Source organism: Eptesicus fuscus, chromosome 9, assembly GCF_027574615.1.
Source record: "Eptesicus fuscus isolate TK198812 chromosome 9, DD_ASM_mEF_20220401, whole genome shotgun sequence".
NCBI lineage: Eukaryota > Metazoa > Chordata > Mammalia > Chiroptera > Vespertilionidae > Eptesicus > Eptesicus fuscus.
Window position 1 is genome coordinate 40,266,506 of NC_072481.1, and position 144,179 is coordinate 40,410,684.

Genomic DNA, 144,179 nt, shown 5'->3' on the forward strand with positions numbered 1-144,179 from the left:
ACATATGACTCTAAAACCACCCGTTGGGTATTTAAAGAAAGAAAAGCAATGCCTGTGATGTCCACATTTTTTTGTTCCTGGTTGAATGGTCCCACACTCCCCCCCGCCCAACCCCCGAGTTAGAGCACAGAGAGCCTCTGAACAGCTCCCTTTCCTTCACCCCCGTACCCTACTAGGTACTAGTTTATACTGATCTATGACCTGAACTTTCTCTTCTGTTCTACCACTTCCAGCTACATATTCTCTCTCTGTCACTGAGAACTCGACAACAAAGTAAGGGAGGGAAGAGTAAAGAAAAAAATGAAAGGAAGAAAGGGAGGGAGGAAGGAAGAGAGGGAGGAAGGGAGGGAGGGAGGGAGGGAGGGAGGGAGGAAGGAAGGAAGGAAGGAAGGAAGGAAGGAAGGAAGGAAGGAAGGAAGGAAGGGAGGGAGGAAGGAGCGGAAGGAAGGAAGGGAGGGAGGAAGGAGCGGAAGGAAGGAAGAAAGGAAGGAAGGAAGGAAGGAAGGAAGGAAGGAAGGAAGGAAGGAAGGAAGGGAGGGAGGGAGGGAGGAAGGGAGGAAGGAAGGAAGGGAGGGAGGGAGGAAGGGAGGAAGGGATAGGGGAGGGAGGGAGGAAGGGAGAAAGGGAGGCAAGCAGGTCTGACATGAGGACTTACTTCACATCCCCCAGAATGGCATAGGAGATTCATCACCATCTGGTCCTGTAGCACCATTTCCAAGTTGCTGGCTCTGACCAACCTGTAGAATCAGTGTTTCCTCAGCCTGTCGTATCTTCTGTACCCTCCTCTGCTTTTCTCCAGAACACAGTTCACTACCTGACACATTTATGATTATTAAAATGCTTATTGTCTGTCTTCCGCTTTGCAACAGAAGCTCTGGTGTAATCAGGGAATTAATATGTTTGTTTACTTTCATATCCCTTATTGCCTAGAACAATGGCTGACACCTAGTAGGCAATATATATATATATATATTAGCTGTACCCAGCCACGCGTTGCTGTGGCTCAGTCTGGTTAAATGGAAAAGAAAGAAAAGAGAAAGCGCATGTTTCTAATATGTTTAATTTCACAATGCTTGTGGGTATACAATATTTTTTGTTGTTCCATTGTCTGTGCAGATATAGAGATTGTCTGGTTTGCCGACTCTAGAACACACAACATATAATTGTCCATGTGAGAAGCAATCCATGTCTAGATCTAAACCGCACAATTCTAAAGATTGGCCCTGAGCTTTGTTGATGGTGATTGCAAACGCCAATCGAATTGGGAATTGCAATCTCTTAAATTGAAATGGCATATCTGTTGGAATCATAGGAATGCGAGGAATGAGGACATCTTCACCTTTGAAAGGTCCTGTCAAGATTATTGCTTCTACAACATTGCTCATTACTTTTTTTACTGCAAGCCGCGTGCCGTTGCAAAGCTTTGGCTGGTTGATATTTTGCAACATGATAATTGGCATGCCGATTTTCAATTGCAGTACATGCGGTGGCATCCCTGGCAGATCGAGTGAATTCAAAAATTCTGTTGGATAATTAACCGCTTCATCTGCTTCCACAACAGTGTCGACGGACTTGTATGTGACTGCCTCGCTTTGAATGTTAGACTGAATAATATTGTTAAGTTCATAGACATCTTTGTTCTTGGCCGCAAGAATAGCTCGTTCACTCAGCCAATTGTGATTCTTATAATTGGTTTGAATATTGGGAAATACTTTTTCAACCAATTCTTCTTTTGATGTCACTAAATTGCAGAAGTTATGAGGCAATGAAATTTGTCCTGAGGTCAGATCAACCGGCACCTTTCCATTCCCAATTTCCAGCAATTGATGTGAGAATATCTCAGCTGATCGATTGTTTTGTACCTGGACACACATATTTGTAGTTAATTTTAATGTCTTTACATGTCGCCACAAAGTAGAGTATTTCAGGCAAGCATTTATTTCGTCCACTGGTGTCGATCGAGGAATTACAGGTAATGTTTGCCTGAAATCTCCTGCAAGCAATATTAACGCATTCCCAAATGGTCTGATGTTTCCACGCAAATCTTGCAATGATCGATCAAGAGCCTTGAGTGATTTTTTGTGCGCCATTGTGCATTCATCCCAAACAATAAGTTTGCATTTCTGCAATACTTTTGCCATGCCGGATGCTTTGGAAATGTTGTACGTGGGAGTTTCAATGAATTGCATGTAAAATGGCAATTTCAAAGCAGAATGAGCAATTCTTCCACCTGGTAGCAATGTCGCAGCTATTCCGGACGACACAAGAGCTAAGGCTATGTCATTTTGGGATCGAATTGCTGCCAGAATCAATCTAATTAGGAACGTTTTACCAGTTCCTCCTGGCACATCTAAGAAGAAGATTTCTCCAACCCCATTATTGACAGTTTGCATTATTTGATCATAAATGCCTTTTTGCTCAAGCGTTAGCTTAGGAATATTTCATTGCACATATGACAAAAGATCACCCGTGTTGTAATTTTGTTCACGACGCAATTCTACATCGAACGAAGCAGCAGCAGATTGATTCGGTGATGGCATTCCCAATTGATTGAGAACTTTGTTCACGATTTCTAAGCACAAATCTTCAATCATTATCAACATTGAAATGGAATCGTAAAATTGGAAATTTGGAAATTGTAAATGGATCGTAAATCGGAAACATTGAAATGGAATCTTAAAATATTTAGTATAGCGTGTGTTGCTTTTACGTCCAACAGATGGCACTGTTTTGTTCAAAAAAATCATGTTTTTACCTGTCACAGGTGTGACATCTATATAATAGTAGGTATAAGGTATATAAAAACACACGCGTATTCGAATGCAACATTGTGTCAAAATTTCAAAGCAATCAGTGAAGAACTTTCGGAGATTTAAGATTTTGAACAAACGAACATTTACATTTTTATTTATATATATATAAAACCCTAATATGCAAATGGACCGAATGGCAGAACAACCGAACAACCAGTTGCTATGATGTGTGCTGACCACCAGGGGGCACACACGGAACATGACGGGCATTGGCCGCGGCAGGATGGTGGAGCAGGTGAACAGGGACACCAGACCAATGTGGGGCGCCAGTCACTGTCTTCAGGGCAAGCCTCTGGTGGTTACTGAAAATTCTTTGCTCCTACTTGCCACAGTCACACCCAGAGCTCACACCCACTGCTGGCACCTGGCGCCGATCCCAATCACTCAGCGCTGTCAGCTCCTGAAGGGCGATCAGGGCAGCAGCTGCTGCTCTCACCTGCTGATGGCGCTAGCCCCTATCACTCCGGTGGGGCTGCTGGCAGAGGGTGCCATGGCGGAAGGGGCCAAGACCCACCCCTGTGCCCACCGCAGCCTCACAGCCCACAGTTCCTTTCAAGGTGCACAAATTTGTGCACTGGGCCCCTACTTTGTAAATATTTGTAGAAGATATACCATAATACAAGACAGAAATGTTGTATCCAAGCCCCTCCCCAACACGTCCTTTGAAGAGTAGCACCACACCTTGGAGTCATGTGACTCTGGGGAAACCTATCAGTAGCAAGCCCTGCTTTCTATTGAGCTGGATGACCAAGGCCTGGCCAATCACAGCAGCCCATCTCTATGTCCTCCATGGTGATGTTCTAGGGCTGGGCATGTGACTCCCTCAGGTCAATTGGTATTTTTTCCAATTAGCTATGAGGATGTGAACCTGGAGTTTTCAGTGGCCACATTCCTGCCACGTCAGCAGTGTCAGAAAAGGGGAACAAGCAGAAACAAGCAAAGTTTAGAAAAGGTGAGAGAAGAACCTGGCTGTGTGGTGGTGTTAGGCCCAAGCCCTGAGGCCCAGGTGGTTGCAGTCAGTGTGTTTTTCCTTTCTTGATTCACACCCACACCCTTTCCAGCTGCAGAAGCCATTCCTCCACCCCTTTTTAATGCTTCAACTACTTTGACGTGTTTTTCCATCATTTGAAAATGTCAAGGTTCTGCCTAACACATAGGGACCAATTACATAGGTAATTAATTATAATTTGTTACCAAGGAAAGAAAATATAGTATGTATTGAGAACAAACAATTGGTGGGCCTACCCCAGTCTTGAGGGTCAGACTGATTCTCTGAAGAATGGCATTTAGCTGTGGTCTAAAGGATGAGAGGAGTTAGCCAGAGGAAATAGGGGAGCGAGGGTTCTAGGCAGTAGAGCATCAGCTATGAGGGACCTTGGGTGGGAAGGAGAGAGCTGGGAGAATTCAAGACACCAAACAAGGCCAGTAGAATGGACACTGTTGGCCCACCTCGCCCTCATGCTCTGGGATCCCTTGTTTAATCCTCACCCGAGGATATTTTTCCATTGATTTGTAGAGAGAGTAGATGAGAGAGGGAAAGACAGAGAGAAGCATCAATATGAGAGAAACACATCAATTGGTTGCTTCCTACAGGAGCCCCAACTAAGGCCTGAGCCAGAGAGGAGCCTGCAACCAAGGTATGTGCCCTTGACCGGAATCAAACCCGGAACCCTTCGGTCCACAGGCCAACGCTCTATCCACTGCGCCAAACTGGCTAGGGCATGGGATCCCTTCTGTTTCTGTGTGATCTGCTGCCAGCAGCTTTCCTTATACCTGTGGCCTTGAGAGGCTGGAGACACCTCACTTGTATGGAGAGACAGCAGTGCCTGCGAGTCTGTGTCCTCCTCAGTTGCCCAGAGTGAATAATTGACTGGTATGAAGAATCAAAGCTGGATCCCCTCCGAGGTATAATGCCCCCAGAGCTTCCTGTGGGATCAGGAACAGTCTGGAACTGTACCTGAAGTTGCACTCTTACTCCGCTTCCTCCTGTCCACTACCCTGCTTCTCCTTCCTAAGGGGTTCCTGTAGAAGAAATCACCTGAATTTGATTAGCTTTGGCTCAGCAACTGTTTTGGGATTACCTGACTAAACCAGCCAGTGTGTCTGAAACAGAGTGAGGTGGGGCGAGGGGGGTAGGGGGAGGGGAGGTGGCAGGGGATCGAGATAAGGGCCAAGGCATAGGATTTTAATGGGTTCTGTAGAGGATCCTGGTGTATATCAAGAGAGCAATGGGCCCTAACCGGTTTGGCTCAGTGGATAGAGCATCGGCCTGTGGACTGAAAGGTCCCAGGTTCAATTCCAGTCAAGGGCATGTACCTTGGTTGCAGGCACATCCCCAGTAGGAGGTGTGCAGGAGGCAGCTGATCGATGTTTCTTTCTCATCAATGTTTCTAACTCTCTATCCCTCTCCCTTCCTCTCTGTAAAAAGTCAATAAAATATATTTTTTTAAAAAGAAAAGAAATGATGGGTCAACTAAAGGCTATTCAATTAAAAAACAGAGAGAGAGAGAAATGGGATACCACTGAGACCTTTAAGTAGCAGAGCAACCCTTCCCCACTCACCCACTCAATGTTGTAGATCCAAACTTTTCAACATCTCTCAGCCTTTTCATAGGTCATTTGTAGGTGTTGGCCCAGGAAAGGTCTCTCCTACCTTCTCTTCTCGGTTAACGTTGATGTGTCCCCGATGTGTCCCACAAGACTCAATTCAAGTATTCCTCCTCCAGGAAGCCTTCCCTGACCTCCTCCAATGACCACCCTTCCCCAGGGCTGGACTAGATGCTGCTTCTCATGTTCCCCAAGCATCTTCTTACTACTTTTATCAGTCAGCTCCCTTCAACAAATCAACATTTATTGGGGGAACCTGCTCAAACATTTTATCACAGGTGGGGCAAGGAATCAAAAAAATTCGTGACCTCAACCCTAGATTCTGAGCTTAATGAGAGCAAAAATTGTCTACACCTTTTTCTTTAGAGTTTGACTCAGTGCTTAGTAACAAGTGGCAATGCCTACTGGCTCACTATGTGGTAGGCCACTGTCCCACGGGCTATTATGTTTATGACAGTCCTGGGAGGAAGGTATGTGTTATCCCAATTTTACAAATAAGACAACTGAGGCACAGAGAGACTAAATAATTTGCCCAAGATTATTAAGTGACAGAGTAGGATTCAAACTCTGGTAATATTGACTTTAGGCCCTTGATTCTTAATGTGTGGAGGCCAACATATAGCACAGACACTGAAAAGGACTGAGTGTGATCATTACTATTACTATCATTGAAGATCCCTGCATTTCTAGTCATGCTGATCCACTCTTCATCTCCTGCCTGCTGTTGCTCATGCTCCTAACAGTCCTTGAAAGCTTCTGTCGCTCTAGCATGACCTCACCATGGAACAATTACTGGGATGAGAGTCTCGCTTATCTATCTGTTTTAACAGGTGAGATCCTTGTCTTCCTGACAAGATTTTAGGGAGGACTAGATACCTTGATGAAATTTGGGAACACCCGAGAGGCCCATCAACCACATTTACAGTCCTTGGCAGCAGGAAGGGGCAAAGCGTAATTCCTGGGAAGGTTTCCAAGATGCTTCCTGTTGAAATCCAAAGACCATGAGAGCCGTAGACACACTCACACCCTAGGGTTGCTCTGGGCCCAGCCATGCCTTGCTCACAGCCTCTGTTTCTGTGCTTATTTAACCAGCACTCACTATAAAGAAGCCTGCTCTGTGCAGGGAACCAAGCTAGATGCTGAGCTTACAGACATACCTAAGGGAAGGTCACAGGCTTTAAGGAGCTTGATGCCCAGGGGCATTTTCATACACTAGGGCAAGTGCCCTGATGGCAGAAGTGGGAGCACAAGAGGAAGGACCCTTGACCTTGACCCAGATCGGGAGTATCAGGAAAAACTTCCTGGCAGAGGCAAAAATGGGGGGGAACTTCAAAGATACATTTGTGTTTGAATCCTGACATATTCCTTATTAAGCTGCATAACTTTGGGGAAATTATCTAACCTCTCTAAGCTTGGATTATCTTATTTGTGTAATGGGAGTAATCATGTGTACAGCATGGAATTAAGAGGTCGTGATATAAGTATGTATCAGCCATATAGCTAATATTTGCTGAATTCTCATTGAGTCAGACACTGTTCTTTTCATTTTTAGCTCATTTAACCAAAAAATTCTTGTTAAAACTCTTTGATATAGAAACTATCATTAACTTCATTTGGATGAACAAACCAGAGGCAAATCCTGAAACAGGGATTTGAATGCAAATAGTTTATGGAGAGATGCAAAGAACATGGGCAACAGCAGCAACATATGCATGATGAAGCCAGCTACTATGGTGGGTAAGTAGTGCTTAATCCTCCAGAGAACTCTGAAAAAGGGTGCAAAACACAAGCCCGGGAATTATCCAGGCCAAGAGGCCAGGAGGCTGAGCATTCATACCCCACATCTGTCAGTCATTGGTCCAAGGCTACCCCCAGGAAACTGGGCCTGTAATGCACACTGACAAAGTGGGCTCTGGAGGCCCAAGAATCGCCCTTCAACAAAGATGCAGGTGCTGACCAGGGACAGCGGAGCTGGAATTGGTGGAAATCATAAGGGGATCTGAGGGAATAGGCACCTAGAACTGGTCACGTCTGTAGAGGTCTCAGTGGTTAAGAAACTTGCCCAAGGTCACCCAGCTGCTATGTGATGAAACCGGGATTTGAACCCAGGCAACCTGGATCTAGAGCCCATTCTATGAATCCCACTCTAAACTGTCTCCCCTACCTTGCTGGTCATATAAAGTGTAGCTCCGTGGTGGCTATCACTGTCATCATGATTCTTGTTCTTGGGTCCCACAGGTAGAGATTAAATCCAAGGGCAGGTAGTCAAGTCATCCATTTGACCTTATGCTGTATTGGAAAGATCGAGTTTGGAAATCAGAGATCCTTAGTTCAAGTCCCAACTCTGCCCGACTCAGCTAGACAGACCGTTTCCCCTCTCTGGCCCTGATTGTCTCATTTGTAAAAGGAAGTGTCAACTCAGATGATCCACAAGAACGTCTCCCTGCCTGACATTCTTCACTTTTCCACTAAGGTGCAGGGTGCCCTTCTGGTAAGCCCAGGTCAGTGAGAGTCTCTGGCTTGACCGTTTCCACCCCTTCAGACAGCAAGCTCCTGATTAACCGGGACTGATGGTAATTTATGTATTTACAATATCCTCCTCGTTGGGAACAAGAGAAAATTAAATTGCTCACTGGAGTCGGTAACAGATGGTTGGGAACATCTTCTTCTGACTTGGACCCCCCCAGAGAGAGTAATCGAGGGCACCTGTCACATGAAAGGACCAAGGGGTGAGGAGCTGAAGGATGGTCGGGAGTCCTCTTTTTGGCACATAAGTCACTCTGCTGTCTCCCCATTTCTCAGAGAAGGAAAAAATCAAATACAACCCAGAAGGAACTAAAGCAGTTTGTAAACAGGGCATGGGGGTTGCCTAGGCATCTGGCCCAGAAAACTCAACATGGCCAGAACCCTTGGGTGAATCTGGAGGCTGACTGGGCCCTGCTCATTCATGCAAGCGAGGCCTCCTCCAAAACTTCCAAAAGGCTCATTTTAACCAAGGCCTGGTAATTCCTTATTATTGTCCAATGAGGAAGAGAGGAAGGAGATGTTGAAATGTCTTCAGGCAAATGGTTTACACCCAGCAACCCCACTGACAAACATTTCACACAAAACCTCACTGTACCCCCTGGAGCTTCCATCTCCCTTCCCAGGGTATCCCTTTCTGGCCTCTTAGTCAAATGCTCAGCAGAACATAAGGGGTCTCCTTTGATAACAAACTCCAAAGTGGCTTTTTTCGAGCGGATGTCAAAGGAGTACACTTTGGGGCATAAAAGAACAATAGTGTCACCTGGACCTGGGTTCTAATCCTTACTCTGCCACTGAAAAGCTGTGTGTCCTTGGGCAAGTCACTAAGCCTCTCTGACTTTACTCTTTTGATCTTTAAAATGGGAATGAGGGCATTGTATTTTGAGGATGACAAGACACAGCATAGGTAAAGCAGCCAACAGAGGGTAAATACTGTAAATAATTAATACATCTTTGTCCTAAAGTCACAGAAGCTCAAATTAAAAAAAAAAAAAACACACAACAACACAACTTTAAAGCTACTCTCCTAGACATCCCAGCCACTGGGTTATGAACCCACAGGCAGAGTTTACATGCGTCCATCCCCTCCCTCTCCCTGTCCCCTCCTCGTGACGGTGGTGGTGGTGGCTCAGCTTCATCACCTGCCTCCCTGTATGTAGTACACACATTCTTCTCCCTCCATGGGGCCAATAGACAATTTAATGACTTTTCCAATCCACCCACAACCTGGTTTGAGTTGGACAATGCCAAATGCCAACAATACAGGAGCCTTTCTGTAAGAACACTTCCCAAATAGTTAAAGTTTTGAAAATAGAAAACAATATCACCTACAATTCTACTGCCCTAATGTCAAACCTTTATTCCATTAGCAAGCAAGGTTTTCCATCACTGCCCAGGCTTTTCTTCACTTAAAATTCAAGATCCTAAATTGGATCCTGGAATAGACAAAGGACATCAGTAGAAAAACTGGAAAAATCTGGAAAAAAAAAGTCTTGAGTTTAGATAGTAATGTACCAACAGTTTTGACAAATGCACCATGGTACTGTAAGATGTTAACATTAGGGAAAGCCAGTCGAAGGGTAGATGGAAGCTCTATGCACTGTCTTTGTAAACTTTCTACAAATCTAAAGTTATTCTAAAATAAAAAGTCCATCTTTTAAAAGGCAAGGTATAGACTAATATATACTGTATTAACACTTGTGTAAAGAACAAACATGCTTGCTCTTATAAAAAGAAATTAATAAACATTTTTCATTGTTTAAATATAGTAATCACAGTTATCGTTCCGTTGCTAAATATTAGTTGCTAAATATCGAATTTCTATTTTCTTCTCATTCTTCCACCACTTACTAGTTGTGAAGCTACATTTTACCTCTTCTGCCTCTATTTCCATATCTGTAAAACTGGGATTATAATAATTTCCAGATGTTGTTGTGAGGATTAAATGAGATAATACAGTGCCTGGCAAATAGTAAATGTTGATTCAGAGTTATCATCATTCCCCTGTATTGATTCTTTATCCAACTCCAGCATTAAAGCCCCCTGTGACATTGACAAAACTGTTAAGTATATCTGGATTTTGGTTCCTTATCTGTTACTCAAAATAATCTTCTTGACAGCTTTAACACCCTTAGTATGGGTTGTCATACTATACTAAGGGCTGAGTAAAGCAGGAGAAATGAAAATAGCCAACCGTAGCACTTACCATATGCGAACCTATTATAAGGGCCTTACATGCACTACTCATTTAATACTCATATCAACATTATGAGGTAGGGGTTCTTTTAAAAATAAACTAAGGCTCAGAGAAGTTAAGTAACTCACCCAGGGTCAGTTGGGTGATCTGGCTTTGGATGTTGTGCTCTTGGTCCTGCTAAGCAGGGACAGCTGTGAGCTGTAAGAACCCCAACTCTCATAGCATCTGGGGTGCAAGTGTACCAGCCAGCAAAGGGGATCTGGGAGAGGTACCACCAGCATCCACTGCAAGGAAGATGGAGAATCACCTACTGGTTTTTCCACATTTCTGCCCTGAAGTGATGCATATCACTTTCACTCATATTTCATTGGTCAAAACAAGTATTTGGCCATGCCTACTAGCAAAGGTTTGAGACCCAGAAGGAAGGAAACTACAAATACTGGTGAGCAGCACTGAGGTCTGGGGAGCATTGTTAATATAGAGGGGTTGTCTTAAAAGGCTAGAAGCTGATATAATGATGATTGCTATTCTATATAATAAAGCCCTAATATGCAGGCACATTGACCACCAGGGGGCAGATGCTCAACACAGGAGCTGCCCCCTGGTGGTCAGTGCGCTCCCACAGGGGGAGCACTGCTCAGCCAGAAGCCAGGCTCATGGCTGGCAAGCACAGTGGCGGTGGCAGCAGCACTAAGGACCCCTTGGGGGATGTCCGCCTGCCAGCTTAGGCCCACTCCCTCCCACCCCCCACCACAAGAGGGCACAGGCTGGGCTGAGGGACTCCCCCAGTGCATGAATGTCGTGCACCGGGCCTCTAGTATTATTACATAATAAAATACAATTATTATACCAATAATTATTATTGCTGTAATTTTTATTAGCAATTTGAAGAAATAATCATTTTTCTGAAATATACACTAGCTCTACGCCTTCCTGTTTCAGTGATCCTCTAGCATGGCCTACCATCCCAGGTTGCCCAGGACTGAGTTTCCAAAGATGTGAGACTTCCAGTGCTAAAGTGGGAACAGCCCCAGGCAGGCCAGGACAGCTGGTCACCCTGCCTTTGACAAGCCTCAAATAATATTCAAATCTATTTGTTTATGGGAATCAAACATATATGTAAACACATAGCCCAATTCCTTGTGCATGATATATTCATTGCATTCTGACAATATCATTATTATTTGACTCCCAATAGCTGTTTAAATTAAATATTATTCTGGCTTTCCAGATGAAGATGATGAGAGTCACCTTAGGTGCCCAAGCCCACCTGCAAGCCCATTCTTTAGCGAGCAGAGACCAGTCACTTCACTTGCTTGGACCCCGCCCTGCCCAGGGGCCTGACAGCAGAAAGGTGCTATTGGGCTCAGGCCTGGGGAAAGTGTTCTCCTACAGCAGCCTGAGGGGTTCCCACCATGCAATCTGCATCTCCCAGGGTGAGGATGAGCGTGTGCTCATGCGCTCCTGTTCTTGCATCTGTGGAAAAATGCCCCTTGCTGTTGGATTTAGTGATGCCCTCAGAAAAACCTCTCCTGGAGGAAGGAGGACTCCCCTTCAGAGAATGACAAATTACAATTCCCCTGAAGGAACAGTGATCTCTGGCACTAAGGAGGCCCTTTATACCTGGCAAAGGCCTTCCTGCTATTCTCAGAAACCTGCAAGAAGGCATCGCTCCCTTCATTCCTCAGATGGAAAGTCAGGCCCAAGGGGGTAGGACTCCAGATGCCCAGAGTTCTCTCTGCCATAATAAGAGCCTCAGATGGGTCCTAGAGGTGACATTTGGCTTCGGTGACCAAGCATCCTGGTTTGCCTGAGGCTGTCCCATTTCTGGTAATTAAAGCCACCCATCACAGGACACCCCATTGTGGTCAAACCTGGATAGTTGATCCTCAGCTACCCTGATTTCCCCCCAAACTACCTCCCTGTTGTGTAAATTTACATGCACCCTGTGCTTCTCTTTGGTAGCACTCATCGCAGTGTAATTAAGCAGTCGATTGGGAAATTTATTTAATTTTGTCCTGTCCACTAGACTGTAGCTTTAGGCAGGCATTGATCAAATCTGCATCCTCACTCCTAGCCCATGACATTGTACAGAGCAGTCTCTCAATAGATCTTTCTCATATAAATGAATGATTACATGAAATGAATGAATGAATGAATGAATGAGTGGCTCAGAAAATGTTTGTTATATAAGAACACGTGGTAGCCACCCTTGCTCAGATCGGAATGTCCTAAAATGTCTTCCTTATAGGAGATGTTAATATTAGTTACAAAAAATAAGGGTTTCCTTGGTGAAATGAACAAGAATTCTGGGTTAAACAAAGTCAATCAGGTTTCTTTACTTTGTAGGGACCCTTCTATTTACTGAGAGATGTACATACTGTGTTTTCCAAACAGTTTAGCCATGAACCCTTTTAGCAAAGGGCACTTGAGGGACGTGTGCTTTGCAAAGTGTCCCCGGAGAAATGCTGGAGTAGACAAACATGTACACTTGCTGCCAGCTCCATTCCCAGGCTCCTCGGAGGCTGCCGGGAGCCCTGCTGTCGGTGACACCATCGTTGTTCCTCGTCGTGGATAAGTCCAAGCTGAGGATAAGCTCTGCCTCTCACCACAAGCCCTGGCTCTCCAATCCCACACCTCCACCCTCCACGGCACACTAATGCTTCATTAAAATAAATCGCGTGCTACGCTCTTCATTAAAATAAATCGCTTGCTATGCTGGCCTGTTTCCCCAAAACACTCATGAGGGATGATAAAGCTGTTCCCACTTGTTCTTCTCAAAGCCCCCACTTCACCCTCCATCGTGAGCCCCCGTCACCCCTACTTTCATGGTCAACAGCAACTCTTTGGACATCCCATTAGGGTGGAGTTGGTGACAAAATTTCCTTTGTTCCATCAGCTAAGAGCTGAGTGCTCGGGGGAGAGGGAGCCAGCTTCCTACCTGCTGTAGCAACCTCCCTGGTCATTATTCACAAGTAAAGTCTGAACAGTCTCCTAGAGCCCGCAGAGGAAGAAAAATCGAAGAAGGGGTTTGCTCCGCTGTTATGAATACTCAAAGAAAAGTAGCGAGAATAAGAGAACAGCGCCTGCTCCTGAGGGGACGAAACGGCGGTGTATTTCAAAGTAAATTTAAAACTGTTTTTGAAATATACCAACCAATGATCAGGCACAAAGTCATTTGTCAAAATGAAAAATAAGGAGAGAACTGGTCAACTTTTCATTGTCAGAGAGGGAATAAACGCAGACTTTTCTGCCATGTGCCAGCTCTTTTCTGTATATGTTCATGTATTAATTCATTCTTCCATTCAACAAACTGAAGGTTGAATGTATGTTGGGCACTGTGCTAGTAGCCACGGGAGACACAATGGTCAGCAAAAGAAACGCCACTTGGGTGTTGGCAGAGCCTATAGAGTGGTGAGGGGGAGTGTCAATATCCAGGTGAATAAGCTGGGACTGGTGCTGCGAGAGAAAAAGAAAGGTGCTTTTGGCTGCGAGAGCGGCCAGCTGAACTAAAAATGACTTAAGCGAAAGGCCGTTTATCTTGCACAGTAAGAGGACTGGAGGAAGCACAGTTTCTGGGTTGCTCAATTCAGTGATTTAACAATGTCATCCAGGCTAGGCTCTCCTGTCTCTCTGCCCTGCCATCCTCCTCGGGGCGTGGGCTTGTCCGGCTGGCCTGCAACGCACAGCCTCTTGCAATGGCTGCCCCGGCTCCAGGCAGAAATAGGTTCCATCCCTCCCATCCCCACGCCCCAGGCTTCTTTTTCCATCGAAGAAGTCCTTTCCCAAAACCCTCAGCAGACATCCCCCTCGTGCCTCATTGGCCAGAATTTCATCCCAGGCCCGTTCCTAAACCAATCGCTGGTGAGAGGAAAGGAATTACCCCTTCACCTTAGACAACTGGAGGCTTTAACTCCCTCCCCAGAGGTTTGTGTTGCTTAATATCTAAACAAGAACAGGGTTCTGTCAGCAAGGCAGAAGAGAAGACTTCTGCTCACAAAGTTACAATTAGAAAACTGACATCAGAGAGTTAAACAACTGTCTCACACAGTTTAGATTGATGCCCAAATGAATCTGATCCCAAATTCGCGGTTTTACTTTCTCCATCCCAAAGCACTCAGTAAGGCCTGGGCCGGATCCAGGTGGGGGGTGGATGCCGAGCTCCAAGGTGTGGGGCTGGTCCTGGTATTGCGTCTGCAGGTGAAGGAGCCCCAGTTACGGGAGGAGACCAGAGGCTGGGAACAGGGAGGGCCCAACACATTTTCACAGGAGAAACTTGGGGTCAGGGGACATGAATGGAAGACATGACTATATTTCTGAGGCAAATTTACAGCTATTAGAACGGAGACGCTAGCAATCGAGCTAAGAGAACGAGCAAAACCTTGTGCCCTCCCCGCATCTCCCCGCTGACTGCACCTTGGCCCCAGCCCTGAGGACCTGAGGGCTTGAGGAGCAGCGAGCAGGGCAGATCATGAAAACAGCTGACAGGTGAGCAGCCACACTTACAGAGAAAAAAGAGAATCCGTCAAAAGAAACAGGAAAGGTGGTCAGAGAGATAAAGAGAATAGTTTAAAGTCGAAACGAGATTTTCATTGGAAAGGGACAGTCAAACCAAGGCCCGGTATGAAGTAGGAGTACCCCACCCCCTCCTCCCCCCTCCCCCAGCTCCTGGTCCATGAGACCCTCCTGCTTCAGGGTCTACCGTACACTGGGAGCAGCCTCTTTGTTTTCAATTCCAAAACTTTGGGGAAAGAAACGAACTGGCTCAGCCCAGCATGTTAAGTCTGCCACACGCTTCTGGCCTGCGGGTATGTGCCTCTCCAATGACTTCATGGGTATGTCAAGCTCCCATCCCCCACACCCCCTAAAGAACATGCACCCAGCTACTGGGGCAGCTGCAGTGTGAGCAGCCAGTGAGGCCTCAGAGGAAGACACATTGTCAGAAATATCTTCCAGATCAGCCAGAGCAAGAGGGGGCCTCAGAGAAGAGGAAGCCAGGAGGCCTGCTGGTGCCGGAGGAGGCCTGGAGGAGGCCTGGAGGAGAGGCCAACCCAGACTCGAAGTTCACTTTGAGCAGAGGCAGAGGCGGCCATAGCAGCCACAGAACAGCTTCACCAACAGATGCAGGGGAGGGTGTGGGCGTGTCTGTGAAGGGCAAAGCAGACACCAGGGCACTGCAGGAGGAGAGGAGAGGAAACCAGCTCCAAGTGGCACCCCTCCTTGCTCTCAGCATCCACCTCCTCCTGCCTCTCCCTCTCTAGCACCTCGGACCCACCCTCCTCACCCAAGTCTTGGTGGAGAGGCCCCCCTGCATCACCTCTGTCTGCTTTCTGACTCCTCAGCTCCGCCTGCTCCCAGACACAGCCCTCCTCCAAACCCAGTGTGAGGGGTACAGCGCTGCCTCCCTTCCAAGGAAGGAAAGGTCTTGTCACATGCTCCTCTTCCCTCCTAATCTGTGAAACGCAAGCTCCTGTTTTTCCCAAAGGCAGCCCGACCGACCCTGCGTGCCCTTGGCGCCGCCTCGGCCACCCCTCCACAGGGCGTGCACCATCCCCACCTGCACCCTGTGCTTCCTTCCCCCCAACTGGGCCGGGAGCTCTGCGAAGAGAACATGTCTTCATGGTCCCCCACCACCTAGCGCAGCTCTGAGTAGGGTCTGAGTTTGGCTTCCTGCAGAAGCCACTCTGAAATTCAGGTTTGAGGACAAGTAGTTCACTTGGAAGGGGATCCCAGAAAATACGTGTGAGGAACTGTGAGCGAGGAAAGGGAAGGTGGGCAATAAAAGGGGGCATTACAACCAGCTACCACAGTGGACAGCGACCTTAATCCTCCTGGAAAACTCTGCGAGTATAGAATATGCATCTCCACTCCCTACCAATCAGGTGAGGGAGCTGGGGTCCTTACACACCAACACCTCTCAGACATGGGTCCAGGGCTCTTCTATGGCCTTGATTCCCTGGGCACAGCCCACCACCAGGACAGGCACAACAGGGTCTGCGGTCAGAGAGAGCCCCGAGCAGGGACATGCGGGCACTAGCTAATGGGCACGAAGCAGTGAGGAGATGGGGTGAGAGAGGCAGCACGTCTATGCTCACTCAAGTTCACTCTGAGCTCTTTGGCAACTGGCTGTTTATCTTCTGTATCACTACCAAAGAAAGAATACATGCTACTGCATTTAATTCTTCCTGAGTTTGTTGGGAAATCTTGGGCTGGTTCCTCAAGTGGTCTATTCCCTCCTAACTGAACTCCCTCCAAAAAGAACAAAAAGCCACAAATCTACCCCTTAATGTGATATCTGTCACCCAATGGACAGTTGATTCAGAAGCTGTGGGTGAGCAGGTGGTGGGTGCTCCTTCGCCCCCTCTCCATACCACCAGCATCCCTCCCAGAGCCGTGAGGTCAAACGAGAGAAATGTCCCCAAAGCAATGGTCCTTCTCTCATCAGAGGCACACAGCACGCCTTCTGGAATCAGGCAAGCATGAGCAGAGAACCCTGGCTCTGCCTCTCCTCACCGCACGACTTTGGGCAGGTTAAACGTTTCTGTGCCTCAATTTTGTCATCTACAAAATGGGAATATCTATCTTGCTTACTTTTGTGGGGATGAAATGGCATAAGGTATAGAAAGCATTCAGCATTGTGCTCTGTACTTTTATTTCTCACTTTTCTTTCCTTCCTCTAATGCAAGATAACACTGTAAGAGGGTCAAATAGGGGAGAACTGATTTCAAACAAAGATTGGCATCTTTGCGTCCCCAGTAAGCAGATAAGGGAACTGAGCACAGAGAGGTTAAGAAATCCATCCAAGGCTACACAGCTAGTAAAATGGCTCAGCTGGGATTAGAACCCAGACAGTGTGACACCAGGGTCTACGCACAGTCATGATGTTTTACTGATTTGTCTTCAGATGAATCCTGGATGTGGGAGGATAGTCTAACAACGCTGAAAGGACCCAGGTTGCAATGATAATGGCCCAGAGCAGAGCAGGCAAGGGGGGTGGGGAGTGGAGGCATGGGCAGGAGAGCCAGGGCAATGGAAGAGTCAGGACTGGGAAAGGGGGAGGGGAGATGGGAGAAGGAGCAGGGAGGAGGACTCAGTGGGATTCATATTTTACAAGCCTGGGGCTGTTGTCTGGCATGTGTAACATAGGGCCAGAGAGCCAGGTTTGGGGAAGGATAGTGACACAAATGGCCTTGAAGATACCCATTGCATCATCAAATACATACAAAGTTCCTGCTACAGATGAACTCCTCCCCCTTCGCCCCGATATTAGACCTTACGTGTGATTCAGAAGCACCTAAGAAGCTTATGTTTTAAATCCCAGCACTTGCACCTCACCACAAACATCTCTGGGAGTGAGGCTGTGGGCAATGTCATTTTAAAAGCACCCCAGGTTGTTCTAATACACAGCCAGTGTTGAGGCCACCGGAATGCATTATCTCATTTAATCTTCACATCGTTCTATTACATGCAGTTCAATTATTATTACCTCAGAGAGGCTAAGTAACGGCGAACAGGGAGCAGAGTCGGGGTGCAAGCTGTGGGTTATATAACTGCAAAGTCTCTACTTGTAGCCACCATGCAAGTTTGGAGCTTAAAGAGGCCTATGAGGGCCGCGTCCAGCCCCCTCCCGTGTTGCGGAGTAGAACACTGAGGTCCAGGGATGGAAAGTGAATTGCCCAGGCCTCCCACACCCGTGGGGTCAGAGCCCAGACTCCCACCTGTATCTCCTGACCCCCAGCCCAGATCTCACTGCTGCCAGCCATGCCTCATTCCGCTTTAGACTAGAATATTGATCTACAGACATAGTGAGGAAAACCACAGACGCCACATTCCAAGGAGGCAGCCAGGAAGGAAACCCCAGCAGGCCACTCGCACCCCCACCTCCTCCTTTTCCTGTCTGCACAACAGCTCCGCTCAATGACAGCCAGACCCCTGATTAAGCGGCCTGTGCCACCTCGTCGCCTGCCCTCGCTGAACTTACACCACTCGTGTTGTAGGGATTAGGGGGAAAAATCCCTCCACCCTGAGGCAGAACAATAACAACACGGAACCTGCCTGGGAAGCTGTTCATGGTGCTGGCGTGAAAAATAATGAAGGTGACATTTAGGGGGCTGCTCTGGCCTCCCTGTCACTGAGCCTCATCATTAATTTAACCATCTCTGTTACAGACGAACGTTCCAGTCAGCCTTGGAGGGATGAGGAGGGGGCTTCCTGTCCTCTGTGGCCCATTAGAGATGTAAGGGGCTTCTCTCTCTGTCCCCCCAGTCACCTGAAATCCAGTCTCTGTCCAATTCCTGGCTCAAATGACATTTCTGCGGGAGTGCCTAATTGGCTGCTGTTGACGAGGGGAGAAAAGGCAAGGAGCACAGGGCCAGGAGGGGTCTGCCAAACATCCATGCTCAGCCCAGCTGACAGAGGCTACTTTCTGAATGCTCACAGCGAATCACTCATTCATTTGTACATCATTCATTCATTCAACAATTAATTACAAGTGGCTCTTTTGGGTCAGGCACCGTGCTAAGTGCTGAATATGCCATGGGAGCTAAACGGGCATGACCCCTGCCTTCCTGGTGCTGTGCGTCCAACAGGGTGGCCACTAGCCACAGGCGGCTGCTCCAATTGAAATGGATCTAAATTCAATACAATATAAAACTCAGTTCCTCACGTGTACTGGCCACATTTCAAGCTCTCCATCGTCACGTGCTGCTAGTGGCTACCATAGGGGGTAGATAGAAAATACTTCCATCATCACCAAAAGTTCTATTGGTCAGCACTGGTCTAGTGGGACAGCAGATCCTGTGCATGTATTCCTGCATCTAACCCTCATTTAACCTTTTGAGGTGCATGTTGTTGCCCTTCTTTTAGACATGGGGGAACAGTGATCACCTGGTCAGTTGTAAAGCCAGGATTTGGACCCAGGTGTATCCTACTTCAAATCTATAAGTAAGTAACAGGAACCAGAATCAAAGCCACGGGTAGAATGGCAAAGTGGTTTAGAGCACATGGCTTGCAGTATGGCCTATCGACATTTAAGCATAAATGTGGACTTTTTTTTTTTAACCTCTCTGTTCACCATTTCCTATTCTGATGGAGACGAGTGGCAAAACAATATGTGTGTGCACATTCCTGGGATGAGGTAGATGCTCAGCATATGGTGGCTGCTGCTGTATTGAATGGGAAAGCTGAGCTCTAAACAAAAGAAGCAACAGGACCAGAAATAGACTATAAATTCAGAATCATTTGTTTTGGAAACCTCAAGAAGGAAAAAATTAAAATCAGTGAGGCATATGCAAAGAGGGCCCAGGACTGTGAGCATTATATTATTTATCTATTGCCGTGTAACAAATTACCTAAACACTTAGAGCCTTAAAATGACAAACATTTCTTATTTCATAGTTTCTGAGCGTCATGGATCTGGAAGAGGTCTGGCTCAGGGTTTCTTATGAGACTGAGGTCGAGCTGTTGGCTGGAGCTGCCTTACCCGAAGGCTTGGCTGGAGCAGGAGAAGCAATTTGCAAGAGGACATAGTCATCAGGCTGTTGGCAGAAGGCCGTGGTGTTCCTCTGGATATTGGCTGGTCATATTGGATCTTCACCATGTGATCTCTACACAAGGCTCCTGAGTATTCCTAAGACATGGAAGCCAGTTTTCCCCAGGGTGACTCACCCAAGACAGAGAGAGAACAAGTGCGAGAGACAGTCCAGTCTTTTTATAATCTATGCTCACAAATGACATGTCATCACTTCTGCCGTATTCTATTTGTTAGAAACACGTCACTAAATCCAGCCCACTCCCACTGAGAGAGAAATTGAGCTCTGCATCTCGTAAGAAGGAGCATCAAAGAATGTGTGGACATATGTGGAAACTATCACCAGCACGAACTGAGCTGAGCGCCCAGAGCTCCCTTTGAGCAGGGGGCATGGATGGATCAACCAGCATTAAAGATACAAAGTCCAGGCACATAAATACCACTTTACCATCCAGGAACTTGAGTCAGATCCTCTAGGAGGGTAACAGAAGGCCTGACCTTTTCAGAGGAAGAAATTGGCACCAGTGGGACATATCAGGTATATGTGGTCGGGGAAGGAAGGGCCCACCATCAGTATTATAATGGGGTGTTAAATCATTGTGCAGGAAGACTTTCTCCTAATTGGGGCATTGTGTTTGGGGAGGGAGGCACCAGAAACACCTATTCAGAAATACTTCCAAAATTACATTTTTTTATCTGCCCTAAATCCACCTCCTTTCCTTCACTTGGCCTCAGGGTGAACATCAGGGGAGGGGAATAAAGGAATTAATGTTTATTGGACACTTACTATGGTCATTTTTTTCTCATAATTATCCTATCAGATGGGTGTCAAAGGCAGATTATTAAAATATGGTACACTCCTATTTGTGCATGTAACTGTCCATAGTCCTGAATCTCAATATTCTCTAGCTGAGAGGTCTCCCAAATGAGGATGACCTACTCAGACAGTATGCATAAAGATTCAAGTGAGCTGAGGGATGGGGATGGGGAGATACACTAGGCCTCTATTTATATATTTAGATTTAAAATAATTAAAATATTAATATTTTGTTAGATGTATTATACAGATGGACATTGATGGTCCTACTAGACCTATTTGTCACCTATCCCTGTGAGAAATCCTGAGGAAAGTGCAGAAGGGCCACCTCATTCCACTTTGAGTTCTCCACAGTTTGTGGATTTACAGATTATGTTATCTGAAATACTAAATTGGGTGAAGATGAGGAAAGTCTTCTGCACCAAATAGAGGCTCACTGCTCACCCCAGAGCTGAGTACTTAAAACAACTGTCTAGCCCTAGGCGGTTTGGCTCAGTGGATAGAGTGTCAGCCTATGGACCAAAGGGTCCCAGATTCGATTCCAGTCAAGGGCACATGCCCCAGTTGCAGGCTCCTCCCCAGCCCGGGCCCCGGTCAGGGTGTGTGCCGGAGGCAACCTATTGATATGTTTCTCTCACATTGATGCTTCTCTCTGTCTTTCCCTCTCTCTTCCACTCTCTAAAAATCAATGGAAAAAATATCCTCGGTGAGAATTTAAAAAACAACAACAACAACAAAACAACTGTCTAACATAAAGATGGAATATGCAATTGTTTTTCAGAAAGTCAAGGGTCTGCAATTTGCTGACATTTTCTCTGGTGAAACCAGCTGTTGGTAGTCCCTTACAGCTAAAACACGATTAAATTCCACCTGCAATATAAATTGAACTTGAAACTAGACCTTTAAAAAACAGTTTCAGAAAGCATTAAATCAAGGTTTCCAAAAACATAACACTTTAGTGTGAGCAAGCATTTTTGTCTCATTAATAAATTATTTTTATATTATTGTATTTTTTTATCTCATGCTTTGTAAAAATCCCCATCTTAAAAACCTCCATTTGTGTGTATGTCTTACCCATAAAATATTAATACAGAAGTAACTAGATAATTTGTAAATAAAAAATGTTAATAATTGGTATTGGATGCTCAAAATTTCTAATGCCAATAGGGGCTTATGATTATAAAGTATTGATCTAGAGCCCAGTTATTTCTCCTAACATGGTTGAGACTTGTGCTCATTCTCTTGAAACAAATCTAAGTAAGGAAAAGGCAAGATGGGCGAGAGCAAAGGCAGAGACGGAAGAGATGGAGGCTCTGGAGAGCCACAGCCACTCGGGTGTTGCCAAGGAGAAAGCAAGATTAGTTCCAGAGTTGTGTTTACACAAGCATAGCAACCAGGGACAAAGCGACAACCTTCCCCAGCTAAACTTCTAAACAGACAGACTCAGAAGGTGTAAGTCAGGGGATACAGAGACAGGCAAACAGCCAGATAAACGATGGAGGTGCGGTGGGTGCCCCAGCAGAGTGCCAGGAAGCCTACAGGCTCTCTCTGTGGATGAGTTATTCCAAAGTGCTCCTCGCTTCTCTCTGCTTTTATTTTCTATCTTGATGAGAAATGTGCTGATTTCCACTCTGTCTCAGGACAAATAGAACTTTGACATATAGTTCATGATTTCCATAACTGATTTCACATCCTACTCTTGCCGGCTGCCCTGCATTTCTGACAGTTACCAATGGGTCTTTCCTCCCTCAGAGGTATGGTGGGGCATCTGCGGCCACCCCACCGTGCCCTGGATGCTACCGTCACGGGTGCTTTGGCTTCCATCTGACACTGTGGCTCGCACAGGTGTGCTTCTTGCCCAGGACACATGAAAGGTAAGTGGTGGAGCAGATTTGGACCCAGGTCAATCTGAGGAAGTGCCTTAACTAAATGCTCTTCCATATGTCAAGTGTTTCCAGCCTGAATACCCTTGATCCCCAGGCATCTCAATCAGTAGCAACATTTTGGAGGGAACCCCCAAGCTATTCTCAAAACCTCAAAAAGTTTCATAAATGCCGAAACCGGTTTGGCTCAGTGGATAGAGCATCGGGCTGCGGACTGATAGGTCCCAGGTTCGATTCTGGTCAAGGGCATGTACCTTGGTTGCGGGCACATCCCCAGCTGGGGTGTGCAGGAGGCAGCTGATTGATGTTTCTCTCTCATCGATGTTTCTAGATCTCTAACCCTCTCCCTTCCTCTCTGTAAAAAAATCAATAAAATATATTTTTTAAAAAAAGTTTCATAAAAATGCATTAGACAGGCTATTTCTTACAATGTTCGTATTGAATAAGAGCTTTCCAGGGCAAAGTCAATGATGTAAGAAAATCATATATGTGGTCATTGGTGGTCAGAACATAAGTAGGCACTGTTTATTGTTTTTACATAAAAAACAAATACCCTCTGTCAATCCCCTTTAACTTTACAAGCACCTGATGAAGCCAGACAGCCAGACATAAGTATGTGACCTCAGGCTGTTAATGTGACCTATTGTGCTTCACTTTCCTCATCTGTAAAACAGGGATGAAGACAGACTATCCCAAGGATTTTTTTTAATTGAAACATGCAAAGTACTTACGACAGTGCCTGACATGTAGTAGGAAGTCTGTGAGAGCTGTTGTTGTTGCTTTAGCCTTGTTTCCTCATCTGTAAAATGGGCTAATTCATGTACTACCTTCCCAAAGACTTATTGTGAGACTAAAATAAAATGGCACGAAAGTGCCTTATAAGCTACGGCATGCTCTGAAGATGAGCGAGTATGCTGTCACTTTTACTCTTAGGACTCACACATCAAACGAGTCTAGAACAGCATCTTCCAGCAGGGAAATTAAAAGCTTTGTTCTTTTGAAGTCAGAGTATGGCCCTTGTACAGATCAATGTTGCTGAAGCGAAAAGAGAGAGTTAATTACCTTGAGCCTCAGCTCCTTCCCTGCTGAGAGCAGAGCTCCTAGTGAGAGGAATGGCTGAGTGTGAAGGGGACGGGCTGCTGTGGGCACCCAGGGAAGCTCCAGCTCTGTTCCTGGGGTCAGACAACTTGACAAAGGCAGGGCTGGCTCTGAGGAGAAGGTGTGAACCTGTGTCATTGCAAAGGCCATGAGCTGTGATTGACTCCTCCCTGGGGAGGAGGAGGCCAAGGCTGCCTTCCATACCTTTGAATGTATGTGTGTTTCCCCATGTCAGGGCATAGGGTATTATGTTTGCCTACACTGGTATCCCCGTACCAAGAGGTATATAGACTCCATCTCAAATGCATAAAGTCACATGCACATTTGAGAATCTGTGCCCATGTACCTGTCATCTGTGGGTTTGCATGTGGATCCTGTGTCTGCCCCTGTGAGCACAAATGCACATCTATGTCCTTGCTCCTGGCCCAGTGGACATGGAGCTGTGTGGCTGCCAGGTAAGCCCACCTGTGTAATTCCACAGGCATGTAAGAGTCTATACACGCATGCACTTATGAGTCTGTACACGCATCTCAGTGGTGACCCAGAATCTGAGACAGGGCAGACTGTGGGGCAGCCCACAGGACATCTGTGGAGTTGGGTCTGGGAGATTCTGGGGAGTACCCCAAAGCTAGGAAGAGACAGGAAGATTTAGTTGAGAGAAGCTGAGTCCACAGCCAGAGGGAGCAAGGAAGAATGAACACTGAATGAGAAGAGTCAGAGCCTGGGCTGTGGGGAGAGAACAGAGAAGAACACGGTGTAGAAAGGGGGAAGCAGAGCATCTGGATAACAAGCCCACAGCTGGGCAGGCACAGTCAAGCGGGCTTTTTATTAACCAGAGATGCCTCCTTCAAGGTGTCACACCAGCTGCAGGGTGTGTGCACAGAAGGTATCGGTTTGAGAGCTGTCACACATGCACGGGGTCTGTATTTGCACAAGGCTTTTCTGGGGTTTGACATCTGATGTGATTGCATCTCAGTCATGTTGGCTTTTACCCAGAAAGCATTTAACCAGCACCTACTGTATACATGAGGTGCTTGGGAGGGACCAGAATGGAGTTCTATTCCCTGGGCTTAAGGTTCTTCTAAATGGAGGAATGAAACATGTAGAGAAAAATTACAAACAATATGAAGGAAGTAGTTAAGAGTTCTACTTTCTAGATTTGTCTTCAAGTCTGAACTCTGCCTTTCACTATCTGTGTGGTCTTGGACAAGTTATTTATCCTCTCTGAGTTTCATTTCCCTCATCTATGAGATAATAATAACAATATCACTAGATTGTTGTGAGAATTAAAGAAAGTAACATATATGAAATCACCAAATAGAATGTGAAGTTTGAAGCAAATGTGGATGATGTGGGCTTGGTCAGGCAGGATCCTTGGAGGAGGAGGGGACTGACCATGGTGATGGGCAAGGCTCAAGAATGTGGGTGGCCCTGACCTCCACGTGGGACCTCTCTGGTCCTTATACCTTAGCAGGATCCAAACGCCCAGCTCCCTTGAATCTTTAAATGTCAGGGCAGTGGTGGACCTAGAGAAACGAACCCAACCTCTCATGTTACAGAGACAGAAACAGACTTTCCAGAAGTTTCTGGAAGGATGAGCTAAAACAGTGTGAAGCACTCTACGGAACTTCTGCACACATTCTAAGCCCTCCTGATTGGCAGAGCTGCTATTAGCTGACCAGCACCTTTTTCAAACAAGAAAAAGGGTTGGGGTTTCCAAAGGGTGACCAGCTTGGTGAGCTATCGGCAGCTTTTTGTGAAAGTGGTTGGCACGCAGAAATGTCTGACCCTCTGACCCAGAGCCCTCAGGCACCCTCTGCAGACCCACCACCCATGCAGAGGTGCTTAGACAAAGGCAGAAGCTCTGCTGCCTGCCCTATGTGCCTCTCTCTTCCCAGTCCCCAGCCTTCTCATCGCCTATTAAAAACATAAACACATGTTGTTCTGCTACTGCCATAGCCACTGGGAGTTCAGGAACAAGGAGTCGAGAGCCTTCTTCCTTAGAGCTCCTGGCCCAGTGAGAGAGCGTGGAAACAATCAGGAAGGTAAGAAGTTGCTCCTCGATGCAGGAAAAGGCACAACAGACAAGGGCCCAACTACTCGCATGTGACAGCACAGAGCCAAGGTTTTCCTCAACAAAGCCAGCTCCACATCGTTTGAACAGTCTTTCAAAACTGGCCATTTGTTGGGCATGACTTAATATGTATTCATGTTTTATCATGAAATACTTCAGGCATTTAAAAAACCACAGGTTCAATGAACAACTTTGTACCAACCACCCAGCTTAAAATAGAAAGCTGATTGCATTCTCCTTTCTCTCAGTGGTAACCTCTCTCCTGAATTTGGTGCTTATCACTCCCTGGTGCGTTTTTATATTTTTATTGCATATGTACATATCTACAAATGATGTTTTGTTTTACATGTTTTCAAATTTTATATTAGTGTTACATCCTATATGGATCACTCCACAACATTTTTTGGTTTTGTTCAACATTCTATTTTTTAGATATGTCCATGTCAATGCCTAGATCTCTAATCCCCTCATTTTTGCAGCTCCATAGTTATCATTCCATTGCATGACAACATCACAGTAGTGTTCTGTTTTTCCTGGGGGTAGACACTTGGGGTGGGGAAGCAGAATCACTATGTCTGTCTATTAGAGTCCTCCAAGAAGCACACACCAAGATGGGATGAAATGTGCAAGAAATTCCTGTGAATGAGGAGGGAGGCGGGGCAGTAGTCAGGGAGAGCCTTCACTCTATAATGCAGGTCTGACATATAGGAAAGAAGTGTGAAGGAAGAAGGACTATGTTGAAAGAGCTTCTGACTATAGTGCAGTTCTAAGAGAGTCTCAGCTAGGCCAATAGGGAGTCTCCAAGCAAAAGTTGTCCATTAGAGGTGCCCATGAGAGACAGGAATGGCCCAGCCCAGCTCTGATACCCCTCTGTGCTCAGTCACTAGCTGGGAGCAGTCCAGGTGATGTGGCACAATGGAGCTGAAGGTGAGACAGCCGGAGCATTTGTCAACCATGCTCCCCACTGTGAGTTCTCTTTGGTGGTGGTGGGGGCGGGTCCAAATGGGTCCATACCTTCCATGGATGCCATATCGTCCATGGGCAGAGAGTAAGCAGAATCTTACTCTACCTAGGAGACTCTCATTCATTCATTCATCCCCCACCTTAAGAAAAAAAAGTGAGATGTTTGAGAAGGTCATCATAAAAGTGTCATCAAAGCTAGGTCCGGAAGGTCTGTTTCAGGCATCGCTACAGTCTCAGTGAGCCACTTCCATTTGCTTCTGGGTGACCACCTTGAGCTCTGTGGCCAGGGATCTACAGTCAAGTTCCCAAGGGGATCCTTGGTAGAGGTCTGGAGTCATGCAGACCTGCATTTCATTCTTATCTCTACCACTTGGTCATTTATACAAGTCATTTTGCTGCTGGAGGGCTCACTTTTCTCATCTGTGAATGAAGATAACCATACCTATCTCAAAGAGTTGTTCCAGGGATTACAAGCAGTGATGTAAGTATAGTGTCCAACACACATAATCATTGCTTTAAAAAACATTAGTTCCTTCCCATGTCTCTCTAGGCCATCGTTAGGGGTATAGAACCCATTCTTGGGAACAATCATTTTTCTCAAACTGAGAAATGTTTACAAACTTAGAGCCCTAGTTCTGCAAACCCCAGCTATCTACAGCAATCAGGGTGAATCGAAATGATCTCCACTGAACCTTCTTGTTCACACCCATCACTCTTTCTAAAGCAGCATTTGTGATTAATCTCACTCTAGGGCTAAATCGGTCCCAAGCGCTTCCAAGGCACTTGATAAAGAAGCTCTCTGATTTATAGCAAACACCATTATTGAGCGGTGGCAGGGAGAGGCCACGGGGGGATTTGTCTTGCTGGAAACTGTCCACTGGAGCCATTTCTTCTATTTTCCTAGATAAGGGCTCAATTTATTTCAAAGTAGATGAATGGGCCCCATTTTTGGTTCCCTTGGTGGGATATGAAGAAGAGAGCAGTTGGACAATTTTTTAAATAAAGAGTAATACTTAATATTTTAAATTAAGGAAGCTCTTTACAGACATCAGGATTCGGCAGAAGACTAGGCATATAGCAGGTCCTCAATAAATGTTTGTGGAAGTATATTATCATCTCATTTAATCCTCATGGTGAAGTATAGCGAGTCCATTCTTCCCATTTGCGAAAGGCAGAAAGTGAGGTTCACAGGTAAAAAATGGCAGAGCCAGGACTCTAACATAGACCCAGACCTGACCTTCACCAGCCACCACACCATCGCCCTCGGTGGTCCAGGAGCAGAGCCACCATATCTAGTGCTTGAGCACAGACACCTAAGACGCTATCTCAGAATGAAAGCTTGGGCAGCCAAGGCTGTACATTCTTTTTCATTGAGTCTTTGGGTCCATTTGGTTCTAGTCCAGAACATTTAAGGAACATTTGCCTCTCCTTACAGCCCCTCTTTCACACTTCTACCTACTCTGAGCCTGGCTCTCCTCTCTAACAAACCGTATGGACGGTCATTTTGTCTTTGCTTGAACATTTCCGGTAACCGAGAGTTTCATACCCGGTGGAGCTGTCCATGTTTGAGACCTCTTCTTACCGGTATATTGCCCCATAATGCAATTCCCTGGACCTCAGACTTAGTCCCAGGCAGAATAATAGCCATGAAATGCTTAGGCTCAGGAGACCTAGTTTGTGTCATGCCCTTTCCACTTACTTTGTGACACTGGAAAAGTTATTTAATGCATTAGTAAAATGGAACCAATAACATTTTAACTGAGCTCGACCAGGGGAGCGCTGTCTGTCTGTCCATGTGTCAGAGGGGTGGGAGGTAAGGAAGGCTCTCCAGCTTGCTGGGACATTTTAAATACTAGTTCAAAGAGAGAGAATTACCAGCAGAGAACAGAGCACCAGGGCAGGCAATGCCTGATTCTTAATGTTATTTTGAGTAGAAAACTGGAGACTGTTGAAAAATCCATCTTATATTTATCTGTTGGCATTCTCTGCCTTACAAAGAAATCTCCTAAATAATTTGAGGCTGGGCGAGAAGTGTATCTCCTCTCAGATTTTGGCCCCAATTTGCCTTTGTAAATCAAATCATCTTTGGAAGTTACATGGACTATAAGCCACAAGGTTGAGAGGGGAAGAAAAATAGCCAGTAGTGACCAGTTACCATGTGCCAGGCCCCTACCTGCATAAGACCACTGCCTCCTCACAGGTGCTCTGGGGGGACTGACATTACAGAATATTTGGTGGCGTGAAATTCGTCCTGGAAAGTGAAGTAATTTAACTAAGGTCTATCTTATTTGAAAGATATTTCTCCACATCACACTGTATTTTCACCCATTATAAACCAACCAGCCAGCTAAAAAGCCAACCTACCAACCCCTAACACCTCCAGATGGCATTAATCTGGGGTCTACAAGCTTGAAAGGGTGAAATGGTCCAAACCATGAGGTCTGTCTCTGGGCTCCAACCTCTTCGTTCATACATGATGTGGGACAGTCATAGCCACTCATAGAACTGTTGCAGGCATCACACCAGCGCATGCATGTTAAGTGCCTTCGGGGCCGGGTTTGTAGGAGATCTCAGAAATGAACCATGGCCCTCATTACTGCTCTGGTCACTGATCATGTTGTTAGTGGCTTCATCTCCAGGGCAATCAGACCTGAATGACCCTGCAGAGCACATCTGAGCCCTGAGGAGGCTTCTCCAAGACTGGCTTGTCTTCCCACTCATGCTGCCTTCACATGTCAGCTCCCGACAGATTGCTGTGTGTGGACGAGGCCAGGAAGTGTTCCTCGCAATCTGTCTGGCTGTTAAATAAGCTCCTTCTCCTGGATGAGCAGTCACGTGTGTGCAAACACCACTTCATGCCTGGGCTATGATTTCCAAGTCAAAACTCTGCTGCATGGGTGGCTATGAGGTCACTGCAATCCAGAGCCTATGAATCACAGATTAGAGGTTCAAAGCGTGAGGCTGCTCTAGGCCTGAAAGGGAAATGATTAGATATTGTACTCGAGCATGTGTATTGCTACCTGGGCATCAGAGGATCACTTTGCATGTCACCATCATTAGAAGAGGTGGTACTGTGAAGGGACAATAAGCAACTCATGCCCAATACCATAGTTTACAAGCCCATTTATACCTGAGCTATTACTTCCTCAAAACAACCTGAAGAGCTAAGGATTATTAGCACTATTTGCTGTATAACCTGAGCCAGTTATTTCACCTCTCTGAACTTCAGCTTCTTCACCTATAAAGTTGGGTTGTTCTTGGTATTCAATAATAATAATAATAATAATAATAATAATAATAATTGATAGCTAACTTCACAGTTTGGGTTCCCCCAAAAGCAGGCCCTTAGGCACTAGGTAAGGTACATAGGCACTGGGTGGTTTATCTGGAAGTGATTTCAGGCAGCATGCATGAGAAAGTGAACAGAGAGAAAACAACCAATATAGTATGCACTAATGAGTGCTTTAAAACTATGAGCAACTGAGGGGACCCACAGGGGAACTTTGGACAAACTGTGGAACACACCCTAGAATCACCTCAGGAGGATGAGGCATTTACCTACTGACTCTGGTTGCGGGGCAGGGGGCAGTTAAGCCCTCTGCACTTCTGGGGATGTCCCTTCTTGTGGCTGGGTGAAATCCTGTGGTGCCTGAGACATCCCTCAGGAGAGAAGAAATAAGCAAATAGGGTTAGTGAGTCATTGGAGAGTGTAGACTGGTGGGGTTTTTCTATACCCTGCCATGGAGTGGTTGTGGGTAGAGTTGAAGCTTACAGAACCCTGGGTACTGAGAGGGGGGTGAGGTGTAGAATATCCCTGGGTGCATGGGTAAGACTTTTACCTTTGCTATATCATTAATAAAGTTCACTTCAAAACTATCTCAAGCATTCAAATAACTCATATGGCTTGTTTGATAGTATTCATTCATGTATACACATTCAGTCACTCATTGGACTTGAATTCATTGAGCACTCACTATGTGCCAATTTGTATCCTGATGGCTTCTGGGCCTTTGTCATGAACACCTTTCAGTTCATTGGTTGGTAAGAGATCAGTTTTGAGAAACGGTGTTTGAAGATGTGATCCAGGAAAGTTGCAGGGGTTATGGAGCAGGAGAAAAGCCTTGGGCACTAGAACAATGGAAGGACCCCAAATAAATGTTTCCCAAGTTGTCCTGACAATTGCTCTCAGGCTCTGTATGTGAATGTGCTGAAGTCGGTAAAAGCACAACCCTAGTTGAGTTCCTGGACTATCTATATGACCTTAGCCAAGTTACAGAGCCCTGTGAGCCTCCATTTCCTTATCTACTAACTGGGGGCAAACCCATGCCTTGATGAGCTGTTGTGAGAATTAAAAGGAAAGAAAGGTTGTGGTATCTTATCCTTAGCTCCAATTCTCCAAGTCCATCATCTGGAGAATGGGCTGGCCATTCCAGGAAAAAGTTGACCTTATTTCTCTTGATTTAAGCATCAGAATCAGGAACACTCTCTAGTGTTCTCTACGAGCATTATGGGATTAATAGAATAACTAGGTTAAAGGTACATACACTCATAAACCAGATTAAAATAAAACGTGCTACAAAGACGTTTCCCCTTTTCTCCCACTTGAGTAAGAGCAGATCATCATCAATTCTGGGTTGCATCCGATCAGGCAAATGGCCTTGCATTTGGAAATGACCTCTCCTAACACTCTCACAGGCCAGACTAAGCAATGCTGGAATATAGAGACATCATGGGTACAGCACTGCAGATGTTGTAGAAAGCATATACACATTATTTAAAACCTATAAGGATGCTGGGAAGTAAGTAGGGCAAATGCTACTGTCCTGTGTCCCCAGAGAAAAGAGTAAGACTAGTCCCGCTGCCCTTGATTCTCTCAAGGCTACTATACCATCCGAGGGGAAGAGTTGTGGAAAAAATTATATTCAACCTATTTTTTTCTGTGCCAAGATAAATTACTTTTAAAAATATATCCTTAAATATAGGATAACAGAACCCTTAAGTAGACCACCATCCATCATCCCTAACCTATAAAAATATGGTTATACTTTAATATATTGGTCAAAATTAATAAATGTAAATTTTATTTTCTTTTATATTCTGAAGAGAGAAAAAAGGCAAATCTGATTTTAGACCCATGCTGCATAGGACAAGGCCCCAGGCCCCTCATGATCTATAAAAATGGTATTGGGAATCTGCCAGGTATGCTTAGCAGTTCAAAAAGCCTAACTAAAAATTTTGTATTTTTCTCTCACATAATTAGGCTACCCAGACTAATTAAAATCACAAATTTTCCTTGTGGGCTGGAATTTTGGTACCTTCACATGATGAGCAGAGGTCCTAATAGGCCTGTGATGATATCACAGAAAATTCAGAGACCTGCAAGCAGGCGCACACCAACATATGCCCCATGCCCAACTAGCTCAGCTCCTAACTGCTAGCACAGCAAGAGATCATGGTTATGAGTACCTGGTCATGAGTCGACTCCAAACCTTCAAGACAGAAAACGTTACAGGGTAAAAGTCCATGCACAGAGAGCCAGGGAATGTAAAAAGATTCCCTGGTGGTTAAAGGCGAGGAGCTGAGGACTGGTGGTTAAAGGCCTCGCTGTGAGGACTGTAGGTTTTCCGGTGGAAGTTAGGGGGCAAGGGGTAAGGGTAGAACACAGATAGGGTTTTTTTTCTAGTAATGAAGTTAAGAGATATTTCTGACCACAGATTAAGGAACTCTCTAGAGCCTAATACACACACATTAACAGATGATAAACAGGAATTTTATCCTTCATGTATGTGAACATATGTGAATGGAAATTTTTACCACCTGTCCTAGACCATTAAAATGAGTGCTTTTAAATTAGGGGGCAAAGGGTATTAGCCCTGCTGTTTACAAGTGAGGGTGAAGGGAAATGAACACTCTCCGTTCCCACGTCCTTTATGAGATCTGCCCACTGGAGTGGCAGTAAATGAATGAAGAGCACAGACCTTGGAGTAAGAAGATGAGGGTCTGAATCTCAGTCCTGCCGTTACATGCTGAGCAGTGCTGGGCACACAGCTGCTTCATATTCTTGTGCTTCGTTTTCCAGCTGGAAAACGGAAGCAATACTTCCCTCTTCAAAGAATGCGGTATTGTCGAAAGAGCACTGGATTACAATCAATGAATCCGTTCCTTCCAACCCCATTCTGCCATTTACCTGAAGTGCACACTTGGATGACTTGCCTAATTCCTCCCAGCTTTAGTTTTCTCCCCCAGGAGTCAATAACACCACCTGTCCTTCCAATCTCATAGGTTGACTTTGAGGAAAGGAGGTAATTCAGGTGGTGGTGTGGAGGTGGATATCTTGGAAGTGGTAAAGCAAATAGGTTCATGCAAATGTATTATCATATCAATGTAAAACTTAGGCTACATTTCCTTGCTCAGATTAAATGTCATTTCAGAGCAAATCTTCAAGAAATTGTGTTTCTCGGCCTGCTGACAGAGGATAAGTGGTAAGGGGTTTCTAGTTGTTACTTAGTGGAGTCTGCAGCTGCATGTCTCCCACCATCCTCAGCAGCTCTGTTGGGTGGTGCTGGCTGTACCCATCCTCAGCATAATCCCATCCCCACCCTGGGGTGGCTCCTGGGGTGCTCCTCAGAGGGCGCAGTTGGTGTTGAAGGCTTTGTTTCAATAGTGCCCAGGTGAGTCACACCTCCCACCTGGATGTGAAGGAACCACATACGCTGGGAGCTGTCCACAGCCATCTTGACATCATCTGGGAAGAGTGAAGCCAGATTTGAGAACAACTGCAGAGAAAAGAGCCATTGCTCTGCCGATCTCATGGTCCTCCACTACATTGTGTCCGATGCTGGTGTCCTCCCAGGCTTTTCTGTTAGATGAGGCAATAAATTTTCTTGATTGATTTTGAGTTGCTTTTTTTTTGCTGTTCTTGCAAGTAATATCATCTTAAGGAATAGGACCATGTAACTGTGAGCAAGTCTCATCAACCCTCTAAAAGGTAGTTTCCTGATCTATAATGAGGGGCAAAATAACCCCTGTCCTATAGAGGGTTGCAGTGAGGCTCAATAGTGCTTGAAAAGTGCTTGGCACAAAGCTTGGTACAAAGAAAGCATTCGATAAATTGTGGCTATTTTTAGTTTGGCGTTCCAGACATTGTGCTAAATGCTTTAGTACATCATTCCCCTTAAGTATCACGTATGACCAATCGTATGAGGTAGGATTTATTATCCCCATTTCACAAATGAAGAAATGAGGGTTAGAGTTTAAGTGATTTGCCCAGGGTCCTGTGGCTACCAAGAGGCAGAAATGTCACCGAGTATTAGTGTTTCTCTTTTTTTAAAACCTTTAAACAGATGATTGATGTTGACTATACAGTATCAGTAAAATATTAATTGATGCCTGCAATGTGCCGAAAAGTGTTAGGTATTAGGGACATAGCCATAAATACACATGCTCTCATTGAGTTGAGTTTCAGAGGATACAGTCTTACAACTATCTATATTAGAAGAGATATTAGATTGAATGTGTGCCTTGGATTTACTGGCATCATGCTCTTAAAAACTGAGCTAACCAGCCAACACCTGCATCCTATGAGCACATGAAAAGCAATTAAGTTATGCAACTAAATGCAGAACATACAGACGTCATTTCCATATACAGCTTAAAATGCATGCACACATACTACATCCCAATTGCTATTTAATTTCTCCTAAAATCCTGAGCTAAAATTTTACATTTTTTTTTACATTTATTGATTCGTGTTGTTGTTGTTGTTTAAAAAAAAAAAAACTTCATATGCACTATTAAGGAATTACCTCTCTATTTTCTCTTTCTGACATGATGTCAACTTGCATATGTTTTCACGGAGTCTGAACAATACAATTAGATGTGACAATACAATGGACGAAAACCAGTCTAGGGTCTCCACTGCACTGTGTCCTTGGGAAATCTACAGGGAAATCTAATGGTGTATTTTACTGTTTACCTCTAGGTGACATTCTCCAGTTGTCTGTACGTGTTACGGAGTGCCTGGAGAAGAACTCCAGTCTCTGGGATTGTAAAGAACAACTATACGGAGAACAGTTCATCTGAACCTCCTCCTTCCAAGTGTTCACGTAGTGTCCTACGTGATCAAGAAATTCATTACAACCAACCTATATAGTAAGCCCTGAAAAACAAATAGGCTCTAAGCTAGTCTTCTTAACAACTAGATAAATATTTTGTCTTAAGAAAATGTAACAGCGTCAGGACATTCCCAAATGAGAAGTCACAGGCTTTCTGCAGGCAGGAGAGAGGTTCCTCTCTCCTTCCCTGCCTCCCCCAGTTTTCATGAGCATTTGCACAGAAGGGTCTGCGAGAAGGACATGGAGAATCACCTGCAGAAAGAGGCGTTTACCTGTATTGAAGCCCTACAATGAGGAAACTAGCAAACAACTGAGAACAGAGTTTGTTTCTTGTCTTTTGCTAGATTAGTTTTTAGAAATCTGTGAGTCATGGAAATGGACAGACGACTATAGCCAGACAGGTCTAGCTTGCTCTTTCTAGCTGAGAGACATTTAACCTTGCCAAGCCTGTTTCTCATTATAAAACAAGAATAACAAAATTTACTTTATAAGGTTGTGGAATAAATGGGCTCAGTAGGTATTCAACAAAAGATAGTTTCTTTCCCTTTCATAAAATCTCTAAGAAACTACTTAATATAATGTGTTTCAAGCGAAATGTTCCTCTTAGGAATATAGCCTCAACATCACTAGACTTCACCAGTTTGAAAATATAAATAATACCATATAAACAAGAACACATTTAAAAACTTATTTCCACATTTATGTAATACTAGTGACCCGGTGCACAGATTCATGCACATTAAAAGGAAATTAATTAGAAGGTGGCCGAGATGGGCTGGACACGCCCTGGAGCCAACCTCCCAGGGTCCTTCCCCAACATCTGCAGAGTGAGCGGGGGGTTCCCTCCGGCAGGTGGGATCCCTCAGGCTGGCCTGCAGGGATCGGGCCGGAACTGGGCTGAAATCGGCTCTCCGACATCCCCGGAGGGGCCCGGAGTGCAAGAAGGCACTCTGCAAAGTTGCTGTCGTACAAGGTGTGGAACACAAACACAAGTGTGCAGTAAACCAGATTTAGGGCTGACAGTGCCCCAGCAACAACATAACCCATGCCTGAAAGTGGAATCACACAGCCCCACAAGAAATCGGGCTCCCTCCTCTCTGGTCTCAGGGTGCGCCACCCAAGAACCGCTGCTGCCAAGTCACTGCAGCTCAGCAGTTCCTGCGTTGAGCGTCTGCCCCCTGGTGGTCAGTGCACATCATAGCGACCCGTCGGACGGTAGGAGGGACACTTAGCATATTAGCCTTTTATATATAGAGATAGTAATTTCTGAGTGTCACTAGGGATGTGACTTGTGCTCTTCCCTCAACATTGAACTGGGAGCTGGCTGCGCAAGGAGATCAACCTAGGGGCACAACCATCTCCTGCCTCTCCTGGTACAGCCCTGCACCAGGGCTGCTTCCCTTGAGAACCTGAGACTCCCAAACAGTAGCATCATCAAGGAGCCAAAATGACATGACTTTCCCTTGAGACGTCAGGCACCAGAAGCACACTGTGTCTCCCAGGAAAGGGCCTGCTCTCCCCTGTGTTCCTCACTCTATCACTCGGACCACAAATAAAATCACTTACATTTTCCTATGAACACAGCTTCTTCGGCTTCTGCCTGTAGTCGTTTTCCTGTGCTGTCCATAGTAAGCACCAGGGAATTCTCTCTCCCAAAGCCTCTATTCCATATACTCTACCCCAATGCAAACCAATCTCTCCAAACAGGTGCTTGACTGTCCAGTTCCCAGTCCATCCTAACCATCCAGACTCTGACACCCAGTTTAGACTCAGCCGGAGGAGCCCTCTCTACATAACAATTACTCCGCTTTCTGGTTTCTCTCCACTAGACGTCTGCCTTCCAAATCAAAAGCAAGTGTAAAACAGGGTAAAATGTGTAATATAAATTTATTCTGCAATGTATTTTAAAATAAATTAGAATACATCAATATTTCATGAAAAATATCTAGAAGAATTTAGATACATGATATATACATGATTTGACTGTGAATATCAATTCTTTTTTCAATTCAGTTTTTTAAAGTAACATGAAATGATAAGGATTGCTATATTCTTCATATATCCATTGTCTCACATATTTCAATTCAACTGCTAGTTCTTTTCTCAATTATTTATGCTCCTGATATTTGCTTCTGTTTTCCAATGGGAAGAGGATCCACTTTCTGTTTCTCAGCAGTGGTATTTAGGTCCTTTTTCTCTGATTCTTGAAGAAAATCCTTCATGGCGAGTTTGAACACTAATCGAGGGTCTGGCTCGGAAAGTGGTGGGCAATTGCAGGTCTCTCTAATTTCAAGAGCCTATAGAGAAAGAATACAACAGAATACAAAAAGAACACAAAGCAAATATACACATACATTTATTAACATTATTCCAATAATTCTTAGAATACTCTATGCAAAATAATAAAATGTAAGAATACACTGTATTTTTAATAAAATATATCTTAATGACAACACATAAAAGAGAACCACAGACAAATTCACGGTAAATAGTTACATTTTCACAAGTTGTTCACATAATAAAATATTTGGGGGAAAAAACGGCATCTGCAGTGACTGCCCAGTGTCCCACTGCGAAGAAGCAAGATCTCTTTGGTTTCAGTCAAACCAATCCTGACAACGAGTGTTTGGATTAGAAAAGATCTGAAGACTCTGAGAGACCGTTTTCAAGAAAGAGAAAAAAAAAACAGAGAACAGATGTCTGCGCATACTGAAGGAAGGGATACGTAACTGGGGCCTCTGCTGCGAACCTGAGGCTAATAGCCTAGGGAAGCAAGTAACCTAAGCAAAGCCAATCATGACCATTTTAACTCCAGAAAAACAGAATTCAGGAAGGGAAGGGAAGGGGAGGGGAGGGGAAGGGAGGGGAAAGGAAGGAAGGGAGGGGAGGGGAGGGGGAGGGAGGGGAAAGAAAGGGAGGGGAGAGGAGGGGAGGGAGGGGAGAGGGAGGGGAGACAGGAGGGGGAGGGGGAAGGGGAGGGGAGGGGAGAGAAGAGGGGGAGGGGGAGGGAAGGGGAAGAGGAAGGGGGAGGGGGAAGGGCAGGGGGAGGGGGAGGGGAAAGGGGAGGGGAAGGGGAAGGGGGAGGGGGAGGGGGAGGGGGAGGGAAAGAGGAAGGGGGAGGGGGAGGGGGAGGGGGAGGGGGAGGGGGAGGGGGGGGGGGGGGGGGGAGGGAAGGGAAGGGAAGGGAAGGGAAGGGAAGGGAAGGGAAGGGAAGGGAAGGGAAGGGAAGGGAAGGGAAGGGAAGGGAAGGGAAGGGAAGGGAAGGGAAGGGAAGGGAAGGGAAGGGAAGGAAAGGAAAGGAAAGGAAAGGAAAGGAAAGGAAAGGAAAGGAAAGGAAAGGAAAGGAAAGGAAAGGAAAGGAAAGGAAAGGAGTCTCAGCACACATGGCTCAGCGGTGTCAGGTGCACAGTATTAGACAGAACGTGAGAGCGCCACGTGCCACACCGGAAGGGGAACAGGACACCTCTGCGTGCTGCACAGGGTGTGACGGTGACGGGGAAGCTTGATGCTCATCCTCTGGGGAAAGGGAAACGGATGATGCCTGACACGGAACATTAGGAAGTAGTGCTACGTAGGATGACAGGAAATATAAAAAGAATACTTTAAGAAGGTTGAAACTGAAGGCAGGGTAGGGGGGCTGCTGCTTTTAGGAACTAGCCTTAGAAAACTATGTGATTCTTTAAAGTAGATCCATGGATGACTGTAAGACATAAAAACTTTAAAAAAAAGTCTTCATATCTAAAGGGTTTTAAAAGAAACATATTTAGGGGGAAAAACAGTTTCATTTTATATTACCTCTAACTTTTTTATAGTCATGCATGTTACGGGAAATAAATAAAGCAAGGAAAGGCAGTCAGTGCTTGGGGGATTAACAAGGTCTTAGAAAGACTGGCCAGGCAAGCTCTAGTTGATAACATCATGACTTTGGGAAGAGGGGGAAAGACCTGAGGCCATGAGAGACCAGGCCATGCCGTACCTAGGAGAGGAGTGCCCTGCACGCAGGCTGTGGCAATAGCAGCAGCGGCAGCAGCGGCAGTGAGCCGGGCGCTGGATGGGAGCTGCCTGAGCACTGGGAACAGGGAGGGAGCTGGTACAGCTGGGGCAGAAGGGATCTAGTGGGTAGGAGCAGATGACGTAGGGTCTGTTAGGGCATGGTAAAGACGGTAGGTTTTACTCTGAGCAGGCCTGCCCCAGATATCTGTGGGGTCCATGGCAAGAATGCAGATAGAGGCTCAGACACCATGTGTTTAAATATCTAAACAGCTGTAAATCAAGCTAATGAAGTACTACATAAAATATGTTCTATTCTCCCACACTTTCAAAATGACTCTGAAGGCCAGGTCCCAAAATTAGAATTCTTGAATTTTGGGACGTCTAAGGTTGGGGGGAGCCTACCCCAGCTCCTGCCACTGGCTCCAACTCCCTCTTCCCCCCCTCCCTGGCTCACCTGCACTGTGAGGGGCCTTGTGTGCGTGAGTCCAAGGGAAGAGGGTCCTCGCAGGCTCTGGAAGCAGGCTCAGAGTGTTTGGGCGAGGAACTGCATTACCTTAAGACCCAGAGTGCCCCATGGTGGGGCACAGGTTCTTAGATGGGTGTATTCCCTGAGGTTCCACAGAACAGGGGAGCATGCAGCCAGAGGCAGCCAGAAAGGGGTCCTGTAAATGGATGAAGTCAGGGCAGGAACTTGAGTCTAGCAGCACTTCTGACTCCAAATGAGGCTATGAGTTACCAAAATAAACTAAAGAGGAAAAAGTGTTCAAGTGAAATTCCTTGGTAGTAGGGTCTTGTCTCAATTTTCCTTGTATTTCACATCTTGCATCTATTGAGTGTGTTAAATAAATGTTCCTTAAAGTAAACTGAACTTGGAAAAAACACACAAAACAAAACAAGAAAGTATTTCCCAACTATGGCACTAAAGTAAAAAAGAAAGGCAGACCCCCGGCTAAATGGTGACCTGTCTGGACCAGAATACCTTTGAGAGTGAAAGGAGATGCTATTGATATTGACACTGAGTCATAGGCATACACTGAGACTGTCCTGGCACAGTCGGGACACTCCGTCTATTCCTGCTTTAATGCCTTTATAACCACACTGACATATTTTTCCAGGTGAGAAGCCAAACTGTCATGGCTGTCACTTCACAGGCCTAAGGCCTGGACTGGTATCAGTCAGCGGGACAAGCGTGGAGCCCAGCAGGAAACAGCTGGCACAGCTGAGCTTAGCCATGGGAGATGCAAAGCAGCAAAGGGAAGAACAGAATGTCATCTCCTAGAATTTTATATATTCAGTAAAAGCTCTTCTCTTCCCCTTACATTCTCTTTTCAATCTTTTTACAGTTAACAAACATTTAGAACACCACCGTGAGTAAGGTGCTAGGGACACACTGGTCAGAAAAGGCAGTCATGATCCCTGCCTCATGCAAATTACTGGGCATTTGAAGTGATTTTATAGTGTTGATTGGCTTTTACAAATTATCCTATGGAAAGCTTTATTTAAATAAAAGATGCTATTTTTAACCTCCATTTGAAGTTTGCCCCCAAAGTAGAATGATCTGATAAAAGAGTAAGAACAGATAATAATATTTGTTAGATAGGACCAAACTACTTTCTGCCAGAAAGGCTTTACCAACTTACAATGTCATCAGCATACAGGCATACCTGAGTTATTCATAATTTGTAAAACAGTATTCCATGATTTTTTATCTATAGAACCACATAATTTCAAACCTCAGCATCCTTAGCACGCATCAGATAAATTTACAAATGAGGAGACTCAGACCCAGAGAGGTTAAGTGACTGGCAAGGAACAAACACCTGCTCAGCGAATGTTTATAGCAGCTTTATTCATAATTGCCAAAACGTGGAAGCAACCAAGATGTCCTTCAGTAGGTGAATGGAAAATTTGTGTTATAGCCAAAGAATGAAATACTACTTAGCGCTAAGAAATAAGCTCTCAAGCCATGAAAAGACAGGGAGGAATCTTAAATGAAAAAAAAAAGCAAATCTCTAGAAATCTCTAGAGGTTACATATGTATGATTCCAAGTACATGACATTCTGGAAAAAGTGAAACTATGGCAATAGTAAAATAATATCAGTGACTGTCACGGTTATGGGGGACAGAGGGATGAATAGGCAGTGCATAGAGTATTTTTAGGGCAAGGAAACTACTCTATATGATATTATAATGATGAATACATGTTATTACACATTTGTCAAAATCCACAGAATCTACACCAGCAAGAGTGAGCCCTAATGTAAACGATGGACTTTGGGTGATGATGTGTAAGTATAGGTTCACCGGCTGCAACAGATGCAGCCTCGTGGGCAGCATTTTCACGGTGGGAGACTGTGTCTACGTGGAGGCAGGCAGGGGGTATATATGGAAAACCTCTGTAACTTCCGCTCAATTTTGCTGTGACACCAACATTGCTCTTAAAAATAAAGTCAATTTTGGAAAGCTGGCACAGAAGTAAAAAGGCTTAGAAACAAGGGATTATAACCTGATTTTGTTGTTGTTTTCATTTTTACTGCATTTGCACGACATGATTTTGTTTTAATGTTTTTTTGACATCACATTATACATTTCTTGTGTAAGTCTCTTAAGGAATAAATGTAGTTTGGAGATGTCTGAGCTACATTAATTACTAGGAAAACTATATATTCTTCATAAAGGCGTTCTATTAATATTTATTCGTTTGTGAACTGTTTCTCTCCTCCAACTATCAAGCAGAGTCCTGTTACGGATCAAATACATATTTATCAAATCTTCATCTATTTTGCATAGAAAGATTTTATCAGACATACTGGTGAAATATTTTTTTCTGCTTTTTAAACATTCCTTTCCATATTTATTTTATTATATTTCGGTGTCAACATCTTTTATTTTCATAAATGTAAATCCATCTTATTAAATATACCTTCACCTCTTTAAAAGTGAGCAACATTTTCCCACTGTACAGCTAGAATATGCCTTCCCATTTTACTTTGTTTTCTGTGTTTAACTTCATGCACTGCACATAATAGGCACTTAAATGGATGCTGAATTTTAAACAAGCATTTACAGAACACAAGCTATGAATAAATCATTATGACAAATGTCATAGGAAAAACACTCTTAAGAGTTTACAGTGTAAGAGAAGGCAGGAATGTACTCCATTAACAAGAATATACAGCTCTAAGAATCCCAAGTAAGACTTGGAATTAAATATGGAATTGGCCTAAAGATTCCAACCAGAGGGAAAGGAACCAACATTTACTGTTCACTTTTGCTGTGCCTTGCATGGTGCCAGGTATTTTAAAACGTTATCTAAACTGGTGCTATCATATGAACTATGTCCATGTCTGGTGGAAGGCAACTGATTGCCTTATGAGTGGACCGTTTTTGCGCCTGTTTATAAGCTCATTTCAGCATCCCTCAGAGCCTGCATGCCGATGGTTACTGAAGTCTCCTTTGAGGTAGTGGTGACATATTACAGGCTCCCTCCTAACTCATTTCCTTTCCTTTCATAAATGTTGATCCTGGTGTAGAATACTTATCATTAAAGTGTCTTATTTGGGAAGGAGGAGAGGAAAGAGAGGAGGAGGCAGGACCTCACCACCTCCAACGCACAAGAATGTACGTAAAACACCCAGGAGACACTGCTATCTCAATGTGACAGGTGAAGCAAAATGAAGTTTAGGGTAGGGAACTTCCTTAAACTTGTGTGGCTGGGTCAGATTAAAACCCAGGACTCTTAAGACTACTATTTTTACAGTACTTCCTAAGAATATCCTTTCCCATTACCAACTATTAATTTGCTACATGCTCAATTTCTACATTTGCCAAATTTCTATGGGGAAGCAGAAACACTACTCAATTGTATTGCCCAGTTTTCTACATTTGACCCAATATTACATTACTTATCTCTCCTACTGTTACACACCACACAATCCTTCAGCAAATATTCTCTAAGCATCTCAGAAATGGTCACAGGAACTAAGGATACAGCAATAAACAGGGGCCTTACATTCCAGGGGAAGAGACAGACAATAAACAAGTAAAGGAAATAATTTTTGTAAAGCAGATGAAGAAATTAAGCAGTGCACCGTGTTTAGATAGTAACTACAGGACACCACAAAGAAGCAATCAGATAAATCTAGAATGTGGGGATCGATTTATTCAACAAGTCAATGATGTATTAAAAAAAACAACAGCAGGGTGGGCGCACTGCTCTAAAGTCAGAGAGACTTAAGGGACACAGCAACCAAATGCAATGTATGGGTCTTGATGGATCATGATTTGAACAAACCAATTGTAAAACTATCTTCTGAGGCAGAAATTTGAATATGGATAGAATTTTATTAAGGAATTACTATTAATTTTCTTAGATATGTAATGGGGAAAAAGGATACTTTCTAGAATGAATATTGAACTAATTAGGAAGGAAAGCCCTCATGTCTGGGATTTGCAATAAACTACTTCTGGGTAGCCCTAGCTGGTTTGGCTCAGTAGATAGAGCATCTGCCTGCAGACTGAAGGGTCCCGGGTTTGATTCTGCACAAGGGCACATGACCAAGTTGTGGGCTCGATCCCCAGTGGGGGGCGCAAAGAAAGCAACTGGTCAATGATTCTCTCTCATCATTGATGTTTCTGTCTCTCTCTCTCCCTCTCCCTTCCTCTCTAAATAAAAATATATTTTTAAAAAAATACTTCAGAGTAAAAAAACAAAAAAATCAGAGAAGGAACAGAAGAAGCCTGTGTACAAAAAGGTTGATTCTAATGAATGTGATTGAGAAATGGGGATTCATTAAATTATTCTCTACTTTTATATGTGTTTTTTAAAAACTATAATAAAAAGTTAAGTTAAAATAATTTTTCCTAAAAGAAAAAAACCTTTTACCAGAAGAATGGGGGATGAGGGGTGGGAGGAGGTAGAAGAGGGCAAAGGAAAGCAAATTGTGATGGAAGGAGACTTGACTTGGGGTGGTGAACACACAATACAATATACAGATGATGTATGATAGAAGTGTATACCTGAAACCTATAAAACTGTATTAAGCAATGTCATCCCAATAAATTCAATTATATTAAAAAAGAAAAAGAAATAAAATACCCTTTCCCCCTGTCTTCCCTTCTATCCCATTTTTGTATATCTGTGACTTCATCCTTGATTTTACATCTGTATCTTGAGTTCTAAATGGCCCATGAGAGGTTTAAATGTTTCTCTTAAAACATGAAACATCCTTTTACACCCCCTCTATTTCCAACTCTTTCCCTTAATTTCTGAAGGCAAGCATATACTTTTCAAAAAGCCTAAGATTTTAGCATCAATAACCTCAATCCTAAAACTCAATAGATTCAATGGAAATTAATGAGAATAGTTGGTTATTACTTTAAGAGAAAAAAAGAAAGAAAGAAATACAACAAGAATAATGCCTGTGTGGTTGCTTAAAAATAACAAAACAGCCTGGCTGATGTGACTCAGTGGTTGAGTGTCAACCCAGGAAACAAGAGGTCGCTGGTTCGATTCCCAGTCAGGGCACATGCCCAGGTTGTGGGCTCAAGGAGACAGCTGGTAGATGAGATGTTTCTATCTCTCTATCCCTTTCCCTTCATCTCTCTCTAAAAATCAATAAAACATAGTTTAAAAATAAATAAATAAAAATAACAAAACAAAAACTTCTGTTTATATAGGGCGTCCCAAGAAATGTACAGCTAATAACTAACTTAATTTTGAAAATGAACTGTATGTTAATAAACACTGACTTTATAATCATTTTGGGGGACACCCTGTATGTTAGTCTGACAGATGATGTGACTTGGTATCTTCACTTGAAAGGTAAATAAATGACAATAGGAAAAACAAAAACAGAAAACTGTGGAAGACTGTGATATGGGCAAATAAGATCATTGGGTGTCCTGTCGAGTGCATCCTTGGGTGTTATCTCCGCCTTTCATGGTCTCAGAGCTATTGTACAATTCTGTAAGTTGTAGAAAACTGATAACCATGCAAATGATGTTTGTCCATGTCTGGTGGAAGGCAACTGATTGCCTTATGAGTGGATCGGTTTTTCCCCTGTTCGTAAGCTCATTTCAGCATCCCTCAGAGCCTGCATGCCGATGGTTACTGAAGTCTCCTTTGAGGTAGTGGTGACATATTACAGGCTCCCTCACTAGTAAGTTAAGTAAAATCGTAGATATGGTTCATTTTATATTTATATGTCATGATTTCACCTTTAAAAATTTTTCTTCCACTAACTCATTTCCTTTCCTTTCATAAGCTGCAGTGGAAACTGAAGTTGGACTAATTTTTGAAGTGCTCTAAAATAATTAAATGTAAATGACTAGGAATTTTAAATAAATATATTAAAATTAAGGCCACCTTGACACAGGCCAATTGTCCTCTGAAATAAAATAACAGGGAAAAGTTTTCAAATGAAATTGTATAATCAACCACTCCGAACATGAGAATAACATATTAAGAAGTGGCTGTATTTATTCCCAGTAACAACTAAAGTACTCATGAAACAACTGCTAATACACATCAGGATTCTTGCAGGTACTACATATCAAGAGAAACTGCAATTACTTATTCATAAAAACTAAACTATAATAATTAAGTTTTTTAAAAAAGGAAAAAAATTAATGCCAGAGAAGTTTCATGATCAGATTAAAAGCTTCCTATGAAAATAGGAACCAAGACATTTCAAGGGGGGAAAAATCACCTTCATTTTTTCCCCCTTGTCCTCTAAAAGCTTTTTTTTTCTAATAGCCCATTCATTTTCAGCCTCAAGTAGATACACATCATGTGTACCATAATATTTTTTAAAGGTTTTAGACAATGTTACTGTCAGGCTTCCTGGCTTTATATGATTCAGAGACCAATTCAATTACAGTAGCTGCTATATTTCCCTCTTCCTCAACACTCTCCCTGTCAGAGAAAATGAAATTCTGTAAGGTGAACGGTGTATGTTTGTGTACATTGGCCAAGAACGACATTTCACTTCAATGTTAAGCACTCTCACATGTTCTATTTACGGGATGTATAATATTAATGATTTATGTATTTACACTGTCCAATTATAAATGCATAAGAATGATTTACATATGAGTTCAAACTCCCAGCTTCCTGAAAGTTTAAAGAATTCAAAATAAGTGAGAATAAAATGAATGTATTGACAGCCAGCCACTGAGTGGTTCTGACATCTGAAAAACTGAATGTAGTAAATTAAATGTTTCTCCTATATATTTTATCACTCTCCATCTCCTCACTCCACCCAAAGGAAAAGATGACAAAGAATTGGTGAGAGAAGTAGAAAATAAAAAAATTCAGTCTAAATTCAGTAGTAAAATAAATCTTTCAAGTGACTTTTTACCCTGGATTATCATACAATTTCCCTTATTCACATATAAATTTTCACATATAAATATATTCATATTTATAACATGTAAATATTTATAACAATCCTTATAGAGAGTATAAAAAGATATCTCTTTTAAGGACAACTTATGGTTTACACAATTTTAAATTCTGAACAGTGCAACTATAATTATAAAACTGTCATACTACTAAACATCAACAGGTTGATATAACATCTGTTCTTCAATATTTCACCCAAGTTGTTATGGTAACCAAAATATGTGGGATATGCATTTCCTAAATTTAACTGTTCTTTCAAGTAAATAAAATTATATCATCTTATTAACTACAAATAAAATCATTACTACAACCCTATATTTATCCTTTTTAAACGCTAGTGGATCACAGGATTATATTTAACTAGGCTTTTACACATGCTTTATCTCAGAATTCACATTTAAAAAAATAGCAGGAATATTTTCTACTTTGGGGACATTTTCTTGATTTAAAAATAAAGCAAAAAAAGGAATTAGTCTGGCCCAGCTGGCATGGCTCAGTGGTTGAGCGTCGATCTATGAACCAGGAGGTCAGTGTTTGATTTCCGGTCAGGGCACATGCCTGGGTTGTGGGCTCGATCCCCAGTAGGGGAAGTGCAGGAGGCAGCTGATCAATGATTCTCCTCATCATTGATGTTTCTACCTCTTTCTCCCTCTCCCTTCCTCTCTGAAGTCAATTTAAAAAAATTTTTTTTTTAAAAAGGAACTAGTCTGTTTTTAAACATTATTCTATACTAAAGTACTCCAAAATTATGATTATAGTATTTTGTAGGAACTTTTTTTGCATCCTTTGTAGGTCAGATCCTGGTACTCCTCTAGTCCTCTGCTGAAACCCTCCCCTGGGGTCCTATCTCTGAACAAAAGCAAAGTCCTCACAGGGGCTTCAAGGCCTGTACCCTCACTTCTCCTTGCTCACTCCATCCAACCACACCCGGCTCACTCCTGCCTCAGAGCACTGTACTATTTCCTACCCTGGAAGGTTCTTACCCGACCCCACACCCCTCAACCCCCAGGCAAAGACTCTCACTTATTTCAAGTCTTTGTTCAAGTAACATCTTCTCAGTGAAACTTTCTCTGATCAACTCCCTTTTAAACAGCTATTTGGACCCTTCTGCCATCTCTGCTCACACCTTACATCCTTGTTTTGTACTGAAGTATTTTCCCGCCCTCCCCTCCCCCGCCCCAGATTCATATGTTAAAACCCTAACCCCCAATGTATTTGGAGATGGAGCCTTTGGGGGCTGATCAGGGTTAGAGGAGGTCATGAGTTGGGGCTCTCATGATGGGATTACCGCCCTAATAAGAAGAGGAAGAGACAGGCGTGTTCACTCTCTCCACCATGTAAGGACACAGTGGGAAGCCAGCCATCTGCAGCCAGGAGAAGAGACCTCACCAGAATTCAAATGGCTGGAACCTTAATACTGGATTGGATATCTAGCCTTCAGAACTCTGAAGAAATGAATTCCTGTTGCTTAACCCAAGCTGACTAATACACTGTCCTTCCTCCTTTGCTTTCCTCCCTAATACTTATTAATGACTAACATATAATAATATATTGGTGATTTATTCTATATATTACTAAGTTATTCTATTTATTGTCTGTTTCTCTTTACTGCAAAATAAGCTTCATAAGGGTAGGGGTTTTTTTCTGTCTGTTTTGTTCACAGCACCTACAACACCTACAATCTGGCACATAATTGATTACTAATAAATATTTGTTAAGTGAATATAGTTTTAAAACATCTTAAATGTTGATATGCCGAGTAAAAAATAATATATTTCTGTGATGATATTCAAGGAATCCAATAAGAAATAAAAATATACAATCTTCAGTAAGTTACATTTTAAAGAAATCAAAATTACCAAGATTTGTGTTCTCATGGAAACAAAGAATTTTACTTTCCTGGTTTCCTTCCTTCCTTCCTTCCTTTCTTCCTTCCTTTTTTTTCTTTCTTTCTTTCTTTTTCTTTTTTCCCCCCGTCTTGTGGTGTTTATTTACATTATCTTCTTCCTCTTTTTTAATTTAAATTATTTATGGTTTAAAGTATTACATATGTCTCCTTTTCCTGATTTTCTTGATCTTTTCTCCTCCTATGAATCTGAACTACGAGGTGCTCTGTCTTCCTCCTCCCAATTAAATGTGGAAACCACCTAACACTGCTAACCCTATCCAGGATCTTTTTCTCTGCCTACTCCACTCTCACTGCTTCAACTACCACCTTTAAGGAGTTACTCTCAAGTCCTCGTCTCTGGCCTAGATGTCTGTGCTCTGCTGCTGTATTTCCAACTGCCTTTGAGACGTCCATCACTTCAGGCATAACATCAGAATTGTCAAAGAACAGGAGCATTCGGTAAAATATATAGTACTAACTTAAGTAGAAAAAAATCTTAAATAAAATCAAACAAAAACGTAGTCTTTACTAGTATACAGACTCACATAATTCTACATACTGCCTGAGGATTTGCTTTCTTTCATTAAAGAAATTAGAAACGATAGTAGGGAATTCCAATCTCTGAATTATGACTATGTATTCTAATTATCAACAGACTCTTACACTAACTATAAGTTTCACTTCAACCACTAAATTACTCCCAATATTGTAGTAGAATTTTATTACTTTCAAATTGAATTTAATCACTTGGGGAGATGAGGGGGAATATATAAGGTTTTCAACTTAAGTTTCTAAACTAGGATAGTTTATTTTTAGAAAAATAATATCTCCCAAAGCTTATCATCATCATTGGCACCCAAATAGCATATTTATTTCTCCAATCATTTTCCTTCATACTCACTAATCAATTAATTATTATTTTAAAAACTTCTCTAAAGCACATTTTACTTCTCCAAAGATCCTTAGTTATCTTCAATGACTTAGTTATCTTCGATGATGAAATGACCCTGCTAGCGGTTCTCAACCTGTGGGTCATGACCCACAGGTTGAGAACCGCTGCTGTAGAGCCTAAGACCATTGGAAAACACAGATATTTACATTACGATTCATTAACAGTAGCAATATTACAGTTATGAAGTAGCAACGAAAATAATTTTATGGTTGGGGGTCACCACAACATGAGGAACTGTATTAAAGGGTCGTGGCATTAGAAAGGTTGAGAACCACTGGCATAGAGTAAGTGATCTTCAGTACAAATTAGTTACAGATGAAACCCGTATTCTTCCAGTCCTATGCTGTGCTTTTAAGATGAATGATAACTACAATGTGTCAAGTAAATGTCACTGCTGTTTTTTTCTCAAATATTTTTCCTTCAAAATAAGGGTATAAATGAAATGTATTTAGGATAGTTCTTAAGAATCCATGTCTGGCTGGCCCCAATGCCCATGAAAGGCACAAGTATGCCCAAACTAGCAACAATTCCTCATAATTCCTTTCAAAATATATCCAAAATCTGAGCACTTCTTTTCCTCTCTTCTGCCTCTATAATATCTTCACAGGATTATTGCAAGAGCCTTGTAAAGAGTCTCCTGGATTCCACCCTTGCCCCACTACAGTCCCCATGACCACCACAGAACAGATGAGTCATCACATGAATCAGATCAAGTGATCAAGTCATTCCTCGACTCAAAACCCTCTACTAGTTTCCCAGATCATTTGGAATAAAAGTCAAGTCCTTAACAATGGTTTAGAAAAGACCCTTCGTGATCTGGTCCCGCTATACTTCAACCATCCCCCCCCCCCCACTTCCTTGACTCACTCAACTCCCAGCCATTCCTTGAACACACCATGCTCTCCCTCCGGGTCCTGTGCACTTGCTGCCTCCTCAGCCTGAAAGACTCTCTCTCCAGATAGCCACAGGACTTGGTCCCCTGCTTCTTTCGATTCTGTTGGGTAAGGCTTTCTCTGACAAAGGAACGTAGACCAGCACACCTTCTCTGCTGCCCAGCCCTCTTTACTACCTTTAATCTGATTTATTTGTCCCCAATGTGTTTATCACTGCGTGACATACTGCATGTATTTATATGTTTGTTTATTACTTGCATTGACATGAATGTTAGCTCCAAGAAAGCAGAGACTGTATTGTTCCCAGCAACAGAATACAGAATGGCAAACTATCAGCGGATTTCCATATAAATCACATGAATCAATAAATGAATCTCCTGGTAGTTTATTATCCCAAACTAGATGCAGGTTATTCCTTCAAATTGCATACCACTATATTTCTACTTTTCTTATAATAAATCCTATCCCTTATTGTATTAAGAATCATTTTGTACTTATGTTAGCATCCTGAAAATATAAAAAAACATGTCTTAATTCTCTTTGTATCCCCTGTATCTACCAGTATTTTTTTCTTATAATAGGTGCTCAATATCTGTCAAGTTAAATTTGTAGTCATCCTGGCAATGCAAGTGAGACAGAAAGAGTGTGCAACCTGGTTTGGAGATGCCTGCCATCCATCTTGTACTGAAGTGGATACCACAGAAAACATTTTAAATTATGCTAACAAACAAAAACATGTTTAGACGGTAGTAAAAACTAATTGGGAAAAAGCTGCTTTGGCTTTATTCATTAATGAATTCTACAGAAAAAAAGTCATGCACACTTTACTCTCTCTTTTTAAAGAAATAAAAAACCAGGGGGAAAAAATAAACCTAATATCAAGGGATTTTTCTAAGAAATATTCCAGCATCATTATTGGAATAAATACTCACTTGACCCAAAACTTTTGCACAAGTCATTAGCTGGAGTTTGTTATTGTTGTCTTTTAACAATAAGCTTAAATCACTGAGAAAAGATTAAATTATGACCAATATGTTGAAAAAACATACCATGAGTTTTGGACTTTCACCAAATCAGATAAAATTAAAAGGAATGATACAAAAAAGCTTAAACCTTCACCTTCAAGAAAAGTCAAGTCTACACAGCAATTTATCCCCCATGACTTGCAGACAAGCAGGATTTTACTCTTCAGTCAAATCCTTTGAAAACTGATAATCCATAATTATAGTGATCAAAATAGTTGACAAGGTAGAACTCCTTCTCTAAGCATAAGAAGTAACAGCATTAAAAATAAGGGATACAATAAAAATAATGTCCTGCCTTCAATAGTGTTAGCTCACCTCGGGTATGAGTCTATCCAACTGCTCAACTCGGTTTCCATGGGAAGGGTGTGTGGATAACCATTCTGGCACGTTGGGGTGACCAGAGAGGGTATCTGCAAGTTCCAGCTGCTGCCAAAACACTGAACTGGATCTGACGTCCACACAAGCCTAGGACCAAAATTAATAAAAGCAAACTTGAGTATAACTATGAGGACATCTTTAAAAGTTTACGTTTATGTCCTTACATGTTTTAAAAATATTTTCTATCGTTTTAATAAAAGGGGAATATACTCATTGCTTTAAAAAAGAACACTCAAACAACATGGTTTTATAGAACTCAAAAAAAAAAATCTGTCCACCCTTCCTACTTGCCCCTATACAATATTTACAATAATACCACTCCCAAAGAAACCCACGCTTTTCACTATGATGATATTAAGAACACATATTAGGGATTTGAAGATGGTGGCGTAGGTAAATGCCTGAACTTGCTGCCTCCCACAACCACATCAAAATTACAACTAAAATACAGAACAACCATCATCCAGAATTGCCAGAAAGCTGGCTGAATGGAAGTCCTACAAGGAGAGAAGTAAAGAAGAAAGCACAAACTAATAGGAGGTGCAGAGGCGCAGGACGGGGTGGTCTGGCACCCACATTTGCTGCTTTTTTTAATCAGGAGGGAGATCATCTCTAAGGAGGCCCCCCAGAGAAACAAGGGGTCCCAGCCTCACACAAGACACCCAGCCTAGGGTCCCAGAGCTGGGAAAAGAAGTCCCTATGGGCAGTAAGAACTACAGGCTGTAAAAACCAGTGCGGACTGGGGCTGAGTGACACAGAGGCTGCGGGAGAACCAGCTGTTCCTCTTAAAAGGCCGGCACTACAAACTTAACTTACAAGGTCCTGCTTCATCTGAGCTCTAACACCAGGACAAGGCTTTGGGGGACACAGACACATATGAGGAGGAACTGATTGTCTAGAATTGGGGCAGGAACTTGGGGCAGCTTTCTCCCAGACAAAGGTGCTTGCAGGGATCATTGTTCCTATTCTGAGACCTCCCCAGTCCCAAGGCTGACTGGCAACCATTTCTGTTTGCTCTGCCAAGGTGATTCCCTAAGACCACACCTCATCCAATTTTCAACCCCACCCAAGCTGTGTGCAGTAGCTTTTGCGTATGAATGGCCTGTCCTTGCGCAGGCTAAACTCTGAAACAAGCTGCAGCTGGGTCAGGGAGCCCCAAACCTATCAATAAAAGGCCCAAGACCCACACCAGCACCAGCTTGCCTTGCTTCATAGCTGGGCCTTTCTAAACCCGATACAAAGAGGAGGAATCTGCAGATCTCTCTGTAGCTCCTGCTGGGTGGCCTCAGGTAGTTGCTGACTTTGCACCGCCCAGAAGACCCAAGAGCCAGTGTACCCAGTGGTCAGTATCAGACCATACCAGACAGTAACTCTACACATCCATAAGTGACACTCAAGGGGCAGACTCAGTGAGCACCAAAGCCCCACTGAAGCAAGTCCTGCTCCATAGGGGTGTCTCCTGCACAGCAGCTCTCCCACTGTAGTCATAGCTGGTCCTCACAGCCAATTGGCCTGGAGATAAATTCCTCCAAGTGACACCAACAGCAATCAAGTCTCAACTACAACAAGACTGTGCTCACAGCCCACAAAGGGGTGCACTTAGAGCTTCCAGCTCAGGTGACTGGGGAAGCTGAGCCCTATAGAACACCTACTAGGCCCTATAGAACACCTACTATACAAGGCCATTCTCCAACTCAAGGAGATATAGCAGCTCTACTCACAACATAGAAAAACACACAGAGAAGCAGTCAAAATGCAGAGACAAAGAAACATGTCACAAATCAAAGAAATGGAAGAAAGCAAACTACTGGATATAGAGTTCAAAACTACGATTATAAGGTTACTCAAGAATCTTCTAGAAACCTCCAAAAAAAATGGAAAAGGACCAGTCAGAAATTAAGCATACACTGATCAAAAATATGAACAACTAACTGGCAACAAATACATACCTATCAACAATTCAGTCTAAAAATCAAAATAAATGAATAAGAAATCTAATGAACAGAATGAACTGGTGAATAAAAGAGAATCAGGGGCATGGAAATGGAACAGACTGACGATTCTCAGAGGGAAGGGGGTGGGGGGATGGGGAGAGATGAAACAAAGATCTTATATGCATATATGCATTACCTCTGGACACAGACAATAGGGTGGCGAAGGCCTGGGGCAGGGTGGGAACTGGGTGAAGGGAGGCAATAGGAGGAAAAAAGAGGGACATCTGTAATAATCTCAACAATAAAGATTTTTAAAAATAAAAATAAAAAAAAAAAGTATATCACTAAAGTGGTCCAGAAAAAAAGAAGAAAAAAAAAAGGACATGTATTAAGGATAAAAATCTTCCAAATTAAGTTTTCATAAAAATTAAGTTTTAAAATTTAACTGTTAATAAACTGTACTAAAATATTTATTCTTAATCTATACCACTAAATAGATATTGACCTATAGTTTTCTTTTCTGACAGTGTCTTTGTCATTGGTATTAGGGTTATGCTAGCCTCACAGAATGCGTTAGGGAGTATCCTCCCCTCCCCTCCAGTCTTTTAGAAAAGTTTGAGAAGAATTGGTATTACTTCTTCAAATTCTTAGTAGAATTCACAAATGATGTTGTCTGATCCAGAAGTTTTCTTTGTTGAAAGATTTTAGATTACTGATTCAATCTCCATACTAGTTACAGGTCTATTCAGTTTTCTATTTCTTTGTGATTTATTGATTTTACTGGGTGACACTGGTCAATAAAATTATATAGGTTTCAAGTGTAGTCTTCTACAATACATCATCTGTATTTGTATTGTATATCCATCACCCAGAGTCTTCTCCTTCCATAGCCATTTATCCCCCCTTTACTCTCTTCTACCTCCACCACCACCCTTTCCCTTTGTTAATCACCATACTGTTGTTTGTGTCTGAGTTTGGGTTTTTTTGTGTGTGTTTTGTGTTTTTTTTGCTTAATCCCTTCACCTATCTCACTCAGCCCCCCAACCCTTCCCCTCTGACAGCTTTCAGTCTGTTCTCTGTATCTATGAGTCTGTTCCTATTTTATTTGTCTCATTCATTAGATTCTATATATAAGTGAAATCATATGGTATTTGTCTTTCTCTGACTGGCTTATTTCACTTAGCATAATATTCTTCCAGTCCATCCATGCTATCGAAAAGGGTAAGGTTTCTTCTTTTTTCATGGCCAAGGAGTATTCCATTGTGTAAATGTACCACAACTTTTTTATCCACTCACCTACTGATGGGCACTTGGGCTGCTTCCAAATCTTGGCTATTAATAATAGCACTGCAATAAACATTGAGGTGCATATATTCTTTTGAATCAGTGTTTCAGGTTTCTTTCACTATATTCCCAAAAGTGGAATCGCTAGATCATAGGGCAGTTCCAGTTTTTAGTTTTTTGAGGAGACTCCATACTGTTTTCCACAGTGGCTGCACTGGTAGGTTATTTCTTGAAATCTGTCCATCTCATCAAGGTTGTCCAATTTGGGGGGCATACAATTGTTCATACTGTATTATACGCCTCTTTATTTCTACAGAATCAGTAGTGTTATCTCCACTTTCATTTCTGATTTTAGTAATCTGAGTCTTGTTTATTTTTTCCTAATCCAACTAAACATTTGTCAATTTTTCTGATCTTTTTAAAAACAAACTCTTTTTATTCACAATGTAATTTGTCTCTGATCTAATCTTTGTTATTTCCTTCCTTCTAGCAGCTTGGGGTTTACTTTGTTCTTCTTTTTATAGTTTTTTAAGTTGTAAAGTTAGGTTGTTTGTTTGAGATCTTTCACATTTTTAAAGCATTTATAGCTACAAATTTATCCTAAGCAATGCTTCCACTGTATCCCATAACTTTTGGTAGGTTCTGGTCTTGTTTTCATTTAACTCTAGTATTTATTCATTTCACTTGTGATTTCTTATTTAATCCATTGGCAGTACATAAAGAAAGAAGGATGGAACACTTTCTAGACAACATTTCCTTCTTAAAACAGAACTGATAATGGCCACAAACATACAAAAATATGTGAACTACATTGGTCCTGGAATACTTTTTGAGGCAGTATACTGGGGCAATGTGAAGAGCACAGATTTTAAAACTAGAAGTTCAAAATATCAGTTATATATTTTGTTTAATTAATAATCACTTATATGTATCGGGTTTTGTTCTATATATATAACAAATATTAACTCATTGTATTAATTCACTTCATGTGCCCTAAAAGAGGAGAAATGGGAAGACTTCCATTATTTTGTAATTCATTTCCTTTAGTTTAAAGTTTTTTTCATCTTTTGATTGCCAGCATGTCAGTTCGTCAATATGATAAATTTATAATACATTTTCATGTATATATTTTTCTCTATCCTAAAGCTTTTATCATAACACTCCACAATTAGAGCTGAAATCATAGAAACTAAAAAATTAAATATACAGAAGCCTGCCTCATTTTTCTAGGTAATACAGTTAGGTTCAAAACAAGGTGGAATGAATAATGCATGCATTATGCAAGTTTACCTTATAACAAACCTCGTAAATGAGATGTGCACATTTACAGTTTTTTTCTTTCTTAAATGAATCACTAAACAAATAACCTAAGCTATTAACCCAAATAGAACACAAAGCTAGTCAGTTTGCTATGTCAAAGGCTCAGATTACTAACCTTAGAAACTATGACAGCTGGACTCCAGCCCCGTCTCTCGCTACTAACTAGGTATATGTTACTGGACAAATCACTTCTCCTCTTTGGACCCTAATTTCCTTATCTGTAAAGAGAGAAGGTGGATCAGATTATCTCTAATTTTCCTTCCTGCTCCAAAAGTATACGATTCTATAACCTTTTTATTTTACAGAAAGTTTAGAATGTTGGATTTTCTCTCATTTTTATGATGAAAGTAAATTTTGCTTATGACCTACTTCCCTCACTAGATGGTGCTATCTGCACAGTTACTGAAGCTCTTGAAGAAACCAGCAGGCAGTGTCTCCCACAAGGGCCACTTACAATTCACCAGGGCTGGACAGTTCCTCCCTCTGGAGGGCTCTCCAGGCCACTACAGCATATTTAACAGGTCTGCCCCTATCCTCCAGGTCCATGAGACATCAGTAATCCCCATCTCCCCAATCACTGTGACAATCAAAACAATCATATAAAGTGCCCTACCAAGAAGCCCAGTTTAGAGCCACTAAAATACATCGTGTGTTTTTTCCATAGTTAAGAAACAAATAAAACTAATAACGAATGATCTCGTTGTGTGTGAAATCAAATAAGCAAAAGTCATTTCTGTAAATGACTGTAAAGTGCCAAATTCTCTGTATACTGACAAATTAGTATATAAACACAACAAAATCAAATATTTCACAGAACATCATTTTATCAGCGGAAAACTGAACAGCTATTTATTATTCTGTGCTTCAGCCCCACCTCAGTCCTACCAGCTTTTACTAACTCTCTACCAGTCATTTTGAATTTATATAATGGTAAATTAAATATCTTGTAAATACAAAATTAAAGCAACTATAAAAATGTAAATACACAAAATAAGCTCACAGCTACTGATGGAGCAGAGTCGAGAGCACTCCAGGGAAAGCAAGCTGCCTGTGTTGAAAGAGGCCTCAAGAGTAACTTTATTTTAATGAATTTTCCATCTTCTCTTTAGCCCTGGGCCTTAAGAGCTCATAAATCTAAAGGGACAGCACATGACCAATAGATTCATCTCCCAAGAACAGTTCCCATTAGCCAAGTGCACAAGACTGACGTAAAGTCAGAATGCCAACTTATGAATGCATGGCAACAGCTGTAACTGCTAAAACCACCAGGGGCACGGGGCATTTGTGTCCTCAGGTCAGTATGCTCTCTCCTTCTCAGGATGGTACAAGGGAAGCCAGTCTAATAAGGATAGCACGGGATACGAGAATTACGTTATATGATCTGAATATTAAATGGCAAGAAGTCAAGGGAGTGTGATGCATTAATGTCCAAATAAAAGGATACAATCCACAAGAAGAATCAAGTCCAGGATACTCAAAGTAACCCTTTGAGATAGATACTATCACTATTCACATTTTTTCAGAGTAGGAAACAGACTTGAAGAGATTAAAGTGATTTTTCCACAGTCATGTGGAAGAGACAAGAGTTCAGGCATAGGTCTGTCTAACTCTAGTCCAAGGTCCTAACCACTATGCAAGATACAGTATAAAATCCTTACAATTGCTAACAAAGAAGTCTCTGCCCACTTTTCACTTTTCCCTCTTGACACTGGTGCTCTTGACTCTATTCTGTAGTCACATGGAACTTTCAATTCCCGTACAAGGCCATCATTTCTCTTCCTTTAGACATGCTGTCCGTCAAAAACACCAACCCCTTCACCAGAATAATTACTACTTAGTTGTTATATCTTCACTTCAAATAATTTCTTCCTCAACCTAATCCCTAGACTAAGTTTGCATGACCCTTAGATAAAGTGACATCTCTATGATATATTCAATTGGGAGCCTCTTTCTTACTCTAAGTTGTGATCTCCATCAAGGTGTTGTGCATCCCTACAGACTAGAAGATAGGCACACATTAAATACATGGTGAATTGGTAAGTGAACATCAACATAACAAGTCAGAGAAGAGCTATAAACACACCAATTTAGAGAGCTTGGGACCTGGGCATAAAAAAAAAAATCTGTCTTCTGATTATATTCACAAATATATTTTTTAACTGTGTCAATCAGAATTAGAGGGTAAGTCAGCCAGAATCTGAAAAAATCTGATGGCAAATGCTGGCCACTGTCAATGGAAGTCTTGCATTGAGAAAGTGAATATCCCAGACTACTAGACCTGATTCTTCTTTGTGGCAGGGATAACAGAATGGAGGGGAGTAAAAATGGAACTGGTGAAAGATATAATGAGGCTGGCACAGAAGTCCAGGTAATTAAAAAATGCTAATAGTAGAGATGGAAACACATTGGGGTATATTTTACAGATAGAACTAGTGAGCCTTGGTAAGCGATTACATGTAAATGATAAAGAAGAGGGAAGAACTAAGGAGGACTCTGGGTGTTTTCCAAAAGCAACTGAATATAAGGTGGTATGTTTATTGGAAAAAGGAAGATTAGAAAGAGAAATAGATATGAAGGGAAATCAAGGATTTAGCGTTGAATTTATTAGGTTTGAGATATCTGCAAAATATGAAGAGGGAATAACAGGCTGACATCTGAACATAAATGATTAGAAGACTAGTGCTCTTAGGACTTAGATTGTATCAGCGCTATAACATAGGTCCTGCTATTGTTCCTATACCACAGACGAGAGAAATCAAGGTTCCAAAAGGATAGACAACTATCCTGAGATCACACAGCTAGCACTCTCTGGCCAAGCAAATTCTCACACGAAGGCAGTCTAATCCCAGGACTCACTCATTATCACAACACCATATTGCTTCCTGGACGGACACCCTCACTATGGGAATGCAGGAAGGTTCAGTATTTGATACCCAGGAAAGAAGTGGGTAAGTTCAAACAGCAAATTAAGTCAAATCTCCACAATGAATGGAGAACCCCCTTCCCTCCCCCAAACAGTGACAGTGAGGTTTACAGGATTCTTCTGTAAAGAAACAGCCACAGAAAAAAAAAGGCCTATGGCCCTAGCTGGTTTGGCTCAGTGGATAGAGCATTGGCCTGCAGATTCAAGGGTCCCAGGTTTGATTCTGGTCGGAAGCATGTACCTTGGTTGTGGGCACATACCCAGTAGGGAGTGTGCAGTGGGCAGCTGATCGATGTTTCTCACTCATCGATGTTTCTAACTCTCTATCCCTCTCCCTTCCTCTCTGTAAAAAACCAATAAAATATATATTTTTTTAAAAAGGCCTATGTATATTCCATGAGGAAGTTAAAAAATAAAATTAAAAAAAGCTACCTCACTATCTAATGTATGCCTACAGAGCTTCTAAAAAGTTTCTTCGCGCCTTCTTATAAAACAAGGACAGACAATCATGAGTCACAAATTTTGGGGTTTATAGTTCCATCCATGAGAGAGTGACTATTATTGGACTTGCCCTCCCACCATAAATATCTATGAAACTGGACAGATATATGAGGCAAACATTTTCAGTTCTGAACAACAAGTAGGACAACAATGTACTTCTTGAGAGAAAGAGAAGCACTAAGGTGGTCCCCAGACTTGCCCCTGCTCTCTGCTAGGACAGTTTCCTGACCACACAGAAGGAGGTAGGGCTTCTAAGCAGAGCATGGTGAGACCAGATGAGCTAAGGAGTTAGGAAACAGAAGTTCAGGGCTGCAGAAGGGGCTGGAATTTGTGAGGATTATACCAGAAAAAAAGAGAGTTCCAGAAATTGGTATAGAGGCTCCATGGATTTCATTAAAATTAAAAATATTTGCTCTACAAAAAAATAAAAACCTTGCTAAGGAAAGGAAAAGATGAGTCATAGATAAGGAAAAACTACTTTCCCATATCCAACAAATGACTGTATCCAGAATATATAAATAACATTCTAAAGTCAATAGTAAGCCATAGCTGGTTTGGCTCAGTGGATAGAGCTTCATCCTGCAGAGTGAAGGGTCCTGGGTTTGATTCCGGTCAAGGCCACATACCTCGGTTGCATGCTCGATTCCCAGCCCCAGTTGGGGCACATAGGGGAGGCAACCAATCAATGTGTCCCTCTCTCTGTCTCTCTGAAAATCAATAAAAATATTTTTAAATCCTATCTAATAAAAGTGTAATATGCAAATTAACCATCACTCCACTACACCCACCAGCCATGCCCACAAGCCATGCCCAAAAGCCAATCAGGAGCGAATATGCAAATAAACCCAACCAAGATGGCTACAGCCACAGACAGCAGGAGGGAGGCTTGGGTTTCCCTGGCAATGGAGAAAGCCAAGCTTTCCACCTGCCCTTGCCAGCCTAGGCCTCCACTCAAGACTACAAAGTTTCAATGATAGAAGATACATAAACCCAAAAAGAAATGGTGGCAGCTACGGAGCTGGAAAGAGCAGAAGGCTAGGGTTGCCCCCGGCAATGGAGGAAGCCAAGCTTTCCACACACCCTGGCGGCCCAGGCCACTGTTTAAGGCTACAAAGTTTCAATTATAGAAGATACATAAATCCCAACAGAAATGGCTGCCGCCAGAGAGGAATCAGAAGACTTGGCTTTGCTCCAGGCTACAAAGTTTCAATTGTAGAAGATAAATAAACCCCAGATACCAGGGCCTCTGCTTGGGTCGCCAAGGGGGCGTGGCTGGCCTGCAAACCACCACAGGCCCCTCGCCCAGGCTGCCCCACGCCCCAAGGGAATTCCCACCCTGATCCGGGACATCCTTCAGGGCAAACCAGCCGGCCCCCACCCGTGCACCAGGCCTCTATCCTAGCTAATAAAAGGGTAATATGCAGATTGACCATCACTCCAACACACAAGATGGCTGCCCCCATTTGGTCAAAGATCTTGCCCCCATGTGGACACAAGATGGCCACCACAAGATGGCCAGCAGGGGAGGGCAGTTGGGAGGGACCAGGCCTGCAAGGGAGGGCAGTTGTGAGCAATCAGGCCAACAGAGAAGGGCAGTTGGGAGGGACCAGGCCTGCAAGGGGGGCAATCAAGCCTGCAGGGGAGGGCAGTTAGGGGTGATCAAGCTGGCAGAGGAGGGAAGTTGGGGGGGACCAGGCCTGCAGTGGAGGGCAGTTAGGGGTGACCAGGCCTGCAGGGGAGGGCAGTTAGGGGCAAACAGGCTGGCAGGGGAGCAGTTAGGCATCAATCAGGCTGGCAGGGGAGTGGTTAGGGGGTGATCAGGCTGGCAGGAAGAAGCGGTTGGGGGCAATCAGGAAGGCAGGCAGGCGAGCAGTTGGGAGCCAGCAGTCCTGGATTGTGAGATGGATGTCCAACTGCCTGTTTAGGCCTGATCCCACCAGACATTCCTTGAGGGGTCCCAGATTAGAGAGGGTGCAGGCCGGGCTGAGGGACACCGCCCCCCCATGCATGAATTTCATGCACTGTGTGTGTGTGTGTGTGTGTGTGTGTGTGTGTGTGTGTGTGTGTGTGTGTGTATGGACTGGAAGTGAGAAATAAATAGTCATTATTTGCAGACAAGGTAACTATGTATATGTAAAATATAAAAGAATCCACACACTATTAGAATTAAGTGAAGTTAGCAAGGTTTCTGGATAGAAGGTTAATTATAAAAACAAACTGTATTTTTTAAATGGTATTATTTAAAACATCAAAAAATATCACTTACCTATAAATATAACAAAAAATGCGTAAGTCCTATACACAAAAAAATCTCAAAACATCACCGAAGTTATAGAATCGTATCTAATAAAGAAGGAATATGCTAATTGACCCTCATGCCGTCACAAAGATGGCGGCGCCCACAGCCAATAAGGAGGGAATACGCTAATTGACTGCCACGCCCTCAAAGATGGCAGCACCCACAGCCACAAGATGGCGGCGCCCAGTCTCCTCAGCCCCACCAGGGCAGCAGGCGCACAGTCCCCTCAGGCCCCCAGCCGCCCATGGCTGGCCTGAGGCGCAGGCAAGCCTCGGATGGTGGCTGCCCAGACGCCCAGGGCTGCCCAAGGCTCAGGTAACCAGGACCGGCCGAGGCTTGCACTGCTGGCAGTGGCAGCAGCAGAGGTGTGATGGGGTGTCGCCTTCCCCTGATCACCAGGTCACCTCCCGTCCCTGAGGGCTCCTGGACTGTGAGAGGGGGCAGGCCGGGCTGAGGGACCCCCACCTCCAGTGCATGAATTTTCATGTACTGGCCCTCTAGTATTTAAATAAATGAATAAATATATTATTCATGGATTGGAAGACTCAATATTGGTGACAGTAGTCAACTGTACCCAAACTGACCTATATTTAATGTACACAACTCCAAACAAAATCCCAGGCATGTTTTTGTAAAGGTGTGTAATTTGATAAGCTGATTATGAAATTTATATGGAAAAACAAAAGACTAAAAATAACAAGTCAATCTTGTAGAACAACACTGGAGGACAGCTCTCAGATATTAAGACTTATTACAAAGCTACAGTGATGATGTCATATTGGCTCAAAAATAAATAAAAGGCCAATGGAATAGAATAGGGAGTTCAGAAACAAACTTCCACATAGTCTCCTAAATTTATGACAGAGACACTGAAGTACAGTGAAGAAAAATGACTCTTTGATAAACAATGCTATCCATATGAGGGAAAATATCTTGACTTCTTTTTACTACTATATACTATACATTAAAAAAATAACAAGACAATAAAGCTTCTTGAAAATACAACAGGAACAATTTATAGAGACTGGCAAAGATTTCTTAACCAGACACACTTACCTAAAAGGAAAATTTCATAAACTGTACCAGTAGTACATTAGCTTGAGGAAAATCATGAGATAGCCAATCTATAGACACTTATTTGGGAGACTCATCTATCCATCTTCATCTATCCATCTGATAATTTACTTAATTCTACTTATATAACATTTAAAAAATTGCTTTTGCTTTTGTGAATGAGTAATATCTTGATTTATGAAATTAAATCCATAAAACTCATAATGAGAAGTTCCAATAATAATGATTTTTAATAGTAGTTAGGACTTTCAATAACTACCAAAAACTCAACAGAGAATCAAATACATTTGAATTTAATATATGAAGTAGCATTGTTTTCACTGATTTTGAAAAGTTCAGTTTTACTCCTAATTAAATCCTATTGCTGCTAATACTCAGTTGTCACAGGTGTTTAAAAACAGCAACCCAGTGTCAAGTGCCCTGTTAAGTAGACATGAACAAAGCTAACTTAAATCAGGGTAAACACCCAGAGCTGCTCTCTGTGGAGAGTAAAAATAAGCCATCTGCTATAACAAAAGTAATCTGAAAGATACAGAGTAATAAGTCTGCTCTTCTATTGTTTATTTTAATGGTGAAAATTCAGTTTGCTCAGCCGGGATCATAGCTACAATATGATAAACCTTTCTCCCAGTCTGGAAAAACAGCTACCCATCATCTTATTTACTCAAAAAGCCTCCTTAGGTCCACAAAATAAGGGAAAAGAGTAAAATAAAGAGAGCGTTAGCTTCCAGAAGGTGCAGATTTAAAATGATGATAATGAAAAACTGAATACAATCTCTCATTCGCTGTCCATGCCAAACTTCATTAAGACAATACACATTTATCCCGGGTTTCGGCACCAAAAAAAAAAAAGACAATATACATTTATCTTTTACTGTGTGAAGGACACCGTGTATTCTCAACTGCTGAACACTGTACCTTTGCAGCAAGCCGTAGTCCAATTTTGTCAGCTTCAGCTTCCAGTGTTCTACTGTATGGTCTACTGAACAAATACTAAGAAGAAATAGAAAAGAAAAGCTCCACTAAGGTTATTTCACAACAAAATGAGACTTTTAAAGTTAATTGCATGGTGTATCTAGAATCAAGTTTTATACTCTCCATTTATTAACATCTTAAGAACACCATGGCATAAAACACACAGTGCAGCCTTTATTTCCTCCACCAGAGGTTAATATTTTTAAAACAGAAAGAATAAAAACAAAATCATGCCTACAGACTTCTGAAGAGTCTATTGTATCACAGAGAGGACTTCTTTTTACCCATTTATATTTCCCACCTACTATGTGGAAGATTCTCTAAGAAAGCTTATTGATGCAGCCTTTTATTATGGCCAAGGAATAGTTTGATCCTGGGGTTTTAAAAGAAAACTGAAAAAGTACAGCCATATAATAGCCAGTGACACTACCAGAGGATTTATTTCAGTTGGAAAGTTAACCATATAGCAGAATGTTCTTTCTTTGATGAACTATCCTAATTTCCTTTTTTTTTTCTAGGTATTGATTAGTTAGGAAAATGAAATTTTCTTCCAACCTCAATTAAAAAATGCAAATAGATATTGTAACTTTAATTTTCCTAATTACTTGTATTTATGTGAATGCTTTCCAGTTAAATTCTCATTTTCAGTAAGCACTAAAACTTTGCAGGAGATGGATCAATAGGCAGAACTTTTGAGAAAAGAGCTATTAATTGGGGAAGCAATTTTTCAGAAGTGCATGCCAGTGAGAGCTAGGAATAATATAATCAATCTGACCCACAGTATGTGACCATTGTATATTACTTTCTTCCTCCTCAGTAATGTCTGTTTTAGGTTGCTAAACTGTGTTATACAGTGACCTCACTCTCCACAATTCATCTCCAGGTGTCCCATCAAGTCCACTGATAGTATAACTAATTAAAAACATTGGCTCTCAAAGGAGACAAAATCAGGCTCAAGTACACATGCTGACACTTTTTAACTGTTCACCCTGGGCTAATTATTTAACACATCTAAGCCCAGTAGCATCACATGTTGCAGAGAGGATAAACTGAGCAAACAATGATAACAGCTCCTATTTACTGTGTCCTTACTCTGTGCCAGGCACTGTGCTAAATGCTTTAAATCAGTGGTTGCTAAAGGGTTGTGACTGTGTCCCCTCAGGACACTTGGAAGTATCTGGAGACAGTTTTGATTGTCTGGGGGAGCAGGACAGGGAGGGTGGGAAGGAAGAATTTTACTGGCATCTAGTGGGTAGAGGCCAAATGTTTAGAGGCAGCTAGATGCTTAAAGGCTACTAAACACCCTTCAGTGCACAGAACAACTCTCCAAAAAAATTTTTCCAGTCCAGCCCTATCTAGTTTGGCTCAGTGAATAGAGCGTCAGCCTGCAGACTGAAGGGGTCCCAGGTTCAATTCGGTCAAGAGCACATGCCCAGGTTGCAGGATCGATCCCCAGTAGGGGGTGTGCAGGATGCAGCCAATCAATGATTCTCTCTCTCCCTCTCCCTTCTCCTCTGAAATCAATAAAAATATTTAAATAAAAAAGAATTATCCAGTCCAAAAATATCAATAGGGCTGGGGTTATATTGAGAAATCCTGCTTAAAATGTATCATTCATTTCACAACAATGCTTTGAATTAGCCAGTATTGTTATCTCAATTCACAAATGAAGAAATTGAGACTTACATAAGTAAAGTAACTTGCCCAGGCTCTATAGAGTTTAGATCTAAAGAGTCTAAATTCATCTGATCAGAGCCTGTATTCTTAACCCCTATACATAATTCATGTGTATTATTTATCCTAGTGCCTAACATATGGTAAGCATTTCATAAGAGTTAGCTACTATAATTATTATTAATAACTCTCAAACCCCTGCCTCGTTGCACTTTATGAGGGCTGCTACACTATTCCCAGATCTTTAAGATTACAAAGATAGAGCTCCCCACTGGTTAAGTGAGGGCCCTTCCTTCTTCCTTCTTCTCTTCCTTTCTCCTGCAAATAAATGTCAGCAATTCCCCTTCCTTAGTGACTTCACTATACTCATGCTTCTCTCTCTCTCTCTCTCTCTCTCTAATCACAACAGGCAAGCTTTCTAGAAATATTTCCTTGTCACTGAAGTTTGGGGGACACTTGATTTAGGGGGAAAAGGGTTCCAAGAGAAGTAATTCCTACTTTATTTTCTGTTTAATTCTTAAATTAAAGAATTATACTGAAGTAGCAGAATTCATCAAGTATTTCAAAAAAGAAATAGCTACAAGTTATCTTTATGACCAAATCTTCTGATTCCATTACGAAAAAGGCTAGCTATTGATAGATAGCGAAAAAACTAAATTAACTCCTTTGACTTCCCAGCACATCATAACAGAAATAAAATTCAAAAGATGAGATCCTATAACCTAAGCAATAACCATTCCTTCTTTTTCCTTTTAAGAACATTTATTTCAATATAAATGAAGCCAAATGATATGGTAACACTGAATAAAATACTTAGTTATCCAATTTCTAAAGCAATTTGTCTCAAAGAATTTTACACATTAGATTTAAACAGCACCCAGATGGCACTCTGATGGGTGCTCCACAAATCATTAAATAAACAAATAACAGATTGTTCCTAAATAACCAAACCTCCCAGGACAAGAAGAAAAATTTGAAAAAAGATGTAAAATAAAATAATTAATCATAGTTAACAAAGCAAGATTGCAGAACCTACTTTCAATATTGCTATGTTTTGAACAAAATGAGAGACAACACATTTTATGAGATGATTATCACTATACATAAGTACCAAAACACAAGTTAACAAACACCTAACAGGACTGTTCTTTCAATATTTTCTAGGCAATGTTAGTTTAACTAGGAGTGAGGAGGTAAGGGTGATAGAGTAGCTCAGTCAACCCTGTGTCCATAGAAGTTTATAGCTTTTAAGAGTTCTCCATGAAAACTCAAATATTTGGGGGGGTGGGGCAGAGAATCATCCAGTGGGTACACCACAGTCACTATGAGACACAAAAGTGGAAAGTTTGAAGGTAAAGCCAAAAGTGGCTAAGTTCTTCCAACCCATCTCTCTCCATCATCAGAGAGAATATCCCCCCAAAATGAGAAAACAATAAAACTCTAAATTAGTCCCCAGATTTCATGATAATATGTTAAAACATCTCTGACATTTGTTGCTTTACAGTAACATTAAAATATCCTCACCACAGACCATTAGAAATTCAAGTTATTGTCTCAGACTTACCTCTTTCAATTTAGACTGCAACCACTGGCCCACAATTGCCAAGCTATCTCGAGGACAAACAGCCCAAATCATTGTGAGAAAAATTAGACCTAGGAAATCCAATAAATGAACCACGCTGGCCTTTTCTGCCTGAGAATAATCACAATAATGAAAATTACACTTAATAAATTGAGACAGCACATGCTTACATTTTCTAGTTTGTCATGTGTAATCACATTAAATAACTTACGTTTAATGACCTTCACAAACTAAGACTGTAAGTTTTTTTTTTTTCTTCTGTGTGCTTTATCCTTTGCCAGTGTGCTTGTTCCATCCCTTGCTTACATACTTATTCTGTATATTCACTAGAGGTCCAGTGTGCACCACTGGGGTCCCTCAGCCTAGCCTGCGCCCTCTTACAATCTGGGACTCCTTGGGGGTTGTCGGACTGCTGGTTTCGGCCCAATCCCCGGCAGTCCAACATCCCCCAAGAGATGTAGTAGTGCATGAAGCGGCAGGAGGCTGAGGAAGAGCCCAAGCCTGGGCTTGGGGCTGCGCCGCACTGCTCCCACTCATACTGGCCCCACTGCACCTGCCACCACTGCTGCTCTGTAAGCTTGCTGAGCAGCACTCCTGCTGTGGGAGTGCAATGACCACCAGTGAGCAGCTCCTGCGTCTGCCCCCTGGTGGTCAGTGCAGTCATAGCAACCAGTCGACTGATCGCTTAGGCTTTTATATATATAGACTAGAGGCCCAATGCATGAAATTCATGCACGGGGGAGTGTGTCCCTCAGCCAGCCTGCACCCTCTCCAATCTGGGACCTCTCGAGGGATGTCCGACTGCCTGTTTAGGTAGGATCGGGCCTAAACAGGCAATCGGACATCCCTCTCACAATTCAGAACTGCTGGCTCCCAACTGCTTGCCTGCCTGCCTTCCTGATTGCCCCTAACTGCTTCTGCCTGCCAGCCTGATCACCCCCTAACCACTCCCCTGCCAGCCTGATTGATGCCTAACTGCTCCCCTGCCAGCTTGTTTGCCCCTAACTGCCCTCTCCTGCAGGCCTGGTCACCCCTAACTGCTCTCCCCTGCAGGACTGGGTCCCCCCCAACTGCCCTTCCCTGTAGGACCCTTCCCTGGGTCCCCCCCAACTGCCCTTCCCTGGGTCCCCCCCAACTTCCCTCCTCTACCAGCCTGGCGACCCCTAACTGCCCTCCCCTGCAGGCTTGATTGCTCCCAATTGCCCTCCCTTGCAGGCCTGGTCCCTCCCAACTTTCCTCCCCTGCTGGCCATCTTGTGGTGGCCATCTTATGTCCACATGGGTGCAGCCATCTTTGACCACATGGGGGCAGCCATTTGTGTTGGAGTGATGGTCAATTTGCATATCACTCTTTTATTAGATAGGATTCATTCATTCACATATACTGAACCACTTACTCAGATACAATGACAGGTTCATTAATCTCCGGTTTCTTATATTAACAATCATAGCAATCTCGTGAAATATGTATATTATCCCTATTTTATAGTTAAAGAAACTAAGATGGAGCCACAGCTATTAGAAAAAGGACAAGGAATCAAACCCAAGAAATTTTAGTTTCTAATATAGTTGCTAATTCTTTTTTTAAATCACATAAATGTGTTTATTAAACTTTTTGGACAGAGACTACACACTACCTAACACATGAAGCAGTTAAAACAAGGAACAATTCAGAAAAAAAGTTAGAAGTTTACTTTAAATAAAAATATTTGGCCATCATGACATAATATATGAAGTATGATTCACTTTACATGAGTTTGCAATTTTAAAAGTTTGGTATTTCTCACCAGGAAACTGGATTCTTTGAATTTTTGTATTTACTTATAGCAATAATCACAAAAGGCTTTACTTAAAATAGTTGTTTTTAGTAATAATATTTATAAGTTTAGTGCACAGGATTGTTCATTGTTAGACTGAAAACTGTATCTTCTTTAAAATATAAAAGCTTAACTGCTATTTTCACCAGTGTGAGCACAATAAAGTTTGACTGCAATCCAAAATATACTATCCCTCAAGGTATGGTGACAATGTTGCTAATACCGACAATATAGAAGTCATTATTTCAATGTATAAAACATGGCTGACAACTAAAAATAACCACTAGAATATTTCTCTTTACAATATAACCTGCCCTCTTGAAGCATTCTTTGTTTCACGATAAGAACTGTGGGTCAGCCATGGCTAGTGTTGCTAAGTGGTTAGAGCATCAGCCCACACACCCAAAGGTCGTGGGTTCAATTCCCAGTAAAGGGCATATACTGAGGTTGCAGTGTCAATCCCCAGCGTGGGAGGCAACCAATTGATGAGTCCCTCTCACATCCATGTTTCTTCCTCTCTCCCTCTCTCTCTCCTTTGCCCTCCATCCTTCCCTTCCACTCTCAATAAAAAACAATGGAAAAAATATCCTCGGGTGAGGATTAAAAAAAGAAAAGCATGATGGGCCATAAGAAACAATTGTGGAATTATTTTAGCATGAAAGAGTAAAATTCCAAATGGTGAAGTTGTTATAGAAGAGAACAATCTCTGTTATTAATTATCGAAGAATATAATTGCTATTATACAGAAAAATCTATGTTATTTGTGGACTAAAGAATACAACATAAAAGGCTCCATCAAATCAAAATGGAGACTCCTAAAAGAGAAAACACAGTGTTGATCATGTCTAAGACCTCTGCCAAAGTAATATTAGTAACTGTTTTCTATTTTTAAGGCTGCTATTTACTTTTCATGTCTCATCTAATTATTGTTCTTGTACTGACAGAGATGGTAACAATATGCTGAATGCAGCATTGAATGAGATGCCAGAAAAACAATGCACTAAATAGTAACAGGTTTTAAATGCTAAAAATGGCCAAAATTAATTGATTTTATAGTTCTGAAGCCATTTCTTGAAATCTATTTTAACTGCTCAGATTTATTCTTGTATATGTTTAAAGAAAATATTTTTAAATTTTTCCTACAACTAAGAAGAAATAAAGATTTTTACTATTTGTGCTTCAGATAAGCACAACTTTGGCCCACCTCATCTTATTAATACTCTAAGGAATAGGTAGAATTTGAGATGAATTTTAGAGAAATTAGTAATATTATCATTTCCATTTAAAGTTAATATTACTTGCATTTCCTATAGCATTTCACAATCCTTTCACTATTTACCTTCATGTTTCCAATTAAAGAGAATATACCTCTCTCTAATTATGTGGACAAAAGAGCCATGCATATTTTTAAAAACTTTTACTAAAGTATAATTGGCATACAATATTATATTAGTTTCAAAGAGTGATTCAACACTTATATACCTTATACATTATTCACCATAAGCTATTACAATATTTTGACTATATTCCCTGTGCTGTATATCAATAAATAAATGGATAAAAATGAATAAAAATAAAATATGAGTAAATAAATATAAACTTCTATGGGCTCACACCAAGTCAAACGAACAGATGCGCCTTCACAGGAACATGAATCAATCTGAATTCTGCAACCTATAAGAAAGTGCTGCCAACAACCAGATAACTGTGGTAAAAGGGAGCAACGATGGACTTGCAACAGAAGATCTGGTTTAAAGTCCCAACTCTTCCACTTTGTCACATCAGTGATGTTACTTAGAGCCTTCTTAAACATTGGTTTCCTCATAGACAATATAGGGATATTAAATACATACCTCATGAGGACGGCATTAAAATTATGAATGAGAAGGTACGTGTTAAAAAGCTCAATAAACTGTAAAATGGCAAGGTATCATTATTGTTTCTCTGCATTAATTATATATGTCATATCTTTCTAGACATTTTCAAAGATGCTCCAAGCTACCCTCAGAGAATGAATAAAAAAAGCAAGAAAACCAATTTACCCACTTAAATAGTAATATCACTTTCCTACAATTAATTTTCTGACTAGATTACCAGTATGTTAATAATTATAAAAAATTTTAAACCTAATTTGAAATAATTAGAGGTTGAGAATAATTACTTCTTAGCAAAAGAGACTGGTGATAAAAATAGTACTTAAGAGAAACACTAATTATTCAATATCAAATACTTAAACACCATAAAAACTCCCCAAATTAGACAATCATATTTTTTCAGGTAACAATAAGACAATAACTGGAAACTAAAATTCCATCCAAAAGAAAGAGGGGGAAAAAAAGAAACCTGAAAAGATTCAGCTCTTTAAAAGGTTTCACTTGCTAACTACAGTATTTCAACAACGGAGCGCTCACTTTAGGTACTTACAGCATGCTCAAGTACTGCATGTGCTATTTCATGGCCCAGAATGAAGGCGAGTTGGTGCACATTAACCACAGCATTGAAAAGCCCAGTGAAGACAAACACATGTCCATTCTGCACCATAAAGAAAATAATATAAGCAATTAGAACACCATAAGAAAACAAGGAAGTTAAATTTAACAATTAAAAATCAGGCTTGAGAACATTTACTTACTGGAAGCACAAAGGCATTTATATCGGGGGAATCAACCACATGAATGATCCACTTGATCTCGGAGATCCCTGGAATATCTTTATTGCATTCAATTAAATGATAAAACACTTCTTTAATGTTCAGGTACTGGGCATCTTTCTCAGTTAGCATATCATTTTTAAATTCTTCCATGTACTGAAAGATTAAAAAGAAAATTAGTTGTTAAGAGTTTTAGCTCGACAAAATGTTTATATCTTCATGAGAGTTATATGGTTACTTATTGTTGAACATTTTAATTTTTAATTATGTAAAAATCCGCATATATTAAGAACTCAAATTTCTCAAATTTGAATTTTCTTGCAAAGGCAATGTGGTTTCTCACAAATTGAATAAACTCTAATAAGTAAATTTTTTCACATAAATTAGTTCAGATAAAATCTTCATTCATCTTTTCTATTAGCCTATAAATAAATAAAATGCTTACATATTATTTCTATTTTTCTAAATATTTTAGAAAACAAAATATTGCCTAGAGAACATAAAGATTTCATATAAGAAAGTAAAATACAAAAGAAAATTATTTTCATAACCTCCTGAATAGAAAAACACCTTATACTTAAGAAGAAAGTTAAACCTCTACAAAAAAATCCCACATTTCATTAATTTTAAGTGTTTCATTCACACAGATTGAAAAGAAATTACTAAAATTTTAGAACTACTGGGCACATTATTTTCTCTATATTATGCTGAATGGTTAGGTATGAATAAAACAGACATTGATGGGGTTCAAGCAAAGGTTTTAATACAGAACTACCCAAGATGAAGCAGGCCAAAAGGACCCCCTACTGAACTCTTAGAATTAAAGAGCCCCAAACAAGTCTACTTTATTTATTCTATTTGGAGACATTTTGAAAGCCAAGCTTCAAAGATTATAATGAGAAATCTGACCTGTAATTCCTTCAAGCAGTAGTTAGGGAGATGAATCAAGATGAAGGCTGACAAAAAAAAAAACATGGGTCTCTTGACTCAACCTCTCACTGGGAACCCAAAGTCTTTACATCAGAGTGGGTAAAAGGGTCAAGGGGTAGAGAAGTTTCTGGACTCCTTGACATGGGAGCCCCACAAACTGTGGTACCAAAATCCACTGGTGAAGCCCTGGTGTGAGCCACAATTTGACTGAGAGAACATCAAGGTTTTTCCCCAATGAAAGGGTTGATGGATTATGAAAGCTGGAATGTTTAAACAGGCTTATGCAAATAACTTGTCTCCTTTACCTGAAAGTTTGATGGAAAAAGATATTCTGTCTGCTTGGGGAATGCTTACCCTACCAAGTGCTGTAAACCCAAAACTGTTAATAAAATCAGAATGGAGGCTAAAAAGAAAAGGAACCACGAATAAGGAAGAACTACTGCAATGACAGTGCTTAGTAACAGCCCTATAAGAACATGTGTTTGAATTTTTGTACCAAGCAGGTATTAAATTTGTAGGTTAAAAAATAAGAAATAAAGAAGAGCCCTAACCGGTTTGGTTCAGTGGATAGAGCGTCAGCCTGCGGACTGAAAGGTCCCAGGTTCAATTCCAGTCAAGGGCATGTACCTTGGTTGCGGGCACATCTCCAGTAGGGAGTGTGCAGGAGGCAGCTGATCAACGTTTCTCTCTCATCGATGTTTCTAAGTCTATCCCTCTCCCCTCCTCTCTGTAAAAAATCAATAAAATATATTTTTTTAAAAAAAGAAACAAAGAAGAAAATACATGTATGTACATGTATATCATTTTTTAAAGCTTCTTGGTAATGTGAATGGTAGAAGTTGGCCCATGTCAGAATTTCCCAAACACTTTCTTCAAACTTGCCTCTGACTAGACTATATTCTAAGAAACATCTCAAATCTCTGTATAAATTCTACTAGGAAGGATGTTCTAGTGAAAAAAAACCATTGTTATTTCTCTTCTTAATGATAACTTTCCATTGGCAAACTTGCAAACTCAGTTGGAACAAAAGAGATAAAGTTCTAACCCTGACAAAGCTATCCAGGGAGGCTATGAGACGTGAACACTGATTGAGCACACACTATGTGGGTGCTATGCACCGACGACAGAAGATGATCTGCCCTCGAGGAGCTCACTAGTAGTGCAAAATGTTCAGCCACCTGAGTTATACTCTCCAAGTAGCCAAGGCTTCTAAATTCCAACTTTATTTTGCATTCAAAAACTATCATAAATTGTCAAGACTGGTATTACAAAAAGAACCAAAAAACCTTTTAGTCTACTTAATTTTCAAGGTACAAACATCCAAGACTATAGACCTCAATATATACTAAGCACTGCTTTGTGCACTCACTATACTAGAGAAAATCATAAACAAAACAGATAGGGCCTCTGCCCCCATGGAGCTTACTCTAACAAGGAAGACAGATCAGCAAATAAGTAATGATGTAAAATAATTTATGTTACCCATGCGGTAAGTGCTCTCAAGGAAAAGCATAGTTTGCAAAGAGACAATGAAGTAGGAGAAATAACCCCAAGCACTGGGCACACTGCAAAGGCGCTGATCCATAATTCAGTTGATACGAAGGAGACCCCCTTAAGCCCAATGTAGCCCCTGCCTAACCCAGTTTGGATAATGAAGAAAAGCTCTCCTGAGAAAGTGGCATTTAAGCTGACCTGTGGTAAAGAGGAGTTAGCTAGGTGAATGGGAGGAAAGCAAGACCGTCAGTAGGAATACTAAATATGAAAGGTCTGAGCCTTTTCGGGGTGGGGAGCAAGCGGGGGTGGGGGGGTGCTAATTCCCTATCAAAGTCTACAATAAATATTTAAGAACCTTTCCTGCTTTCAGTATTATATTAAGCAATCTAATTAAAAACAATTCTTACTACTTACTGCTTCATATTCCAGTTCTGCTAAAAGACTGAAATGTTCTTTCCCCAACAGCAGTAGCTTGGTCCTTCCTGTGATTGGACTCACTTCCAGGTGAGTGAAGTAAAACACTACGAAGAGCAATCCAAAAGTACTCAACCCCAGGAATAGCTTCCATTTGTTCTTCCTTACACTTTCTTTAAACAGTTCCTTCTTGTTGGGAGGAAGTGCGTGCCACCATTTCCTTATGCCCCTAGAGCGAAAAGAAAAATTCAAGGTTCTGATAATAGTATCAGCACATATCACCAAAACGAAAGGCTTACTGCTAGAATTTTATGTCATCAAATACTTGAATTTATGATATTTCTCGGTATAAATGGTTTTTTCAGAAATGTATAAAATTCTTAGCTAACTGATGAAAAAATTAACTAGATAGAGCTATAGTTAAAAAGTCTAATGTTCATTTTAATTTTCTTCAGTTATTTTAAAGGTAAACGTCAAACGAGGGGGTATATTACTACAACTACCACTAGTTAACGCTGACTGACTGTTGACCACACACAATGTACTCTTCTAATCATTATACAGATGTCATCTCATTAACCTTCCTAAGAACGGTTACAGGAGAGAAATGGAGACGTAGGGAAGTTAAGCAATTTGTCCTAGGTCATAGAGGTGATGAGAGGAAAACCAAGCAATGAAGCAATGTGATTCCAGAGTCTGAGCCCTTGACCACGTCATAGGGAGTGGAGTGCCCACATGAACATCTCTACATTGAACCACCATTCTCTTCTCCACACTGCTCATCAGACCCCCAGCATAAGCTGCCAGCGCTTCAGCAAGAGAAACTACCTGAGCACTGATTTGAGAGATAAGTATTGCTCAGTAGCAGAAACTCCATCCCCTCTAGAACATGACAAAGGACAAGTAATAAGAGGAGAAGCAAAGAAAAGAAGGAAATCAGAGGTTTTATAGATAACACCTGGGGAGCTCCCATTTCTACCCGGCAACAACACTCCCTGATGCTTATCACAGCCCAGAGACATTCTGACAACAAGCAATGTTTTCAAGACTGGGACAGACATATTTTCCTGGCGAGTTCACCTGTAAAAGCACAACAGAAATATAAAACATGCACATCATTCTCTTGACAAAGATTTATTTTCTAACATAACTTCTTTAAATTATCTTAATTTTGTTGTCACACCGAAAATGCCTCTAAACTCCAGAGTCTAAAGAGTTTCAACCTGAAAAGATTAAACCAACCTATGAAGTATACTTACTTCCTATTTAAAACTTTACAAGACTTGTCATTATTGGTTTAAATTTATTTTTTTTAAAAAACATATTCTAAAAGAAAATTTACAGTTGTAACCACAATAAAAACATTAAAAATAAATAAATAATTTAAAAGGATGGAAAAGAGCTACTGGCCCAAGAACTCAGGCGGACCTGTGGCAAAGATTCTTTCCTCCAGCAAACTCAACTCGGGGTCTCCTGAACTCTTCTTCCACGAGGCCTTCACTTTCAGACGCTGCACTCTCCAGTTTTAGCCAGAAACCCCCACCCTCCATATCTGATTACCCTGGATACCTAACTGGGAGCTGCATCCTTCACCAGCCCCCAGGTGATACCCGATCACCCTCACCTGCCTTCAGCAAAATCCTGTTAGGTCTGTTCAGGCAGAATCTCCCCTTACTCCCAATGTTGCCTCTCATTTTCCATCCGCCAACCCCTGCCCTGTTCCTCGGCTAGAAATGAATTTCTACTTGCCCATGCTGTATTCAGAACGGACTCTGGTTCTACACTGAGGCCTCTTTCCCCTACTACAAGACTCTAGAATAAAATCTGTTTTTACTGCTTTAACTATGGCCGAGTTCTGGTTTTCTTCGACAGTGGTTACTTAAACTGAGAACTAATCTAGGTGTGTATTTTCTGCATGCTGATGCCAAATCATAAAGAACACAATAAATTACAGGGTACAAGTTTTCAATTTTGATAAAAACAAAATTGGGCTGGTATGAAAGTAAGAAGGCTAGAAGAAAGTTCACTGTTATTAAACATAAGAAAGCTTTAGGAAGAGATAATGCTTAACTTTACCTTTCTTCAATCTTCATGGAGCCAATAAGAGAAAACAGGCTTATGGGGAGAGGAAGTTAAATCAAATATAAAGTACTGCCATTTAGCTGTAAAAATGTTAATTATTATAAAGAACTACCAAGAGAAAAACAATAAAAATTTGTTGAAAATAGAATAGAAAAAAAATAAGTATATATTAATAGCTTAAGAATTAACTTGGCTAGGAGTGGGCCCATTCTTTGTTCTTTTTTTTTTTTTTTAATATTAACTCCTTCACTTTATTTTTTAATTTTCTTAAGAGAACTTTAAATTTTATTTTTCAATTACAGTTTACATTCAATATTATTTTGTATTAGTTTCAGGTGTAACAGCTCATTCTTTTTTAAAAATACATTTTTATTGATTTGAGAGAGAGAGAGGGAGAGAAGAAACATCAATGATGAGAATCATTGAGCAGCTGCCTCCTGCACGCCCCCTACTGGGGATGGAGCCTGCAACACAGCATGTGCCCTGACAGGGAATTAAACTGTGATCTCCTTACATACGTTTCGGCTCAACCACTGAGCCAATCCAGCTAGGCAAGCTCATTCTTAAATAAGCAACATTCTTCAGTTTCGTGATCCACTGCCTCAAATCCCATACAGTAAAAATGGGATGTTTGTAAAGCACTGTTCTTATCTATGAGTTATAATCAACATTTCTGATTCTCTTTGCAATCATGTATACAACGTCAATCTTTTAAAAAGTGCCTATGTGAGATATGTAAGAATAATTTTTAAAATATGCAGTAAATTATTTCAAGATTACTAAATCCTATATAACAAAACTGAATCTTAACTTTGAGCTAAATATGGGAGGGAAATCTAACGAATTTTCCTTCAAAGTGTAGTTTTACCAATATCCTTTAATACAAAAGTTTATTTTTTTTTAAAGCATTTTACCTGCCAACAATGATTGCCAGTAGTTTCTGCACTGGTTTAAGAATTATCCACAAGAGAGGAATGGGAGCAGCTTGACACCGTGGAGAAGTGTGGAAACTCCTGATGTCTCTTATGGGAAAGCAGCTTAGAGGATGCAATACTGAAAGAGCAGGACCTACTGCAACTTCTTCTATCAGTTTCTGTCTTGGAAAAGAGTCACGCCGTGCTGTACATTTATTGCCCTTGCTTTTAAGACTCGAGAGGTATCCTGTCCTTCTGTTATTAAAAGTTCTGTAGAAATAAGAGTTTCCAGGCAGAGAAGTCAACCTATTACACCGCTTTACTCCCAGTTTACATTCAATATTATTTACTATGTGGTGAACTTGGACTTGATGACAGTCCAGTGAGGTTATAGCTGTTGTGTTACATTTTCTCCAGTTGGTCAGTAAGTTAAATCGGGAGGAAACACAGTTTCTAGTAGCAGACTGCAATCCATAGACAAAGCTCATCTTTCTTTTGCTTGATTATCTAGAACAACAACAACAAAAAAGAAACTATAAATATCTCTGGAAAATATTTATTTACCAAACTGGAAACACAACACTTTAGGAAATAGGTGTGCCAGTCCTTCCTTTAACACATCTCGCACTAAATTACCTGGGGTTTCTCAGCCCTACAGCAGTGCGTTTGAGCAATACAAACCGAAGAGGCTTCACTTACTTTTTTCTTATTCTTCAACATGTACTTTCAAAACTTTTCTTCTTGCCATTTTTTATTTTTACTTGGAGGAAGTCTATTTTTCTTTTTAATCCTCACCCAAGGACATGTTATTGAGAGAGAAACATCAATCAGTTGCCTTCCCCTATGCACCCCAACCGGGGATGGAACCCACAACCTAGGTATGTGCCCTGACCGGAAATCGAACCCACAACCTTTCAGTGTATGGGACGACACTCCAACCAACTGAGCCACATCGGCCTGGGCAGACACCTATTTTTATTTTAATGCTAAATTATTTGGGGGATAAGAAATGGATTACATAAAAACAGTATTGGCAGTAATGGGGTGGGGAGGGGGTGGGAGAAGCAGGTAACGCTTATAAGCCTAACTTGTAAGATGTTGTTGTTGTTTTTTAAATACAAATTTATTTATTTCAGAAAAACACTGGCACTTCTGGTTGGGGTAAAGATGGCGTGAGACCAGACGTATCCTCCCACCTAAAACAACTAAAGATACAGACAGAATAAGTAAACAATGGTTTGAACACCCCGGACATTAGGCAATGAAGGTGAATATTAGCAGAGCCATACTGATGTAAATACAGATTCATGCCCACCTAAAGGAGGTCCAACAAGCACAATGGAATTTGGGCTTTGTGTTGCCAAATGTTCCAATCTTCTCAAGGAAAGCCAGAAATCAGGCTCTATGTGAAAGTTATGAATTTAAAAATGTTGGCAACCAACTTAAAAAAAAAAAGTAACCACCTTGACTGAACAAACGTAGCCAGACCCCATTCAGTGTTTGATCTCTGAATCATGTTCTTCATTCATTCATTAAATAGTTCATTAGAAGTGTACTACCTGCCATACCATATGCCATTCTAAATGCCAGAAATAGCACCGGAAACATAACAGCCAAAAATCTCTCCCCTTCCCAATTTGCAAAAATGGTAATGCTAAACTATGGTAGCATATACAAATATAAGTAAATCCAAAGGAATGTACACCAAACTATTCATGGTGGTTATTTTGGGTGGCAGGATGGTGGCTATAAGGGATTTAATGTTTCCATCATATATACCTCAGTGCTGTTTAAGTTTTTACAGCATCTATTACTACTTTTGTAAGCCTCCAAACCAATAAAGGCAACCATTTTCGTAATTTCCATTGGTTTCCACTGGCTTCAAAAAACTCCTCCAATATGGTAGACCAGGCCTCCCACTATTTCTCCAGGCATCTTCCCCACCTCTCCTCCACCGACTCCTGAGCTCCAGACCCACTGATGTACTCACACTTCTCAGAAAAGCTGTCCTCTCTAGGACAACACACGTCTATTTACACTACTTAGCTCTGCCCATTGCCAAGCAAACTCCTGCTCAACTCTCAGGACTTCTGCGAAATTTTTAAAAAGTGCTCTACTGACACAGAACGCATAACGTTATACCAATATAAGTTTTAAAAAATTTTATAATTTACATCACTGACAATCAAGTGTCACCTAGAACAGCAATAGTGCCTGATAGTTCATAATCCTTGGCTTATCCTTAAGAAAGGGGAAAGAATGGGAGAGAAATCTATACATTTTCAAAGAGCCCCTCACTAGACTACACAGAGCAGAAGAAAAAAAAACACCAGGGCTGACACATCCACTACAAAGAACTGAAGGGGGTCAACAAACATAGCTGGCAGACATCTAGGATTACGAAATTAATGATGTGAGAAAATTAAACAACTTGGATTGTTAGCCTCTAAGAACATTTCAGATCCTTAATTCTTTAAGTACCATCTCAGAATGAGCAAGTACAGCACTCACTGGCACTCACAGCTGAAGCCTGGAAGACAGTTTTAACAACGCCGCTGAAAATGACTATTTCTCCTCTAGTTTCTATGGAAACAGCTGTCAGATTGGCAAAAATAGGGCATGTACTTTAAAATAATCATTCAAGCAAAGTACACACATGATGGAAGGCTTTAAAAAAATAAACTGGAAGGCAACAGACTTGGTTCTTAAGCTTCCAAATGTCAGACTGCACCCTCCCCTCCACGCGGCTGAGAATGCGGATTTGTACCCAAATCCTTTTAGGGGGGCGTTGGGCATTGGTCAGCGCCGCTGTCATTGACCGAGCCCTGAATTCCAAATGAGGTCTTTTCATCCCCGCGGACTGAAATCTCACTGAGGCCCGCGTGGCTTAATAAAACTCTCGCTCCACTTTACACACGCAAGTGACGTTACTTAAATAGTTTTTTTCCTTAAGTGATTGTTGTAGACAAGCTTATGTAGACGTTTGCACAGGAATTTTTTCTATTTCTCATTAGCAGGTTCAGGCAGGAAAACTTATTTCTCTAGGAGCGAGGAGTAAGAGAGGGCGTGACGCTAGGGCGCCTCCAGCGGCGGGAAGCGGAGTCCCCAGGGGACGTGGCGCAGGATGCGGGGTAGTGAGATAAACAGGAACCGCAGACCAGCAGGAAAGCTTAAGCGGGGAGGGGAGGAGAGGAGGGGGAGCGGAGTGTCTTCCCGGAAAGCACGGCCACCGGACAATTGCAACTCCCGTGGTGCCCGGGCAGCACCCGGGGTCCTGCATTTCACACCAAGAGGAGGGGGAAGAAGGACGCTTTCTGCCCACCTATTCCTTTTCTACTCACCCCTCTCTCCCCATTCCCGCTCGGGCACCCCTCCGTTTCTCCCCGCCTCCACCCCAGCCTTCGCCACCCCAACCCCGCCGGGTCCCCGGGGACCCCCGATCCTCACCCCAGTGCTCCTGGAACTCCCCACCCCTGGGCCCGGCCAACTCAGAAAGGCAGGGCAAAGGCGTCCCCACGCGGACGGACGCCAGCAGTGGCGAAAGCACCACGGCTCCTCCCACCGCACCCGGCGCAAGCGCACTCCCCGCCAGGAGCCCCGCCCCTCGCTCCTGCCCTCCACTGGGCCGGCGAGCCTTTTGCTCCACCCACTCCGGCAGTCTGCGCCCGGGCCCCAAGTCGTCCCTGCGGGTAGGCGGGCCCTGCGCCGACTGTGCAGACTGTGGTGCTCTGCCGCCACCGCGTGGCCAGAAGAGGGACGTGGCATTGGGCTGGGCTGCTTGCCTGGGAACAGCTTCAGTTGGGTGTCTTGGAACCTGACTTAGCTGAGCCCGTGATATAAAGAATGATCCAGGTAAGATTGCGCCTGCTGCAGGTTTGTAGGCAGTGCCAGCCAAGAGGAAAAAGACTCGGCTTCCAAAAGACTAAAGATTTCTTGACCCTGAAGTTGCACTGATAGTAGCCTCTGGAATGTGAGAACTCTCTGCTTTCCCATGACTTGTGGAGAGGCACATTTTAAGAAAGATGAAGTAGCCCTGGCTGGTTTGGCTCAGTGGATAGAGTGTTGGCCTGCGGACTGAAGGGTCCTGGGTTTGATTCCAGTCAAGGGCACAGGCTGGATCCCCAGTTGGGGCGTGCAGGAGGCAGCTGGTCAACAATTCTCTCTCATCATTGATGTTTCTATCTCTCTCTTCTCCCTCCCTTCCTCTCTGAAATCAATAAAAATATTTTTTTAAAAAACCTAATATTGTCATAGTTTATTTAAAAAAGAAAGAAAGATGAAGTATAATCTGAAGCATCTTGAAATTTGTTGAAAATAGCAGACTAAAAAACAATGTGTATGGTTCACTTCATTCATTCCACCAAAAACTATTTATCGATCACCACATGCATTTGGAGGTTCTGGGGAAACAGCAGTGAACAAGACTTTCAGAGCTTATATCACCTTGAGGACAGATAGGTGATAAGCAAGTAAACAAGTAAATAAAGAAGATCCTATGTAATAAAAGGCTAATATGCAAATTGTCCTCTTGACGGGGAGTTCGACAGTGGGCAGGGCCCGCCCACCAACCGCCCGCTGCCCCTCCCCCAGGCTGGCCCAGCCTGATCTCACCCATGCACAAATTCGTGCACTGGGCCTCTAGTATAAGATAATTATGTGATTTCATATTAGTTGGACTTAATTCTTTGCACAATGAAAAAAATCTTAAAGGATATAAACACTATGAACAATTTTAGGTGTCCCTTTTAAAAGGTTTATAAGTAATTTTTTCTTTTATCTTGCTTATGTGTTTTATAATTTCCCCTTTACTTTGAAGCAACTATCCTGGCAGTCCCCTGACCACTAGTTCCCTGAAAACAGAAGTGACAGGTCCCTGAATCTTCATGATTTGATATCTCCCACCCTCTGAAGTGCATGTGTCTTACCAAGGTTTCCTGTGTACTAGATGCCTCTTGCTAATCTTGCACAATTAGCATGGTGGCATCAATGGGTGTGATGTTCCGTAGGCTGTCCAGGTGGCCCAGGTCCTTGAGGACTGTATTAGACAGATCACAGAGCTGGCACAATGGCTGTGTACTGCATGGTTAGGTCTTGTCTGCAGTAGTCTATCAAACATTCCCCTGATTTCTGAAGGGGCCAGACTAGCAAATTAAATGGAGATGTGATAGGATGGACCATTCCTGCATCCTTTCAGTCTCTAGGAGTGACATTGATCTTCACCATCACCACCCTCATTTCCTTGGATGGAGTATTGGTTTTGATTTATTATCTCAAGTTGGTAGAGAATGAGCCATTTCAGAAGGCTTTCACTTGGTCTCCCCCACCATGAGAACTGAAGGTTAAGACCTGATATGGAGCTTGCTCCCGCTACCCTATATATCTCCTCAGGTGCTGGGGGAACGACCACTGGATGGAGCTATAGACCCGTGGACCCATTGTAAGCTGGCTATTGTGCAGCACTCTGCTTATTATCTGGCCTCCATAAGTGCCCACTCTCACAGAGGGCCCAGGATAATACTTTGGGTTTCTGGGTAACAAGATCCTTCCAGACCCTGCACAATGCCTGGGGATTTCTCTTTCCCCAACATGCTGTTCGCTGAGAAAATGATTGTAGGTATTAGAATAACCATTACAGTAAATACCTGTTTCAGTGTGACTGGGTCCTTCTTCCTAGGGACCCCACCCACCTTTTAAGTCATGGGCTCTCTGTGGTCTGGTTCTGGAAATTGACTCGGATCTGAGAACTGAGCAAGAAGGATGCCTTTTTGTTGAGGCAACTGCCCTCAGACTCCTGCTCCTCCATTCTTGCCTACTTCTGGTTATAGATGTTAAACAGCACCCTGTTGGCTACCCATTGATTTTTCCCCCAGGGACACCTTGTACTATTAAATTCCTTCACAGCCTCCTGCATATCAAGCCCCCTAGGTGCCCCCCTGACCTTGCCAGCTGTTATAGCAATGGCTAGAGCCTGCAGCCTCCAGACTTGTGGGAGTTATAGCCACCACCTGGCTTCTATTACCTCTGTGACTCCCTGGATGGTATCCGGCCCAGCCCTGTGTCTCTTACCATCATCCCAGACCTGCACCCTGAACTCTTTTGTGATGCAGGTGCTCCTCTCGCATGGCCTGTGTATGTGGTCTGTCCTTTGATCCTCCTCTGGAACATAACCCTCTTCCTGGTCACCTGGCTCCACACAATAAATCACTTCAGCAAGCCTACTTCCCTCCTGCAGCGGCCTGGGCAATTCAGCTGCCTTCCTCCCTGGAGATTTCCTTTGGCTGCCTCATCCAAAATATGCCTTTTCCCCAGGGACAGCATGCATGCAATGACCAGGCAACCTGGGGAATGGGGGGGCGGGGGGTGTACAAAGGCCTGGCCACTGTACTTCAATTGAGGACAACACTGCAGGGCCATCCCAGCTCCAGAGCTATCCACGGATTGGCTGAGAAGCCCCCTTCTGCCTCCGCCCAGTCCTCTTTCCTTTACCCCCTTGTAGGTGTTGTCCCTGAGGACCACGCCCACCCCCTCAACAACCTCCCGCACAGATTTAGCTCAGAGGCTGTTTGCAGGGAGCCCAACTTCAAGCAACTGCATTGTCCCCAGAAGTGGAAGCTGCTTTGATACAGAAAGTCTTTCATGCACGCCTCCATGAGGAAGTTCTAGAGGCTGAATACTGAATTAAAGGAGAGACTGACTCTGAAGAATGATGAGGCACGACCTGTCTTAGAACCAGGTGTAGACTGCTGATCTCGATTCAGGCTGAGAGCAGATGAGGTGGCCACAGGATTTGATATGGGCTGCAATGGGTGGGTGACCTTTCATTATTATTATTTTTTAAATATGCCAGGCATGACTGTTCCAAATGTTGGAAATGACTGGTTCTGAATCTGAATTCACCCCAAACATAGACAATTGCAACATCTTCATTTGTATATTCTACTCTCACAAAAATTGGCTCAAGGTTTTCTTCATCCACGTATTTATCTTCCTTTACTTTCTTCTTCTGTCATCCCAGCCCTTCTTTCCATTTAACATGAACAGACATGCCATTTTATTTTATTTTTCCCTTGGAGAGAGTGGTCACACCAGGTTTCACCATCGAATTTTTATAAATCACCACCTGGATTGTTATTGCACCAGTCAACACCAGCTTGCTGACTGGTTTCCCTGCCTCCAATTCATCCCTCTTGTCTAAACAGCAACCAACCAGTTCCTGGTTAAGGGGCGGGCGGGGGGAGGAGTGCTCCAAGATGATTCAGTATGGTCCATCTAGCTCCAGGCTGGGCCCTGAGGAAGGCCACAGCTTGGCCGTGGTCTTGCTCACTCACCAGAGATGAGCTCTCCAGAGATTCCAGGTGAGCACTTTTCTTTATTGCACAAATAAAATATTAATACCCCAGAAAAGCAAAACCAAAAGAGAAAACCACCCTTAATCTCACTACCCAAAGATAACCACTGTTAGCATTTTGATGTGTAACCCTCTTGAAATGCAAGGTTAAAATTACTGAAAATACGTAATACTTTGATAGGATGAAATGTTTCTTACCATCATTAATGTGCATTCCTTTCATTCCTCATGATGTAAACACTTTTTCATGCTTATCTGTTGGATTTCTTCTTTAGCAAGTTGCCTGTTCATGCCCTTAACCCATTTTTCTATTAAATATTTACTTTCATTAGAGTGAGCTGTAAAAATGTTTTATCTATGTAATAATTGCCTGTTGTTTATGTAGCTTGATGTTTGTCTTTCAACGTCGTTACTTCATGTACACATATATGCATCATTTTTAAAATTTTTATATGGACAAATTTGTCCAATTTTGTATTGTGGTTTCTGCTTTTGATGTCATATTTACCTTCAGTCTCAATCCCAAATTTATGTACTTACCAATTTTTCCTAGTAAGTCAATGACTTTGTTTTTCCTTAAATCTACCAGGAATTTATTTCAGTGGAAGGTAGGACAGAAAAATATAGTCTAAAATATTTTCTGAATGGTTAGGCCAAGGGGACTTTTACAACATGTGTCCATCTCATGGGGAGGCCCAGCAAGGTAACTGCTGTCCCAACAATTTACTGAATAACCCAAACTTTCCTACTGACTGGAAGTGTCACTTTTGTTATATACTAAATTCTCTTAAATACCCACATCTGTTGCTGGACTGTACCTTTTGTTCCCTTCTCTATTCTGGCACTAGTATGTGATTCAACGTATTCTAACTTTACGATTTCGATTTCATGTTCAAATATTTCCTGGCTCTTCTTACACATTTGACCTTCAAGAACTTTAGAACTATTTGTTAAGGCTTCCCCACCAAAAATGCATTCGTACGTTGATTTTTTTTTTTATTGCTGCTATTTTTAAATTCAGATTAATTCTGAGGAAATTTATACCTTTGCAATATTGAACCTATCAATCCAGGAAACTGACATGTGTCTCCATTTATCCAGGTCTTCTTTTATGTCTCTCCATAAAGTTTTACAGTGTTATTACATGGTTCAAAGCATGTGTTTTTTTAAAATGAACTATAATTTTGATTTCTTAGGATTACAAAAGCTCAGGACTGGAAGGGACTTAAAAATCTTCTCATCCTTTCCGCCCGACTGTTGTAGCCATCATGGACACGAGTGGTATGCAGCCTTATCAAGTATCCAGGGTTACCCAGGTGCTAGGCAGGACCGGTTCCCAGGGACCGTGCACGCAGGTCCACGTGGAATTCATGGACCACACGAGCCGCTCCATCATCCTCAACGTGAAAGGCCCTGTGCGCCAGGGCCACGTGCTCACTCTATTGGAGGCAGAGCGAGAAGCTGGAGGCCGTGCTGAATTTGTGTCTGGGTCCTGGCTGTCTGGGTGAACCACATAGCCCATGGGGAAGATGCTCCACTGTTAATAAAGCGTATATATATAAAATCTCATCACTGAGACTGCCTCTCAACCAACCAAAAGTCTGGGTGTACTTGCGAGGGGGGGGGGGGGGTATGTGTGTAACATGATGACATAATACTGTATGTATTTTTTGTGACTTCCAGTTTATCAGTTGAACAACAGATCTTGGAGAAATGTCTGTATCAATGAATATAGATCAACTTAATCCATTTTAATCACTGCATGGTGTTCTATGGAAAGGATATTGCATCATTTAATTAATTATCCTCCTGTTTAGCTATTTTAAACATTTATTAATTATGTTTTATTGCATCATTTATTAATTATTCTCCTGTTTTAGCTATTTCCATTGTTTTGCTGTTATAAATAACTCAGCTTACAACCTTGAAACCCTAACTAAAATCAAAGTCCTTCAAATTCAAGAGCACAAAACCACTACCTGCAAAGTCCCCCTCCCCAAAGTCACCACCAGGGGGCAGAATGCCTATTCAAATAAAGCCTCTGGAACAGCCCTTCAGTCTGTTCAACAAACATTTATTGAACGTGTGTTATACAGTAAACTCTGGACCCCTTTAGTACACTAATCTCAATACAATAAACAAGTTCCTTAATTCAAAAATATGTATAGAGTGTACACTCTGTGCCAGGCACTGATTAGGTCTGAGGGCTTCAGGGAAAATTAACAACCCCCTACTATCTTCTGAACTCCAACAATTCTCAAAAAAAAAGGCGGGGGGGGCGGGGGGGACATTACAACATAGTACCCACTTATCCATTTATTTCTTAGCCCCAGATAGTTCTTCACCCATTAGACCAATAGACCAGGCAACAGATGCTCAAATAATTTGGACAATCCCTTAAATTTTCATGCTTACTAGTATGTTCTTGCATATGCTATTCCTTCTGCGAGGAATGCTGTTCAAGTTGGAGCTCTCTCAGAAGGATAGTCAGAGATAAGGATTCAAATGTAAGTCATTTCTTTGGGAGGTGATCCCGGGTTGGAGAGTAGACAAGGGAGACAGGGAAGGAAAGGAAGCCAATAAATGACACATTAACGAACAAGTAACAAACAGGGGCAAATGGAGTGGAGTCCCTGTGATAAATGTGGGGCAGCTGTGGAACACACATCTCAGAGTTTTCCCAGATAAGGGATGGCATTGCTAGGCCATATACCTACCAACTCCAGCTAGTCATTGCCTGAGGGCTGCCCTGGGGGTGATAATTCTCTGGCACTACCAGCCTCCTCCATGTGCTCCTGTGGGCCCAAAAACAGCCTCAAGCAAAGGGTTTCAGATGCTGTCAGTTGCTAGTTGGACCAGCATGTACAGAAATGTGGGCTGGACACTAACATGCAGGGACTGATGAACAGGCATCAGTGGCAGCTGCTACAAATGCCTTTTCTACTGTCACGTGGCAAATTCGTTCTTTAAAACACAGAGCAAACATCAGCCACTCTGGCAAGTCTGGCATGCATCTGAGCCAGGCTGGGTGAGTTATTCCATTTCTGTGCACCTGTGGCATTTTGCTTATGTCATTCCTACTAAGAGACTGTGGGTGGTGACTCTGAGACCCGGGTTGTCCCGGCTCCATATCCCAGGACAAAGTCACTAATGAACTCCCACACAAGTGAGCCCCTGGCCTGTAAATGCACCACTCCCATCTCTGCCACTGTCTTCGTTTCACCATCTCCTCTGTGTGGCTGTGTCCTCTCTTCTTCTCATAAAGACACCAGTCACTGGACTTAGCGCACCCTAACTCCAGGATGCTCTCCTCTCAAGGGCCTTAGCTTCTTAACATCTACAAAGACTCTTCCCAGAGAGGTCACCTTCTACAGGTCCATCTGACGTGGATATCAACCTGGGGGACACTAGTCAACTGTGGGCCCAACAGACCCATCAAACCAATATCATATTTGGACATTTGAAGATGATAACATTTTTCTCTGTGGCTCTTAAATGAGGAGAATCTGAGACAAGAGCTGCTGGTGACCATCTTGCTCATGATGAGGAGAAAGTTGGCCTAGAAAGTGAAGCGAAGCCAAGAGCAGGATAGAGATATGAAGAGAGAACAGAAACCTGGCATTGTTTGAAATCCTGGGCTCCAGCCATGCCTGAAGCTAAAACCTTCCTCTCACTTTCCAGTTACAGGAGTCAACCAACGTCTCTTACTGAAACTAGTTTGAGTTGGGTTGCTACCATTTGCCACTGAAATAGTCCTTACGGATACACTCAAATACCTGCTTTCCTCCTCAACCCATTTCCCCTTCCTCTTCTTCTTACACCTGACAAATTCCTGTGTATCCTCAGGGCTCAGTTCAAGCATAACTCTCTCAAGCAGATCTTCCCTAAACTTCTCCCCACTTCCACCCAGATCACATTGGCTCCTGTGCTGGATGTTCTCGCAGCCCTGTTTTCCTTCATTGTGACACTTATCCCATATTATTGTAATTACCAATTCAATTTATTCTCCTATCCCACCACCACCACTAGCTAAAATGTGAGGTCTTTGAGAGCAGATGAAAGTTCTGCTTATTGCTATATTCTCTTTTCCAGCATAGTGACGGAACATAGCAGGTGGCTAATGTCTATTCATTCACGGCTTCGTATCTTTTTTTTTTTTTTCAAAAGTATAGTAAAATAAATCAGGACCAACTTTAAGTGTTTTTGTGTGGCTACTAGACAATGGTAATATGTCCTGATTAATTTTTTATATAAAAGCTAATAACTGCTTTAACCTAGGAATTTCTTAATGAAATTATAATAATTTTTTTAACTCCCAGGCTGATTCAAGGAAATAAGTTGAAGAGGATAATTATACTCATGGAGGATGAAGATTATTGCTTTAATAGTATTTAGTGGTATAATTAGACTAAAGAAAGGGAGAACCCAATTTGCTAGCTCTTTAAGCATTTTCTGAGGATCTTAATGCATAAATAATACATCACCTTGAACTGTCCTTCTTTTAACTAACTTGTTTCCCTCCTGTTGTTAAAGCAAACTATAGTCATTTTTGGAAATGTGCGAAATACTTAAAAGCTTGGTTGGAGACTATAGAAAGCCCCAGTATCCCCATCTAATTTGTGTCTTTTATTTCTGTAGCTGTAACCTGATGTCAGGGACACCCCAGCATTGCCTGGCTTTACCTTCTCAGAGTCCCTCCAATGAGATTCCTGACTTCACTTCTCATGGGTGTTCCTTTTATATCCCACAGAGACCCAAAGAAGTGTCGTTTTCTTGATTGCACCAAACAATACGACCTGTACAGCATAGTTGCAAAGCAGATCTATCCTGAAAACTGGGAGATAAAGTCAAGGAGGAAATTGACATCACAGTTCCATATTCATCATTTATTCATTCATTCAGCAGCCATAGCCTTTAAAATAAATTCAACGTTAATATTCCTTTTCTTCGTGAAGTCACACACTAGGAGTCTTTACATCCCCCGCCCCCCCCCCCCAAAAAAAAAAAAGTCATGTCCACTTGGAACCTATAAATGTGACCTTATTTGGAAATAGTGGCTTTGCAAATGTAATAAAGTTAGGAGTGGGTCCTAATGCAATGCCTGGCATCATGATAAGAAGAGGAAATTTGGACATAGACACACACAAAGTGAAGAGAGCCATGTGGAGGAGAGAGGGATTGAAGTTATGCTGCCACAGGCCAAGGAATGCCAGGGATTGCCAGATGCAATGAAGGATTCTACACTAGGGATTTCAAAGGGAATATGACCCTGCTGACATCTGGATTTTGGGCTTTAGTCTCCAGAACTGTTAGAAATTAGTTTCTGTTATTTTAAGCCACTGCGTGTGTTGTGCTTAGTTATGACAGAAACTAATACAGTGTCCAACCCACTCCTGAGTCCTTCCTTCCCCAACCTCCCAGCTTCCACCTAACTTCAAAAAGCATTGAGAGCACCCTGGCTGGTGTGTCTCAGTTGGAGTGTCGTCCTGTGTATCAAAAGGTCCCCAGTTCCATTCCCTGCCAGGGCACATTCCCAGGTTGCAGGTTTGATCCGCAGTTGGTGTGTGTGGGAGGCAACTGATTAATGTCTCTCTCTCTCTCTCTCTCTCTCTCTCTCTCTCTCTCTCTCTCTCTCTCCCTCCCTCTAAAATCAATAAAAATATATTTTTAAAAAGCAAATCTGTTTCCTTAGCTCCGCACCCCGGGGCCTCACTTTGCATATTCAAGGCTCCATCTCTTATTCACCAAACAGGTGGACCAGGCTCCGCAAAAGAACTGATTGCAGCAATGATTGGCTTCTACACTGATAACATTATTCCATTCCACCTGAAGATTTTTTAAAAAGAAGAAAAAGAGAGGAAAACCAAACCAGTTACAGTTAGTTTGAATTTAAAACAGCAAAGTTTCTATTTAAAATAACAAATTTGTTCTCATTTTTTTTAATGGAGTGGGTCATTGTGTAATTTTGTTACTTCCCCTCACCTCATTTAATAGTATATTGTGAGCATTATTGCATATTAAAAGTCCTGAAATATTATACCATAGTTAATATATCTGCAATCCCTATGCACAAGTCCGAAATGTTCTGGAAACCAAAAGCTGTTTTGAAAGTTTAGTGCCAACTCATTTGATGGCAAAGCTGACCTAATATGGCCTAGGGTTATTTGTGGTCTATTCATACCAATTAGTGTTTAAACCCAGGGTCTTTATGATTTTGATTAAATTTGGTTTTAAGTCTTAGCTCTAGAAATCACCTATTTCTCTCTCTCTCTCTCCATATATATATCCTATATAATAAAAGGCTAAAATGCAAATAGACCAGATGGCAGAACAACCAGAACAACTGAACAACGAACAACTGGTTGCTATGACATGCGCTGACCACCAGGGGTCGTGTGCGGAACATTGCAGGTGTTGGCCACAGCAGGATGGTGGAGCAGGTGAGCAGGAGCGCCACACCAAGGTGGGGCGCCAGTTGCTGCCATCAGGGTGAGCCTCTGTTGGTTACTGAAAATTCTTTGCCCCCGCACACTATAGTCCCGCCCGGCACTCACACCTGCTGCTGGTACCCGGCGCTGGTCCCAATCACTTGGTGCCATCAGTGGGTGCAAGAGGCAGCTGCCGTCCCTGATCATCTCTGAGGGCTTTGCCACCTCCCCCTGCTCCTGAGGGGAGATGGGGGCCGCTGCTCACACCCACTGCTGGTGCCAGCTCCAATCATTCTGCACCGTCAGTGGGTGCAAGTGGGGCCAGCATCATCAGCGCGTGGGAGCGGTGGCAGTGGGAGCAGAGCTGCCAGCAGACAGGGGACTGGGGGCCTTGGCAGGAGGGGCCAGGTGGGGGCGCGGAGGATAGGCCGAGACCTGCCCCTGTGGCTACCACAGCCTCGCGGCCCACAGTTCCTTTCAAGGTTCACGAATTCGTGCACTGGGCCCCTAGTCTATATATATAAAAGCCAAGCAACCAGAATGACTGGAACAATGGGAATGACTGGTTGCTATAACACACACTGCAGCCAGCCAACCAGCCCAATCGGGAGCAGGGCCAGCGGCCAACCTCTTGCAGCCCCTCCTGCTGGCCAACCCGGCCCTCGATCAGCCCCCCGCCCCCAACCCTGATCAGGGGTGGGGCAGGCCAGCCAACTTCCGGCATTCCCTCCCCACGGCCAGCCCAGCCCCGATGGGCCCCGATCAGGGCTGGCCAGCTGGAACCCACCCATGCATGAATTCATGCACTGGGCATCTAGTATATAATAAAAGCCCAGTGACAGTTATGGCGGAACCACCAGGTTGATGGGTCACTATGACGTGCCTGTGCTGGGGCCACCACCAGCGCTGCTGCCGAGCCCGAGGGCCCCAGGGCCAGTTGCTTAGCCGCTGCCAAGGTGCCGGTAAAGAAGAACACCAAGGTGGCCAGTGGGAGCATGCAGCTTGAGGTGAAGGCTCTGTAGGATGAATTCAATCAGCTGAGCACCGAGATGATTGTCACCAAGGCTGGCATGTGGCTCCAGTTTCGGGCAGCAGGCTTTGGCCTGATCCACATGAGCAAGACTGAGAAGCAGGGTGGGGGGTGCGGCCTGGCCACCTGCAGGTTCCTCTCAGCGAGGGCCAGCTCCTTCGCTCTCAGAGTCCCGGTTCCAGCAATAGTCACCTGGCGCGCTGGGCTGGTGGGTACTGCCCGGGAGGCCAGGAAGGTGGTGGAGAGAAACCCTGTGGACCTACCGCCCGACCAGCAGCCCAGGACCCGGCACCGTCAGAAACAGACCAGCTCAGAGCACACCCAGCTTGGGGGGAAGGCAGCCGCCTGTGAGGGGCCTTGCCACCTCCCGGCCCCTGGTGGATCCCACCTCAAAGGAAACTCGGTCTTTGGTTCCTTAGTTCAGTCTATCCCAGCTAAAGAGGAGCAGCTGGGCACATTTTAGGGGAGAATTAAGACTCTAAAACAGTGTGTTCTGTTCCAAGGAGATTGCTACCCAGTTGTCTTAAGCCTAAATTCCAGGTGATTGTGGGTCCTGGCTCTGCCACTGGGGCCTGCGTCTTCTAATTGGCCTGTATTTGTTGTAAGGGCCCAAAGAGGAGAAGGGGAACAAGTTTTTTGATGCAATGGATTTGACCAACAGACAAAGGAGAGTGCCGGGCTGTGTCTAATGTACACAGAGACACCAGCTCTGAGTCTGCCTGGCCAAAGGGAGCTCAGGGCCTGTTTGCAGAGCCTTCTGGTGGTTTCTGTTTCCTTGCTGAGGATGTCCTCCCTGGGTATCCTGGGGCCCGTACTCAGCTCCAGCTCAGTGGGTCTTCTCCAAGCCCCACCCCTCCGCTGGCCCACCCCCAATTGGCCCCCCCAATCCTGATTGGGGGCAGGGCCAGCCAACCAACCTCCCATTCCCCCCCCCCCGCCCCGCCAGACCCCACCTGTGCACGAATTTGTGCACCGGGCCTCTAATATATATATATATATATATATATATATATATATATATGTATATATATATATATATATGTGTGTGTGTGTGTGTGTGTGTGTGTGTGTGTGTATACTCCTCAGAGACCTAGCAACCCCCCAAGGTGGCAGAAGACAGTAGCCCACACCTGACTAGTGGTCACATGGTCAGGACCTCTGGCAGACTAAAGATAACATCTTGACCTAGGTTATGTTTCAATTCCTAAGCCTTACGGTGGAACCATCCCCTGGCTTTCCTTTGAGACCTGACACTGGGACACAGGAACAGACCTCAGAGCTGTCTTTAAGACTTGAAGAAATGATTCATTATCCTTACCTTTCCTTTACCTTACCTTGGACCAATCAGCTCCCAGCACCACCCAGAACCCCTAACCACAGTGTTTTGTGATTTTGCCCTATATAATCTGTAACCTACATAACATCAAGGAGTTCTGGCTTTTGAGCATTAGCTTCCTGTTCTCCTGGATGGCACCATTCTTGATAAAATATTTCTCCACTGCAATTTTCAGTGTCTAGTGTTTGGCTCTGCTGGCGCCTGGTGGACAAACTCTTCCTGTTCTGAAACAATGGGACAATTAATAAGTTTCATGGGCAGAAAACTGGATGTGTTGATGGTGCTGCCACAGACCCTACTGAGAGGACTAAAAAACATGTACCGCCCTAACCAGTTTGGCTCAGTGGATAGAGCATTGGCCTTCAGACTGAAGGGTCCCAGGTTCGATTCTGGTCAAGGGCATGTACATTGGTTGCAGGCACATCCCAAGTAGGGAGTGTGCAGGAGGCAGCTGATTAATGTTTCTCTCTCATTGATGTTTCTAACTCTCTATACCTCTCCCTTCCTCTCTGTAAAAAAAAAAAAAAAAAAAAAAATCAATAAAATATATTTTAAAAAAAACATGTACCAAATTATCCTTCCACAACCTGAAAATCCTAAATTCTGAAACATACCGAGTCTCAAGAAGTTGCGGATCTGTATAACCACCCCCCTGTTGTAGGAGATTTAGGTTATTTTCAGCTTTTGCTATAATAAAATTGCTTCAGAAAACATGTCTTATATTTGAACCTTTGTTTGCATCACTGTTTATGTCCTTGACATAAATTCCTTCACATGGAAGTAGGAAGTCAAAGAAAATAAACACTTCTATGGTTCTTGGAGGATATTATTGATGTGTTTTCCAGAAAGGTTATACCAATGAACATCTCCCTCAATGGCCCTGGGTAATATGTTTTATTCATTTCACAGAGGAAAAATGTTAACCCATTTTGCTTTGAACTGGCTTGATCACTGGTGGTGTTAGCTATGTTTTTAAATGATGTTTATTATCAGTCCTAGTTCCTCTTCTGGAATTACCTATGCGTGACCTTTGTCCAGTTCCTACTGAAGTCAGGGCTGTCTCACAGGTTGTTTGGTGTATATGATGCACCGAGGGGGTGCAGTGGTCCAAAGCAAGCCTGACTCCAATCATTTATCTGTGTGCTCTCATCTGAGGAGGGACATTTTTTCTTCTTACAAAGCTACCTACCTACCTCTGTACTTGCCAAGCATGCACTGTAAGACTGAATCCAACTAAATGGAGTGTCTTTTTCCAATTTATCTGCCCCGGTGGAGGGGGGCGAGCAGGGTGGTGGTGGGAGGCACAGTTTCTAATTTGCACAAAGATACCTAGCTGAGGCCTTGAGTAGAAAACTGTTTTTTCTAATCAATTTGCACCAGTTGTTTAAATTGTAAAGCTATTAACTGTTTGCATAGCATATTGCATTGTGTTTTCCTTGCTTATTGTTTTTTTATTAGTTCCACTCATAAAATATTTAAATGTGTTCCATATTGCTTTTCCTTAAGAAACTTCCTTGGAGTTTTAAGTCGCTTTCTTTTTCTTCCTTTTGCTTCTGAATATTATTTTGAGTGCTGAGAGATGGGTAAAAACCTACAAAAATCTAACTTCTTGAATAGTTAATCCCAGATGTGAAAGGAGCATATTTGTTCTTGTTTAAACTCCCAGGCCAGACCTAGCCCTTCTGGGGGAAATCTCTGCCCATCTCACCTACCCAACCATGCAGTGAGCATTCATTAGTGAGCCCCTGCTATGTTCCCTGAATTGCTCTAGACTTTGGGAATGAAGAGGGGAATAAAAAGAAGCTTCCCTTTGTGGGGCTTACACTGGACACTGTACTCTCAAGTTTAATGTAACTATAAAGAACAGCTAATATTTGTGAGTGCCCATTGGGCCAGGGACTAATCTAAGTGCTTTACATCGGCTGCTGTGTTCATGCTGGGAAGTAGCTTTGCCAGAATTTGCACCTACACAGACCCAGCCACTTACATTCCCACAGCACACTCACAGATTTGATCTGTCTACTCCATTCCCCTCCTTTTTCCCAGATGGTTGACTCCAAACAGCCGGCAGTGGGTGGACAATAAACATAAATGGCAAACACTCAGCTCGCTCCTGGTTGGGGGCTTTGCTCCCAACAGTGCTCTCCTGGAAACCATTCTTGACATCTCCCTCTTCCTCCCCACCCCATATAGAATCCATACTCACGTCCTATTGATTTTATATGCTAAGTATCCCTCCAATGCAGCCACTTTTCTCCATCACCATTATCCTCTACACCTGATCTAAGTCCAAACTACCTTTCTCTCTCACCAGAGATTTTTCTTCTTCTGGTTCTTCTACTCCCTTGCCTCTTCTCTTGTTCTTTTTCATCCTATTCTCCATACTTGATCCAGAGTGATCCTTTTAAAACACAATCTTATTATGTTATCTGTTTTAAAAAAAAAAAAGGAAAAAAATGTCTTTTTCAATAATTTCCCCATACTCTTGACTGGGATGGGGTAAGGCTCTGTCCACAGGGAGAAAGGGGCCCTTGCACATACTCTTCTCTCTCACTAAAATGCTTCTCTTTGTGCATAAATAATGTCTACTCATACCTTGAATTACAGATCGAGCATCAATTCCTTAAGGATGTGACTTCCCCTATGACTAGGTCAGAACTCTCAGATATGCTTTTTCTTTAGAATACTTACCTCATTTTTTAATTGTGCCCTTGCTTATGTGACTATGTACCTAATGACTGTCCCCGCCTCTGGCTTTTCATTTCCTCAAAAGCATGGACTCTACCAGTCAGATTGCTGGTTGTAAGCAACAGAAACCAATTCTGGCTAAATTTAAGCATAAAAGGGATTTATTGGAAGGTTTGGGGTAAGTTCACAGAATCAATGGGAAGGCAGGAGAACAAGATTCAGGAAACGTCCAGGAAGTAAGGTTGGCTGGGCAGTAGGAACGTGACCAACCTTCAGCTATGGGACAGTCTCATGAAAATGCCCTCACTGGCGCTGCCGCCTCTAGATGCTTAGCAGTTGTACTGTTGGCAAAACTGATGCTGCTGTGGCTGATTTACCAAGTGGCCTGATGTATGGCTTCATATCCTCTAGCTCAGCAGTCGCGTTCAACCTTTCGTACCTCACAGACCACCAGTGGCCCGCGGACCACCAGTTGGCAACCACTGCTCTACATCAATGTCCCAAGCAGGACAGTTCAATTGGCTGAACCAGGTCACACGCCCATTTCCCAGCAGCCAGGAGCAGGATGGGAGGGCCTCTCACCAAGACTCATATAATGGGATGTTTCCCTCATTGAGAAGGTTGTTGGCATGCCAGGTAACCAAGAAAACCAAGAAGATAAATGAGCATTACAGAAACCATGTCTATTTAATCCATCACATATTCCTCAAACTCATACAGTATCTGGCATAAAATAAAATAAAAAATATTTGAAAGATCGACTGAATAATCAACCCTCAGTATCTTTAAGGTCACAGGTTGTCCAACTTGTGAAGGTTCAGGGTAACCACCCACAGTCACTCAGGACATCTGTACTCTAGCTTTGTCCAGCACTGGCCAAACTGGCCACTTGGTCAAGCTTATATCACTCCCATCGAGGAAGGGATATAAGAAGACAGGAGACAGAAGGGCTATAAACCAGAGTGAGCAGACATTGTTAGACCCATTCTGTGATGTAAATGTGAGGGTCAGGGAGGTGATCTACCCTTTCACACAGCTAAAAAGAGAGAACCGAGACAGCAGGCTTCATCTGCTGACCTTGCTGAGTTGATACCTTCTGTATCACATTGGGTCTCAATAGCATATGAGAATGTGCTTCCCATCAAAATATTTGGGTGGGCAAAACATTTCCTCCAACAGGACCAGCTCCCAAAGGAACTGAGAGCAGTAGGATTACTAATTAGACTAAGCCAGATCCAGTTGTGGGGCATATGGACACAACACTTCTAATAAGTGATTCCTGCCCGTTCTTCCAAAGACACAGGCCATGAGGCGTTGGTAAGCTGAGCTGTCTGCTGTTGACCCACTGGGTAATGTGTTAGACTGTCTGTCACTCTGGATCCTTTTGTTTCCCATCTCACCCATCTTGGTTTGGCCTCCTTCTACAGCATGGAGCCAGAATTTCACTGAAATTGAGGATATATGGCTTGCTGAGGTGCTAGCAGACCCAGCTCTCCCATTTTCAGTGCACTTTTCTATTCACCCCACCCTCCCAACAATTCCTTCCTAGATTTGTTATAAAAAGCAGTAATGAAATTCTGATGGGACTGAGCAATGACAGAGAATGGTTCCAGGAAGGAAATTACAAGCAGAAGGTATCTACCAGGATTCACTCTTGTTGTAAAAGAAATCCATCAACTTCCCAAGTGGTCCTTTGAGGGATTCCATCTGGGTCCCCGAGAATAAGCCTCCCCACTGACAGCATCACTGTTTGGCATGGAACCCAGGTGTTTGCCCTGCCATGTCCCAGAGCTGAGCTATAGAACCTCAGGCTCTGAGGAGGATAGTTCTGGGTGTGAATTCTAGCTGTGCTCCTGACCAGCTGTGTGATTTCTGGCAAGTCACTTATTTACGCCTTGGTTTCCTCACCAGTAAAACAGGAATCACAGAACATGCTTCTTCATGTTCATGGCATTGTTGCGAAATGATTGAGGTCATCAGGATAAAGCTTGTAGGGCAGTGTTTGGCACATCTTATGTGCTTAATTCAGCGATTTTCAACCTTTTTCATCACACGGAGCACATGAACTAATTACTAAAATTCTGCAGCACATCAAATAATGTTATAATTTTTGCAGATCTGATCCAAAAAAAATTGGTATAACTTTGATTCATTCACACCAGACAGCTATTGTTGTGTTGGCTGTTATCATTTTATTTTATTTGACAATGTAAGAGCAAAGAGGTCAGTATCCCTGACTAAACACTCAGGTATTGCATGCTTTAAAAATTCTTGCAACACACTGGTTGAAAATCGCTGGCTTAATAGTGGCTGCCATTGGTATCAGTTCAGTTCAACACACTTTCCTGAGAGCTTATTAGCTACCAGACACCCTGTTCACCCCTGTGTGCAATATAGGAATAATCCTCCCAAGAGCCTATTTCCTCCTTGGGAGGCTTTGTTCAAAAGGGATAGAGGAGAGGGCCATGGGAGAAAGAGTTCTCTTGTAACTAAATACAAAAATACATGCTGGCATACAGTTCTACAGAGGCAGGATAGTAAACTGGTGAAGAGCATGGACTGGGGGACATTGTGTGGTAGACACAATAATGCCCTTGATTTCAGCCCAAGGAAACTTATCGTGAGACTTCTGACCTAGAGAAATGTAAGATAATACATGTTATTAGTATATTAAATAATTAAAACTAATATACTCTGGCTTGCAAAATTTATAAATTCTAAGAGGCAGTATAGCACATTGGTTAAGAACATGGAGTTGAGGGCCAGTTTGCTTGGGTTCTAATCCCAAATGTGATACTTACTTATTAGATGTGTGACCACAGGCAAGTATGTTTTCATTCACTACAGGAATGATAATATAAGCCAACCATACTGGTTAGAGTGTATGCTAAAATAAGACTAAGTATGTTTTCATTCACTACAGGAATGATAATATAAGCCAACCATACTGTTAGAGTGTATGCTAAAATAAGACTATTATAGAGATGCAATAATAATGTAATTTGAAAACAAAGACATTTCTTTCTTTCTCACATCACAGTTAAAGGTGAGTGTCTCACTTGGCATTGGCCAGGTGGGCCATGGCTCTGCCTTTGTAAATGGTGGCTTCCAAGGTTGTTCTATTCCCCCCAATAGAAGTCTCCAGAAAGAGATGTCTCCTTAGGAAAGTGGAATGGGCCCTGACCAGTTTGGCTCAGTGGATAGAGCGTTGGCCTGCAGACTGAAGGGTCCCGGGTTCGATTCCGGTCAGGGGCATGTACCTTGCTTGCGGGAACATCCCCAGTCAGAGGCATGCAGGAGGCAGCTGATCGATGTTTCTAACTCTCTATCCCTCTCCCTTCCTCTCTGTAAAAAAATCAATAAAATATAGAAAGAAAAAAAAAAAGTGGAATGGGAGCACTATTCACATCGCATTGGAGAGTTCAGCTATTGGTAGCTATTCCCCCCACCCCCACCCCTGGTTCTTGGGTTCCTTCCTATCATTCTACACAAGTGATCATTTAAGAAATATATACTCAATCTTTTCGTATCTTATATCTAATCTTTAAAAATCAAGCAAGTTAGCTAAGCCTCTACACCTTTTACAAATAAGAAAACAGGAGTCCTAAAGGCCAGGTAACTTCAAAGCCCATTCATTTACATTTAACCAAAGTATGTCTCCCATTTAAGTGATATTAATTAAAAAGCTGAAGAACCACCACCACAATTTAAGAACAGAAATGATCAAGGAAAAACTTAAGATAAACAGGAGACTCACTAGAAAGACAAGTGTAACAAACATTAGATGAGATGCAAGTCGGGCTATGGGAGCTCTAGGGTCACTCTGCTTCTAGCTGCCTGACTTGGATAAATCCATTCTCCTCTCTGGGCCTCAATTTCTTCATCTGTAGGGTGGAATCGTGGATTAAAATGATTCTCTGCCCAGCTCTGACATTCTGTGATTCCATTTGGAAAATAGTGAAGCCAAAAATATGTAAGCAGAAAGAAATGGTGGCTTAATCGTGATTTTTAAAATTGCCCCAATTAAGGAAATAACTGGAGTGGAGAAACTCCCCGTGACCAAAACAAGGAAATCAGATGAGCCTCAGGGATCGAAAGACAAGCTGAAACCTGCTCCTCACATTCCTTCAGAGGGCAGCCCAGCCCTGAGCACAAAGCCCTCAGTGGAAATTTTGAGGGGAAATCCTGGAGGTGAAGGCTCCGCCCATGGAGGTAGCTAGTTCTGGAGAGTCCTGCCCCCAGCAGAAGCAAGCTGAGTTCCCTGCAGAAGTAGGAGGGGCTCTTCCTTGGAAGAAGGGAGTAAGAAAGGTGTCTCGACCTGCTTGGTACCTGGGCTAGGACACCAAACACAGTTTCTAAGCCCTGGCCTTGCACATGGAGGACAAATTGCATGTCCATGGAGGTAGAGACCATGAATTACTCAACCTCCATGGACGTCGGTGTTCTCACATATGAAATGAACATAATTTATAGGAGAGAAGAACGTTTAAGATCTACTGAACGCTAAGTGCCCAGATTGCCCTCAGCAGTCTTATCAATGACCTCATTTTACCTTTGCAATAGTGAGAGAGATTCGTAGTTTCATTCAACGAAGGAGAAAACTGAGGAGAGTTAAGTGACTTACCCGGTGGAGCATTTGTCAACACTATTTCCAGGAAGCCAATGTCTCCAAGATGATATCCGGGAAAGTGCCTTGTGAACTATTAAATGCAATAAAGTATAAGGATGTGTCCCAAGTTCATGCAGAAATGTAGAAATTATCTAGAAGCAACATTCTGATGAAGGAATGGGCTTTTTCTTTTTTTTCAGGGTCCACTCAAACCTCAACTTGTTTATTTTCTAGGCAGTCCAGAGAGACTGCTTTGAAGAGACTCTTGAAACAATGGCAGCCTGATATAGGAAGGGATATACTGGATAGGAATACTGGACTAGGAATCCAAAGACTTTAGGCTCCTGCTGTGCCACAGAAACATTCATCTCGAGAAGCCACTCGCCCTTTCCTTTGTGAAACGAGGGGTCAGGTGAGAAGTGATTGCCAAGGTCGCTTTGGCTATGGCACGTCAGTGACTCAGAGAAACAGAAAGCACCAAGTGAGGGAGAGTGCAGCCTCACAGTCACTGTTCCGGTTCCCATTCTAACCTGGGGCATTCAGCCATCCTTCACTGTGGGGAAGCCAGTCCACCTCCACCCTCTCTCCTCGTTCAGCCCCCTTTGAGCCTGGGAGACCCTTTGGAGTCTAAGACCCAGAGATCTCTGGCAAGCAAGTATGCACTCCTCCAGCCCACACAAGCCACAGCCCCCAGCTTGGAAGGCAGTGGCTGAGAGCCACCTCCCCCCTAGTTTTTAACTGGTGTTTCCATCTTGAGGGGTAGGCATAGACCATAGACACAGGGGCGGTGCGGGGGCAGGGGGGGGGAGGGAAGGACAGGGGAGGAGGAGGGCAAGGGGGGTAGAAACATAAGACTGATTCCAGGGCAAGACACTGAAGTCCTGGCCCTAGCTATTGGCTTTTGGATATACCAACCACTCCCTCCTTTGTTATATTGTTGCAGTAATTTCTGAGGAATTGCAGGAACCTGTTTGCCTGTGGGCTACCCCACAGAGACCTTCCAGCACACTCAGTTCACATAAAAGAAAGTGAATGACTAAAAACAAGAAATAAGTGTAAAGGAGAAAAGTTGCTAGTTTTTACAGCTAACAGGAAGGAAACATTTTTAAAGCACATTACCAGTAAAATCTTAGGAAAACAACCTCAGCCTGCACACACACAGAGTCCCAGCATAGGGCTCTCTACAGATTCACTGCAAGGGTGTAGGAAGATCACTTACCCTCCCTCAGAGCCACAATACTTTGGGATTAAGTAAATTGCCAAGGGCTAAATGGGAATAGTACCACCTGCTTCCAAATAGGGCAAGGGATCAAAAGAGATACAGCTCCTGAAACAAACAGGCTCCCTTCTCCACTTAAGAATTCGTGATTAGAAACAAGCTAAGGGGGGTCCCCTTTCCCAGCAACAGCACCTGGTTCTAGCCCCCTCCTCAGCCCCACCCTCCAGCAGTGAGGGAGGTTTCCAAATAATCTCACTTAGAAAAATCAGTCATTGCACCAGCCTGCTAGTGTATCTCTGCTGTTCACCAGAATGGAAATATAAAGGGCCCCCTCCTGAAAAAAAAAAAAAAAAGTGTTATGATTTAAAATGAGAAATCTGAGTCGTGGGACATTAGAGGGGAGTAACTGACATAGATCTAGAGCAAGTTTTCACCAACTCCACCTTTTGTGCCTTTCCCATGTTTTATTAAATTCGTGTGTGTTTTTTTAAAAAAAATCACAGTAGTATTATCAAAGACAACGTATGTACAAACATTTTACAAAAGAAACATTACTAATATCATCTGTAACAAGGACGAGCTGAAGGCTAGACGCGGAGTTTCGGGCCGAGTCCGCCCTGAGACAGACTGAAAAGCGCGTTCAGGCCTCCGAAACAGACTTCTTTCCCAGTGACGAGCACGTGCGGCCGGCAAAGCAAACGGGGGTAAAGGCAGATGCTACCCCGGCCCAGTCCGCGAACCCCTTGTCAGGAAGGCCGTGCGGTAATCAAATAACTTAAACCCAAGACAGTAAACGAGCTGTTTCCCATCTAAACGCATTTAAAGCCTTCAACGTCGATGGCGTCGCTTGTCAACTTGCTGGGTGGTCGCACAGACACTGGGTTCTCACACATAACCCTCTGCCGGCCTTTCCTTCACTCTTCGAGTCTGGTTGGACCGAGAGGGAAGGACTTGCAGAAATGCTTCCTTCAAGACAGAAGTCGCAAAGAGAAGCGACTCCCAGACCAGGATCTATCAAGTTGGTGGAGTGCGGAGAGACAGGAATTTGGGGAGAGAAATGTCTCCTTTTGGGCCAAGAGTCAAGAAGGATGACTCACTTCGGTCTGGGAACGCTGCTAGAATCCCGTACCCCGCCCCGCCCCTGCCCCGCCCGTACCTACAAGCTGGGCGCCTTTCTCAACTCCCCCAGTTCCTTGAGCTCCACCTTCCGGTACTTGCCGGACCTCCGCCGGTTGGTGACGACCAGGACGGCCACGCCGGCGACCAGGGCCAGCACGACCACCACAATGACGGCGATGAGGCCGCCGGTGAGGCGCTTCATGGAGAACTGGGGCGGCTTCTCGTCCAGGTAGTAGATGAGCGTCCGCTCCACCTGCAGGGGCTCGCCGCGCACGCTCACGTCCAGGCCGCTGCGCCCGGGGAACAGAGACTCGCCCTTGACGTCCCTCTCGAAGTAGTAGGCGGCGTCCGCGATGTCCACGTCGCCGGGGCCCTTCTGCGACGCGTTCTGCCGCAGCTCGATCTGGATGGTGGGCTGCTCGTAGTGCACGGCCGCCACGAACCGGGGGTGCAGCCGGTAGCGCTCGCGGAAGAGCCGCCGCAGCTCGGCGTCCAGGTCCGAGTGGTTGAAGGCGCGGGCGGCCGGCCGGTGGAGCAGGTCGATGAGGATGTGGTGGGTGCGCACCAGCTCGTCGCAGCGCAGGCTCAGGTCGCCCTTGTCGGTGCGGCGCACGCCCACCGAGTTCACGCACCAGCACACCGCCGTCTGGTTGCACTGGCGGGCCTTGAAGCGGCCCTCGTGGTCGCAGTCGGGGTCGTACAGGCCGTCGTTGTCCACCAGCGCGTGCTCGCTGGGGCGCACCAGCTTGCGGCCGCTCTTGGTGGCTCCCATGCGCGCCTTGAGCAGCAGGCACTTGGAGGTCAGCGTGGAGCAGTTCACTTCGAAGCCCGAGCCGATCGCACGGCACCGGCAGCGGCCGCCCGGGGGGTCCCGGCTACACACGGTCATCTTATTGGTGGGGCACGTACAGTTGTCCTGTGCGGCAGCCTGGCCGGTCGCCGCCGCCAGGAGCAGCAGCAGAAGCAGAGGCAGCGGCAGCGCGAGGCCTGGGCCCCGAGTCATGGTGGCGCGAGGTGCGCGGACGGGACGCGGGCGGATGGACGGCGCTGGGGCTCCGGCTCCGAGGTCTGCGCCAGTCTCCAGGCGTCTGTCCGGGGCCGCTCCCTCCCGCTCTTATACTCCACCGGACCAGCCCGGCCGGTTCCGCCGCCAGCTCACCCTCTGGTATTTGGGTGACACATCTACACCCCCCCTCCCCCTCGCCCCGTCTGGGTCCTACAGAAGCTACAGCCCGCCCAGTGCCGCCCGCGATAGGATCAGGGGAGCGGTGGCTGCCCCCGCCTCCTCGGGACCGAAAGCCCCACGAGGAGGAAAACCGATACTCACCTGCGGGCTGCCGGGACCCGCCTCCGGCCCGATCCGCCTCACCTAGGGCGGGGGGCGGGGCGCGGGGCCCGCCCTGGCCCGGCTTCTAGCCCAGAACCTCGGCGACAGGCCGCTCTCCTCGACTGGAATTCTCGGGAATTTCATTGAAAAGCAGGACTGTCCCGCTTTTATTCCACCACCACCACCTGTTCTCTCTCCCTTTCCCAGCTCCTCCCCCTACTTAAGTTTTTTCACTGCCTCGCTATTCCCCAGTTCTCACAATAGCGGCCATTTATAGTTAAGGTTCCCAAACATTATCTCATCCTCTCCTCAGTCCCGACAAGTATGGACCGTCTATCAGACCCATTTTATAGGTGGTGTAGTGAAGGCTTGGAGACACAGTGGGCCAGCCGTCAATTTCCTCAGATTCCTGGGAGGGGTCCTTGTTTCTTTGCCTGGCTGTTAGGAGACCTGGGATGTTTATGGAAACCGAATGGAACTGATCTGAAGAAAGGTTAAGGATCCCGGGAAAAACCCAGGTGTCCTGATGTCCAATGTATAAGAAGTTCTATTAACCACTCTTCCCCTCCCCACACACAAACACAATATTTATGCATGTACTCAGTATAGGGAGACAAAAAGGAACAAATTCTTTAGAAGAACCAGCAAGACTACAAGGAGTTCTTTGTACAATTTGATTCTAAAAGAGCAAATCGTGGCTTTTCTTTTTCTGTGTCCCATGTAAGTGGCTGAACCGCTGCACAAAATGAAAGAATGGGGCCTGTGGGAAATGGCTTGTCTGCCCCTGTGTGACTCCTTTAATGGGATGGAGGGGTTGCGATCTTTTTTTTTTTAATCATTGGGAAAGTTCAGGGTTGCAAAGCTTTGGTATGATTAACAATAATTAACAGGTTATAATTATTTCCAGCTCCTCTGTCGCAGCCAGTTTGTTTATATGTTTAGAATTTAAAGAACACCAGCAGTAGCACAAGGGTGTTATTTAACACAGGAAAGCCACCCAGGCCTCTGCCCAGTTAATTTTCAAGCAATTCCTGAGGGGGTAGGCAGAAATATTCTCCCTTTGCGGTAGAGAAAGTAGAGACGTGGTGAAGGGGAGCAATTTCTTACCAACAAGTATCAGGAGCTGTGGGAATACTCTGCTCTCTATGTGCACTGTCTCTGTTAGGGTTCTTAGCCTGATCAGGTGTTCCAGTTCCTTTTCCCCCTTCCTACCCCCAGAGAAAGCTTTCTAAATCTCAAATCTGTCCCCGTCGTCCCTGCGGCCTGAAGACACAGAGTGGAAGGCGCTCTTGGCACCTAAACTTCATACTGCTGGAGTTAGCACACAAAACCACATATGACCTTGCGCAAGCTACTTAGCTTCTCTGTGCCTTAGTTACCTCATCTTTTAAATCTATACTAATAATCTGTACTAATAAAAGGGTAATATGCTAATTAGACCAGGAGATCTTCCAGATGTTCTTTCGGTGGCGGGACCCAGGCAGAGGTGGTTAGGGGCCATCAGGCCAGGAGGGGAGGGCAGTTGGGGGCAAGCAGGCTGGCAGGGGGGGCAGTTGGGGGCTAGAAGGCCGGTGGGGGGGGGGCAGTTGGGGGAAAGCAGGCCGGCAGGCAGAGTGGTTAGGGGTGATCAGGCAGACAGGCAAGTGAGTGGTTAGGAGCCAGCAGTCCCGGATTGCAAGAGGTATGTCCACAGGGACCGGGCCTAAACTGGCAGTCGGACATTCCCCGAGGGGTCCCAGATTGGAGAGGGTGCAGGCCAGGCTGAGGGATTACCTGTCCCCCTGCCCCCTGTGCACAAATTTCGTGCACCAGGCCACTACTGGGGATAAAAGTATCTACCTAACAAGGGAGGTGTGAACATTAACGTAGGTGCCCACTTAGAACAGTACCTGTTCTAGCAGTGTCTGCTGTTAGTAAGCATAGATAAGAGTTAGCTGTGGTCATGGGCACTACCATCACCATCATCACCATCTTCATCTTTCTCCAGTCTTCCTCATGTTTTCGAGCCTTTGGAAAGCCACCTACCTAAGTCTTTCCTTCATTATCTATTTACACATAAATATGTTATTCTATTCAGCCCTTGGGTCACCTCCTGAAAGCCTGCCCTGGTATGTCCTCCCTATTGCAGTCAGGGAAGTGCTCCTTCTCTGTGCTTTCCTAATTCCTGCCACACACCAGAATGGCAACACTCATTATCTGCACGTCTGCCTTCCCATCTAAAATAGAAATAATAGCATCTGTCTATGTCATAGGTCATTCTGAGAATCAAATCTGAATACATGAGATAGTAGGTACCAAAGGTTTATAAACTGTAAAAACGTTAGGCTTCATTTTTATTTTTTAAAACATCTGTGCTGCCTCACTGGTGTGGCTCATGAACCAGGAGATCACAGTTTGATTCCAGCGAAGGCATGTGCCTGGGTTGTGGGCTCCATCCCCAGTGCGGGGGCATGCAGGAGGTAGGCAATCAATGATTCTCTCTCATCGTTAATATTTCTATAACTCTCTCCCTTCCTCTCTCTGAAATCAATAAAAATGTGTTGTTGTTTTTTAAATCTATGCTATTTTCTCACTTTTGCAGCTACTGACTAGATAGCCACAATCCACTATAGCTGGTAAAGCTACTGCTTGATATTCCACTGGGTCCCAGGCTCACAAGAGGAAAGCTGCTGGGAAGGGTTCTCAGGACTGAGGACTAGACACAATATTGTCTCTGATTCCTTAGCGAGGACAGCCCCAAATGGCTGGGCCTTCCTCGGGCTAGTGCTCTGAGTCCTCCAGACCTCTGCCTTTTTCTATTCATGTTCAGGGATGGGAGGAAGCGGATAAAGGATCCTGTCCTCAATATCCTCTATGGAAGATGGAGTGAACCAAAGATAACTAGCCTATCCCACCACTTTCTTTTTTTTTTTTTAATTTCTTTATTGATTAAGGTGTCACATATTTGTCCTCATCCCCCCATTCCCATCCCACACCCCTCCCCACGGATGCCCCACCCCCCTGTTGAACTTAACCGTTAGATAGGCTCATATGCATGCACACAAGTCCTTTGGTTGATCTCTCCCCCCTCCTCCCACCCTCCCCTATCCTCCCTCTGAGGCCCGATAGTCCGATCGATGCCTCCTTGTTTCTGGTTCTGTTCTTGTTCCTCAGTCTATGTTGTTCATCATTTCCCCTAGATGAGCGAGATCATATGTCACTAGATATATACTTGTAAGAACTGAATGTGAGACGAGCAATAATAGTTATGCTGACAGGCAAATGAATCAGTCTGTAGTGAGTTTCTTTCTGGACCAACAGTTCTTTTGAGACCCAATTTCAATGTCCACCAGTTCCTTATGTGTACATGTCAGCCCTGACCCCTCAGCTCTGGATGGTGGCCAAATGGTGGTAACGGAGGTCCGACTCCCTCTGGTTTGGTCTCGGCCGGACCCAGGGGCACAGCTTCACCCGGACTAAGGGGCACGTGGATCCCACCACTTTCTTAAATTCTGTGGTTCTGCCAGGCTTTTCCCAACACTCACACAAACATCAGGATGAGTTTATTAAGTATGCTCAGCCCCAGCTTGGATTCTCCCTCTCCCTTTATCTGGGACCTGCCTAAGTGTGCAAAATATCCCTGTTAGCTTTATTTTTATTATTTCATTTTTAAGTATTTGATGAAAGCATTCCATAAACTTGAACTTGTCAAGGGTCTATCAAGGGCAGTAACCACATCTGAGCATGGTAGCCCCAGCACCAGCATATATTAGGCACTCGGTAATGTTTATTGGGTTAATTAACAGGGAGTTGTGCCCGGAATGTTGCAGAAGCAATACACTTTTCCTAGGAGTGTTCTTGTTGACCCGTTCAATACTTCTCTCCTTGTCCGATTCTCATCTCTTACCCCACCCACAAACCTCTATCCCCACCCTAACCTCCCCTTCAAACACTTAATTTCAAGGGAGACTGGGTAATAATACCCCGAGTGTTATTTTTGCTTTTATGCATGACCCAAAACTTTTATCAGCCTTGTGGCTGTAGGGAGGAAGGATGTGGTTTGGTGAGGCTAAGAGCAGACAGGGATTCTGGAGCAAGCAGTATAATGTGGTTGAAAAATGGACTTTGGATCTAATGAGATTTTTGCCTTGAGTTCTGGTTTTACATCATTCATTCATTGTGTGGGTTTGAGCAAGTTACCTCACCTTTCTGAGCCTCAGTTTGCGGAATTATAAAATGGGGGCAATGCCTTAACCTGTTTGGCTCAGTGGATAGAGTATTAGCCTGCGGACTGAAGGGTCCTGGGTTCAGTTCAGTCAAAGGCACACTCCCAGGTTGCAGGCTCAATCCCCAGTTGGGGGGGGGGGGGGGGTGTGCAGGAGGCAGTCAATCAATGATTTTCTCTCACCATTAATGTTTCTATCTCTCTCTCCCTCTCCCTTCCTCTCTGAAATCAATACAAAATGTGTTTAAAAAATAAAATAAAATAAGATGGGGGCAATAATGCCTACATTTCCCTAACATCTGTAAAAGGATGACTTCCCATCTTGTTATTAAGAGCATGCTTCCCCCATGGAACTTTATACTTCATCAACTCTTGTGCTCTGTTTTCTGAACTGGTGTTGATTATCTGATTTCCTTTGGTATAAGACCAATATCAACACATCAGTTTTATACTTAAGGGTGTGATTTACAAAAACAAAAATAATGTGTTCGATTAGTAAAAAAATAATACTTACCATCCATAATTACTTTAATGATTCAAGATAGAGAAAATACTCGACATGGTGTTTGGCAAATACTAAGTAGAATTAATCTGAGCGATTATTATCAGCCATCTCAGGAATGTGAGGACACTTTGAGATCATTACGGGCTTCTGCACAAAGCAGGTGACTGTGGGGATTGCTGAAGGTCAGGTCCAAGGATCTGGGCATTAGGAGGGGAGCTGCCTGAGAGCCCTCATCATCCCGGCCCCCAAGATGCAGGAATATGGAGACTATCTACATGCAGAAAGTGCCTTCACATTCTACTGCCATTCTCTGCTGAAATCCCTGCGACACCCACCGGGGAGTAGGCAGGGAAGATATGATTATTTCTATTTTACAGATGTGGAAACAGAGGCCTTGGGAGGAGAAGGGAAGGGCTTGCTCATGGTCACATGCTTGTAAGTGGTGAGGCCAGGCCTAGAATCTAGGTCTCCTGACTGCAGATGCCCATCTAAATGAACAAAAGTGGGAGAAGATTGAAGAGGTGAAGAGGTTAGAGCCTCATCTCATGTCCCTCCGGTTTTCTTCATTTTTCTTTCTTTCCCTTCATTGTACAAATAATTTTGGAAAGTTTTGGCTTCATGAAAAGCAAACAATAGCTAACTGTGTAGGGCACAAGAGTGAGGCCACTCCTGAAAACTGTAGGATCTATGCCATTAGCCACCCGTTCCCCCCGGCACTAAGGTGGGAGTACTTCCCACTGTCTGCTTTCCTGCAAAAGGGTTGCAGTCTGTGCTGCCAGGCCATGGGCAGGTCCTCTGCTTGGTTTCCTTCCTTGAAGAGCAGGGACAATGGTTACGTCTCAGAGACATTGTGGGGAGAGTTCGTGAAGGAAGGTGTGGGAAGCTGCCTGGGCCTTGTAGGAAGAGCCATCACTCTTTTGTCCAGCCTGACCATAGTCAGCTTCAGCCTCTGTACAGAGCAGCTGCTGAGACAGTGGGCAGTGCCATTGAGATAGTGGGCAGTCAGGGTTTCCCTCCTCACAGAGAGGTGAGAGCCGAGAGCAAATAGGTGGCCCTGCAGCTGGAATGCAGGAAATGCAGAGCAGTGGGCTGTGGTGCTAGTGAGCTCAGGATGGGGGAAAGAGATGCCAAGAAATGGACCATGGGAAGAATGAGAAGTCAGCCCAGGGCTGGGGACGGGGAGGAGGGGAGTGGAGGGAGTCACAGAGAATGAAATAAATAAGGGGTACACAACTCTATGTTCTGTGTTTTATTTCTTTAAAAATGTGACTCAAGTATTGTAAAAAAAATTAGAATTCAAAAGAGCCAGGGATTGTGTACACTATCTATATTTTCATATTTGACATTATTAAAATACTAGAGGCCCAGTGCATGGATTCGTGCACATTGAAAGGAAATTAATTAGAAGGTGGCTGGCGGGGTGGAACTGGGCAAGATGGGCCAGACAAGTCCTGGAGCCAACCTCCTGTGGTCCCTCCCTGGCTGGCCGCACCTGGGGTAGCACGGGGGCTCAAAAGGCATCTGTGGAGTGAGTGGGGTCCCTTCGGTCAGGTGGGGTCCTTCAGCCTGGCCTGTGGGGATCAGACCGAAACTGGCAGTCTGACATTCCCTGAGGGGTCCCAGAATGTGAGAGAGCACTTTACAAAGTTGCTGTTGCTCAGCAGCTCCCGTGTTGAGCGTCTGTACCCTGGTGGTCAGTGTGCGTCATAGCTAACGGTCAGATGGTCGCTTAGGCCTTTATATATATAGATTTATAATAGCCCTGGCCAGTTTAGCTCAGTGGATGGAGCATCAGCCTGCAGACTGAAGGGTCCTGGGTTCTATTCCAGTCAAGGGCACTTGTCTGGGTTGCAGGCTCGATCCCCAGTGTGGGGAGTGCAGGAGGCAACGGATCAATGATTGTCTCTCATCATTGATGTTTCTATCTTTCTCTCCTTCTCCCTTCCTCTCTGAAATCAATAAAAGAGAGAGAGAGATGGAGGGTAGTCAGATCCATCTGTTTAAAAAAATTTATGATAAAAATTTTTAAATCAAGTCAATCTTTCCAATTAAGTTTTGGAGGAAGTATTTAGGATAAAGTTTCTGTTTTTGCTTCTACTTGTCTTTTTTTCCTTTGCCATAGTTTCTATTATTAATACAAACTGCCATTTGTTGAGCGCCAACATTGTGCCAGGCACTTAATAAATTCTGTATAATCCTCCCAGCAACTCTGCAGAATAATCCTTCTTCACCTCTGAGGCAGCTGAGTCTTAGGTCACACAGCTGGGAATCAGCAGAGGGGGGATTAGAACCCAGGTCTGATGACAAACATTCACAGTTCTATGACAGTTTAGCTTGTTGCTGAAGAGTAAGCCAGAGTAGGTCTAAGACGTTGGGGTGGTAAACTGGACGTGGCTGGAGTCCGGGCTGCCTAAGGAATGGAACCTCTGATCTTCTCACTTTTCTGGAAAGACAATAGTTTCTCTGTTTGTGCTTGCTCATTGGGGTGGGGCCCCACTCAGCTTTTCAGCAGAGATTGGCCGTGGCTATGGCCCTGCTTGTTTTTTGTAGTTCATCAAGATCTGAAAAGTGACAGCAATTTCCCCCAATAAGCGTGTGTCATGGTTTCATTTCAAAATCTCCCGTTCACAGCCTCCTTGTCGTGGCTTCCTTGTCACGACTGCACACATCCATGGCCTCCCTCTCACTCTGGTCTCTTCCTCAAGGAGGAGGTGGTTTCTTTCCCAAGGGCCAGTAAAACACCCAGTAACCTCGTAGTTACTTTGTAGTTAATCTCACTGGCCCTGGCAACGTAGGAGGAGAGACTGGGAAATCTTGTCACAACATCCAGCCACGGTTCTCGCACCCACGTTGGTGAGTCATGGCGCTTCCTTCGCAGAGCTGGCCAGGGGATGTGTGACGCCCCACAGAGGGGTGTGGAGGTGTTTGTTTTGAAGCACTTCGGCTGTTCTGGAGTGAGGCAGGTGGTGAGAGGTCTCAAGTGTGCTGCTGCCCCCTGCAAACCAGCCTGCCCTTCTGGGCAATCCTGGCCCACGTGCTGCTCCGTAGAATTATGGGAAAGGATCTTAGAGGTCCTTTATTCCAGCCTCCCACCCGAAGAGAGGAATCCCTGCTCCAATCCGGAAGAGGTGCTTATGCATTCCCGGGAATGATGAAACATCCGCCCTTCCCATGACAGCCGTTCCCAGGCAGCTTTATGAGAAAGTTCATCATAATATTTAGGAAACATCTGTGCCTCTATAATTTTCACAGTCTGGTCCGAATGTCCATTCTTGGGGTGATACAGGGTAAAGGATCTCCCCTTCTGTTCAGTGGTTCTTCGGCATTTATTTGAAAGCCAACTCTCTTGTCCAGCATTTCTGCTCCTCTCTCCTTCCTGCCTCTTCCCTTGCCTTTCTCAAGGTGAAGCATCCCAGTTCCCCATCCCCCCTCCCGTGACAAGCTCACCTCCTGGGTGGGGGCGTTGCTGCCACCAGTGGCCCAGTTCAACAAATGATGTTATGTGACTGGGCAGTCCTGGGAGGTGCCTGAAGAGGATCCCCCGGAAGTTGTGAAAGGAGGGTTCTTTCCTGCTCCCTGGCCTCTCTGCTTCTTTGCCAAGAAGGTAGGTGTAACCCAAACTGTCCCTTACCTGCCACCAATTTCCTCTTTTCTAGGAACAGATGGTTTCTGGGTAATATGGATAATATCCACACTTTATGGCGAGCCCCTCGTGGGCCAGCTGCTCAGCATGGGTTATCTTTATTCTTGCAGCATCTAAGTGAGGTCGGTTCTGTTATTCTCACTCTATAAATAAGGAAACTCAGGCCAAAGGGCACTTGCCCAAGACACATGGACAGTACATGGGAGAGCGAGGATTCACATTCCTCTTGGGCTGGTTCTGGCCACGCTGCCACAGATCATAGGAATGTCCTGAGCCCAAATGTTTTAACCCACCTACAAGGTCACTAGTGTCCAAGTTCAAACTATTTCCCATTTCTTTTTCTTCCTCATCTGCTGAGTCAGAGCATCAAAACAGTCTCTCAACTGAGTCCAGGTAACGACAGGGCTTCAGCTTTCTCCAACAGCTTTCAGTTTTGCTCTGGGACGTCTGGGTTGAAGTCACCTTTTAGGGAGGCAGACAAGGTACGACCAACGCTGCGGAGGAAGCAAGTCCACCGAGTGCAGGTTCATGGCTGGTGAAGGCTGGAGAGCAGGACAGACACTTCCAGTCTTCCCTGGGGCAGACGCTTCCCTAGCTCTGGTGCTGCCTTCCCGGGGCACATGCCCCAGGCCTGGCCTTGCCATGGTTGGGGCTTGGCCGCCCCTCCTCCTCTCAGCAGCTGTGAGTCACTAGACTCTGGGGACGGAAGTGGAGGCGAGGAGGAGTGGGAGAGGAGAAGTTTGGGAGTCTAGGGAGAGTGCGCAGGCTCCAAAGAAGAGACTTCATTGTTGTCTAATTCTGGGATGTGGGGTCCAAGACAAAGGGCCAGAAAGCCCCCATTGTTCCCCTGGCCTAAGTGGGATGCTAGAAATTGGACTCATTTCTTTGGATTCATGTGGCAAGTCCTGGCTCTGTCAGCTGAAGCTCAGACTGATGGGCCAATCAGGACAGCCCTCAAAGTTTCTCCAAGACCATGGGGCCCAGCCAAGCAGACAGCCACTAGGGACCCGCAGAAGGAACCTGCTCAGCACCCTGCACCCCCTTTCCCCACCCACACTACTGACTTCTCGTACATCCGTTCACATTTATTCAGCCAGCCAGGCATCACTAGTTCGCTTCAAACCCTTTCTAAGTGCCGGCCACATGCCAGCCCTAGACTAGGCTGAGGACATGGGATGCTCATAGCACCTAACCCCTCACCATCCACATAGCAATGACCACCTACTGGGGGCTCTACGTATTTGTTGAATAAATAACATAGAAAATGTAAGTAATTACAATGAAGAGTTCCTGTTCTTTTTTTCTTTTTTTAATATATATATTTTATTGATTTTTTACAGAGAGGAAGAGAGAGGGATAGAGAGTTAGAAACATCCATGAGAGAGAAACATCGATCAGCTGCCTCTTGCACACCCCCTACTGGGGATGTGCCCGCAACCAAGGTACATGCCCTTGACCGGAATCGAACCTGGGACCCTTCAGTCCGCAGGCCCACGCTCTCTCCACTGAGCCAAACCGGTTTCGGCGAGTTCCTGTTCTTTCCACTAGCATGGATTATTCACCTAGAGTTCCAGAATGCATCAGTAGAAAAACCTAACTTGCTCTTAATATTGGCTCTTTTTTTCTCAATGATGAGTCTGTAAAACTTGGGGAGGGGATCGCCCAGAGTGGGGGTGAACAACACAACCCAATGGATAATATTTGCATTAAAAAGACAACTGAAGTAACATTTGGACAGAAAAGACCACCTAACAAGAGAACATTTGAGGGACAAAATAACAACTGAAATCGATAACATCAAAGATGTTAAAGCTGGAGATGATGACTTTCCAAGAAAATGATCCAGTGGTTTTAATGCTTTGCATCATGGAATCCGTTTCTGAGGAAAGTGATGGATTCTCTCTGCAAATAAATGCAACTGTGCACAAACAACTAACTGTACGGTTTCCTGTGGAGACGTCACAGATGCCCTGAAGCATATTTTTTCCAGGACACTCTGACCCCCAATTCAGAATAACTGACAGAGTTCAGAGATTGTAAATGACTTCTTCGAGGTCACACAGCCAGTGAGTGAAAACATCAGGCAGTTTGGTTTTCAGAAGGAACACTCAGAAGCCACCTGCCTGGGTTCAAATCCTGACTTCACCGTTCAGCAGCTTTGCGACCTTGAATAAACCAGTTAACTTCTCCATGTCTCTGTTTTCTCATCTGTAAAATGGGGATAACAGTAACTACTTCATAAGTTTGTTGTGAAGCTGGAGTGTTCATCCATGTTAAAATCTTTGCACAGGGGATTGGCAAATTATTTTTGTAAAAGGCTAAATAGCAAATATTTTAGGCCTTGTGGGTTAAGGAGCAAACTTCAAGGCTATTATGGAGGTACTTATAGAATTATTTAAAAATTAAAAAAAAAATTCTTAGCTCAAACACAGCGTTTGTAGTGTGCCAACCCTTAGCTGAGAGCGATATCTGGTACTCAGTAAGCGTTCAATAAGCCAGATCAGGGTTCCTTCAACTGCCAGGAACACCTTCATCTAGCAAAACATCAACAGGAAACAAGGTGCTGGCTGACCAAGTCAGCCACCCTGTTTGTTACAAATAGGCCTAGGTTACTAAGGTGTATCGAGTCTCCCTGCTCCGCCCTGTGGCAGCCGCCTTCCCATCCCCATCCAGCCCAAGCAGGCAAAGCAGCCACGCTCGAATTATTGTCAGGAAGCTTCAAGTCAGGTGCCGGCATCAGGGGCAGCCACAGATGGGAGCAGCCAGGATGGGGACCAGAGGCCTTGGTTTCAGGGCAGGGTGGGGCCACGGGAAGGAGAAGGCCTTTTCCGCAGCCCCAGTGTTCTGGCTGCGGAGCTCCCAGCCGCCTTCCAGCCCTGGGGCATTGGGAACACCCTGACTCTTGCGCCTATAGGCTGGTTCCGCCAGGTGAGCTACCCTCTGCCCACACCTACCCTACTTTAGAGCAGCCTTGCCTGGGGCAGTCCCAGACACAAACTCAACCACAGTTAGTGACTTAGAAGGGACCCCATCATCTGTTCCCAGTGGCTTCATTGTGTTGATGGGAAAACCAGGGCCAGGTGGGGGGAGGGAAGAGGGCAAGCAGCAGTCCCTGGGAATAGAAAGCCGGGCTCCTGTCTGTGCTGGCGCAGGCTTCTGTCTTTGGCACGTAATGGAAACTACCCGAGGAGCTGTCCAGTCCAGTTTTGTTTTGTTTTTTATGCTCATCAGGGTGAAACTGGATTTGACCTGGATACAAGCCTTTGCGAGGGCATTAAACTGGTTTATCAACATTTCCTGAGCTTCTACGGGCCAGGCCCTTGTGTCGTATGTGAAAGTTGACAAAAAGATTGAATTTCTGCTTTCAAGAGCCTCAACTTACACTTCTGTGTGATTATTGTTATTCATTGGTTGCTTGCATATTTGTTCATTCACTCAACAAACATTACTGAACAGGCCCTTGGTGTCAGGCACTGCGCTAGACTCTGGGAATACAGCATTATTAAAGTCTGCCTTTGTGGAAATTATAATCTGGGCGGGGGGAGGGGTAGATGAACAATAAACAAATACATGTACACAGTAGTGTGCAGGTATAGATGTTTATCAACAGGTTTTGTGAAAGAGAGAGATAGAGATAGATAGAGAGAGAGAGAGAGAGAGAGAGAGAGAGAGAAGGAACCATAATTTATTATTTTATTGCTGTAAATACTCTCCCCATGGCTAATGTCCGGCTACTGCCACATAGCATCACTGAACGCCGATTTGGGAGAGATGCCACTGTTGGCTCTTGAAAGTTTCTGGGGCCTGGCTTCGCACAGCAGTGCAGACACTGTGGCAGATGACAAGTGCTTTGGGAGGAAAGAAGCAGGTGGAGGGGAGGGACAGTGCAGAGGAATGCAATTTCGATAGGCTGGTCATGGCAGGCTTTTCTGAGGAGAGGAGATTTGAACAGAGACCTGGGTGAACTAAGGAAACTAGTTATTCAGTGAATATTTAGAAAATGAGCATCTCGGCAGAGGGCACAGCACGTGCAAAGGCCCTGAGTCGGGAATGTGCGTGGCCTGCGTGGGGAGTGGCAGGAAGGCCAGTCTGCAGTGAGCACAGGATTTATGGGAGCACACAGAAGGGGTGTGGAGGGAGCAGTGGGAGGGAAGAGTTGGGACAGGCTTCCTGGAGAAGGTGATGTTTGAAGGGAACTTTGAAATATGAATAAGGGTTGCCAGACAGGTGGGAATTCGGGGCAGGAAGTGGAAGGAGAGGGGAGAAAGAGTGGTGTGGACTAAAGGGTGGGACGGAATCACATGGCTGGGGTGTCAGGAGGACGTGGCCAGCCAAGACTGCACAGGTATGTGAGAGCCACATCATGAAGGGCCTTGGGCATTAGTGACAGACAGCCCAGGTGCCAGACATGGGAGTGAAAAGCCACTTTGGACATCCAGCCTAGGCGGGCCTTCAGCTGACTTCAGCCCCCGCCACCGTCTGATGGTAACATGCCAAGCAGGAGCCCCCAACCGAACCCAGTCAGCTCAGACCCCTGAGAGGTAACCACTGTTGTAAGCCATTACGTTCTGGGGTGGTTTGTCATACAGGAGGTAACCAGAACACGTGGTATTGCCCGCATTTTGGGTGGGGAATTGAGGCGCAGAGCGATCAGGAGGACTTGTCAAAGTCCCATGGCTGGTGAGTGGCAGAGCCAGAGCTAAGCCCAGGTGTGCTGACCTTTAGAACTGCTGTGCTCCCATCCCCTCCCATTCCCTGGGGCCAGAGAGGTCAGGGGTGAAGACGGCCAGCCCTGTGAGTCTTCTCACCACCCCAACGGGAAGTCCACTCAGGGTGTTTATAGCAGCCCCATTCCCTGGGAGTAAGAGAATCCTGATGCCCTGGGGTGCTCCTCCCTGGCACTTCCCCATGCTCTCTGTCACTGCCTTCAAAGCCCTGCTCTCAGTCAGGGGCCCCCTAGGGCAGTGGTCGGAAAACTCATTGGTCAACAGAGCCAAATGTCAGCAGTACAACGATTGAAATTTCTTTTGAGAGCCGAAAACCGACTTCTGCGCATGGGCCATGAAGTTTCAATCGCACTGTACGTGCGCACCCGCACGTGGTATTTTGTGGAAGAGCCACACTCAAGGGGCCAAAGAGCCGCATGTGGCTCACGAGCCACAGTTTGCCGACCACGGACCTAGGGAATGAAGACACTCAGACTGATGAAGCATCACTGGGCTCTGCATTTTACATAGTGTTCTCTCAGACCCTCCACAGAGCAAGCCCGTCAGACAGGACCTGCCATAACAGGCGAGAACCCTGGGGGGTGGGGAGGAGTAGGGAAGTGCAGGGAGGTCCTTGCCAGACTCACATGGCAGGTGTTTCAGAGCCTGGATTCCTGGTTGTGCTCTCTCAATCGGCATTCCTTCCACTGGAAAATGGGGCTAATGTTTCACAGGACAACATGGGGAGGTCATGTGGTTTGGGGAGATAACTCAGGCCAGCACAGCGCCTGGTCCTGTGCTAATCCATGCTAATTCTTCCCCCACCCCTGCTCCATCCCAGAGAAATTTGTGACCTGCCAAAGGGCAAGAGAAGTCCTTGAGTAGGTAAAGAATACTCGACGTTTCCTGAGCTCTCTGTGGTGCAGGCTCACGGATTATCTACTTTAATCCTCACAGACATGCAATGAATTGGGCACTATTATTACCTCCACTTTCCAGATGAGGAAATCAAGGCTCAGACAGCGAAGTAACTTGCCTAAGACCACACAGGCGTCGGTGATGGATCCAGAACCCAAAACCGGGTCTATGTGTCTCTGAATTCCACGCTTACACTGTAAAAGCTGCCATGGCCTCCGAACTGGGACTCCCATGCCAAGTGTACGCCTGGCAGGCTGCCTGATGGAGCAGGACCGGGCAGGCTGTTTAATGAAGGGACCGACCTGGGGAAGGAATGAGGTCACATTCCAGAAGGCTGAGACAAGGCAGTCCACGCATCACTTCCAAAGACTCCCTCTCTTGGGGAAAAAAACAGCAGGGTTGGATACTTGTGTCAAATAAGAAAACTAGGGATTCCAAAATGAAGCAAAGGACTCAACTTCCAGAGCCTTAGGCCTACAGGGAGCCAGGCACCTACACTCCTGGGAGGCTGGGCCTAGAGGCACAAGTCATGGGCATCATCTGCCCAGGGCTCCTGTGCCTCCTTCCTCCTTCCGACTTCCACCCCAAACTCTGGAGGATCTGCTGGCATTTCCTTCAGGGTTCACCCTTCTGTGTGTGTACCTTAAGCACTTATCACATTATTAACTCATTCATCGACTTTAGACATTTTTTGAGCACCTACTTTGCTGCAGGCACTGCGCTAGGAGCAGTGAATATGGTGTGTTCATTACACCCTGGGGCCTTATAATCCAGCGAGGAAGCCGGACATTAAACTAGAAATGAAATCATGACAGGTGAAACTAGCTCCTTTCTTTTCTTCCTTCCCTCCTCGGTCCCTCTCTTCCTCCCACAAGTACTTATTAAGCACCTACTATGTGCCAGGCTGGGTCTCTGAGCTAGGGATAAAACAGAGAAAAAGAGAGATAAGATTCCTGCCCTCTGGGACCTTAACATTCCAGTGATAACTGGGGAATTTGATCCAGGATAGGAAAAACGTATAAGCCTTACTGAGGAATTTGAATTTTATCTGGTTGTTGAAAGCAAACCTAATATTGACTTTAGGCAAGGGAGTGGTCTGGGCAGGCTTGTGTCTCAGAAAAATCACATTGGGAAGCAATACAGAGAATGAGCAGAAGGGGGTAAAGCTGCAGCAGGGAAGTCAGAGTGGAGGCTGCTGGGATGCCATGGGGGGGGGGGTGTGTGGGCGGTGCGATGCTGCCCTGGACCACGCAGGGGTGATGAGGAAAGAGGGCCCCACAGCTCACACCACCCAGGACATGGGCACCTGGGCTAGTGACAGAGCAGCACCCCTTCAGAGGAAATGGACACATCTATTCAGTGGGCCTGGAGAGAAACAACGTATCTGTTGTTAAAAATTGCATGCTCATGGTTGGTTTCCTTGCTGATGAGACTTGGGACTCTGCATCCGAAACAAGGAGCCCTCCAGAACGGCAGATGGCTTGTGAACCACAGGCTGGCTCCAGATGTGATCATTCCGGTTGTGGCTCGTACAGCGATCTTGGTGGACCTGTTATTACCACACAAGTAACTATTCCCAAAGATTTGGCTGGATTTGTTATTGGCAAAGTTGGTCAGCGATTAAACAGATTCATCCTGCGTCAGGAGCTTCGATCAAAACTGATGAGCCTTTAGAGGGTCCGAAGACCAATGAGATGGTTTCCACTACAGGAACACAGGACTAGGTACAAATGCACGGTATTTGCTGCAGAACTTGGTGAAGCGGTATTCCAGAAAGTTTTCTAAGAACCGAAGGAATCTCGCTTTCTTTCCATCTGCTTCTGTGTATAAAGCCACCATTCCTCCGCTGCATAGGCGTTCTGCATTTGAGGTGCAGTGGAATCTTTGTTGTTCCCCAGGTGTAATGTTTTAGTTCCTTACAAACAGGGTTGGGGGAGGGCATGCAAAATCTAACATTGAAATTTTGAAACAGCAACCGAACGAGTGAATTTTAATTTTCGTTCACTGTGGGAGGTGAAAAAGGAAAACCCCTGTGCAATTATTGTGAACACTTGGCTTTGTGGTCACTGTAGCACTTGGGGCGGGCGCAGGGAGGAAAGAGTCCACATGCCCCTGGCATCAATTCAGAGCAGCGTGCGGAATGTAATGCTCTTTCGTAAGAAACGTTTTTATGATTTTAAAAATAAATTTAGTGAATCTATTTCTGGTGGTCATTTTTTTAAGATGAGCATTTTTCAAATGGTCGAATTCCCCAACCCACCCTCAACGCAAGCTCTAAGTTTGATGGTCAGCTCCTCCGTTGGAATAAGTAAATTCACCTCTTCTCAGACATACACAAGCATATCTTGGCAAATTTCAGTTCTGGTGATTTCTTGATGCTTTGAAAGTCCACTGCTTGGGAAGAAATCCCATCATACACCTTCATGCTTACTCTAAGCTGGGGATTTTGTTTTTTGTTGTTTTTGTGTTTTTTTTTTGCAAATGCTTGCCCCTCCTTTGCAAGTTTCCTATGTTAGTAATTGTGAATAACCAAGGTGGGGAGCAGCACTACACACTGAGTAATGATGTCTGTGTGTGCCAGAAGCCTGATGGCAGCAGGTTTATTAGCCAGAATAATACTCGGTTATGGAGTGACTGATGCTAAATAAATTCTGATTAGTTTATTAGATAACTTCTCACCTATAGACTTCAATTGTCAGTCCGCCTATTGTCCATTGTTAAACTTTGTAATATATATAGATATATATTCTTATTTTTCCATTGTATGCAAATTGAAAGAAAAGACATACTGTTTCTTTGTTGTATGTTGGATTGTGTAGGAAATGTTTGTGAACAATTTTTTTTTAAAGATGAAAAAAATTCCTGTGGATGTTTTGCGTAGCATCTTGACATTTGTATTAAATAGTTAAAAAGTTCATTTCCAGATAACACTCCCATAGTGCTAGATTTGATGTGTATCCAGTTTGAACAAGGGTTGATTCACACTGTAAAATCTGTTCCTCTTGTAAGGAAATACAGTACTCAATTTATGGGGGATAAAAAAGCATGCCCATTCTTTATGTTTATTACACATACTGAAGATAACATTTGAAATCTTCTTTTATTTCACCATTTCTCCATCACTTACAGCTGGACAGCAAACTGACCCAGCATGTGAGAAGTTCAGCTCCTCTGCTGGAGAGACCATATGGAGAGGCCCTGCAACTACACAGAGGGGGAGAGGCACCAGCTGAGCCCAGCCTCCAGCTGTCCCCACAGGGCCAATCATGTGAGAGATGACATCCAGGGGACCCTCAGACCAGCCTAGCTGCCAGCTGAAAACCACTGAGTGACCCCAGTCAAAGCCACATGAAGCTGAAGTATCTCCCAACTGAGCTCTGCTTGAATTCAGGCCCCATAAACTGTGAGATATCATAAAATAATTACATCTCCAAGCCACTAAGTTTGGGGTCATTTGTTGTACAACAATAGATAAACAGAGCAGCTCCATTTGTTAACACTTGAGGAGCATTAAAGTAGATGGAGCCCTGACCATCTGAAAGCCTCTTCCTATGATCCCTACAGTTGCCGTAGTGATGGATCTCCAACATCCATTCCACCCCAGCTGATGGGTATCAGTTTCTCCTTTCCAGGTAGCTATGAGGGGGCCCCTGGGTCCTAAGGAGAGGCTACTGGAGATGGCAGTAAAGAATCTTTCTTGGGTGTCTAGCCTTCTTCTCTCCCTCACTGGAGGGGAAAGAAGACACGTGTCCTGATTGCCATTGGCATCCACGGTAGGAACAACGGGAACCAGACTCAAGGTGAGGCCAGTGCTATGGAGCAAGAGGGGAGAGGTGGAAGGAATCTTGGAATGTGGCATCACCACATCTCTGAATCAGCCAACCCCGGAGCCCACCCTACTGCTGGGCGTCTGCTTTGGAAACGAATCTGTTTGCTTCTAGCTTAAGCCAGAGTATGCCATCTGTTTCTCCACTGGGACCCTAACCAATGCACTGGGTCGTTTGTCTTACAGAATTTCCCTACATTCTGGGTTTGGCTGATCATCTCTTTGGATGTCACCCCCCATATGATTGCCTATCAAATGGTAGCTAGACCTAGATGCTTGATGACATTCAGATTCCAGGTTTGTTGGGGAAGGACGGGAGGGAGGAGGCAACACTATATCATAGGAAGCTATTGTATATTTCCTGTAGCATCTCATTAGGAGCCGCAAAGTATCTAGTTGTCCAGCTTTTACTGATGTTAAGGTTGATCTGTGGGTTTGGGTGTTTCAGCCTTATTCTCACTTATAAAGTTCCCCCTCACTTTTTCACTGACTGATATTTGCAACCATTGCTGGTTGTGGATTAGATCGATTATTTCAATAAGGAGTTGCAGAACAGTAATTTTCTAACACTACTCTTCTGCCCTTATTAGCTGAGATTCTTCATTAAAGAAGAACTTTCTCTCATTAACCAAAGGACTGATTTAAGAAATAAACCCAAAAACAAATTACAAAGGATATGCTACAATAAACATAAGTAGAAGTTCTGGTATTGTCTGGATCTGAAACAATTATCATCTGCATTCTGTTTTAGAACTTCTGGTTTGAGCAGAAAATGACAGTGACTGTGGCTAAGGTGATGGCCGTGGATCTAGCAGATGTGAACAGACTCAAATTGCATTTGAATATGTTAGGACTTGTAGTGGAGCAGTCATGGGGAGGGAAGGATGCTAACTCCTAGGTATCAGTTGGGGGAGGGAGACAGGGGCCAACCAAGACTTTTGTTTGAACACATGAAATACCTGTGGGGCAACAGAGAAGCCCACGACGAGGCAGCTGGGGATGAGAGCACAGAGGTGAGATGTGGTCTGGAGATAGATGTTTGGGAGATGTTATCTTAGGGATGGTGTTTAAGTTCATGAGAATGGACTGGATTACTTGCAGGGAGAAGAGAATCAGTCTCTTCCATCTCCCTTACCTTTCAAATCCTGCCAAGCTTTGGTTCCATCTCACTCTGCTTTGATCCCACTCCCCTACCTCATCCCCAGTTCTGTTGTAGCTTCTCGGTTGTCATCTTTCCCACCTGGATGACTAGAAACCTCTTCGATTGGTTTTTCCATGTTCTTTTGCTCCCTGCTTCCTATATGACTCCCCTGTTCTTCTAATCCATGCTCCAAAATGCACACAAATCATTTTCCCCAAAATCCTAATCTGATCACATCAACTCAATGTTTCCATTATACTCACTATAAATCCCAACTCTTGGCTGAGCGAAACTCTTTTTTTGGTTAGGCCTTTTGTGTTAGGCCTCCAGCTTACCTCTCTAGCTCGTTCCCTTACGATATCTAGTGTGCACTTTACGGTCCAATCATATTGAACTATCTGTAGTCCCCCAATGCTCCTTACCATCCCCTGCCTTGAGTCCTCACATTCTTCACATACAGAACAAAATCCAGACTCCTCATCACGGCCTGCCAGGCTCTGTCTGCACTGGCCCTGGATACCTTTCCCACCTGCTTTCTGACCTCTTTTTCTCTTTGTCTCAGCTCCAGCCAGAGAGAGGTAAGCTGGAGGCCTAACACAAAAGGCCTAACCAAAAAAAGAGTTTCGCTCAGCCAAACTGGGTGTCATCCATCCATCCATGGCCCCTGATACTAAAGGCTTCATCCCTGCTTTACCCTTCATCCCTGCTTTACCCTTTGCGTTCCTTAAACTTGTCAAGAAAACTCCAGACTTGGAGCTTTCGCACTTGCTGTTCCCTCTGCCCCAAATGTTGTATCTCTAGGTGGTCGCATGTTTAAGGCTCTCATTTCAAACAGATCCCCATTCAGATGTCTCCTCATTCAAAATAACCTCTGGCCCCTTTCCTACCTCCCTGTATTGTCTCCTTCTGTGTCCTTACTATACAAATATTATATGTTCTTCTATCTGACGGTATTACATATTGGTTCTGTTTTTTTTTTTGTTTTTAACTCTCTCTCTCCTCTCACTAGCAGTTCTACAAAGGCAAGGATCTCATCTGTTTCATTCACTGCTGTATCCCCACTTTAATTCAGTAGGCACCCAATACATATTAGTTAAACGAATGAATAAACACAGGAATGAATGCTACTATTCCTGTCTGTCCTTTTCCACATGGTCAACTCCCACTTACCCTAAAGGCTCAGGTTAGGCACTGACTCCTCCAGCATCTCTTCTCTGACTGCCCGCCCAGGCTGGGCCGGGCGCCCTGTGCTTTTCTCCTGGGCTGGCCTCTGTTCCAGCACCTGTACCTTGCATTGGGATTATGGGTAGTGCCTTCCACCCCACTCTCTATGCTTAGGCCAAAAAATCTTATTCATTTCTTTTTCCACTGCCTGACGGAGAGTAGGTGCTCAGTAAATGCTTGTGGGATGAATAAAGGAATGAATAAGTGAAAGAATTATAGCAGAAAATGTAAAATTGGCACAGAACTCTGATGTGCAAAATAACATAATTTTCTTTGGCAACAACCAATCTTACTTTGCTCTTGCAACTCCATTCCTCCTGGAGGTGGAACAGAATCCTTAAACTGCCAATTAAAGGCAACTCAGTTGGTTTTGGGTTTGTGTCATCTCTTCTTGCCAAATCCAGTCATGTTGGGGTTGATAGTTAATTTAAACTCAAGCCCTCTATGAATACAGTGTCTCTTCTCAATAAAAAAAACTTCCCCTTTCCTTCTTTCCCAAGATGGTGTCTGGGTGCAGGTGTGAGCTTATGAATGCCCATGGCCATGGAGGTGGCAGGAAAGAGTGTACAGATGGGGTGGGATCCTGGTCCAAGAGCTCCTGTAGTTCTCAGTGTACTCCAGAGGGCCTAGCTTGATCCCTGGGCACATTGAGTGGCTGTCTATTGAGGTGGTCTTCTGGGTGTCATCCATCCATCCATGGCCCCTGATACTAAAGGCTTCATCCCCGCTTTACCCTTTAGTTGTAAGCTCTCTGTGGCTCCAGGGATGCTCTGTTTCTCTCTCCACCCAAAGCTAAGGTGTAGCCTCTCTGACGTTGCCCCTAGGTACCTCCTTAGCTATCACTGCTTAGATAGCCATGATGAGTTGGACATAATGCCATGCTGAACCTGGGATTTGGAATTTCCCAGAGCTAGACCTTGAGAAGCAAGGAGCAAGCAGTTCTGCACGGGTTGGCCCCAAATCGCTCTTACAGAACAGCTCCTCCTGCAGAGTTCAGCTCTCGGTGTTCACTGATACAGACTCTGATGCCAGAGAGCTCTCTACCACTCATGTTTGTCTAGACAGATATCCCTTTATTTCTTATCTTCTTTCTTCTGACTCCATGGCCTTTAATGTTCCAGGTGGTTTCCTTTCTTATCTTACTTGGGAAATAAGCACCACAGCCCAATCATACGGTGTAAGAATGAGGGAGATTCAAGAGAAAGGAAATGGCACCGGAGATACTCTCTCCTCAGATGATGGATGGATGGATGGATGGATGGATGGATGGATGGATGGATAAAAGTATGCATGTATGTATATTAGGTGACTTGTTCCATATCATCAGGTACCTATGTGGAGAATCCAGAACTCCAAGCCGGATGTTCTGACCACTCTTTGCATTATGTCTTTTGGATTGAAAATCTAGTTCCTTAACTTCCCAACTTTCCCAAATGCCATTCACCCTGGAAAACTTTCTCAGAGGGTAATTATGTGCCTTGGAACTCTGAGTTGTTCAGATGTGTGGATACATTTTCCAAGGTGCACAGAGCAGTAATTTGTCCTGTGGGTTTCCCAGTACCCAGTAGTCTGTCGAGCAAGATAATTAAAAGCCATATTGCAATTATGGAAAATGACAAGGCAACAGCTTGACCAGATTTTCACTGTGGCAATCTATTTTATTTTGTTCCCCTCATCTTTGCCCAAAGGTCTGTTTTTGTACTTAAATCAATTCCCTCTCCTCTGAAATCTTGATGCCTGAATCCAAATGCTTAATCAACATTGATGTCTTACGGCATTTCAAACTTAATGTGTCCAAAATGAACTCCTGATTTCCAACCCCACCCATGCTCCTCTCCCAGTCTCCATCTAGCAACACATTCTTCCAAACCTTGAAATCGTCCAGGACTCTACTCTTTTTCTCATGCCTCACATTACTCCATCAGCAGACCTTGTCACCTGTATCTTTGCATTATGTCCAGAATCTGAGCTTCTCATCACTTTCAAAGCTACTACCTTTACCCAAACGACCATCACCTTTCTGCTCTCTCTGCTCCTACTCTTGCCCACTGTGTGTGTGTGTGTGTGTGTGTGTCGGCGTCTGTGTGTGTATGTGAGTTACTCTGACAGAGACCGAAATAAGCAGAGGCCTAATCAACACAGGGCGTGTTTCTCACTCATGCAGCAACCTGGGTGGAAGCAGTTCAGTGTGGCAGCCCAGTGTCAGGCTCCTTGTTTTTGTGGCCCCACCCTCACCGGGGTATTTCCTTGGCTCACATGGACCAACAGTGCTCACCCTGTCTGCATTCTGTTCATTTGAGAGGAAGAACTGAAGAAAGGGATGACACAGACACCCTCCCCCCCCCTTATTTTTAAATTTAAACTGCATGGCCTACAAATTCATTTGGATGCATCGGTCAAATAGCCACACCTAACTGCGTGCGTGAGTTTGTGTGTATGTGTGGCATGAGAAAAAGCATAGAGTCATGGATGAGTCACACCTGGGAGACTCACCCCAGGAGACTGGGAGATGCAGGCTTTGTTCTGAACAGCTCAGTGCCCAGCAAAGAGTTGGGGCTCTGTTGCTACAGAGAAAGGCTTGAGCCGTCACACACATGCCCCTGTGGTCTGTTTCCCCTGCAGCAGCCAAAGTGAACATTGTAAACAGCGGCCAGGGCACGTCACTCAGTGAGTGAATGACACGATGGCACTTAGTAAATATGCATTTGGTGCCCCAATTAATAAATCCAAAGTCACGAACACCAGACCTGGAACCAGTTGTCCTGGCCCGATGGGACCTCACAGAATATTCAGCACAATGGCTTTCAAATTATTTTAGACGAAAAAAACAAAACATGCAGGGTGGGCAAGAATGGGTTTACAGTTGTGAGTACACAAAACAGAGTTTATTCTTGAATTATTATTTATTAATTATGGTATTATTTTCCATATAAACAACTGTAAACTGCCTTTGCCCCACCCTGGATTTAGAGCAAGGCTCATGAGGAGCTGGCATGTAAAATGGAGAAAAGCTGGCAGCTCTGGTTGAAATTTGGGGCAGCCCTGAACCCACTGGCTCTCTCTTCCCCATCTCAACCCAAATCCAGGACAAACTCTAGCTGACATCCCCGAAACTCTTTGGACCACAGTTTGAAAACAACTGAATCCAACGGAACATCTTCATTGCCCATAGGGGGAAACTGAGGCCCAGAGAACAACAGGAATCGGTGCCTTTGTGTGGGGCCCTGAGGAGTGTGCCTCACACACATGAGCTAACTTTCCCAAAGTCGCACTGAAGGTGAATGACAGCTGAGGTTGGAGGCCAAGGCTGCTGGTCTCCCCTCTGGGCCCTCGGCTGGAAGGATGAGAGATCTGGCCAGCAGAGGAGGGCCTGCCTCAGGCCTGGCCACCCTCCCTGGAGCGCTGGGGCACGTGTAGGCCAGGGGCAATCACAGAAGACTGCGTCTGGCAACAACTTCATGCCCTCTTTAAAAATATGTAAACAGGTGTACCGGTTGATAATGCGGATTTTTTTCAATAGGTGGAGTTACACATATGTTGATAAATATGCGATTTGATATGCATGTTATTTTGTTGTATTGACAGCAAGCTTCAAAACTTCATATGTCAAATTTTCTGAAGGTGTTAACATCATAGATATTTTTACGCTTAAAAATGTCGAATTTTGCCGAAACCGGTTTGGCTCAGTGGATAGAGCGTCGGCCTGCGGACTGAAAGGTCCCAGGTTCGATTCCGGTCAAGGGCATGTACTTTGGTTGCGGGCACATCCCTGGTAGGGGGTGTGCAAGAGGCAGCTGGTCGATGTTTCTCTCTCATCGATGTTTCTACCTCTCTATCCCTCTCCTTTCCTCTCTGTAAAAAATCAATAAAATATATTTAAAAAAAAAAAAAAAAAAATGTCAAATTTTGTGCCAAAAAAAGAGTATTTGCGGGTAATTTTAATTCATTACTTCATTTTGAAGAAAAGTGATGCTGAAAATTATTGTGTGCTTCAGGAAGCTTATGGTGAACATGCTCCATCTTAAGATACTTGTAAATACTGGTTTAAATGCTTTCGAAGTGATGATTTTGATGTGAAAGACAAAGAACGTCCAGGTCAACCAAAAAAATTTGAAGACCAATAATTACAAGCATTATTGGATGAAGATTCATGTCAAACTCAAAATCAACTTGCAGAAGATTAAATGTTGCACCCTAACCGGTTTGGCTCAGTGGATAGAGCGTCGGCCTGCGGACTGAAAGGTCCCAGGTTCGATTCCGGTCAAGGGCATGTACCTTGGTTGCAGGCACATCCCCAGTAGGGAGTGTGCAGGAGGCAGCTGATCGATGTTTCTCTATCGATGTTTCTAACTTTCTATTCCTCTCCCTTCCTCTCTGTAAAAAGTCAATAAAATATATTTTTTTAAAAAAGATTAAACGTTGCTCAGCAAATAATTTCTGATCGTTTATAAGCAATGGGAAAGATTTTAAAGGAAGGAAAATAGGTGCCACATTAACTGAACGAAAGACAAATAGAAAACCGAAAAGTCATCAGTAAAATGTTGCTTCAACAGCATGAAAGTAAGTCTTTTTGCGTTGAATTGTGACTGTCGATGAAAAGTGGATTTATTTTGAGAATCTCAAATGCAAAAAATCATCGGTTGATCCAGGTCAACCATCAACTACAAGGCCAAATCGCTTTGGAAAGAAGATAATGCTCTGCGTTTGTGGGGATCAGGAAGGTGTGGTGTATCATGAGCTTCTAAACCAGGTGAAAGTGTTAATACTGATTGCTACCAACAACAAATAATCAATTTGAACCACGCTTTGATTGTGAAATGACCAGAATGGGCCAGAAGACACAGCAAAGTAATTTTGCTTCATGATAAGTCACCATCACACACTTCAAAACCAGTTAAAGACATGTTAAAAGATCTTGCCTGGGAAGTATTAACCCACCCGCCATATTCACCAGACCTTGCTCCTTCAGATTACCACTTGTTCCGATCGATGGCACACGCACTTTCTGAGCAGCACTTCAAAACATACGAAGGAGTGGAAAACTGGGTCTCTGAATGGTTTGCCTAAAACAAGAAAAATTCTATTGGGACAGTATCCACAAATTACCTAAAGATGGGGAAAATGTGTAGCTAGCGATGGACATTAGTTTGAATAAAGCACTTTTGATGTTTCTCTTGAAATTATCATGTTTTCTTTGATTACAAAATCCGATTTATTAACCGGTACACTACACCCATGTCTCACCACCTCCAAACTGGAAGGGAGGTTTTCTTTTGGGGGGGGAGGGGAATAGAAAAGAGGAATCCTCGGGAGGACCCCTTACCTTGAACTCAACTATCTCTGAGAACTTGGGGGGCATGTTTTTTATTGACGGTGATAACAATACCTTCTCTGAGGAGTTGCTGGGAAGATCAGAATGACAGGAGACCCACAGGCAGCCGCAGAGATGGAGGCACTGTTGTTGCTGTGTGGAGAGCATGCTGGACCACACGCCTGTTCCCTGAGGGGCCTACCAGCTGGGGTGGAGACAGGACAAGAAACAGAGCCAAGAGCCCAGCCACCTGGAGGGCCCAGGGCCAAGGCAAGGAGCAGAGGCCCCTGCCTGGGGTGCCAGTGGCATATCAGCCAGTGATGGAAGGCAGACAACCCGGGGGTTAGAAGAAACTCTGGGGTAACCTAGATGGTGTAGAACAGGGCTTCTCAAATGTAAATGGACATCCTGGTCAATGGAGATCTTGCTAAAAGGCAGATTCTGGCCTGGAGGACTAGGCCAGTGATGGCGAACCTATGACACGCGTGTCAGCACTGACCCGCGTAGCCATTTCTGATGACACGCGGCCGCTGAGGTTTATTAAATACAATTATATATAACAATTATACATTTATGTTATTTAAACTATAAATATCGTGAAATAATGTTTTTTCCTCAAAGTGACACACTACCTGAGTTATGCTCAGTTTTTTGGCGAAGTTTGACACACCAAGCTCAAAAGGTTGCCCATCACTGGCCTAGGCAAACCCTGAGGCCACTGCTGGTCCTGGTAACACTTTCAGTACCAAGGATGCGGGTAAAAGAGGCCCCTGAGCAGGGGTCAGACCAGCCCAAATTCCAGCCTCTCCTTCACCCCAGCTGAGGACCTCCGGCAGGGCCCAGGGCTCTTTACCTTATAAATGGGCATAATAATACCAAATGGGCACCCTGACTTCCAGCATCCAGAATTCGCCCCTCTCCCCTCTGCGTGGACACACTTGGTGTAGAATGGGCCACCTGCAGAGTGGGGGAGGTGCCCTCACCCTTCACCCTCTCTCTGCTCCTCCTCCACCAGCTCCAGACCCGCTCCCTTCCTCCTCTTGGCTGCTCTGTTCCATTTTGCTTTCCTCACTTCCATTCTCTGAGAGGATTAAGGGAGATATCTGACATTCTGGGAAGCAATTAGACCAACCCCAGTTTCCCCATTGTCCTGCCCCTCCTCCAGCCTAGGGTTTGTCCTTTATTCTCTCTCACACGACCCCAGTGCCACTTCCCTAAGAGAGGGACCCTACGCATCCCGTCATGTCAGAGTGGGCAAGGCACTGAGAGTAGCCACCACAAACCAACGAACACCCAGAGAGAACCCAACCCTCCAAAGGATCGAGATAAACACCCAGCCTGCTTCCTGCCTGAGATAGGACAGGTCACAGCACCCAAATCCTTAACCCGCGCAGGTCTGACCGGTGGGGACGCACACTGGCTGTCTCAGGTCTGCCCCTCTGTGACGGGGTATTAGTATTTCCCATCGGCAGTAAGTAAACCAAGGCCACGGCTCAGAATCACACTGCTGACGTGTAGCAACATTCAAACCCCAACCCTGGAGTTCCAGTTCTAGAAACCAGCTTTCTGTCTTAGAGGATGCAATATGTGCTGTGGGTCATTGGTTGACTTGTTTACATGTTTTACTGAGGCAGGAATGATAGGAAATTCTGGAGGACAGATCCTGGTTTGAACCTCAGCCCTGAGCTGGTGACCTTGGCCTAAATGACCTCATTTCCAAAATGGAATAAAAACCATTACCTACTTCAGAGGGTTGTTGTGGGGGTTAGATGTGTTAACGTTCTTATTCCAGGGCCCAGCATGCAATAAGCACCCAAACAAATCTCAGCCATAATTATCAATAATACAATCGAATCCGGGCTCTACCACTTCCTTGATTAGCAAACTTAGATAAGTGACTTCATTATTATGAATCTTGGCTTCCGCTTCTGTGAAATGGGAATGATGCCTACCTCTGTCTGCTTTGATAAGGATTGGACAATCTATCATAGACTTGCACAGTGCTTGATACAATGGAGTTGGCCATGGGGAACATATTTTTGCTCATACCTGGCGTTTTCTTCCTGCGAACAAGCCAAATTCGTGTAGCCTCTACGTGCTGGCCTCTCTCCCTGTTTTCACTCTCTCTGCCTCTGGGAGGGGGGTGATGTCTCCCATGGTAAGTTTGGGAGAATAACTGGGCAGGTCCGGTTCAGCTCTGCCATCTTCCCCTTGGGAACAAGCCTGCACAGGGAGCACGCACGCTGCTGTGATTCTCCCTCCACAACCCTCGCCGGCCCCCAGGTCCCCTCACCTGGGAGGGTATCTGCCTAGTGCTATGGTTTGAACGAAGCTACATTCTCCAGCAGAGCATCTATCAGTAACAAAGGTGATATTTGGCCTGTGTCTTTACTTTTGGCTTATTGTTCAGAAAGTGTTATTTATTGGGACTCCCCTTGGAAGGGCCCAATAAAGAAAATGTTTATTCGGTCAGGCTTTTACTTGGCACTTGTTAGAATCTGCTATGTGCAGGGAACGGAGCTAGAGATTAAGAAATCAATGAGATAATATCTGCCTCTCAGAAGCTCACCATTTATTGTGGGGGAGACAGGCAGGTCCACAGTGACATCACCGTGTGTGAAATGCTATGGGAGAGACATTTACAGGATGTCAACAGAGCACGTAAAAGGGTGCCTAGCCCAGCCTGGAGAAACTGGAGAGACTGCCTGGAGGAGGTGATGCCTAAACTAACTCTATAAGGTGAGTATCCAGGTGTATGAAGCCGATAATAAGGCAGCAGGTTTTAGTATCGTTCTGTACGTAATGCCTGTTTTCCTTGCTGGACTCTGAGCTCCATAAAGGCAGAAGCATGCCTGTCTGCTCATCACTTCAAGCCAAGTGCCTGACCCATAGTAGGCACTCAAATATCCATTGAAAAATAAACGAGAAAGTCAATAAATAAACAAGATGAAATGCAATTAGAAATCCGAGAGGTATGGAGGAAAGGGGACAGGGAGAGAAAACTGGTAATGGGAGCTGTGGTATTTTCAGGGCCAGGAAAGAGTGGAGGATGAAGAGAGTCCCCGGCATCAGAGGAATGCATGGCATCACCGACGTGGGGAGGGGCAGAAGGCATGAGTAAATCTCCAGTTGTCCTGAAGGGGCAGCTGGGAAGGAGCCCCTGGACAGCAGCGCAGCACGGCCCCCGCTTGTCCTCATCCAGCCCCCAGAGGAGGAGAGCTGTGAACCGGAGAGGAGACTGAGGTTTATAATAAACAGCATTTCTCTGGTTTTGCACGTTTGACAATTATCATGACAATTTTTAAAAACAAAGGGTATGCTATTCTAAAACACTTTGTTTTTAAATAAACAGAATTGAGGTTTTGAAAAACAGAATTAAACTGTGCTATTGAAAAGTAAGCAGTCTGGCCAAGACGCCATTAAGGGAGCTACTACCCAGTGGGAGCAGGGAATCGACATGGTGTAATTTGGAAGCACCAGCTGGAGAAAGTAAAACCATTCCATGTCTCTACCCAACAATTTGAGACTCCCTATAAACCAGTTACAAGTTGGATTTTTATCAGAAGAGAAATAAAGAAGCAAAAAAGAAAAAAAAAAAGCATAGTAAGTAGGAATACTAAAAAGATGTAAGAAAGATATCCAAATATCTCAATAGTCAAAGAAATGTGAAGTGATTTAAACGCTCTGTGAAAAGCAGCAGCACTTGACACAGTGGCCATTTTCACTTGCTTAACAGGCCTTCTTGTCGTGGCTTCCACATCCACGCTCTCCTGGTGTTCCTCTCCTTCCTCTAGCTGCTTCCTCTCAGGGTGCTTCTCCTCCAGTTCTCGAATTATTGTAGTTCCCCCATGGTCAGTCATCCCATCTCTCCCATCTCATGTATGCCCTCTCTAGCCTCCTGGCTTTCAGTAACACCTGATAACTCCCAATTCACGCCTCCAGCCCACACCTCTCCCCTGAGCTTCAGGTGTGTTTATCCAACATCTTACTTGATATGTGCACTTGGTTTTCAAATGAACCTATCAAAATTGGTGGAAACAGAAGTCATAATAGTTTCACCCATCTACATTCTTCCCAAGTTTTCCCCACCCAATGGATGGCACCCCTATTTTCTCAGTTGCTTAAGCCAAAAGTCACACAGTCATCCTTAATATCTCTCTTTCTCTCACATGCTCCTGGCCCATGCCTACTCCTTAAACCCATCTCTTAAAATTCTTCCCCTTATTCACCCCGTTCCAGGTACATTGGTTTTCTTCTGTTATTCTGAGAATACACCAAGTTGTCTATACCTCAGGACATTTGCACATATTTCCCCCTCTGCTTGGAACGGTATTCTGCCTGATCTTCCCCTGTCCCCTGCTCATCATTGAAGAGCCCACGCCCTCACTTCATCCGATTCCTACTAAAATGTGTCCTTCTCAGGCAGTTCTTGCTTGGCTCTCCTGAACAAAATAGAACTCTCCCCCACCCCCCGGGCCACTCTATTTCTTCACCCAACTTTATGTTTCTTGATAACACTTTCCACTGCCTCAAAAAAAGTGCCATATGTACTTGTTAACTAGTTTTTCTGTCATCTCTCCCAGCTACAGTGCAAGCTTCATGAAGGCAGGAACTCCCAGGGACTGGGACAATGCCTGACACATAGAAGATACTTAGTGCTTTTCAGGTGAGTGCATGCATGGATGAATATAGTGAATGAAAGGAGACAGACCTGTTAGGAACTGAAGAGAGAGTCCGGGTGAGAAATAACAAGGGGCTGAATCACGTCAGTGCAGTGGGGATGGAAATACGAGGGAAGATAGAGAAATTAGAACAACCTGGGAGGAATCATCGAATAAAGACATGTATCTGGCTTGGGTGACTGGGTATTTGTTTGCCCCATATCCCAAAACAAAAAGGCATCTCATTCATTCATTCATTCATTCATTCATTCATTCATCTGGTCCAACCACCTGTTTCACATATTAAGTACCTGAGAGCCAAGGAGATGAGAGGACTTTCCTACATTCACACAGCAAATTGCTTGAATTTGAGAATTCTTTTTATTTTCAGGATGTCTTTACTAAGGAATCCAATTTGCTTGATTTTACCGTTTCCCAAAATAGTGAAGTTTAGAAAGGTCTCAGCATGTGAGTGTCCGTTAAGGAAATGCTCAGAGGTCCTCCCATTCCTGGCTGTGGCCTTTCCTTACTACTTTCCAGAGACGCGGCCCTGCTGTCGCCGGGGAGGTGAGGCCAAGCTTTCTCCCCTGGCTTTGCTGTTGCTGTCTGGGCTCAGTTTCTTCCCCAGCAGCAAATGGGCTGGTGAGGCTGTGGGTGTGTTATGATGTGTATCTAAGTAATCATGGCCCAGAACGTTGGAAAAGCAAAAGGCTCGGTGAATTATTGTTATTAGTCCTTCTTCAGAAGGATGAGAAGAGGGATGCTATCTCCTTGGAGCAATGTGGGCTGCACCAGGTAGATTGTCAGAGATGATGAGGCAAGCACTATGTAGAAAGACCTTAGCAAGTGCAAAGTCTAACATTTCTTTACTGTGCAGTTTACAAAGTGTTTTAAAACATATTGTGCCTTGGAGCCTCACAGCTATACTTAGAAGCTGCTGTTTTTATTACTCCAAGTTTATAGAAAAAGAAACCGAAGATCAGAGATATTAAATGACTTTCCCAAGTGCCATACCCAATAATTTGGAGCAGAATTCACACCTCCACCTTCTGATTTCTAATCCTGGGCACCTTTCTCTAGGCTAGCAGGTTCCAAGCATCAGAACTGGGCTCTCTAAATAGAAATTACTTGCAGAGTTATTTAAAAATACAGATTTCTTGGCTCCACCCCAAAAGGTTCTGATGCTATGAGATTCTGAAGCCCCCCAAACACCTATCTTAATTCACTTGGATTGCTATAACTAAATACCAACAACTGGGTGGCTTGAATAACGAACATTTACTTCTCACCGTCTGCGGGTTGAAGAGTCCAGGATCAAGCGGCTAGCAGATTTGGTCCCTGGTGAGGGCCTGCGTCTTGGCCTTTGCTCTGTGTGTGTGCTCTGAGAGAAGTATCCGTGTCTTTCTCTTCTTATAAGGGCACTAATCCTCCCGGCTCTGACTCTCATGACCGAATCTAAACCAAATTACCTCCCAATGGCCCCACCATTAAATACCATCAAATTGGGGGTTAGAGCTTTGACATAGAAATTTTTAGGGGACACAAGTATTCAGCCCATAACAACTATAAAATCTCCTCTGCAGCTAGGATGATAACTGAGTCCCTACTATGCCGGCAAACCATATTGGATATAAGAGCTATAGCAAGGGACAAAATAGCAGGGAACACATTTGACATCGCGTCTACCCTAATGAAACTTTAGTTTCGTAGATGAGATAAACACACTCTATAACCATCAAAATAAATGGACATTTTAAAATTATAAACAGAGGGGAGGAAAAAAGGAAGGTGATTAAAAAGTTAAAATACTTGATTTGGATAAGAGCAAAAAGAAAACTTCCTATGAGAAAATGATATTTAAGAAGAGAGTCAATAATAATAATAATAATAATAATAAATAAATAATAATAAAATAAATAAAAGAAGAGAGCCAAAATGATGAGATGGGTTAGCTAGGCCAACGGGGAGGTAGGACTTGTTCAAGGAAGAGAGAAGAGGATGGAGGCTTTCTCCCAAGCCTCCACGGCCTGCAGGAGAAGAATGCTGTGCCTTGTAGAAATTGAATGGAAGCCAGTGTTGCTGAAGGCTGGGGAGCAACAAGGCACTCACAGTGGGTGGAGGCCATGTCATCCAGGCCTTGTGGACCATGGTGAGAGATTTAGACTGTTATGTACAATGGGAAGCCAATTGGGAATTTCCCGTCAATCAAATTTGCATTTTCAAAAGATTTGGATGAAGAATAAGGAAGGGAAGAAGGATAAGAGGGGATCCAGGAGGCTTGTTAGGTAGTTCTAGCAGAAGGTATAGCAGGTGAGATATGAGACAATGATGGTTTATACCAGTGTGGTTAAAGAAGAGGTGGGTTAAAGAAGAGATGGAAGAAAGTGAATGGATTTAAGAAGTATTTTGATGGGAGAAAGAACATGGTTTGGGGAATAAGTGAGGGGAATTATCAAGAATGGCCCAGGTTTTTGCCATGAGTAACTGGAGTAACTAAGTGGGTTAGGGCCACCGCTGAGCTGGGCCAATGTGAAGAAGTAGTTTACTTGGGGACATAGAAAGATTAGTGTCTAGTTTCTGATATACTAAATTTAAGATGTCTATTGGACATTCAAGTGGATGTGTCAGGTCTTGGCTGGAGATAAAATTTTTGGAGCTTTCAGCCTAAAGATGGCATTCCTGACCATACAAGTGGATGAGAGCACTTGGGAAGAGAGTGTACAGTAAGAACAGGAGACCACGAGAGGCCCCTGAGGAACGGGAGGAATGGAGATGAACAGGAGGCTCTGCCCAAGCTGGGTGCCATTGCTGTTTGGTCAACAAGAGGCTTAAGTAAAGAGAACTGTGACAGCACTGTCACTCGATCGTTAAGTGTCTGTTTGTCTATATGTCCTTCAAGGGTGAAGGACGGGATCATAGCTGAGAACCCCAACACCTAGCACACTGGGCACCTGAAATGAGCCATGCACTCTGCTAAGAGCTTTCCACTCTCCCTATCATTTAACGCTCCAAAATGATATTACCCTCATTTTATAGAAGAGGAGACTTGGACTCCGAGAAGTTAAATTATGTTTTTTAAAATATGTTTTTATTGATTTTTTTTTAGAAAGAGAGGGAGGGAGGGAGGGAAGGAGGGAGAGAGAGAGGGAGAGAGAGAGAGAGAGAGAGGGAGAGAGAGAGAGAGAGAGAGAGAGAGAGAGAGAGAGAGAGAAACAGCAATGTGAGAGAAACCTCGATTGGTTGCCACCCATATGCTCCCCGACTAAAATCAATAAACATATCCCTGTAAAAAGATTACAAAATAATAATAATGTTAAACACTTGAATCATAACAGAATGACAATAGTTGGTGTCTAAATTTGTATAACAGAAGATAGTAAAATAAGCATATTGTTTAGAAATATGGAGGTAACCGTCAGGTAAGAAAGCTTAAATAAGATTGCCTTTGAATATGAAACCAAGGGATGGAGAAGGGCTTGCTGTGTTTCATTAGAAGCCTCATGGTACTCTCATCCTCTCTCTCTCTCTCTCTCCTCTCTCTCTCTCTCTCTCTCTCTCTCTCTCTCTCTCTCTTCCTTCCTCCCTCCCTCTTTAAAAAAAGTATATGTATGTAGAGTTTGATGAAAAAAATTAAATTAAGTGAACCACTAATGTATAAGGAGAAAAGTTAGAGGTGCATCAACTTCCCATCTCGTTATGTGGGAGTAGATGGACAGAAAGCCTGCTCACTTGGGGAGCTGGGTCATCCTTCAGTGGCCTTTCAGCCCAGGGAAGCCGCTCTTCCGACACCTGACCCCTTGTTCAGAAGTAGAAGGAATGTCAAGTGACCACTTTAGGCTAATGACAGTGTCCCCTGCAAATGAGTGTCTCAGGCAATCAGGTTTGATCTTAACAACAGCTCTTCAAAGTGGGTGTTATTATCTCCATTTGACAGATGAAGAAACTGAGCTTCAGAGACATAGCCTTGCCCAAGGTCCATCAGCTGATTCCTGGTGGAGTAGGGACTTGAACTCAGATTTGCTGACTTCAGAAGACAGGCAACTCTGAAGAGCAAATTATCTCTGAAGTCCCACCCAGATTTCTTTTCTGCCAACCACCCCATCACACCTGCCTGCAACCCCGTCTATGCCCATCCTCACGTCCACATCTCCTCATGTCTAAGCAAGGCCATTCCCAGCCCTGCCTCTCCTGGCCCCCACCCTCCTTGGTGGACTCCTGCACTCGCAGTCAACACTTTGATGTGTATATTTCCTTCCATTCATCTTTCTGTATAGATACAAATAGGTGCCTTTTAAAAAGAAATGATACCATATGATACATGTGGTCCTATCTTTTGTTGTTTTTCTCATATGTCTTGTCCCCCCATCAGTTCAGGTTGTTCCAGATCGTTTAATTGTCACGCATGATCAACACTACTCTGTTTCCATAAGGTCATTGATCCCTATTTATCATTCTCATCCTTATAGCAACACTTCCGGCAGAGCTATTATTATCCTGGCTGGTAAAGCTGAAGAATGAAGGCTTAGGCAGTTCATTTTTAGGCCTCAGCCAATAACCCGACAAGAGCGGCTTGACAGGAAATACCCACTGTCCAGAAACAACCCAACACGCTAAAACGTCCCCCTTACTGGGCATTGCCCGTGGCCGCAGTGACAGCCAGGGCATGCAAAGGCCCAGCGAGTCCTCTCACCTGCAGCTCGCTGCAGGATCCGCTGGGGCTCAGAGGCCATCACCCTGTGGTTCCACTCCTCTGCCCAGGCCTGCTGTCCTCGCTTCCTCACAGGGCTGCTTCCTGACAGCACTTTCCCATCCATCTTCCATGAATCGCAGGCCCCGTCTGTGTCTCCAGGGAGCTTGGCCTCAGCTGCTACTGTGTTGGAATTTGGACTCGTCCATTTTGTAACTAGTTCTCGCTCCATGCTCTCTGCATCCTTGTTCACAGCATATACCTATATCTGTTATATTATGTATTTACTTATTCCTTCCTACGTCCCCAGGGCAAACGGGCCATGCCAGCAGAGACTGCTTTGTTCCCTATCGTGTCTCCCACTCCTAAAAGAGTGTCTGGTGTTATTTAACAGTAAAAGGATATCTACATTAATTGAATAAATGAACCCTCTAAGAACTGTGGGGGCAGCATGGGGAACTGGATAAGATCACGCTCTTTAGGAGTAGACAGACAGACTGTTCTAATTCAACCCCGTTACCAGGGACAACTTTGGGCAAGATTCTTAACCTTAATTTTCTCATCTATAAAATGAGGCAAATGTGACCTACCTCACAGAGAAAGCATACAAAACCCTTAGAATAGTGCCTAAACCTAAGTTACCGCCAAACCCTGTTAGATCACTATAATTCTGAATAGACCTCTCAAAAAAGGTAATTATAAAAATCAAAATTTTAAATTATTTCCCTAGACCATTAGGTTAAAATACTGGGGAGAATACAAGCAGGCAGTAATTACCTCGCCAGCCTGCTGCAGCCATATTTCCCCTAATTACAATGTACATTTCATAAGCTGGTTCTGCAACATTCAGTGCAGGACACAAGAATCCCATTGGACAAATGAGCACCTTGTGCGCAGTAGGCAGAGCGCCCTTCATCCGAGCACCTGGAGCTCTCAGGGTATTATCATCGTTTGTCCTCGCAGGCAACGGCAGGTGTAATTTGGGAAACCTGGAAGGTTGGAGAACTGGTTTTGAAGAGGTAATACAGAAGTAAAAATATGAGAAGAAGGTTTGGTTCTGAGTCCTTGTCACTCCATCTGCTAGCCATGCCATCTTGAACAGGGGACCCATCCATCCACCCAACCATCCATTCACCCATTCAACTTTTACTAAGCACTTACTATGTGATAGCCACTGTGCTGGACCTGGAGACAGGGATGAGCAGTTTCAGCCCTCGGGGAGCACAGTCTCTCCTGGGAAAGAGAGAAAGTAACCATCGTATATCCAAGTAGCAAGCACTCAAGTTCAGTCGCATGTGCTCTGGGACTTGGTCCTGTGAGGGGACCAGGAAAACCAGGTGAAACTTGCTGGAGAAGTTGACGCTGAGTCAGTCAGGTGGAAAGAGTGAGAACAAAATTCCAGAGAGAGAGAATGACATGTGGATAGGGATGGAGTCTTGAGAGAAGGATACATTAATGAACTATGAATAGCCGAGCAAGACAAATATAAAATGATGTAAGTTAGGAAAGGAGGAGTGATGAGTCCAGAAAGAAAAGCCGAGTGGAAAACAGAAGGAGCCATGAGAAGCTAAGGAATGTGAAACTTGTCCTAATGATAATGGGACATTGAGTGGTTTAAAGGAGAGGAGGGACACAGTCCAATTGGTGTTTGTAAAGACCACGCTGTACCCCTTGGGATGGGTGGTCTAGAAGGGGAACTAGAGCCAGGTGGGGCAGAAGTGAGACTGACAAGACAGGAGGTCAAAATGGCATCCAGGCTAACAGCCCGGGAGAGGTGACCGGGCCTCAGCTGACACAGGAGCAGTGGTTTGAGGAGAACTGAAAGAGATGGCACCGAGAGGTAAACCTCACAGACCGATGGCATGTGGGAAGGGAGAGAGAGGAGGAGCGCTGGCTGTCTTGCAAGTTTCTGGCTGGGTGACCAGGTAGGTAGGTGTGCAAGCTGGGATTTAAGGTGGGGCTGTACCCATTGGGTGAGTATTAGGGCTGTGTGAGTCAGAGAGGAGTCTGTGGCTGGGTTTACTGGATGTTTAACACTCCGTGCCCACTAAAGTCAGAACTGGTTCCAGAATAGAGGTCAGAGCTTGGTCTGGGGAGGAGGGAGTAGCAAGGAGTCAAGTGGCTCCAGCTTCCAAGGTCAGGGGCAAAACACTTCGAGGAGTCCAGAAATTATTCTGACATTCCAAAGGTGTGTTATCATAGTTTAGGTAAAACTGGCCTTTGCTAGGGAAAAATATTGGCTGTTTTCCCCCACTCCTGGAATGATTTGCACAGAGCAGAGACCACAAATCCCCTCACTGTCACTATTATCATTTAACTAGAGGCCCAGTGCATGAAATTCGTGCACTTGGAGGGGGCGGTCCCTCAGCCAGGCCTGCGCCCTCTCACAGTCCAGGAGCCCTTGGGGAATGTCCGACTTAGCGCTGCTGTGGAGGTGGGAGAGGCTCCCGCCGCCACCGCTGCTGCGCTTGCCAGCTGTGAGTCCAGCTCAGGGCTCTGGCTGAGCAGCACTACCCCCCTCCCCCGTGGGAGTACACTGACCACCAGGGGGCAGCTCCTGAGCTGAGCGTCTGCTCCCTGGTGGTCAGTGTGCATCATAGAGACCTGTTGTTCCACTGTCTGGTCAATTTGCATATTAGCCTTTTATTATATAGGATTGTTGACTGTTAACTATCCTATATCCACCAATATAAAAAACTATGTGCATATTCATTTTACTTTTTATCCAACCCCAGAGATTTTCCCTTTGCATTCTCCTACCTCCCTAATCTACGCAGACAACAGGGGGTGAGGGTGAGGGCAGGACTGGAGGGATGAGGGGACAATGGGGGGATAAAGACACATTTGTAATACCTTAATCAGTAAAAATTTTAAAAAATAAGTGGTTGCCAGGCCAGTGTGGCTCAATGATTGAGCATCCACCTATGAACCAGGAGGGTCATGGTTTGATTCCTGGTCAGGGCACATGCCCGGGTTGCGGGTTGCAGGCTCGATCCCCAGCAGGGGGCATGCAGGAGGCAGCTGATCAGTGATTTTCTCATCATTGATGTTTCTCTCTCTTCCTCTCTGAAATCAATAAAATGTACTTTTTTTAAAAAGTGGTATAACTACCATTTTACAGTGCATTTTCTCAATCTGTTAAGATTTTGCTTCCCAGCAATTGTCATCAGTTTGGCTCAAATGAACTCAAACATTCATACAGGTTTGGATGTTCCTTACGTTGATAAAGTATAAAGTCCATCTATGTTGTAGCCTAAATCAGCCCTCATTCCTTTCTAGGGGTGAATATTATTCCATCAGATGGATAAACCACATTTTGTTTATCCATTTTTCAGCTGATGGCCAATTGGTTGTTTCTACTTTTTGGCTTTTATCTGTTTTATATGCTTGGTTTTGATGCAAGCTGGCCTTGAAACAGAGATCTCTGGCTAAAGAAAAGCCTGAAACCAACTAGTTTTGTGGTTGGCAATTAGACAGACGTGAGAAGAGCAAGGACAATGGGCCAAGTACAGAAGGTCACCCGGTGCCTAGCGACCAGCAAAACTGGGAAAACAAGGACCTCAGGTGCCCCAGGGTAACCTTTCCTCCCCTCATCATGCAGGTTAGATCCCCTTGACAGGGAAACAAACATGGGGGCCACAGAATAGTCCTTAGCATTAAGCCCACAGGACAACGAGGCTCGGACCTACCTCAAATACATCTAGGCCTCAGTTGTTTCAGTTCCAGGCCCAGAAAAACAGCAAAACCAGACAAGCGGCGCCATGGCTGACTTCAGGACCAGCTGCATTGACTAATGACCCTCTCCCCTGGTGCGGACCAATCGGGGAAGACCACAACCTGAAAGGCCTCACCTGGAAAGCTGATGAATATTCTATTGGGATCCACCCCTGGAAGCTCTCCTAAAATCTCTACCCTGAAAAGCCTGTAGGAGGGAGGCCCTCCTAGCGGCTTTGTCTCCCAGGAGCACAGCCATGTCATTCTCCTCCCCCTCCCCTTCTCCCCCTAGGCACCTTCCCTTTGCCTTTCTCTCTCCTAGGTTCCAAGGGCCCTTCTTTTGCCTCTGTAATTTGTTTCTACCTTTGTGGTTTTCTAAAGTTTCTCTTATAGTCTGAGTCTTGGCTTTGAATTCTTTCCTAGCCAGAAGGAAGTACAGAGGTTGCTGAACCCGGGTCCTGGTCTGACCCCACCCATCTAACACCTGGTGCCATTTTTTTGCTGCTGCCAACAGTTCCGTGGAACCCCTTCACTTTAGGGTTTGAAGAGGGTGCTTGTTGATTGCCCGAACCTCTTCACGAGGATCACGAACATCCCCCTCTCTAAAATGCCATGAGACCCCTTTGGGGACCTGACCCCACACCCCCATCTCCTGTGGTGGCCCCTGACTTGCAGCCACACACAGGACACACCAGCCGCACGGAAATCTTCTCTTGGCTTCCTGTGCCCCTGTCTTCTCTCGTCCTTGTGCCGCTGCTGCCCCCTACCTTCTGCTGGAGGTCTTTTCACTCCGGGGACTAAAAAAGTAATACTTTTCCTCCCACCTTCTAAGTTCTTCTGGCTGGGCTAGTCATCCAATTGACAGGAGAAAGTAAAGGTTTTAATACATGCCCATGGGGAATTCACAGGCATGAAAATTCCAAAACAGGGAGGCAAGGTTGGGTGCACAAGGCATTCTGGACAAAGGAGAGGAGCAGCGGTGGAGGCGGGGGGGTGGGGGGGGCGGGATCTAAGGTTTCAGAAGTGAGAGTGGGCGATTTCAGGATTTCAGGCAGTTGAGGAAGAGGGGAACACACAGGGCAGGCAAAGCCTTGCTAGGGGAGTCGGGAGCAACGGCACACAGGGGCTATCTAGCTCCCTGGCCCCCCCCTCCCCCCTCCCCCTGCAGCCCTCTTGTTTACCGTACTTACTAGTAATTCCAGTGAGACGAAGGGAACAGCCTAACATCTCCTGAATCTCTTGGGAAGGAAAGGGAGGGGGGGGGGGTCAAGGGTTCTTTCTAAGTCTTGTTTCTTAAACAGTTTAAAGTCAATATCCCAAAAGGCAGCGTCAGGATGGCAACACTCTGATCCCCTCTACCCCCTCCCCGGACTGTCCCAATCCTGCTCTCCCTTTCACAGAGAGGTCCAGTGACTGGGATTTCAGCTCCTCCCACCTGGCCCTGCCCTCCACCGCCAGCACTGCCCGCTCCAGGGAGCTGGGTTCTGTGGGGGGCGGGGGTCAGGAGGAAGGGCAG

General features: G+C 44.1%; 3 protein-coding genes across 8 annotated transcripts; 1 reads left to right on the forward strand and 2 right to left on the reverse strand.

Annotated features, from left to right (window-relative positions):
• Positions 1 to 36,590: 36,590 nt before the first annotated feature.
• OMA1 (OMA1 zinc metallopeptidase) lies at positions 36,591 to 80,560 on the reverse strand. 6 transcript variants are annotated; one of them, XM_008139367.3, is made up of 9 exons: positions 80,467 to 80,560; positions 77,020 to 77,526; positions 74,024 to 74,252; positions 71,168 to 71,341; positions 70,960 to 71,067; positions 66,702 to 66,830; positions 63,407 to 63,481; positions 51,091 to 51,240; positions 36,591 to 36,915 (listed from the first exon to the last, which is right to left on the reverse strand). In XM_008139367.3, exons 2-9 carry the CDS (start codon positions 77,505 to 77,507, stop codon positions 36,730 to 36,732), a joined length of 1,539 nt encoding a protein of 512 aa, XP_008137589.2. In that variant the 5' UTR covers positions 77,508 to 77,526; positions 80,467 to 80,560; the 3' UTR covers positions 36,591 to 36,729. The 6 variants fall into 6 exon arrangements, with proteins under 6 accessions (XP_008137589.2, XP_054576705.1, XP_054576707.1 ...); XM_054720730.1 differs by lacking the exon at positions 80,467 to 80,560 and adding an exon at positions 77,719 to 77,845; XM_054720732.1 differs by lacking the exon at positions 66,702 to 66,830.
• Positions 80,561 to 85,635: 5,075 nt separating this feature from the next.
• On the forward strand, positions 85,636 to 85,875 carry LOC103284231 (40S ribosomal protein S28-like). Its single transcript, XM_054720751.1, has one exon. The coding sequence runs from the start codon at positions 85,636 to 85,638 to the stop codon at positions 85,873 to 85,875; it is 240 nt and encodes a 79-aa protein (XP_054576726.1).
• Positions 85,876 to 102,065: 16,190 nt separating this feature from the next.
• TACSTD2 (tumor associated calcium signal transducer 2) lies at positions 102,066 to 103,901 on the reverse strand. The gene has a single exon (XM_008139368.3). It carries the CDS (start codon positions 103,797 to 103,799, stop codon positions 102,834 to 102,836), a length of 966 nt encoding a protein of 321 aa, XP_008137590.2. The 5' UTR covers positions 103,800 to 103,901; the 3' UTR covers positions 102,066 to 102,833.
• Positions 103,902 to 144,179: the final 40,278 nt, after the last annotated feature.

Bases quoted from the DNA above. Each gene is read 5' to 3' on its own strand.
- OMA1 (XM_008139367.3), bottom strand. From the start codon at position 77,507: ATGAGCTTTGTCTATGGATTGCAGTCTGCTACTAGAAACTGTGTTTCC. The intron at 74,253-77,019 runs GTAAAATGCTTT...TTTTCGCTCTAG, and splicing joins CTGGCAATCATTGTTGGCAG to GGGCATAAGGAAATGGTGGC. The intron at 71,068-71,167 runs GTAAGTAAATGT...TTTATGGTGCAG, and splicing joins TAAATGCCTTTGTGCTTCCA to AATGGACATGTGTTTGTCTT.
- LOC103284231 (XM_054720751.1), top strand. From the start codon at position 85,636: ATGGACACGAGTGGTATGCAGCCTTATCAAGTATCCAGGGTTACCCAG.
- TACSTD2 (XM_008139368.3), bottom strand. From the start codon at position 103,799: ATGACTCGGGGCCCAGGCCTCGCGCTGCCGCTGCCTCTGCTTCTGCTG.